The 144,179-nt window shown below is 29.9% G+C and overlaps 13 protein-coding genes, 4 long non-coding RNA genes and 1 pseudogene across 28 annotated transcripts; 4 read left to right on the plus strand and 14 right to left on the minus strand.

Annotated features, from left to right (window-relative positions):
- Window positions 1-573: 573 nt before the first annotated feature.
- LOC127239905 (uncharacterized) lies at window positions 574-1,420 on the minus strand. The gene has a single exon (XM_051258278.1). The coding sequence runs from the start codon at window positions 1,091-1,093 to the stop codon at window positions 653-655; it is 441 nt and encodes a 146-aa protein (XP_051114235.1). The 5' UTR covers window positions 1,094-1,420; the 3' UTR covers window positions 574-652.
- A 10,663-nt stretch (window positions 1,421-12,083) lies between these two features.
- LOC127239981 (ABC transporter G family member 22-like) lies at window positions 12,084-21,797 on the plus strand. Its single transcript, XM_051258387.1, has 11 exons — window positions 12,084-12,217; window positions 12,333-12,735; window positions 15,659-15,735; window positions 16,606-16,841; window positions 16,935-17,090; window positions 18,173-18,356; window positions 19,193-19,501; window positions 19,613-19,894; window positions 20,665-20,949; window positions 21,027-21,134; window positions 21,305-21,797. Exons 2-11 carry the CDS (start codon window positions 12,360-12,362, stop codon window positions 21,524-21,526), a joined length of 2,235 nt encoding a protein of 744 aa, XP_051114344.1. The 5' UTR covers window positions 12,084-12,217; window positions 12,333-12,359; the 3' UTR covers window positions 21,527-21,797.
- Window positions 21,798-22,187: 390 nt separating this feature from the next.
- Window positions 22,188-25,898, minus strand: LOC127239877 (myosin-binding protein 7-like). The gene is made up of 4 exons (XM_051258232.1): window positions 25,682-25,898; window positions 23,866-25,540; window positions 23,577-23,623; window positions 22,188-22,739 (listed from the first exon to the last, which is right to left on the minus strand). Exons 2-4 carry the CDS (start codon window positions 25,234-25,236, stop codon window positions 22,631-22,633), a joined length of 1,527 nt encoding a protein of 508 aa, XP_051114189.1. The 5' UTR covers window positions 25,237-25,540; window positions 25,682-25,898; the 3' UTR covers window positions 22,188-22,630.
- A 3,024-nt stretch (window positions 25,899-28,922) lies between these two features.
- On the plus strand, window positions 28,923-31,653 carry LOC127239912 (putative UDP-glucuronate:xylan alpha-glucuronosyltransferase 5). The gene is made up of 2 exons (XM_051258291.1): window positions 28,923-29,624; window positions 30,612-31,653. Exons 1-2 carry the CDS (start codon window positions 29,144-29,146, stop codon window positions 31,523-31,525), a joined length of 1,395 nt encoding a protein of 464 aa, XP_051114248.1. The 5' UTR covers window positions 28,923-29,143; the 3' UTR covers window positions 31,526-31,653.
- A 2,587-nt stretch (window positions 31,654-34,240) lies between these two features.
- Window positions 34,241-39,107, minus strand: LOC127239861 (cytokinin riboside 5'-monophosphate phosphoribohydrolase LOG7-like). 2 transcript variants are annotated; one of them, XM_051258207.1, is made up of 7 exons: window positions 38,719-39,107; window positions 37,731-37,828; window positions 36,582-36,612; window positions 36,150-36,249; window positions 35,950-36,020; window positions 34,820-34,963; window positions 34,241-34,741 (listed from the first exon to the last, which is right to left on the minus strand). In XM_051258207.1, exons 1-7 carry the CDS (start codon window positions 38,830-38,832, stop codon window positions 34,640-34,642), a joined length of 660 nt encoding a protein of 219 aa, XP_051114164.1. In that variant the 5' UTR covers window positions 38,833-39,107; the 3' UTR covers window positions 34,241-34,639. The 2 variants fall into 2 exon arrangements, with proteins under 2 accessions (XP_051114164.1, XP_051114165.1); XM_051258208.1 differs by lacking the exon at window positions 38,719-39,107 and adding an exon at window positions 37,911-38,060.
- A 4,171-nt stretch (window positions 39,108-43,278) lies between these two features.
- On the plus strand, window positions 43,279-43,890 carry LOC127239583 (uncharacterized). The gene is made up of 2 exons (XM_051257795.1): window positions 43,279-43,338; window positions 43,381-43,890. Exons 1-2 carry the CDS (start codon window positions 43,279-43,281, stop codon window positions 43,888-43,890), a joined length of 570 nt encoding a protein of 189 aa, XP_051113752.1.
- Window positions 43,891-45,110: 1,220 nt separating this feature from the next.
- On the minus strand, window positions 45,111-45,866 carry LOC127239584 (NDR1/HIN1-like protein 2). The gene has a single exon (XM_051257796.1). It carries the CDS (start codon window positions 45,825-45,827, stop codon window positions 45,111-45,113), a length of 717 nt encoding a protein of 238 aa, XP_051113753.1. The 5' UTR covers window positions 45,828-45,866.
- Window positions 45,867-47,967: 2,101 nt separating this feature from the next.
- On the minus strand, window positions 47,968-48,929 carry LOC127239915 (NDR1/HIN1-like protein 1). The gene has a single exon (XM_051258297.1). The coding sequence runs from the start codon at window positions 48,663-48,665 to the stop codon at window positions 48,039-48,041; it is 627 nt and encodes a 208-aa protein (XP_051114254.1). The 5' UTR covers window positions 48,666-48,929; the 3' UTR covers window positions 47,968-48,038.
- A 2,273-nt stretch (window positions 48,930-51,202) lies between these two features.
- Window positions 51,203-56,934, minus strand: LOC127239535 (exocyst complex component EXO70A1-like). Its single transcript, XM_051257733.1, has 11 exons — window positions 56,549-56,934; window positions 56,261-56,356; window positions 55,173-55,381; window positions 54,622-54,858; window positions 54,115-54,253; window positions 53,812-54,024; window positions 53,403-53,608; window positions 53,036-53,233; window positions 52,851-52,950; window positions 51,773-51,999; window positions 51,203-51,495 (listed from the first exon to the last, which is right to left on the minus strand). The coding sequence occupies exons 1-11, from the start codon at window positions 56,711-56,713 to the stop codon at window positions 51,378-51,380; spliced, it is 1,908 nt and encodes a 635-aa protein (XP_051113690.1). The 5' UTR covers window positions 56,714-56,934; the 3' UTR covers window positions 51,203-51,377.
- Window positions 56,935-59,787: 2,853 nt separating this feature from the next.
- On the minus strand, window positions 59,788-64,423 carry LOC127239606 (nuclear transcription factor Y subunit A-2-like). 4 transcript variants are annotated; one of them, XM_051257841.1, is made up of 6 exons: window positions 64,273-64,423; window positions 63,591-63,783; window positions 61,421-61,542; window positions 61,290-61,349; window positions 61,066-61,206; window positions 59,788-60,495 (listed from the first exon to the last, which is right to left on the minus strand). In XM_051257841.1, exons 2-6 carry the CDS (start codon window positions 63,763-63,765, stop codon window positions 60,157-60,159), a joined length of 837 nt encoding a protein of 278 aa, XP_051113798.1. In that variant the 5' UTR covers window positions 63,766-63,783; window positions 64,273-64,423; the 3' UTR covers window positions 59,788-60,156. The 4 variants fall into 4 exon arrangements, with proteins under 4 accessions (XP_051113798.1, XP_051113795.1, XP_051113797.1 ...); XM_051257838.1 differs by having other exon boundaries at window positions 61,421-61,554; XM_051257840.1 differs by lacking the exon at window positions 64,273-64,423 and adding an exon at window positions 63,985-64,126 and having other exon boundaries at window positions 61,421-61,554.
- A 12,523-nt stretch (window positions 64,424-76,946) lies between these two features.
- On the plus strand, window positions 76,947-78,478 carry LOC127239676 (uncharacterized). The gene is made up of 3 exons (XM_051257938.1): window positions 76,947-77,257; window positions 77,321-77,591; window positions 78,321-78,478. Exons 1-2 carry the CDS (start codon window positions 76,985-76,987, stop codon window positions 77,381-77,383), a joined length of 336 nt encoding a protein of 111 aa, XP_051113895.1. The 5' UTR covers window positions 76,947-76,984; the 3' UTR covers window positions 77,384-77,591; window positions 78,321-78,478.
- Window positions 78,479-81,893: 3,415 nt separating this feature from the next.
- Window positions 81,894-85,441, minus strand: LOC127239679 (uncharacterized). 3 transcript variants are annotated; one of them, XR_007836199.1, is made up of 4 exons: window positions 85,269-85,342; window positions 84,430-84,714; window positions 82,436-82,498; window positions 81,894-82,088 (listed from the first exon to the last, which is right to left on the minus strand). It is a non-coding gene; the product is annotated as an uncharacterized LOC127239679 (long non-coding RNA). The 3 variants fall into 3 exon arrangements; XR_007836201.1 differs by lacking the exon at window positions 84,430-84,714 and having other exon boundaries at window positions 85,332-85,441; XR_007836200.1 differs by lacking the exons at window positions 81,894-82,088; window positions 82,436-82,498 and adding an exon at window positions 83,082-83,170.
- A 9,974-nt stretch (window positions 85,442-95,415) lies between these two features.
- On the minus strand, window positions 95,416-95,811 carry LOC127239713 (ubiquitin-like). The gene has a single exon (XM_051257992.1). The coding sequence runs from the start codon at window positions 95,674-95,676 to the stop codon at window positions 95,416-95,418; it is 261 nt and encodes an 86-aa protein (XP_051113949.1). The 5' UTR covers window positions 95,677-95,811.
- Window positions 95,812-109,000: 13,189 nt separating this feature from the next.
- LOC127239678 (uncharacterized) lies at window positions 109,001-111,744 on the minus strand. The gene is made up of 3 exons (XR_007836197.1): window positions 111,641-111,744; window positions 109,711-109,922; window positions 109,001-109,283 (listed from the first exon to the last, which is right to left on the minus strand). It is a non-coding gene; the product is annotated as an uncharacterized LOC127239678 (long non-coding RNA).
- A 4,572-nt stretch (window positions 111,745-116,316) lies between these two features.
- LOC127239677 (ubiquitin-like) lies at window positions 116,317-116,595 on the minus strand. Its single transcript, XM_051257940.1, has one exon. The coding sequence runs from the start codon at window positions 116,578-116,580 to the stop codon at window positions 116,317-116,319; it is 264 nt and encodes an 87-aa protein (XP_051113897.1). The 5' UTR covers window positions 116,581-116,595.
- Window positions 116,596-129,950: 13,355 nt separating this feature from the next.
- Window positions 129,951-134,158, minus strand: LOC127239680 (uncharacterized). 6 transcript variants are annotated; one of them, XR_007836208.1, is made up of 3 exons: window positions 134,076-134,158; window positions 132,282-132,344; window positions 129,951-130,129 (listed from the first exon to the last, which is right to left on the minus strand). It is a non-coding gene; the product is annotated as an uncharacterized LOC127239680 (long non-coding RNA). The 6 variants fall into 6 exon arrangements; XR_007836206.1 differs by lacking the exon at window positions 132,282-132,344 and adding an exon at window positions 133,317-133,379; XR_007836204.1 differs by lacking the exon at window positions 134,076-134,158 and adding an exon at window positions 133,728-133,837.
- Window positions 130,381-131,887, minus strand: LOC127239681 (uncharacterized). The gene is made up of 3 exons (XR_007836209.1): window positions 131,791-131,887; window positions 131,380-131,442; window positions 130,381-130,477 (listed from the first exon to the last, which is right to left on the minus strand). It is a non-coding gene; the product is annotated as an uncharacterized LOC127239681 (long non-coding RNA).
- A 7,666-nt stretch (window positions 134,159-141,824) lies between the features above and the next one.
- Window positions 141,825-142,180, minus strand: LOC127239714 (ubiquitin-like; annotated as a pseudogene).
- Window positions 142,181-144,179: the final 1,999 nt, after the last annotated feature.

A 144,179-nucleotide genomic window follows, 5' to 3' on the forward strand; every position in this document is an offset into this window, starting at 1 on the left:
GTTTCAAATGACATCCAAACAAACATTGCACTATCAATATGATTTTATTTTATTTATGAAAATATTATTTGAAAAGTGAATAAGTTGGTCAATTGTGAAGAGTGAATTGATTGTAGGAATTGGAATGGGACCATCGTCTTGTTGCTCCCGCTGCTTCTGAAACCACCTGAATCTGCCCTTCTAACAATGACCCCTCATTCTCCAGTACACCACTTTGCCCCCTTTTTTATTATTTTATTATTTTTTTTATTTTTATTTCTAATAATATCCACCACCAGTAATTGAGTTAAAAAGAAAAAAATAAAATAAAATGTACATATATATATAGGTTCTATTCAAACAGCATTTTTAAATAATTTGATTTTTTATATGTAGTATAAGAAATTATGTCAAGATATAATAATTTTATTATTAGGGATGCATTTTAATTTTTAAATTTTTAAATTTTAAATTATAATTAATTGAATAATAATTTATCTATTATCTTTTAATGAATCTCATTGTAACAAAGAGTAAAAATGTTATGGGACAGAGATACTGAGAAAGATAATTGAAAAATATGTTTTAAATAATAATAATAATAATAGTAATAACAATTAATTTCCCTGCAGCAAATGACGTGGCAGTAACTTTAACATTAACCGTTGATTTTTTACAGCTCACTTTTCCGGGAAGAGCTCCGCCAGAAACCGCCGCCGGAAAACTTCTCGAACATCTCCCGGTCGAGCTCCACCACCGCCTTATTTTCGTCGTTCACCACTCCGACCGGAGAAATAGCTCCGTTGACGATTCCGATTTCCTTCTCGTCGTAACCGTATTTTCTCGGCAGCAGCCTGCGGCGGCGCTTCCTCCTCAAAGCCTTCCGGAAAATCGCCGCCGGCAGCTTGTACACGGCGAGCACCACGAGATTCAACAGGCTGCAAGGACAGCAACACACCGCCGCGCACTCCGCTGCAGTTCCGCCGGCGACCTCCGCCATCCTCACTTTCCGACCGGTTCTTCCTCGCGAGGAGGAGTAATTCTCGCTCGCCAGCAACGGGAACCGCCGGTCCACTCTCGAAGCCGCCGGATGAAGCACAAATTGCTTCGTCATTCACAAAATCAGACTCCAATTTTCAACGTCGCCGGAAAAATTCCCCCTCGCCTCTGATTAAACTTTTGAAATCGAATCCAAATATCCAATTACTCCGTTAAAACGACGAATAACACAAATTCAAACCTGAATTTAGGAAATTACATCGTCGTGTGGTGGAGCTTCGGCGGCGCTGTCGTCATCGCGGCGGAGGCACGGCGAATGTGCGCCGATCGACGAAATGCGGGAGGATTTAAATGGACGGTCAGATTTAGATCAGCGGTTTGGAGAGAAAGTAGAGAGAAGGATTGAAAACGCGACATAAATAAATAAATAAATAAATATATTATATATATATAATAGCGCTTTCTGTGTAAAACCTTGAATATAAAAACAGCGACATTACTTGCTATTAGTAGTGAGTGAATAATAGTAGTAGGAGAGGCAAAAGCGTGATTTGGTTACGGGAAACACGATTTTAAGCGAAAAAAGGGAAAAGTCGCAATCAGGAGTGATGTGGTGTGGGTTAAAGGACAGTGAGTGGGGTTTGGATTCTCCTGAATACTGTTGGTCTGATTTGACGTCCTAATCGCCTCGTGAGGTTAACTGTAGTCATAAATTTTATTTTTTTTTTATTTTTTACTATAAAATTTATTGTCCACATGTTTTGTATTTTATTTTTAATATTTGTATTAATTTCTTTTTATTTAAATTTTATTTATATAAAAATTTTGAAATTTCTAAACTCCGATTAGATAGAAAAATTGCAAAAAACAAACAAATAAATAAATAATATTTTGTAAAATAAAAATATATTGATTATATATTTTTGAAAATATTAAATTAATGTCACACATGTTTGTTTGTTTTCTGTTTTGATTTAAATTTTTTTATATGTAAAACATAAAAACTATAAAAATAATAAATATGTAATACTTCCCATGTCCCTTTTGAATATTAGTATTATAATGAGTTGTAGTAAAAAAGACGAAAACATTTTTATTAGTATTGTGTAATATAAAAGTAATTACATTTGTGTAATATAGTGTAAGTTGGAAGGGTATTTATTATATTAAGTAGGTAATACAATTACTAAATTATAAAATGATAACCTTATTTTTGGACGGACAAAAATAGAAAATGACAACCTTTCAATGAGACGGAAAGAGTATAATATTTTTTATTTTTTTTAAAAAAGTATATTAGGCATTTTTCCACAAAACAAACAAACTTCTAAAAATGTCTAAACAAGGCTTGTTTTAGATTTTTAAAAAAAATAATAGTATAATGTATGATAAGATAAAATATATTTGAATTAATATATATATATAACAATACTATGATGAATAATATAAATTTTTTTGAAAATATTTATATAAATAAAACCCTAGTATTCAATTTATGAAAAATTCATAATCAATGTATTAATTTCTTAATTTTGTAAATATAATTTTATACAAAAATAAAAATTCTTATTTTTATTTAAAATTATCGGCGTACCCATTTACTTTATTCTTTTTCTTGCCCCACATATAATATTACGATTTTTTATATTATGTATTTTTTTTAAAGAATATGACTACACATTTTAATTATTTTTTAAAATTTTAAATTTTAATGTTAATTTATAATTATTTTTATTATATTGTAAATATTTTTAGTAATATGTTTTTTATTATTTACAAATCACACTCCTATTAAATTTTTGTATCTACAAAAGTCTTGAATTCTGGTATCTACTGACACTATATTTGATATAGAATGAGTATATATATATTTTTTGGCTACATGAAAGATATTAGTTTATCATTTTTTACTATCTAAATATAAGATACTCCCTCCGCCCCTTTTGAAATGAGCTATTTAGGGTTTTGTAGTAGATTAAGAATAATAGTATTTTCTTGGTTATTGAAAATATGTAAGAAATTTTAACATTTTTGTCATTTGACTTTTTATTTAAAGTAATTGCATGTGTAATGGTATGTTTGTAATTTAAGTAAAAATTAATGGTATTTTAATATTAGTTCATGATTACTTTTTCTAAAATTAGAAAATTATACTTTGAAATGAGATAAAAAAAAATATTTTGAATTAAGACGGATGAAGTATATTTGTTCCGTTCAAGTGCAAATTTATTCATTTTGCTATTTTTATCTGTCTAAGTTAAATGTATTTGTTTATTTTTTAGTAAAAATACCCCTCAATTAAATATCAAAAGAACTTTTGCTTTATTGTTCTTATATTTTTAATTCCACTAATGTCAAAATGTCGGGCACGTATATGTCTTCTTTTGAAAAATCTTAGTAAGGACTCCTTTAATTCCTCCTCAACATCGGCAACTTCTTCCTGGATGTAGATATGATGATTTTCACTTTATAATTTTTTATTTTGGGCCGCTTGAGCTTTTTTCACAAGCTGTTCGGCCTTCAAAACTTTAGATGTTAGCCGCCAAAAGTTGTGGTATTTTTTTAGGGCCAATTTCTCACGCAATTAATGTGTAATATTATCTATTTCCATGTTCACTATCTAATTTTCTGGTATGTGAACTTGACATATGCTTTCGAACCTTCTAAAACGCTCTAAGAACTGTTCAATCGATTCCTTACTGTGCTGACGCAAGTTTGTCAGGTCTAATAAGGTCACCTCAGGGACAGTACTGCAGAAACGCTAATGGAAGGTACTTTCCATATCTCCAAGGTGTGGATGAAATTTGAAGACAACAATGTGTACTAAGAAATGGCTGGACCAGTCAGAGATAACGAGAATAGTGGAGCTTCTATCAGTCGTTATTCCCGAATTCTTTTCCACATTGAGTCGTAAATCAACTGACATATTCGATCATGAATTGAGAGTGTTCCCCCAAAAATAGTGAAAATTCAGATATTCGAACGTTGCGCGGTAACAAAGGGTCCAAGGAAATATACCCCAGGAAAGGCTAAAAAAAGAAGCCTGTCCAGCCGATATTATGGATTCTCCGAACTTTTGGACGTTATGGATTCTCCGAACTTCTGGATGTTGAGTGAAGATCCTCCAGACCCAATACCCCTATAAAAAAGGGTGCATGATCGTATTTGAGTTTCTAGAAGGTCGGATCTGCTACAGAGCTGATTGTGAGACCCGCGGTAGGCCAAATCTCCGTTTGGCTAGAGTTGACCATCGGGGCTTTACTCTTTCAGGATGCTGGATGGAAGGCTCATAATCTAATCCGGCCTTCAAGCAGTAGCAAACGCCTTTTCATTTGGAGCGATTTCAGGCGCAGGGCAAGATGACGAATCACCGACTATTTATTTATTTTTGAACATCTTTGAGGTTGTCGGCAGCGGCAATTTTTTTTTCGGAGTTACATGCAAAATCGCGAAATTTTGGAGTCCCACTACGTGTGTCAATTCTGTGTCGTAGAAAAATTACCTCCGACAGCTTAACCGAAAAAGTCTGTTGAAATCGATTTGATCAATAGGATTCTCTGGCCTCTTCAAGAAATGATCCGAGTTATCTCATAATTTTCAAATAAATAAAGTAGCAAGAAGACCGAAATTAATACATGCAATGTTGAAAAAAACTAAAATTAAAATAAAGAAAGACTGAAATTGATATAAAATTTATGATACCCCGGAGTTGGGTCCTTATTTGGCCAAATGGATGAACCGGTATTAGGCCATCTAAAGTTGATTCGAGGTTAAATTGATTGAATAAACTACTCGTGTCAACAAATGTGTACATTCATTCTCGTGAGCCATATTGAAAATTTTTTAGAGTTAAGTATGATTGCTTTACAGTAATTTAAATATGTTGACAAAAATGCATTGAAATGACTCGTATTGACCTGTAAAATCAATTTACAATTTTGACATGCTCAACTTCGCATGGCTTACTGACCGGAGTGTCAGAAAATCCGCAGAATAATACTCCCTCTGTCCCACATAATTTGTTCCTATTTTTTATTTTCGTTTGTCCCACATAACTTGTCCTTTCTATTTTTGAAAATATAATTATGCACTTTAATCGCATTTTAAATTTTAAATTTAATATTTTTTTTATTTTAATTAAACTATTTACTTATTTTAATCTTAATCTATAATTATTTTTACTAAATAATAATTATTTTGTCTAATACACTTTTTAATTACTTACTAATTGTACTTTACCTAAATTCTCGTGTTTACGATAATAGACCCATATTATATGGTACGGAGGGAGGAATGCATTTCCAGAAGAACCTTCCCACTCATTTGCGACCGATCTCCTAGCTGTTACTTGGGCTGGACCGGCAATTGGGCTTTGCTACCTTGATATCCGGATGAACTGGGCCAGCTTTTAGCTCATGTCCACTACCAAATTTGAAGCTATTTATGCTTTAATAGCTTACAACCTACAGGTCTGTATAATTAATTACCAACTTATCCTCAACCCTACTTTTATATACTAAACTGTCGTATACAGAGTATATTATATATTAAATCAAATTCTTTATTTTTTATTTTTTCATTCAAAATTTTATTAATAACTAAAAAAAAAATTCAAACATTCTTTTAACCAAAAAAAAACACACAATCGAACATACTAAAAATCCATGTGTTGATCGACCGTTCAAAACACAAAGGATCTTCCAATCCAATCCAACGGTCCAGATCTACTTAAAAACATTACACACGATTCTCTCTCTCTCTCTCTCTCTCTCTCTCTCCTTATTCTTCTTTGTTCCACTTCTCGCCGGAAAACACCACAGTCAGCGGCTAACGGATTCCTCCACGGCGGCGGCGGTGAAGAAGAAGACTGGCTGCAGGCAGAGGTAGAGGCAGATAAAACAGGCGGCGGAGAGAGACAAAAACAGCAGTCCGTACAGAAATCGGACGCCCATCTTCGTCGGAGATAATTTGCGGCGGCGGCGGCGACAGCTCAGTGTGAAAGGAATCTTTGGAGAGGAGGAATCTGAACATTCCGAATTATAGATGGATATGAATGTGTGTGTGATGAGGGAAATGGAGGATGTATATCGAAATTGGAAGTGGATAAGATATGACTGTGTAATAAAATAATCATATTAATAATACTATTAATTAAAAAATAAATAAATAAATAAATGTGGTTACCAGCTAAGCTATTGCAAGTACGCTATCGTGTCAACTGCACATTCAACGTATGCATGTATAAATTTATTACTATTATATTTTATTTGTTCAGGTAAATAATACTTCGTCCGTTTCAAAACTATAGTCTGAATTGTGTTTGATATAAGATTTAAAAAATATTGATATTATATTAATAACTACGGATAAAAGATTTTTTTGTCCTTGTGAATGTATTAGTGTAAAAAGCAGTAACAATTGTGCAATAATAATGAAAAAGTAAATGGTAGTTTTACAGTGATATGATTATTTATGAAAATGAGACTATTGTTTTGAGACGGACAAAAATGGTAAACAATACTATGTATTGGGATAGTGATAGTATATATTTACTCTGTCATTAAAATTTATATTCACTTTTATTTTTATATTATCGTTAAAAGATATTCTTATTTTTTTTTTAAATAAAAAATTATTAGAATTATGTATTTTTTTAACTATATAAAAAAAATAACTATTATTATTCATTTTTATTAAAATTTGTACTATTCAAATAAACATACATTTGAATGACATAGGGATAGGGAGTACTATATATATACTATGAAGTTAAAAAAGTACTAATACTTTTTTCGTGTAGAGTATATATTTCTTTTTGGAGTTGAATGTATAAAATAATAGTATTTTAATTAAAATAAATAATTAAAATAATGTAAAGATAATTTTATATTTCCTTGTAGATAAAAAAAATAATTATATGATGTAAAATAGATATATTTGTATAAGATAGTGGAATTATAACTACCGAAAAAAAAGAAATGTATACTGAGGCAGATAAAAATATATAAGTCAAAACAGGACTGAGAGATTAATATTTTAATTATAGTGAGTAATTAATATCAATTTTATATTTAAAATGTTATATCAACACATATTTATATCACATCATACAATTATTTCAGTTCAAAATTTTTATTATTCGAATCCTAATTCAAAATAAAAACTCCAAACAAAAACACCCTTTAGAAAACACAGATATTTTGAATTCGGATAAAAAGGTGTGTTTCGTTGAAGGATTCTAAAGGATTTTATTATTTACATAATTTTTTTTTTAAATATTAAATTAAATAATTTTTTTTATTATTTTAAAAATTAATTTTATATTCAAAATATTACATCAATGCTTATTTATATTGCATTATTCAATTATTTAAATTTAAATATTTTTTACTATTTCAATCTCAATATAAAATTGAAAACCTCCAACAAACACGTTATTACACACCCGCAATATTTCTAATATACGAAAGATATGGACAGAATTGCCAAATCCGCGTTTCATTTAGAGATTAGTAATCATTACATAATCGTGACTGATGGGGACACGTGGACGGCGAGAAAGGACGGGTTCATTAATATTCGGTGCCACGTGTATGGACGGCAACTCCGGTGACGATGCCACGAGCTCCGCCTCCGTCCACCGTCACTATCACGTGCCCCAGCCGGTACCGCCTCCTTTCAAATTCCAACACCTCATCGATATTTTTATTTTTATTATTATTCTATTTAAAAAATAAAAAACTGCAGTAACCTCGATTTAACAATTTGTAAATACTTTTGTTTATTATGTACTTATTTATTTAATTATAATTTTAAATTGATTTAAAATAAAATATTATTTTTTTATTAAAAAAAATATAGTATATTGTTAAAATATAGTACTAATATATATATATATATTTAAAATGTGGTTATCTTTTCATGCTCGACATTCGTTATTGCATTCAAATGTCTTATTTTTTTATTACTTTAGTATAAATTTTCTCACATTCTCATTTTTCAACTCCATTACCAAAACTTTTGATGATACATTGAAATCACGACAATAAATCTTGTTCAATGCATCATTGATTGGGCTTGGTCCGGGCCGGGCCGGGCCGGGCCGGGCCATCGCTTCATTGGGATTGAAATATTTGGGCTGCCGCTAATCTAATTCACCATTGATTGGCCCGAATTGGATGCTTGAACTTAATGCTAGTAAAAAAATTGGATTCGACCGAACAGAGTGCTAATCCAATTAAATCAGTATATCATATTGAGATATTTCAAAATTATAGTTTTAATTGGATTGGGTACGAGCTTTAAAAAATACTGATATTATATTGGTAGTTGATAAAAAATATGGATAAATTTTATTTTTTTTGCTCTTGTGAGTGTATTAGTGTAAAAAGTAGTGGCAATTGTGTAATAAAAATGAAAAAGTTGATGTAATTTTATGGTGATATGATTATTTATGAAAATAAGGTTATTCTTTAAGGACGGACAAAAATAATAAATAAGACTATTGTATTGAGACTAAATGAGTATATTTTAATGAATATTTGCAAATAAAACTCTAACTCATTTGATAACAAAAATGAATTTATTTATAAAAAAAAAAAGGAAAATAGTACTCCTTCTGTCCCACATAATTTGTTCATATTTTTTATTTTCGTCTGTCCCACATAACTTGTCATTTCTATTTTTGAAAATATAATTATACACTTTAATTATATTTTAAATTTTATAATTTTTTAATTTTAATTAAACTATTTACTTATATTAATCTTAATTTATAATTATTTTTACTAATATATTTCTTAATTATTTACTAATTATACTTTACCTAAATTTCTGTGTTTACAGTAATACACTCATAGAGTATGGAGTAGGAAGAAACATGTTAAAAAAATAGGTCCAAAAAAGGGTGGTACATATGATGATTAGGATAGATCCAAAACGGTGCCGTATTGTGGAGGTAATAAATGATATAGCAACAACTACTCTTCCCTTGCTTCTCTGCCATAGTTTTCAACTACGCCTTTTTTTTTTTCTTTTTTTTTTTCTATTACAAAAACACCTTATCTATCAACAAATAATTAAATATTTATTTATTAATAAAAAATAAATATCAAAACTAAAAATATATATATCTTTAAACAATAAACGAATTATCTTACAATGAGGAAATAAAGAAAAATTGTTTGAATATTTACGAAAAAATAAAAATTGTATATTAATTAAAAAAAATAATTTAATGGGTATATATGTATATAGGTATATATATTTGGGCTCCAAATAATACGGGCAAGCCAACTCAGTAACAGTTACAAAATAAATTCAAATCAGATAGCAAAATTGACCATACCAGGATAGAGCTGTTAAACGAATCGAGCCGTTCGTGAACTCGGCTCGGTTCGGCTCGGTTAAAGCTCGTTCGCGAACGTTAACGAGTCGCACCAAACAATATAAATAGGCTCGTTTGGTTAACGAACGAGCCCGAACTTTGTTCGCGAACGTTCGTTTAAATAATATATTTATTATAAATATTATATATACATATAAAATTATAATTTATAAATAAATAAAATATTAATTTAAAATGTATAAATAAAATAATTTTAAATTTTCTTTATAATTTATATATAAATTTTAAAAAATAAGACAATCGAGTTCGAACAAACTCGAACGAGCTTAATCGAGCTTAAACGGGCCGAACACGAACACGAGGTCAAACAACAAAAATTCTTAACGAGCCGAGCTCGAACACTACGAATGAGCTCGAAAGCTTAACGAACGAACTCGAGCCTTATTCGTGAACGTTAACGAACACTTAAAATTTGGTTCGGCTCGACTCGGCTCGGATCGTTAACAGCTCTATACCAGGATATCAGGGATCGAAGCAGGAGACGGCAGCCGAAAACCGCTGGACACGGCCGGAAGACGGCGGTCGCCGGAGGGATACAACGTCGATCTGCGTCGGAGGTGTGTGCAGCTGCCATGCGCTGGCGTTGTAGGCAAAAACAATGAGAATTAATTACTATATCTATCCCAAAATAAAAATAGACTTTAATATCATATTTAAATATTTGCGAAAAAGGCCAAATAATGATATGTATAAACAATATACTAGTATAAACAGAAGAAAGAAAGTTTTGGTAGAGAGAGAGGGACAGACAATGTAATAAGTTAGATGAGGGACGATGGGGTTGTGAACTCCTCGTCCGGACACGTGTACGGCTGAGATGTGAGGGCGGAGGACGGTGGTGATTGTCTCGTGGGTGACGTGTCGGGCCTTGGCGAATGACTGACCACTGTGCAATTGCAATTTGATGATGTTCATTTATTACGTATATACACGGACTGACAGCTGACATGTACTAAAACTTCTTATGCATTAAAAATTCCCAATTTTATGGGAGTGTTTATCTAAGATTCTAGGTCGTGTTTGTTTCGGCGTAGTGTTTTGAATAATAATAATAAAAAAGTACTCCGACTATCTTATAAGAAAGATACTATTTTTATTTTTGTTCGTCCCAAAAAAGATATTGTTTTTTAATTTAATAATTGTGTACACCTACTTAACATAATTAAAATGTTTATAGCTTTTAATATATTACACAAACGCCGTTACTTTTTTATTACACAATCTAATAGGGGTAATTTTATCCTTTTCACTATAAACCAATATAATACCCATCTTAAAAAATCAACATGTAAAAATCAAATGTTACTCTTTTTGCGGGACGAATGTAGTAATAAATTTGAATAGTTGTATATTATTGCAATATAAATAAATATTAATGTAATATTTGAAGTTAAAATTAATTTTTAATATAATATATATAAAAAAATATATGAATAATTTAATTTTTTTGGATAAAATCTCCAAATCAAATATATATATATATATATTTATTTTAACGAGGGTATACAATAAAATTATTATCATTATAATAACATAACATAATTAGGAGTTTGTTTAATTTTGGTTTGAAATTAAAATCAATCTTATTTAATTTGTATGATAAATAACTATATTTTTTTCTTTCCTTAAATAGGTATATGCTTTTTTTATTTTTATGGAGATTATGAAATAATTATATTTAAATGATAATTATTAGTACTTTTGTGTGTAAAGATAATTTTGTCCTCAATTTAGCAAAGGGTTACAGAATCAACAATGTGTTTGATTTTTTAAGTCAGCATATGTAACATATACAAATATTGTGTGTAATAAATATATCTATTGTTCGTTCATAATTACAAACGTATATTTTATAAAAGTAACTAATATGCTAAAATTCACTGTTACATATGTTGTGTAAAATTATATTATATATTGTTAGTTTATGTTTTATATTTATATTATATTCCCTCCGTTCCAAAAGAAGTGTCTTATTGAGAGTTGGCACAAAAATTAAAGAATAATAGTATTTAATTGAAAGTGAGTATAGAGTATAATGTAAATGACTGAAATTCCCTTGCTTTTTGAAGGATTTTAAAAAGTATGTTAGAATAATAATTAGGGGTAGTATGTAAAAATATGAATAATTTTGTTATAAAGTGGAGACCACAACTACTAAATAAGGAAACAAGACAATTGTTTTGGAACGGACGAAAATGGAAAAATAAGACAAATCTTTTGGGATGGAGGGAGTAGTAATATAAATGATATGCTGCATATAGTAATTATTTGTTGATTGTTAGCCCATTTGATGCTGTAATGATGCTATTTTTAAATTTAACATTGTAGCAACAACATTTAATTTAATATAGTGATATTAACGTAAATAAATATAAAATTAATATATTTATAATATATGGTATTATTAAATTTCTATAAGAGAAATGTATATACATGGTTATAAAGCAAATATAAATAGCAAAATGTAAATGGGACAAAAAGAAAGTTCATTAAAAGTAAAAATTAATAAAAATATATATTTTAATTAAAAGTTAAATTTAAATTAAAATCAAACTGACTATATAAAAAAGATCCGTTCCAATGAGGTCTTCAAAGCTGACACTTGTTTTTCCAGTTCTTACATAACACAAAGTCCTGGGACTGAAGATCCAGAATGGAATCCACACAGTTCAAACATCCCTCGGGACTAAAGATCCAGGGTTCTCGTATAAAGTAGACGATTTCCGCGGTCTCTATATGGGCATTTACGTAATTTCACTTGCCTCTCTCAGTTCCCCTTTATAAAGGGAAAGTTTCATTTACGGTTGATATCAGTTTTTTGGCAGATTAGCGGTGAGTACAAACTTTTTGTTCCTTTTTCGCTTTTTTGAGTTCTTCGCTATTGCAGATTTTGGTAATATTTTCAATTCTCTGATTTCAATTTGTGTAATGTATGTTTCGGATTCAGATTTTGGTAAGAAAAAAAGTGTAGAGTATGAGTAATTCGACGAGCAGTGGTCTGATTCGGACAAAATCGGAGCAGTTGGTAGAAGCAATGTCAGCGGCGATGAAGTCTCCCACGGAGGCGGCGGCCGCCGGCGTTGAGAGCATCGTCAACTTGTCGAGGAACTCGAGCCGCCGGCTTCTGTCGGCGGCGGCTTCGCCGGGGAGGAGCGGCGCCAGGAGCAATACTCATATTCGGAAATCGAGGAGCGCGCAGATGAAATTCGATCTGGATGACGTAAGCAGCGGCGCGGCTCTGAGCCGAGCCTCCAGCGCCAGCTTAGGCTTCTCGTTCCCCTTCACCGGCTTCACCCTCCCGCCGGACGACGTAGCCGACTCCAAGCCGTTCAGCGACGATGACGACAACAGTAAGTTCTACAAAATTTTGTTTCGATTTTGGTTGTTTAGTAACCTTTTATTTTATTTTATTTTATTTTTATTTTTACTATTACATCGTAGACCTATTTAAAATAGTTTATTTCTATAAATTTTTCTAAAAAATAAATTTATATTAATTATATATATTTTATTTATTTATATTATATAAAATTTTAGAATTTATTTAATTTCGATTTAAAATTGGATTTTTGATTATAATTTTATTTTATATAGTATTTTTATAGTTTCGATTACATTTAAAATACAAACCAAACACGTTTATGTTTTGAAGATTACAAAATGATATTCATATATAAATAATAATATTGATTTTCGTCTATCATCAATTTATCAATTTCCATTGGGTATCATTATTTTTAACAATTAAAATATTTTATATATTCTTTTAAAATTTATATATTTTTTTTAAATATAATAATTAATATTTAAAAATTAACATGTTAAAAATAAATGAATAAATTGACGTAATAAACAAAAAGTCAAAAATATTTTTAGGGTGTGTTTGTTTGAGAGATTTGTTTGAATTTCTACTATTCATCTTATTTTTTTCCTCAAAAATATCAAATCGAACACTTATTTTTTATTTTTTATATTATACTAAAAATCAATTTTACATTCAAAATATCACATCAACACCTATTTATATCACATCATATAACTATTCAAATTCAAAATTTTTATTATTCAAATCCCAACTCAAAATCCAAACCCTCAAACAAACGCACCCAAAGAAGACAATATTTATAGGAGGAAAAAAAAAGCACAATTTTAGATGTTAAAAAAATATATTTTTATTAAAATATAATTTTTAAAATATTTAAATATATATTTTAAAGTATTAATTAAATAGACAATTATTTTTAATCTAATTTCCAAGTTAAAATGCAGCAGGTAACCCATTGTGTGCTTTAAAATTTCCACCAAATTGATGTTCAATTTAAACATAGAATTCTTAGATACATGCACCAATTTATTGCGTTTTAATTATATACATCTTTCTTAATTATGTCTCCCTTTCACTAATTAATTTCTTAATGATGTCTCCATTTCACTAATTAATTATAACTCCAATAAAAATAAATAATCACATATCTCGGTCGTATATAACTTTAGGGAAAAAGTCATTTATAGTCTCAGTATAATTTATCATTTTTTGTCCCAATATAACTAAAATTTATCATTTTTTGTCTCAATATAAATTTTTTATCAATTTTAGTCTCAATATAATCAAAATTATCATTTTTTGTTATAATATAATCAAACCTTATCGTTTTTAGTCCCACTGTCAACAAACCAACGGAAAATGCTAACGTGGACCTGCAAGATTGTGCAATTTTCACATCAGCGTTTTCCGTCGGGACAAAAAATGATGAGTTTTTATTATATTTAGACTAAAATTGATAAAATTTTTATATTGAGACAAAAAAATGATGAGTTTTGGTTATATTAAGACAAAAAATAATGAGTTTTTGTTATATTGAGACCAAAATTGATAAAATTTTTATATTGGAAATAAAAATGATTTTTTCCCATAACTTTATCATTAAATTCATATATATATATATATATATATAAAGTGCAATAATTGGAAATGAAATTGAATTTGTTGGTAACATGCATGAAAAGGCTGCTTTTCGTTTTTTGGGTGTCGTTTTCTGGCAGTTCGTTCATATGTTAAAAGCAGGAGGCAGTTCCTTCCTTCCAGATTATGTCCTAAAAGCTTAAAAATTCCTCACCAACACACATGCATGAATCTCTCTCTATATTATTATTATTATTATTATATGAAAATTCGCAGTCGGTATCATTTGGGTGCGCATGGTAAATTTTTGATCAAACTTAATAGTATGCAAATTAGATCGAATAAGACAAGCCACACTAGGCGAATATGTGTAGCAGACGAAGCCCGGAGACATCAGGGTTTGAATTTATTATTATTAAAATATTATTTATATATAATATGATTGCGGATCCTATGCAAATTCGGTCAAATCAATATGACTGTTGATTTGAATAAGGATGTTAAATTTTTGATGATTAAAATGAATTAATACGCAAAATATGGACTATCAGTATATAAGTTTAATTAGTACTTTTTTGGTTCACTTTTAAGGATTACGGTATTTTTATTTTTGTCTATTCAATTTAATTGTTTTATATATATATATATATATAGTAACTGTGGACATAATATTAATTAATACTTCTTCATCCTAACAAAGTATTCATTTTTTTATCTTAGTCCGTCTCATAACAAAGTATCAATTTCCTTTTTTATTAACTGTACTATCTACTAATATTACAAATACCCTTACAACTTACATTATATTACACAAATGCCATTACCTTTATATCATTTCTACTTTATTCCTAATATATTTCAATATAATACTAATATTTCTAAAACTACGTGCAAAAAATAAATTGATATTTAATTGCGGGACATAAGGAGTAATTTTTTTACAATCATTTACTATCTTACAATCATTTTTATTATATATATATATTTAAAAATAAGGATAATTTGGATATCTATCATTACTATTAAAATTCTAGTATTTTTTAATTGAGTGTAAAGTAAAGAATGAATGTAAATATTATAGTCGAACAAACGGAGTATATCATAAGTTGCAAATGTTATAATATGTTGTTATTTTATATTTTACAGGTGTGTTATATTAACATATAATCTGTATTAAAATCAATAGTATGATATATTACAGACTACTATTATATGATTTCAATCTACATACTATATCATATCATATTAATATATATATATATATTGTCGAATTATACTTTATACATTGTTTATTTTTATTTTATATATTTAGAGTATGATGTTAATTAATTTCAATCAGCACTGTAATGAATGTTTTTGTTACGATACAGACGAAGACCTCGAAGGAGGAGGAGTCAGAGAAAAGAAGAAACTCCAAACAGAACCAACTCTCCCAATCTACCTCAAGGTAAGTTATACGAATACTTTTCGTTCTACGAAATTAATCACATTTTATTTATTTAAGATTTGTTCTTTTATTATTATTTTTTTCGGTTTGATTTTTAATATATATAATATATTATATTTTATTATTTTACAAAATATTAGTATTCAATATAAAATGTTATGTCTTATATTGTTCCACAAAAAATGGTCTGGTGATATAGGGATGCACTCGATAGGTTCAGACTCCGATGCTTTTAGGTCTTGTCACTTAAAGATTAGCAGCTGAATATCCACACATTATTAAAAAGAAAAGAAAAAAAAAAAACCTTATTTATTTTTAGCATGCAAAAGTCACGAACTTTTGTTTAGATATAAATGATGATAATAAGTGTTAAGTGGTTTTGGATTGATTTGAAAATAGAAAAAGAATTAAATAAAAAATATAAATTATTTTATTTTATAACACATCATATTTAAATTATTATTCAAATAAAAAAAAATCAAAACTAAAACTAAATAACATAAATAAAAAAAAATCACTAATTAAATATACAAATATTTATTCGTTGAAACATCTCTTATGTGATTCATCCTCTCATTTTTATAAATCATTTTATCAATATATTTAAATCATCATTTTGTTTTATAAATCATTTTGCAAATATTGTGTTTCTTTTGAATAGCTTAATCTAACACTCATATGCATAATTTCTCTCATTGAACATTTCAACGTAATAATCAATTCTTATTTTCTATTGAATTTTTTATTTTTTTTCTTTACAATTCTATTATTTACTATCATTTATCTACTATCTCATTCTCTGCATCCTTAATCTTTTTTCACATTTTTTCACATTCTAACAGTCTTTAATTACAAAATTTGTTTACCCAGTTCACAGATGTAACATACAAGGTTGTCCTAAAAGGCATGACATCCACCGTCGAAAAAGACATATTAAAGGGCATCTCCGGCTGCGTCGACCCCAGCGAGGTTTTAGCGCTAATGGGGCCATCCGGCAGCGGCAAGACAACTCTCTTAAGCCTACTCGGAGGGCGCGCAAAAGAGCCTCCTCACGGTGGCTCCATAACGTACAACGATCAACGCTATTCCAAGTCGCTAAAATGCCGGTGAGATAGATATATATATATATAACGGTCATCAAAATTACGGTATCATTACAGGGTTCCTTATCGGGACATATATCATCGAATTCATTATAGGATAGGATTCGTGACTCAAGACGATGTTCTCTTCCCTCACCTCACCGTGAGGGAAACGTTGACATACGCCGCTCGATTGCGCCTTCCGAAGACGTTGACCAAAGTCGAGAAGGAACAACGAGCTAAGGACATTATATACGAGCTCGGCCTCGAGAGGTTAGTTTTATTACAAACAACGGTATAGGACTTCGTAAAATCTAAGGGGGCGTTTGGTACAGACAATAAAATTGAGTAAAAAATAGAATTAATTCTCTTGTTTGATAAAATAAAAAATTCAGTTGAGAAATATAAAACAAAAAATGCAGCAATATGAATGAATCAAATAAAAATAAATGATTGATCGAAAAAAAGAAAAAGATTTTTAATGAATGAGAATTCATATAAATATTTTTGGTGACTTTTTTTTAAAAAAAATTATAAATTATATACAATGTTTTTAAGATTGTATTTTAGTACAATTTCTTAAAAAATCGTAAAAATTAAATACTTTAACAATAAATTAAATTTGATTTTTGTAAAATTGAAATAATATAGTTTTAAAAAAATAATAATAATTAAATAGTACAAAAAGATAAACAAAATAAAAAATATACTGCAATATTATTTTTTTCAATTCTACATATGAGAGAGAAATAAAAATGATTTATTTCTCAAATTTTATTTCTCTACTCAAACAAACAAACAAATAAGAGAAATGAGACAATTATTTCTATTTCTGCCTCGTTTCTCTATACTAAACACATCCTAAGGGTTGTGTTTGTTTGTGAGTTTGAATTTTTTAGTTTGGATTTTTGAATAGTAAATAATTGAATTTGAATAGTTGTTTGATGTGATATAAATAGATGTTGATGTGATATTTGAATGTAAAATAAATTTGTAGTATAATATAAAAACAAAAAATAATTGTTTGATTTGATATTTTGAAAAGAAAAAAAAGGAATGTGAATAGCAAACAATTGTGATAAAACATACAAAAGAAAACAATCTAAGTTATATTTCGAAATTTTCTTACATATCATTGTTAGAAATTGAATTTATGTTTGTAAAATTATATATTATCATTCAGATCTATATTCACTCTTCTTTATATCTTATCATAAAAAAAAATATCCTAAGTTTTCTCTTTAGTAAAACATTTACATCAAAATATGTGACCAAAAAGTTTGAGTAGAGATTTAAATGGCAGATGAAGTATATATGTTGTATGTAAATGAACTTTCGTCGTCGTGTATTTTTAGGTGCCAAGACACGATGATCGGTGGATCGTTTGTAAGGGGAGTTTCAGGCGGGGAGAGGAAGCGTGTGTGTATCGGTAACGAGATTATCGTAAATCCTTCCCTATTGTTCCTCGACGAGCCAACTTCCGGCCTCGACTCCACCACGGCCTTAAGGATCGTAGAAACATTGCACAACATAGCCGAGGTACATACATTCGAACTATAATACTTATGTGTCGAAATCAAGTATGAGTTAGAAAGTAAGCATGGAGCTGTTAACGAGTTGAGCCGAACAAAATTTTAAGTGTTAATGTTTGTTTGTTAACGTTCGCGAACAAGACTCATGTTTGTTCGTTAAGCTTTCGAGCTCGTTCGCAGTGCTCGAACTCGGCTTGATAAGAATATTTATAGTTTGAGCTCGTGTTTGGCACGATTAATCTCGTTCGAGCTCGTTTGTATCATTTTTTTTAATTTATATATAAATTAAAAAGAAAATTCTGAATAATATAAATTAAAAAGAAAATATAAAATTATTTTATTTATTTATTTTAAGTTGAAATTTTAACTTATTTATTTATAAAATATAATTTTATATGTATATATAATATTTATAATAAATATATTATTTTAACGAACAATTGCGAACAAAGTTCAGGCTCGTTCGTTAATTAATTGAGCCTGTTTATATTGTACCGCTCCGCTCGTTAACTTTCCTGAACGAACTTTAACCATACCGAATTCATGAACGACTCGGTTCATTTAATAGTTCTAAGCAAACGACATACCACTACAAAAAAAAATAATATATTTGTAACGGAATTCCGTCCCTAAAGTTCACGTAGCTAACGTAATTCCGTTCCTAATTTCGTCTCTAATGTCATTAGTAACGAAAAAGTAGATTTAGAGACAAAAAAAAATTTGTTACAAAAATGATTTTTTCTTGTAGTGTACAATCGGAACATGCACTAAATCGACGCTCTACATGTCGCAAAGATGTGTAATAAAACTGTGTAACGCACACGCATATATGTATATATACAGGCGGGGAAAACGGTGATAACGACGATTCACCAGCCGTCGAGTCGACTATTCCTCAAGTTCAACAAGCTCATTCTTCTCGGAAAAGGGAGTTTGCTTTACTTCGGAAAAGCATCGGAAGCGATGGGTTATTTCTCGTCGATCGGATGCTCGCCGCTCATCGCCATGAACCCTGCGGAATTCATGCTCGACTTAGCAAACGGAAATGTAATCGACATCTCCGTCCCGTCCGAATGGATGGATCGAGTCCAAACCGGGAACCCCGAAGCTCGAACCAAGGATGGAAAACCGGCTCCGGCGGTGGTGCACGAGGTAATTAATTAATTAATCACTCTAAGACGAATCGATTTGATCGATCGTATATTAATGTTATTCGCGATTTTTATCGATCATCGAGAGGTAATTAAATCTTAAATGCCGTAGTATTTGGTCGAGGCATATGAGACGAAGGTCGCCGAGGCGGAGAAGAAGAAATTAATGGCGCCAATCCCCATCGACGACGAGCTTAAAGTGCGTAGCAAGACGAGAGAATGGGGAGCCAGTTGGGGGAACCAATATTCGATACTATTTTGTCGAGGCCTCAAGGAGCGTCGACACGACTATTTTAGTTGGTTGAGGATCACGCAAGTCGTCGCGACCGCGACAGTTTTGGGGATGCTTTGGTGGCAATCCGGTAGCGACGATCCAAGCAAACTTCAAGACCAGGTTGGTTGACTATATAATAATTAATATTCACTCAGTCCGGTTACAGATGATTTTTTTTTAATGTTTGTTTTTTTAGTAGATTTTTTTATTTTAAATATATTTAATAAATATAAATTAATTTAATTAAATTTCTAACTTTGTGCAAATAGGTTTGACTCAAAACTCTATCTTCTTAATAAATAAATATCTTTATCTATATTTAAAACTCTATATTTTTTTTACTTGTGCCATTTAATTTGTTCACTCTTTCTATTTTAATCGGTCTCATATAATTTGTCATTTTTTTTATAGAAATATAATTATACAGTTTAATTGCATTTTAAAATTATAATTTATATTTTTTTTATTTTAATTAAAAAATTTAGTCATCTTAATTTTATTTATAATTATTTTTATTAATATACTTTTTAATTATTTACTAATTACACAATATCTAAAACTTCGTAACTAAGCTTAAATGAGACGAATTAGTTGGGACGAAGAGTATAAAATTAGTTTTAAATTAATTATAAATAAATATATATTTTTTTATTTATTTGTATTATATAAAATTTTATTATCAAGAAATATATTTTATTAGGATATTAACTGTGTCGCTAACTAAACTAGTCATAATCATATACGAGATGAAGAGAGTAATATTTATCTCTTTAAACTTAAACTTTTAGATGAAATGATCATTTAATATTGAAGATGCGTATCAAAACATATGAATCATCGCGCCTGTTTTAACCTAATCTATTGCATAATTAACGTCTCGATTCTTTTAGGCCGGGTTGTTGTTCTTCATATCGGTGTTTTGGGGATTCTTCCCGGTGTTCACGGCGATCTTCACATTTCCTCAAGAGCGTGCGATGCTTAATAAGGAGCGCGCGGCCGATATGTACAGATTAAGTGCTTATTTCATGGCTCGAACGACGAGTGATCTCCCGCTCGACCTCATCTTGCCGGTGATATTTCTTCTCGTCGTCTACTTCATGGCGGGGCTAAGGATGGATACCGCGGCATTTTTCCTTACAATATCGATTGTTTTTCTTTGCATTATTGCTGCTCAGGTAATAATACTACCTCATCTATAGATATACATACATATATATGTATATGTTTATCGATTGCGCGAAAGTGACGGCAGGGATTGGGGCTCGTCATTGGGGCGACGCTCATGGATTTGAAGAAGGCGACGACTCTTGCTTCGGTTACGGTTATGACATTTATGCTCGCCGGCGGATACTTCGTGAAGGTAACTATGCAGGAATTGCTAGAGTTGTTGTTCGAGTCGAGTCTATTATTTCATTTTCTAAGTCGACTAAACGAGGCCATGCGTTCAAACTCAAGCTTTGATCTTTGATTTTTTATTTTAAAATCGAAATTCTATCTATGATTTTAAAATCTAAGTGTATGTGTTTGTAGGATGTGCCGGTGTTCATCTCGTGGCTTCGGTACCTCTCGTACAACTACCACACGTACAAGCTTCTCTTGAAGGTGCAGTACGGGCACTTAAGCCACACGATACACGGTGTGAGGGTCGGGGACGGGTACAAAGAAGCCGGCGTGCTCGGGGCTATGGTTGTCGGGTATAGGCTCGTCGCGTACCTATCGTTGCGCCGGATGAAGTTGCACCCGGGGGCTTAAGGGGGAGCTCCAAAAGCTTAAGGCTATGCCAACAATGGAGTTTGAGACTTATCAAATTTGTTTTGTTTTTGTTTTTGATTTTTTTTTCCCCTCTAAAGTGAGGTTGTTTTAGAGTGTCACATTTTTGCATGATAAATGAAAATCATGTTATCATATATAGGGTAATATTGCATCATATACTTTCGTATTTTATATAAAATATTATGTATTTTATTTATTGCATAATGTACCAATTTTATCGCTGTAAAATATAATTTACCCTTTTATTATAGGTTAGAGGCTTCTGTATAGATGTAAAGTTTTTATTTTATTTGCATTATTCAGAGTGATAAATAGGTAAATTACACAAACAAACTTTACATACAAGGCTATTACACATGAGCTTAAGTGTCATGATTTTTATTTTATGCTACAGGCATGTTTTCAAATTTTACTTTTTTTTTCCCAATTTTATATAGATTTTATTTTATTTTTGTTAAATTTAATTCGTGACTCAATTCGACTCATTAAATATTTTTTATATCTTATTTTATTTATATTTACAATCAATTACACTACACAACTTTAAACGAGCCAAACCAAGTCGAATTCACTACCGTAAGTTTAGAGATGAACAAAAACACATTCATAAATATCAATGGGGGATTTTCTAATATGCAGCTGCACTCAAATCATACATACATCATAGATATATATATATGTATGTATGTATATGCATATTATATCTATAATTTTTCTAAAAATGAATGAGGATCTTCTCATCTCAATAAAATGAAATGAATTTACCAGACCAGACCAAACCAAACCCAATCCAATCCAGCAAATAAACAAAACATTCAAAGAAAATGACAAAACACATTCCAACACATAAAAATACATACATACATACATACATACATACATAAATGCATACATACCTCATGACCCATGTGTAACGGATCGGTTGGTTCCTCCTCGACTCATTTTTCTCGGTCCGGGACACATGGATGGAGGATTCATGGATGCTGCAACCACACTTCACAACAGATTATACGAGATGAGATGATCGATCACAGAGACACACACACACACACACGGAGGCAGCCATTGGGCATCCCGAGTTTTTCACATGTTCAATGCGGATATAGATACCGATCTCCACTGCCCTACTCGGGAGCTTCGGTCTAATAGCAACAGCAGCCCTTCCTTCTCCGGGGACAACCCAAAACTGTGCCTAAAACACATCGTCAATTAGAAAGAAAGCTATAGCTACTACTTTTACCTCGAAAAATGGAAAAGAACATTGTGCAAGGCGACGAGCATTTAGTGAAGAAATGAAGGAAGCTTGACTGGGATAATAGTAGAAATGAGGAGAGTGACAATAAAAAAAATTAAAAAAAATAAAAAATTCTGATTTGAATTTTGCTTTAACTTTGATTATCTATTTATTAAAGTTGTAGCGATCTAATTGTTTTTTTCGGATATAACTATATATTAATTGTTTTGAAGGCCAAATTGCCCATAACACCTCTGTCGTGTCGCTTAGAAATTCAGCGTAAATTCTTCGTATTCTTTAAAAATTGCGTAACGTCCCCTTATATTTTAAAAAACGTTGCATGAAACCCCTTGCCATGCAAAAAATATAAATGAAAAATCATCTCATCACGGCAAAAAATATAAAATGAGATTCCATGCAACGCTTTTTAAAATGTAAGGGGACGCCGTATAATTTTTAAAATACAGGAGGATTTAAGCTAACTTTTGAAACTACAGGGGTTACGGACAATTTTGTTTTATTTTGAATGATAATTATGAGATTAGTTTATAGATTTTTCTGATGCATTTTTATTATAAATGTGTATATCTTATAAATTTATAGTCATTCTTATAGGGATACTTTTAAGTTCTTAAATAGCGATCATCCTGCTATCTGCTATCATTATTTGATATAGCATTTTGAAGGTTGACCGCTGTGTAACATTATCTGAAATTCAAAACTACGGGTTCTTTTCATTGAGAATGTGTCTAATACCATCAAAGTGTGTTGTGTGTGAGGAATGTATATACATACCTGCATCGGCGTGCTCGTCTTCTCCAGAAAATAAATGACATGATCGACTGCAAGAGGAGGAGGAGCCATGTTAATATGAATCAGGATGATCGAGAGGTGGAAAATCACAAGAAGCGAGCGCAATCGAAGAACACATACAAAAGGTCATCATAGGAGCATTACAAGAACTCTAAACCTTGCCGGAGTTCGCTAAATTTAGGTTTGTTCACTTATGTTTTCAACAAAATTCTTCGAAATATCATATTCAACGGCTAATAAGATATTGAGAGCAAAGGCATTTGTTGCAAACCTTGAATGCGGACACGAATGAGAACCTCCTAACGCCCGACTGCTTCTCCACAGGATTGGCCTTCGACGTCGACATTTCTTTGCACAAGTTTTGAGCAATCTCCTTCAACAACACCAACTGTGCTTTATCAGTGCCGACAGAAACAATCGCCTGCCTCATCGATTCTCTATCCGCTTCCAGAGCGCGAAGCCTGGCGTAGAGCTTCTGAATTTCGAGGTCTCTCATGTCCGAATGGATTAGGGATTCTCTCGGAGTAGTCGTATCCATGGCGCCGTGAACAGAAGCTCTTTGATGAATAGAATCTATAGTGTAAACTCTGTCGCACATTTCGTCGCCATATTCAGATGCATTGTCGGCCTTCCTTAAATTCGAGCTCATGTCCATATGAGAGTACACTTTCTTGATGGTGGCACCAAACTTCGGAGACTCTGTCGCATAATCAAAGTCGATTCCTTTGAACGGAGAATACATGCTGTCGGTTGAAACCTTCCTGAGATGCCGAGGACGCCTTGGAGATTGGCCTGCGATTACATTTTCGAACACAATCTTGGCACTGTCAGGTTGAATGGTCCTCGGACTCTGCTCGAGCTGATTGATTCGGAACTCCAAATCCTTCAATTGATCACGAGAATACGGCGTATCCCCAAATGCAGACCTCTCGATTTCGGTGAGATCATCGTCGTCGTGGTAGATGTGGGATTCGTTTATCTTGCACTTGAGCTGTGGATAGAATTCGAAGCTGGGAATTTCGAACTGGCCTTCAAGATTCTCTGCAATGCTGTTGTTCCTGTTCATAAGGCTCTCGCCGTTAGCCGAATTGGCTTCGTCGGCCTCGGCATCTGATAATCCGAAACTCATCAGTCTGTGCTTGTATGCTTGGACCTCACAGTTGAGTGCTTCAATGGCGTGCTCCCTCTTGTACAGAAACTCCTCTAAATCCAACATCTCCTGCTCATCATGTGCCATTTTCTCCTCTGCAAATCGCTGAAACTGCCTCAGCTCCATCTCTATCTCTGCCCTCTCCTTCTGCAGCTTGAGTATCATAGACATGGCCTCGTTTGCAGCTGAGGAAGATGCATTCCTTTCCTGTTCTAAATCAGAGATGAGATCCTGTATCGTCTGCTGCTGTCGGCCAACAGCCTCCCTGAGTGCCTTGCATTCATTTTCGATCTCAACACGGGCGTTTTGAGGAATGGCGGATTGATGCTGCTCCTCTAATTCCACGTGCTTGCGCTTGAAGGATTGAAGATTCGTCCCCGAAAGCGACCTGCTCATCGTCGTTGATGAACAGCTGCAGGCGCAGTCGCAGCATTTGGATTCGGAATTGGAATTGGAATGGCTCTTCAATAGAGGCGATTTGCAGCTCTCCATGGATGTAGATCGTGCGCATCAATCAGATTTCAAATCCAATCATGAAATTGCTCCGCCAACAAGTATGTAAAAATGTTCTTCGATTAGATTCAGAAATCGAAATCCATTTCAAATCCAATCATGAAATTGCTCCTCCAACAAGTACGTAAAATGTTCGATTAGATTCAGAAATCAAAATCCCCAACACCTCCGCCTCTAATGCATTCGTTTTCCTCACTCAATTCCTCAAACTCAACCACAATTTTTGATAAGAAAAACAAATAAAACAACGGTTCAGGTCAAGTTTCTCGTCGCCAGAAATTTCCTACAAAATACACCAATATAAACAAACAACCGCATCCAAATCAAACGAAACTCCTCACAACATCATCGTTCAGGCATCAATTCAAACAATGGATAGATACATACATAGATATACATTTCAAACCGGAATTTAAAAGATTACCTGGTATTAATTCCCATGGGGAATGCCTTCCCCCCTCGTGAATCGAAATCAAAATACTCTCGGAAATTCCAGGCGTCGTCGTCGTCGTAATTCTGCTCCCAACCAGAACCAAAAGTAAAAATGAAAATTGGAAAGTGGAGATTGAGGAGGGGAAAGGAAATGCAGCTGGAAGAGGTGAACGGAGAGGATTTGAAACCCTAATTGCAGTTTGGTGTCGTTTATCTTTGCCTGCAATAATAATAATAATAATAATAATTCATTGGCTTCCTGTGCTGTATATTTCATTGATGGCATGGCAGTTGTTTAGGAGAGAACGGAGAAATGGAAGAAGATGCCCCAGGGTATTTTTGGAATTTCATGTCACCTCTTCCCTTTCCTTACCGTGGGCGCGACTGTAGCAGATCCCGCATCCTCGAGACTCGGAAGTTATTTGGATTTTTTTTTTTTTTTTTTATAATTTTTTAATTTGTGTTCAAACCAATCACATTTGATTTTTTTTATATTAATACTCTATCCATTCATCCATCCACAAACTAATGTACTATTTTTTTTATTTGGGATGTGTAATAACTATTGTCCTATTATTTTTTTAAACACAATTTTTATTTTTTACCTTTCATTTATTTATTACTTTCAATCTCTACCTTATCATAAAAAATAAATTTGCCAATTCATATCAAAAAGATAATTACCTAAAAAATTGTGCAAATAAACTTTAGGACAATTATAAATGGACGGAATATTATTTTTCATCGATTTAATAATAATAATTTATCTTTTTAATAAATTATTATTTAAATTAAAATTCTAATAAAAATTCATTTAAAAATAATTTCGAGTGTGTTCTTTTCAAGGTTTTCAATCAATTTTTACTATTTATAAAAAAAAATTCCAAAAATATTAAATCACACACCTATTTTTATTTTTCATATTATATTAAAAATTAATTTTATATCTCAATTATACAGCTATTTTAACTCAAAATGTTTACTATTCCAATTTCAAATCAAAATTCAAACCTCCAAACAAACACCTCCTTCAAATATCTTCGGATTTATTTAGATCAAGAGTGAAATGTGAAATAACATTTTAGTAAATATAAGTAAATGTGAGGTAAATTGTTAATTGAACTAAGATTAGTAGACAATATATGTAAAATAGCTAATTTAGGTAGGGCAATATAAAATACAGATAATAAAATATTAATATAATACAAATATAACATATAAATACGATAAAATATAAAAATAATTAACATAACACTATTATTGACTTCAACATATGAGATGTACTCATAAAGCATATTTTAAAATATATTGTGTGCTTAAAAACTATGTACAATTACCATATGCTATTTGTTTATTATCATTATTATTATTATTACATGTTATTAATCCTAAACAACATTGTAACTATACCATGATGAAATAAATAAACACTACAAAAAAAATAGTATATTAGTAACGAAATTTCGTTCTTAAAGTGTGTAGTTAACGCAATTCCCTCTCTAATGTCTTTAGTAACGGAAAAAGAGGATTTAGAGACAAAAAAAAAAAAAAAAAACTTTGTTACAAAATTGATATTTTTTTGTAGTGAAATAAATAAGGATATAGTATTTGTTATGAATTGGAACATAGATTATAAATGTTTTTTACCATATAATTCACTTATAAATTTATATATATATATTTATTTTTTCTGATGACGTAGGAACCCGCAGGGCAAGTCACACTAGGCAAATCATACGTGGCAAGTGACCTGAAGCGCCACACCACCAGGCCGTCCCTTACGGGACTATAAATTTATATTTTTATCACTCATAATTGTATAGTTTTGAATTGATGATACTAAAAAATTATTGAGCATTTGATGAAAAAATATATATATAATAAAAAAAACAAAATATTTAATGTAATATTTTATAAAATACTATTAATAATATTAAAATTTTAAAAATTATAAATATGTTTACTCAACAAATTTTTTTAATAAAAATCTTCAATAAAAATTTAATAAAATATAAAATATGTGCACACATCCATTTAATCATAAGCTGCTATCCATTTAATCATAAGTTGCTTTTAGCAAAAAAGCAGGGTAAGCAACAACTATTGACCTTAATTAAGAGATGATCCATATTTAAAAATATTATCTTATTATTATTATTATTATTATTATTATCATTATTATTATTATTATTATTATTAAATTTTAAACTTAAATTATAAATTTTAGTTTAGATTTATTACTTATGAGTTATCCAATTTAATTTTTATATTAAAATTTTAAATTTAAATTTAAATTATAATTATATATTTTTTCTATTTTTTTTTTTTTTTAACCATGTTGCATCTCATTTTCTCAAGTTTAATCGTCGTATAAATCTTTTTCCAGGTCCGTCTTCCATCTTCCTCTCCCGACATTGTCAGACAATTGCCATCAACCTCTTATATAGGCCAAGCCACTAATATTATTTTTAATATACATTTAATTTTGTATTTATAAGGCCTAAAATTACTTTGTGCTCAAGGCCCAAAAAAAATTCGAAACGGCCCACATATAATGTATTATATACATATTCTATTTTATTACAAAAATTAATATTTTAATATAAAATATTATTTTTTTATATTATCGACATAGTTTCTCACCTAAAAAACAACTCAAACTAAAACACTAAAAATAAGTAAACCATATATACTCCCTCCATCCCACATAATTTGTTCCTATTTTCTATTTTCGTCCGTCCCACATAACTTGTCCTTTTTATTTTTGAAAATATAATTATGCACTTTAATCATATTTTACATTTTATAATTTTCTTAATTTTAATTAAACTATTTACTTATTTTAATCTTAATTTATAATTAATTTACTAATACACTTCTTGATTATTTACTAATTATACTTTATCTAAATTCTCGTGTCTACGGTAATACAGGGACGGAGGGAGTATATATTTAAACAAAGCTAAAAGTTTGTTAAGAAGACAATCAACATTAAATATATGCCTTACATGCCACCCTCATTGTGCAAATCCTCACCAAACACACACATATGCATATATATATATATATACATACATACATACAACACGATCACAACGTGCTAACATGTCACATGTCCTAAAATCACAAATATTCCTTTTCCCTTTCCCTCCAAAATTTAAATATTCTATATATATATATATATATACATATAAATTCTTTATCACCTTCACCATATACATCCATGGCTTCCAAATCTTCCTCCAAGCCCAAGCCTTTCACCTTCATCATCTTCTCCGCCGCCCTCGTTTTCTTCACCCTCCGCTATCTCGTCCACCTCCACTGCGAATTTCGAAACAAACCGACTCCCACTCTCACTCCAGCTAAAAAAATCTTACCAGAAAAAAACCCTGAATGGTTCGAGGCTATAGCTCGCAAAATCGGGCATAGGCATATCAACGTAGGATTAGTGAACATGCATGATCAAAACGCCACCAAAACGATATTCCACACAGAGGAAAATATCGTGAACGTGCATTTCACAAGAGTTCAAAACAATATCAAATGGTCGGATATCTACCCTGAGTGGATCGACGAAAACGCCCCTCCGAATTGCCCTTCCCTCCCGATGCCAAGATTCGAGGAGTATCGCGACTTGGATGTCGTCGTGGCCCGAGTCCCCGACGGCGGCGGGGCCCGGGATGTGGGTAGGTTGCAAGTGAACTTAGTTGTGGCTAATTTGTTGGTGAGAAGTGGGAGAAAATTAGGGTTTGGTGTGTTTTTAGGGAAGATTGATGGAGCAATGTGGGAGATTTTTAGATGTGATGATTTGTTTTGGAGTGGTGATGATAATGGTGGGAATGTTTTTGTGTATAAACCTAATTTGGAATTACTTAGAGAGAAGGTTGTTATGCCTGTTGGAAGTTGTCAAGTTGCTCCTCCACTTCCCCAATATGGTAAGTTTATTACATGCTATTATGACCAAGTAATTTTAAAATTTTTGGTACTATTATATCCGACAATTTTTGTCATGTCATTAAATTTATCTTATTATTATATTTGAAAATTTCAAAAAATTTATATTTAATTATTATAATTTATTTAATACTTATTTATCATAAATGTCACTAGCTTTGTTACATTGTTTACCTTTATTTATTTTAATTACTGACTAAATTTTTTAAAATACCTCTAACTACCTCTTTATTTTTTCTATATTTTAATAAATTTATTTTTCTTAATTCTAATTCTAAGGCTCAACTAGACTAAATATGAGGGACGAATAGAATATTTTAAAATTTAATAAATTTATTTTTCTTAATTCTAATTCTAGGGCTCAACTAGACTAAATATGAGGGACGAATAGAATATTTTAAAAATATAAATTAAATGACTGCAGTTAGAATGTGATGAGATCAGATCAGCATTTTGTTGATTTGATCAAATTAATAAATTTATATGAAGCAAATAACAATTTGTCACAAACTAGATTGTGTAACACATTAAGCTAAAATTAATTAGCATTATATTATAAGAAATATAGCATATGTTCGGTCCCTATATATTATATTAAAATATATTATATTTTTTATAGATATTTGCTAATTGAGTCAAATAATAATTATCATTGTATTGAAATCAAAATATATTTTAGTATATATAATTATATAATATATTACTCACTCCATCAACGTGTACTTACTATTTACTTTTTTGGAGATTAGTAAATAATTAAAAATATATTAATAAAAGTAATTGTTGAATATTAAAATAAATTTAGATTAATAATAAAATAATGGATTTTAAAATTAAAAATATTATAAATTTAAAATTTAAAAATAAAATTACAATATACAAAAATATACAAAAATATTGACATACAAATTAAAACAACGTAAGAACGAGTAAGTACGGGCATTAACGTTTAGCATCTGTGGTTCCAGAACGTTCTTCGGCCGGCGATCGGCGGGAGGCGTACGTGTCAGTCCTCCATTCGTCAGAATCATATGTGTGCGGTGCAATAGTCCTGGCGCAGAGCATCATCCAATCAAATTCCACCAAGGACCTAATCCTCCTCGCCGACGACCACATATCGCCGGCGGCCATCGACGGCCTGAAATCGGCGGGATGGAAAGTCCGGCGAATCGAACGGATACAAAGCCCCCACGCCAAACAAGGATCGTACAACGAATGGAACTACAGCAAGCTCCGGATATGGCAGCTCACCGACTACCACAAGCTAATCTTCATCGATTCCGACCTAATCGCCGCCGGAAACCTCGACGGACTCTTCAATTACCCACCGCTCTCCGCCGCCGGCAACGACGGCCACATCTTCAACTCCGGCGTGATGGTGATTTCGCCGTCGGAGTGCGCTTTCGACGCGCTGATGGACCGGCGGTTCGCCGTCGGATCGTACAACGGCGGCGACCAAGGGTTTTTAAACGAGATGTTCACCTGGTGGCACCGCCTGCCGGGGAAAGCGAACCGGCTGAAGTTCTTCGGGTCGACCGGCGGCGGCGGGCGGCGGATCGGGGAGGATGCGGCGGCGATACATTACCTAGGGTTAAAGCCGTGGATGTGTTATAAGGATTATGATTGTAATTGGGATACGGCGTCGTATCGGGTGTTCGCGAGTGACTCGGCGAATGAGAGGTGGTGGCGCGTGTACGAAACGATGGCGGCGGAGCTGCGGCCGTACTGCGGGCTGACGGCGGCGATGGAGGCGAGGATTGGGAAGTATAGGAAGAAGGCGAGGGAGGAGAAGTTTCCCGACGGACATTGGAGGATTAAGGTGAGGGATCCGAGGAGGAGGAGGAGATCAACGGCTGATAATAAATTAGCTTCTGCTTCATGATCCTTAGACGAGGATAATAATAATTTGATTGTAAAAATGTAGCATGTCTGTAAATGGAAAATGTATAATTGTCGGGAGTGATGTTTCGACTGTGAAATCATGGGTTCAAATTCGAATGTCTTTTTATGATCTTGAAATTATGGGTTCAAATTCCAATGTCTCAAGGTTCATTTGTCACACATAGTTTGTCTAGAGTGACTTATTTTGTCGAGCTTAATTTGTAAAATATTAAATTCGGCCAGAGTTTACTCAGAGCGCATTCCTCGAGTAGCAGCTGCGAATTATTACTCCCTCCATCCTACTTTAGATGGTCTTTTGAGGTTTGTAGTATAAGTAAAAAGTTATAATATTATTTTATTGGTTAGTAAAAATACGATAAAAAAAAAATGTAATAATTATTTGTAATTTAGGTAAAAGTTAATGATATTTTGGTATTAGTATATGGTTATTTGTTATGAAAAAAATGGATATTTTGTTGTGATACCCTGAAGTTGGGCCGTTGCTTGGCTAACCCCGTGCGTAAATTAATCGGTATTAGACTATTCGAAATTGATTGAAATTAAATAAATTGAATAGGCTATTTGAGAGTGAGTGACCCCTGGAAGTCTCCCAATGTGCATGTGAGCAGGAACGTAACTACACTCGGGTTTGGGGTCAATTGACCCCAAGCCAATTTTTTTATGATTTTTTTAGTATTAAAAATATTAATTTGTATGTATTTATATACAATTTGTCCCACCATAACTATCTAAATTCATATATAATTCTGTCATTATTATTTATTTAAATTTATTAGCTAAATATTAAATCATATTGCCTCACCAGAATTTAGATGCTAGTTTCATCACTGCATGTGAGTAAAGATAGAAGCACGTCTGATCACTGCATGTGAGTAAAGATAGAAGCACGTTTGAAGCACTCGTATTGACTTGTGGGGCCAATATGCGATTATGACACACTAGATTTTGCGTGGCTTGTGGACCGGGGTTTCACATTTAGAGTGGAAAGACGAATATAGTAAAAATAATACTTTAAGTTTGATCGAAAGAAATATCTTTTCTATAAATTTAAAAATATTCTTTTCATTCCATATAAGGTGAAATATTTTGATTATGTAATGAGAATTTAGACGGATATAATGAAATGAAAATTATATAACGTGGTAGAAAAATATATACTCTCTCCGTCCCATAATAAAGTATCCATTTTTTCATTTTAGCCCGTCCCATAACAAAATCTCATTAGTAGTTGTACTGTCTACCTGACATTAAAAATACCCTTACAACTTATAATATATTACACAAATGTCATTACATTTATATCACACATACTAATAAGATTATTTTAGTCATTTCTACTTAATTTCTAATATATTTCAATATAATACTAATATCAAAAAGCAAATAGATACTTATTTTTGGAACAAAAAATTTTTTTTATTTGAATGATAGTGATGAAATTAAGTGTCTTAATTAAATAATATTTCATAATATTTTAATTAATCCAAATTTATTACTTTTTAATTCTCAAGAAGAGAGTACATTACTCACTCAATTCCATATATAATATTTAAATTTAAAGTCAAATACTCTCTCCACGAGGCCGCATTTTTTTTCCTTTTTGACCAATATAAAAGATGATTTTAATTTTAAATATATTTAATAAATATAATTCAATTGACACTTACCCATTCAAAATTTAATTAAATTTCCAGTCTATTTACACGCATGACTTATTAAAAACTCTTTGTTTCTATCTCTTCTCAATTAACAAATATTTTTATCTTCCTTCAAAACTCTTATATTTTTATAAAACTAATTTATAGTAACAATAAATAAATAAATACATTTGTTAAATATTAAAGTTTTTATTTTTTACAAAATAATAACTATATCGTATATATTTGATTAAAATATAATATTAAAAGTATTTAATATATTAATATATATATATAAAATAATAAAATAATATCATAACATAATAAGTCACACTATCTAATATCGTTACCTTATTAATAACTTAGTAAACTATAATATTTAAAATGTCATCTCCCTAACCAATGGGTCATCCAAGCATGGTGTGTTTGTCTATGGAATTTTTTCAAAAATTACTATTCATCAAATTATTTTTATGTAAAAATATCAAATTAAATATTTATATTTATTTTTTATATTATACTAAAAATTAATTTTATATTCAAAATATCACATCAAATATTTATTTATGTAACTATTTTAATTTAAAATTTTTACTTTTTAATCTCAACTAAATCCAAATCCCCGAACACACCCCAAATAAATATTTTCAAAATATTTAATCTATAAATTTAAATATACGTTTTTTTATTTAACGTAAATGGGGTTCCAGTCAGCCAGAGGCAGCCAACTAGCCAACAGAAATAACGTGCGGGTTCAGAAGACAGAACGATCGATCATAAACGGTCAGGAAACTGCCGCTTTATTTGATCTGCATGTGGCCTACACTACAATTTCTCTCTGCACAACTAGAGCCTATAGGATTAATTAATTAATTAATAATAATAATAATAATAAATAATTATTATTCTGTCATCTTCTCTAATTTTCAGGCACGACCAGAATGGTGGTTAAAATGCCAATTTCCTAAAACACCCCTGCAATTAATGTTTGAATTTCCAAACATACAAAGATAATAATAATATTAGCTTCATCATCATTGATCAAGATCATGAGGGTCATCAGTATTGAGTACAACAGCTATCGTTATAGCATAGCTACTTACCCCTCCCTACCTACCTACCTAGCATCAAATAAACAAAAAGTTCCTGTGCATCATCATTATCATCAATCTCTATTATATATATATATATATATTTGATTTTATATTTGATTTTTCAGTTGTTGGTCGTTGAAATATAATAATAATAATAATAATAATAGATGAAAGGAAGGAGTAAAAGGGGTTTGGTGTATATACTGACCAGAAAGGAAGGAAAGGAAATACGTATATAACTACCAAACCCCCCCAAAAAAACCATTAACACTAGTAGTAAGCACTCAATACTACTACTAAACTTCATCACCTTATATATATATATACTATTATTATTATTATATTTTATTTATTTATTTATTATTATGATGTAGGAACACCTGCAGATTCGGCACCATAATTTATTCTTTCCACCTCTTCCCATATCAATTTCGATGTTATTTCATCGTACTCCGGAACATATTCCTGCATTCATCTTCCTCATTATATATACATACATACATACATACATATATATATAATTGTGAGGGTATTGAGAGGTACCTCGAGCTCTCGGACGAGCTGCTTCGCGGTGGGTGCGGAGATGATGATGCGACGAGCAGTCGGGGAAATGAAGCCTTCATCCACGGCCTTATCGATGAACGATAGCAATGAGTTGTAGAAACCCTCTACATTCAACAGCCCCACCTGCAATTTCATTCACCACCGGAGAAATCAATGTTTAAGAAACTATGCCCAAAAGACCACCCTAAACCGTTTCAATAATCCAAGTTTTCGACAAATGCATGCTAGTGTGAGAACATGTCAATAAGGATGACTTGTAGTATAATTGCAAAGAAAAACTAACATTATGTTTATATAGGCACTATTCATCGATAAATTATATGTATTCTTTCACAAAACACTACATTAAATACTACATTTGTCTGACTCTAAAGATCATATTTATTTTTTAGATGCTAATCTTTCAAAACTTAGTACAAATAAAGAAAAAATGACATTTGTACAAAAAATTATACAAATATAAAAATGTTTTTAGTGTTAAATATTATACGCAAAAGGTAGATGCAACCATTAGAGACCGTAGGAAGAGAGTATTATTTAAATACAAAATCTAAATCAAATATTTCCAATCCACACCTATAAATATTACAAAAATATAATTATATAAGTATAATACACAAAAGTCAACAAAAACACCTAAAAGTATAAACATTAAAGAACCATTCTCATTTTCTCACACAAAATACCATTTCAAATACTTAATTTCTACTATAATAAAAAAATTTCGAAAATTGAAACTCCAAAAACTTGGTCTTAACGGGGCCTTAGTATGGAAGAACAAGCACAAGTTTCACATGGATGGCTTTTTCCAATTTAAATTTTAAATCAAAGCATGCTTCATCAAATTAATTAATAATTGATTTATATGAAGCCTCTCACTAATACTAACGACACATGAAAGGTACAAGTTGACAAATGTATTACCAGTTCAATAAAGTTATTATTACATTCCATTTCAAATGTGGAGTATTTGTCCCAAAGCATGATTTGGTAAAACTACTTTGTCACTTAAAACAGTAGTGTAGACACTTTCTTTTGATTCATACTTAACAAACAAATAGTTGCATTGCACATAGCAAAATTAAACACATTAAAAACCAGCCGTTTACCGGTTTACAGTGGATTCCGAGCTGAGCCCATGTGATAACTTCAAGCAACTCTTCGAGTGTGCCGTAACCACCTGAGAGATCAATAAGATAATCGGGACCATACAATTAATCTTGCAAATGGTTAATGCTTTTTTTTTTTTTTTTTTTTTTTTTTAACGATATATGATAAATGTGAAAGCGTATGTATATAGTGACTATACCCGGAAGTGCAATGAATGCATCAGCCTGTCTAGCCATTTCAGCCTTCCTTTGGTGCATATCCGACACAGGGCGCACTTCTCCGATAGTTTGGCCTGTAATCTGTAGCGACAATTTTACGATCTCAAAACACAAATTAAAAGACAATGTGTATTGATGGAAATATCCATAAGCCAAAAAAGACAAGACATGTATAAACTGAATTCGAGAAAACGTGGAAGACTTATTATTTTATGTCGAATACAGTATCCATGACAAAAGGGACAGCAACACTATCATGACATTATTTGAAATTGTATAAATGAGAAATATTCAAAGCAACCAAACGGACGATTAAGACATCTAATGTCATCATTAATTAACCCGGCTTTCTTCGCTGTCCAAATTCCAAACTAATGAAAGGGAATTAAGAATAATTGAGCTTCTTTTCATACCTCTCGAGGCATAAGAGTTCTTGGAATAACCCTGTAAGAACATATAAAAGTTTTAGAAGCTAATTTAAGAGTTATTATTCAACTTTAAATGAAAAATAAACATAATTATTATGTAGAAGATGAAAAAATGTACATTTTCAAGGTTATTTAGAACAATGTGAAACAAAAAAAAGCACTCATCATATTGCTAAAACTGATCAAGAAATTTTAATTTTTTTTTTGGTTGCCTTATCCACCTTTTTCAATTTAAAGATCCAAAATGTTCCACTGCACTTTACACTCAGCTCTTATCCAGATAGTTGATCAGAAACTTTCCATATGAATGTAAGAATCAAAAATACAAGAAGTACATTCTCTTCTTTTTCTGTGTGCAGTGGTAACTTTACTGCTGTCGTTAAAAAGCAATAAAAAAAAAGGTAGGGAAAAAAAATGATGTTGAACCCAAAAAAAAGACAACATATGATCCCCACCTTGCCCGGTAAATCTGAAACCCAATTTCAAAAATCACAACAGATTGGAAGTAGAATTGTTAAACAAGCATTATGTTGTTCGTTCGAGCTCGTTAACGAACATAAATTGTAGCTAGTATATTTAGCTGGTTATACTAGCTAACAATGTATGTATATATAATAAACATACGTTTATAGATATTATACTTAATTCTAATTTTTATTATATATAAATTTATTATAAATATATTACTTCCTGTCATTCAAATTTGTTTTCACTTTTTTTTATCAAAATTTATTTTCTATTTCATTTTTTTAAGTAAAAAAATACGAATTTTTGTTCTTAACAAAGCCAAAAACAAACAAATATTCTTAACAAAGCCAAAAACAAACAAAGAAACTGCTTAAAAAGCTGAGTTCAAGCAAAAATATTAGTTCGAAAATCTCAAGGGACAAACAAAAACTGAGATCAAACATGGGAAAGCTCGACAAGAGAATTATGAAAGAGGAGGAATTCATTAATGATGAATGTCTTTTCATATTTTCCTTATTAATCATTTTCACAAACACTTGGTGTGCAACCGCACAGAGACACATGCATGGTCTTGTGAAGCGTCTGTGTGTGCGTGTGAGATGTGGAGAGAGAGAGAATGTTAGAGAGAGAGAGAGAGAGAGAGAGAGAGAGAGAGAGAGAGAGTACCCTAGAACATGGCGCCCGCCATCATGAACTGCCTGAGAAACAAGACCCATTAGACCCACGCTTCCACCTCCATAGACCAAATCAATCCCTCTCTCCACCTTCACACATCAAACAAATACGTAACCCAAAAATTATTATAAGCATCGATAACACAAACAAATTCCACACAATTTATAATACCACTACTCGAGATTCACATAATCCATGCTTCGATTCGTTCAAAAACCTCAAAAAATCTGCTCGATACAGTGATAATTTTGAATCCGCCAATACATATATATACACATATATACATATATTAATAAAATGATGAAGGTGTGGGCGGTTATTTGGTTATGGAGGAATTAAGGAGTGTACAGCGGAACACGCTCGAGAAGAGTCATGATACCGCAAGGGCACGTTTGGTTCCCCATTTGAAGGCAGGGAATTTTTTAATCGAACCGTCAAAATAAATAAAAAAATAAATAAATAAACTAAACTAAAAAGGATCGATCATGCAGGAAGGCTGCTCTCAACTGACACCATGGTTACAGCTAGCAATTGATTTTGGAATTCTCTCTCTTTCACTCACGCCAAACAGAACTTAAACCCTAAACCTTCCAACTACAATCGATCCACCGTTCGCTCTGCAATCCTTTCGAAAAAAAAATGAAAACCGCAATGAAATCGATAATGAATGAGAATCACCACAGACGAAAAACATAGAAAAATCGTCGATCGTTTGATGTTGTTCTACGTATGCGTGCGTATGAACATGTACGCATCATGTGGAGCAATTCCCGAGACGACGACAACAACAACAAACAAAGAAACAAAACTTAAAAAATAACCTCGATCCGAAGCAATTAGAAACAACCGATCTTCATCCTATCAATGCATACACGATGAACATTTTTGTGTTTCTTCAAAAACCACATCTCTCCGCATGACGATGAACACGGAAACAAAAATAAATAAATAAATAAATAAAAACGTAGAAATCGATTACCAGTTCTCTGCCGAGTTCAACCGCGGCCTCCTGATAGCTAGGCTTCTTCCCTGAACTACTACCACAGAAAACGCAAATCCTTTTGAACCTCGAAATCCTGCCTTCCTCCTCCATTAGCCGCCGATCTCTTTACCTCTCCTTCCTCTTCCGCCGCCGGTGTGCGAATGTGCTGCGTTATGAATAATCAATAATATCCTTCCTCAACCATGGAATTGAAAGATGATGATGAGTGAGAAGCACGTCAGTGGTGGTTCAGAGGTTGCTATGCATACAGACACAGATAAATAGAGAGGGTATAGATAGAGAGAGATGTGTATATATAGGGATTGATAGGTGCAGACGCCATAGCCATAGGCATAGACATAGCCATAGGAGGAGAGAAAAGGAGGCTTTTAATTCTCCTGGCCGCATGCCCTAATTTAGTCTTAACTCACTCCCATCACTATCCTTATTTTCTCCTCCTTTTTTTTTTTATTTTTATTTCATAATTAATTAGAATGTGTATTTTATTTCAAAATTATCAAATTTTTATTATTTTATATCTGTGTTTTTTAAAAAATATATATATTTTTTCTTACATACATCTATCATATACTTCCTCCATCCAGATACCAGGTTCACGTTGTCGTCTCTATCCGTCCCACGTGCCATGTCATTTTCTTTTTTAAAAAATTAATTACATACTTTTTTCATTTTAAATTTTTAAATTTTATTTTTTTAATTTTAATTAAACTAAATAGTTATCTTAATTTTAATTTATAATTATTTATATTATATGATAATTATTTTCACTAATATATTCTTAATTATCTACTGATGACACATTATATGGAACGGAGATAATATTATTTTAATATTAAATTTAAATAAATTTATTTTCCAAACTAGCAGATAGAGACACGGACTAATGTCTCTAATTATGACCCAAAGTTTTTTTGATTTTTTATTTCTTTTTCAGTGTATTTTGTTTTGATTTCACATCGAATAAAAGTCTTTGTTTTTTCAACTAATTTTTTTTTATACTCCTCACTTTCATATAATTTGTTTTCGTTCCTTCGTATAACTTAGATTTTTCTATTTTTAAAAATATAATAATATACTTTAATTATATTTTAAATTTTATAATTTTTAAAATTTTAATTAAATTATTTATTTATTTTAATCTTAATATATATTTATTTTTATTAATAAATTTTTTAATTATATATTTATTATACTTTATCTAAATTTTTCGTATATACAGTAATAAGTCCAAAATATCTGAGATGGAGGGACTATAATTTGGCTTCGGTCCAATTATTTTGTATTTCATATATATGGTATATTTTTCATGTTATTTAAATTTATATTTTTCTTTAAAAAAAATATTTTCACGACTATGATATGACATTATTATTTTTATATTTTAATATACGAATAAATTTGTATATTTTAAAAATAAACAAAGAGTGTGCTACTTTTTTTATTTTTATTTATTAATAAAAAATTTCAATGATATATATAGTATATAGATATTATGTATGTTAATAATAGTGTAAATTGAGAGTATTTTGTTTTATTTTTACTTATATAATAAGTTTTACTTTGTAAGATGAAATTATAATATTATTCCATAAAAAGAGTATTGTGAGAGTATTGTGATTTTTTTTTTTACGTTTATATTTGAATATTAATTATTATAATAAAACATAGTACATATTAAAATATATATATATGTATATATTAAATTCTTATAATATAAATAAAATGACAATGGTAGAGTAAAATATTCAAAATAAAGATATTTTTAATAGTAACCATAATAATGCAAAATACAAACGGTACCCTTCTTATGGAACAAACGTAGCACATGTATTATTTTAATAAATTATATAATCATATGATAAAATAATTTAATATTTACTATAATGAATTGTTGTATAAAATTATTGATTTTTTTTAACATACTCTTAATTAAATTATAAAATTAATAGTAAGTTGGTATTAACTATACATAAAATAGCATTTTTATAATTATACCTTAGTGTTATTTAATATCATCTACTATAGAACTTTATTCACGGGTTATAATAATGCATGATAAATATATAATTAGGTTGAATAAAATAATATTACGTCCGTTCCAGCTAAATTGACTCATTTAGCTTAGGCATAAAGTTTTAAATATTGTGTAATTAGTAAGTGATTAAGAAATATATTAATAAAATAATAATAATTTAATAAAAATAATTATATATTGAGATTAAATTGACTAAATAGTTTGATTGAAATTAAAAAGTTATAAATTATAAATTTAAAAATATAATTAGTCTATAATTATATTTCTAAAAAAAATAACAAATTATATGAGACAGATAAAAATAAAAATAATTAACAAATTAAATTGTCAAAAAGAATATTATTCACTCTAATTATGCAAAATAAACACACACTTAGGGTGTGTTTGTTTGGAGGTTTGGATTTTGAGTTGGGATTTGAATAGTAAAAATTTTGAATTTGAATAGTTGTATGATGTGATATAAATAGGGTTTGATGTGATATTTTGAATGTAAAATTGATTTTTAGTATAATATAAAAAATAAAAAATAGGTGTTTGATTTGATGTTTTTGGGGGGAAAAATTGGATTAATAGTGAAAATCCACCAAAATCCTTCAAACAAACACACCCTTAATATATTATTGATTCCGCGCTTTAAATGTATACATTTACTTTATATTTATTATTTGTAGATTCATGTGTAAATATGTAAAGATATTTTGTACTAATTTATCTTTTACAATCATATAAATTATTTGTTGATAATAAATTTGTAATTAATGTAAATATTAAAAGTATTTAAAGATATGATTAGAATGTTGAATGATATTTGTTTCTTTGTCAAACTTACACTACTTTTGTAAATTACGAAATAAATAAATAGATAAATGTGACTAAATTTGTTGGACGAGGAGAATGTAATTTAAGGGTGTGTTTGTTGGCGTTATGAATTTTGAGTTGGGATTTGAATAGTAAAAATTTTGAATTTGAATAGTTGAATTTTGAATGTAAAATTGATTTTTAGTATAATATAAAAAATAAAAAATAGGTGTTTGATTTGATGTTTTTAGGGGAAAAAAATGGAATGAATAGTGTATATTAAATCCAATCCCCCCAATAAACACACCCTTATAATTTACAATTACACAAATATCATTAATTTTATATTATATAATCTTAATAAAGTTAGTTTAATTTTTATACTTTTATTTCTCTTACATTTTAATATAATACTAATATTTATAAAACTTCATGTAAAAAATAAACGGATACATAGACAAAGGCCGAAGAGAGTATAAATTAGTCACTTTATTACTCCCTCCGTCCTACATAATTTGTCCCTATTTTTTATTTTCGTCCGTCCCATATAACTTGTCCTTTTTATTTTTGGAAATATAATTATGCATTTTAATCACATTTTAAATTTTATAATTTTTTAAATTTTAATTAAATTATTTATTTATTTTAATATTAATTTATAATTATTTTTACTAATACACTTCTTAATTACTTACTAATTATACTTTACCTAAATTCTCGTGTCTATAATTATACACTCATATTACATGGGACGGAGGGAGTATAAAATTATAATGGATCAAAATAATAAAACTTTCTAAATTATATGATACTAAAAAAATATCTATACTCTTCCCGAGCCATTAAAATATTAGCATTTTAAATTTCCGTTCATCTTAAAACAAAGTTATCATATTTTAATTTAGTAATTGTATTACATATTTACTATTCCCTCAGTCTAGCTACAAAATATACATATTTCTATTTTGGGACGTCCAATTACAAAGTAACCATTTCATTAAATACTCTCATTTTTTACACAAATATCATTACTTTATATAAAAAAAGTAAGAACAAAAATGTCATTACATTACTTTTACCTACCCATTATAATTAAAATAATATTATTTTTTAAACTCCACACCAAATATAAATATATATTTATTGCTTGGACCGAGAGAGTATAATAAATAACTTTTAAATTACAATATATTATACAAATATAATTACTTTTATATTATACTCTTTCAGTCCTACCTATTTTTTTTCGTTTAACTTAAAATCGAGTTTTAGATATGGTATAATTAATAAATAATTAAAAATATAATATTAAATTAATAAAATTAATAATATGTGTAGATATAAATGTCAATCAGTCAAACAGCATAAATCAAGCAAAAAGTGCAATCATTATTATGTCAGTGTAACTTATTTCACGTTTTCCAACCTCTTCCCTTTCCGGACAACATCCAGGGGTCCCACTCCCTTCCCGGTCTTCTGGTCCCGGGACCTCCCAGTAACTATTGGGCCGAATGGGCCTCGTCTCATCCCAAATTAAACTAACGGCCCATACCTCAAATTAAAAAAACTGTACACGTCAATATACCACGTCATCCATCCACGTCAGCATCAAAATACACACATATATATATATAATATTGGTTTAGTCATACCTCCGTCGTGATCTTAGTTTCATGTCTGCAGTAGTAAAACACACGGCGAGGATGACCGGCGGCGACGGCGGTGGCGGTGGCGGTGGAATAAGCAGGCTGGCGGTTGCGCTGGTAATCATTTCTGTGATTTCGGTAATTATACTTGTTGTTCAGCTCTTTTATGTATTGTGGCGCCGCCGTGTATTCCGCCGGAGAACTGATCCTGCCGGCGACGTCGGCGGTGGAGATGCTGTTTCTCAATATTCTTCATCGGAGTCGAATTCATCCGCCGCAGCATACTCGAAGGAGCTCCTCTATTTCTTCTCCTTTATCATCGGAAACTCCAATTCTAGCGTTGATCTGAATTCCGATCGGCGATCGGACATCGAGGCCGCCGATGTCGACCTGTTGAAGATCCACGGAGTATTTGGAGCTCCGAAATTTCTCTTCACCGTTACAGAAAACGATAGAGAAGTTGAAGTGGAGGAGAAGATAGAACCTGTAGACGAGAACGGAGACTGCACGCCGTCGGAGGACTTAGCGCCGGCGACGGAGACTGAAAATTACGGTCGTAGTTTAGATGAAACGACGCCGTTTTCGACGCCTTGCGGTTCGCCTCTGTACTTCACCCCCACGGCTTCACCGGTTCACGATGAAATAAACCGCCGGTCTAGTTCAGTGTAAGTCCATTTCGCGCCAATTTTATTTTTTTTATAAGAAAAAATTACATGTATATCTATTAAAGGTATAACTTTAATTTTATTTTAAATTTGTTATGTTTGTATTGTATTTGGTCAAGTCTTTTTAAATTATATATATATATTATATCTAAACTGAGCCAAGCTATTACGTTGCATCTTACAAGTTGGAATAAATGATAAATTGACCATTAAGAGATTCCTAACGGATCATGTTTATATGATCATATAATATACTTAGCTACTCCTTATCACTAATACTATATTTTATATAATACTTAAAATTAAATTAAAAAATTTAAAATAAAATTCAAATGTTTAATCAAAAAATAAAAGTGATATAAGATGTGGGACGGACAAAAAACGGCCTACCATGAGAGTAATTAATATTCAAAAAAATAAGTATCACTATATAACTACCCTTACCCTTTAGTTATTACACAATTGGTTCTACCTTTAATACACTCGCAATGGCAAAAATGTCTTTTACTTGTACTTTTTACCAACACAACCAAGACTATAAGAGGGAGTACAAGAAAAGAAGTTCTTCTGTATATATTTGAATTTTTATTTAAACAATATTATCTTAAATAATAAACAATTTTAAAATATCAAATGATTTGATTTGAGAAGGTAAAATGCATACAAGCCTTGTGTGTTTTTTTTAACACACACAAAAACAAGAATAGCCAGTATAATTTTTTAAAAATATTAATATATCATATACAATTGTTTTTTTTTATAATGTATTTCTTCATACCTTACTATCATTTTTATTTTTTATTTTTCCAAATCAAAACATAAAACAAAAATACATTAGTTTTATGAAACATTTATATTAAAAATAATATTCAATAATATTTTTGTTTTTTAAAAAATTTGCATTATCCAACAAATATTTGAAAATATATTTAAATTATATATATCTTTTTTAAATAATAAAAAAAAAAAAAAAGAAAGCACAAGCATAACAATCACATTGGAAGGTAGAATGCATGGAGATGAACGCTGAGAAAATGCAAAGGATAACGAGAAACAACAACAGCAATTCACAAGGAAATTCTGAGATCACAAATTCAATGGAAGCATGAAATTATGGCGCATATCAGAATTGATGATAATATGAAATATATATATATATAAAAACAAACTTGCCCCAATCGATATATATATACTTCAATCCTAATAACCATTCGAAGAAATTCATCAATGGAGATCAATATTGCGCCAATCGAAAGTGCAATCCGTACCTTGGTACGATTTCCCGCTCGAATTCAGAGGAACGTTTAGGTCGCAATCGAAGGAAGGCTTGAGCGAGAACGGCGACGTCAACAACCACACCTTCAATTTGATCTTCAATTGAACCTTGACGTCGATCGGGAACTCGCCAGAACTTTTCTCTTCCTCGTAATTCGCACGCGCTTCGTCGCCGAGGCTCACGTCTTTCTGTCCTTCAAACTCCGCCGTGATCGTGCGCGTGGTCTCCTTCTCCTGCGAAAACGCCGGCAATCTATCGCTGGCGAATTCCTGGCCGTGGTAATACCCTACCGCCTCGATATCCTCGTAGATAATCTCGAGGCGAGAGTTCGGATTCCTCGCCGACACATTGAGAGCCAAATTGTACCTCACCGTGTTACCGGCGAGGCTGAACTCCGTCAGAGAAGCTTCTCCGGCGCGGAATTCGAGATTGCTCGGCCGGAAAAGGAGCCAGACGATGAGCATCGCGATGGCGGCGATGACGAGGACGGCGCAGATGATTTGGCAGACGAGGTTGCACAGGCAGCCGAGGCCGCACCGGAAGATTCTCCAGCAGCAACCGAAGCAGCATCGGAATATTCCGCAGGAGCAGAGGCGGTCCCCGCCTTTATTGCGGTGCTTGGATGGCGGCGCGGCGAAGTCTCCGGCGAATTGGTAGGCCGCCATGGGCGGTTTGAGGAGGGAAAAGCGGTTAGGGATTTGAAAGGTTTGGGGGCGAGTTTTTGGGCGGTGGAAGAAAACGCATGCACCATTTGGGGTTTTATTTTTAATTTTTTAATTATTATTGTTTTTTGGGAATTGGCGGTTTCGCCCGACGAAAACGGGTTCACGATCGTTTTATATATATATATATATATAATTGAATAAAAATATTTTTTTAAAAAATATTTAATTTGTATTTGTTCAAATATTAATTGTAAATTATTACATAATGATCAAAATTACACAAAACTCCCTGTAAAGGTAGTTCAAAATTTCTCTAACTACAAAATGATCAGTGGGCCTAAATTGGTCTGGCCCAAACAGGCTCAAATTATTCTAACCCAAACCCACTAGTCAATTTTATACGTTGGAACATTACAACATTTTATTAAAATATTAAATCAAATTTTATACTTTCCCCTAACAAATTATCAATATATATATATATATTTTATTTGGTCTGTTTCGTAATAAAATATTTATTTTAGTTTTTTAGTAACTGTATTATCTACCTAATTACAAATATCCTTACAATTTTTTAATATATTACACAAATGTTATTATATTTATATCACACAGTTATTTTAGTCATTTTTACTTTATTTTTACTGCATATCAATATAATATTAATATACATTAAATTTTTGTATAAAAAGCAAATTGATATACACTCTCTCTAAAATTAATGTATTTGTTTCCCAAATTAATAAATGTACCTTCATATATTTCAATTAAAATTACAATTATCATACATAAAATATTAATATTATATAGCATTAAATAATAAATACTCTCTCATTCACAAACAAGTTGCATCTTTGTTTGTACCAAATTCACTACAATATTTTCAAATTTAGAAATAATTAATTATATTATATATATATATAAATATACAATTCCTTTATCACAACACATCATTTAAATAATAATATATATATTTTTCTCTCTCCAATCACATCACCTAGATTTCAAATTATTCTATTTAATACTATTCACCTAAATTCCGTGCCGAATTCATATGTTGCACGATGTTTGAAACAGAAGGAATAATAAATAAAACATGTCTGCATAAGTGACCTAGTTGTATAGAGTGAACTCGCAATTGTAAAGTCATGAGTTCAAATTTTCAATATGTCACATATAAGTCATCTAGTGTGATTTGAAAAAAAAAAAAACCTTTGTTCGTCCAAAATCAATATCTTTGACGCAATTTTTTTATACTATAAGTAAAAAATTGGGTCTTGCTTATTATATGATTCGTCTAATATTAAATCAGGTCTTGTTTGTCACATAATTTGCCTAGAATCTAATTTATATAAGGTAAATTGTTTTTTTAGTCCTGTAACTGGACCCCCTTATTATTTTAGTCCCGTAAGTGGAGCCTATCGCAAACTAGTCCCATAAGTGAAAAATTTTCGCTGTTTTAGTCCTCCGACGCCCGAGACGCCCGGATGGCTTGCCGGAGGTGACGTATCCGCCAGGTCAGCGACAGACACGTGGATTATTTATTTATTTATTTTTTTAATTTTTTTTTAAATTTTTTTTTAATTTATTTTTAATTTGATTTAATTTAAAAAAAATTGAAAAAAAAATAAATCCAAGCGTCCGCCGGGTGTCGCTGACCTGGCGGACATGTTATCTTCGGCGAGCCGCGCGGGCGTCTCCGGCGCCCGGAGGACTAAAACAGCGAAAATTTTTCACTTATGGGACTAGTTTGCTATAGGCTCCACTTACGGAACTAAAATGATAAAGGTCCAGTTACGGAACTAAACAAAACAGTTTACCCATTTATATATTATTAAATTTAATGGAGAATTTATCTTATGTGCATTCTAAGAGCGTCGATTCCCGCGTTATAATTTTTTGGTTTTTTTTCGTATAAACAAATAAAATGGAAAGAGTGTGTTTGATTTCTGGTTCGTTTAATTTTTTTTTTAATTTAAATAATAGTTTATAGATAATGTTTTATAAAAAACTAAGTATATTTTTATAAAAATTATAAATTTATTATATATACATAAACCTTCAAAGGCAACAAAGCAAAACAATATATAAATTTATCGAGATGAAATTAGAATATACATAATTCCTGTAATGTAATTCTTTCAATAAAAATCCGTGTAACTAATTATAAATTTATTTATTTTTAATTATGTATATATATATATTTTCTCATTAGACGCTAACACTACATCTCTGCGAGAGCTGATACTTAACTGCAACTCCGGCGGCGGCGATTCCGCCGGAATAATCCACCGGAATATTCGCCGGACAGCTGACGTGGAGGTGGTACCGTCCGGAGATGAACGCGCCGACTCTCCACTTAACGTGGCCGTTAATTTTGACCACCAACGGAATCGCGCCGGCCGACCGGTCGCGCGCGAGGCCGCCGCCGGTGTACGGCGCCACCGGAACGTCGTCGCCATAGACGAACGGCGACCAGACGGTGAAGTCCTTGCGGCTTTGGTAGACCGGCTGGATGGCGGCGGCATAGGTGATCTGCTGGTCGCGGTAGGCGGCGTAGGCGGTGAGGCCGTCGTAGTATATTCCGATCCTCGAATTAGGGTTCCGGCAGCCGACGGTGACCTGGACGGTGGCGGAGATGAGGTTTCCGGCGGGGACGGCGAGGACGAATACGGTGGCGTCGTGGAGAGTGAATTGGGGCTTTTTGGGGCGGAGAATGGCCCAAATTAGGAGGACGGAGAGGAGGAGGAGGGAGACGGCGGCGGCGGAGGCGGCGGCGGCCCACCGGAGGGTTCGCCGGCGGGAGGATTCGTGGTGGTTGCAGAGCTTTTCCGGCATGGCGGATTAGGGTTGAAGGAAGATTGGGATTTTTTTGGAGATATAATAGACATTGGACATGGGGAATGGGTTTGTATTGGATGGTCCAGGGAGTTGAGATCCTGAATTGATCGAGACTGTTGGTTTAGCGGGAGTGTGAGATTGAAGGTGAGGATATGTGTTTCGGATTTAGGTCCTGGGAGTTTCTGAGATTTGGCTTCGGCATTAACTCATGATCCAACGTTCAAGAAAGCCAAAAAGTGTGTATTGTATCAATATTTGCAAAATTTCAACAATTATAATGCCAAATAGATATACTCAACCATCTAACATTATATTGAATCTTAAACTTTTTAAGGTGTGTTTAATTTTGGTTTAATAATATTTTTAATATGATATTTTATAAAAAATATATATATAAAATATCATAAAAAAAAAAATATTTTTTTTGTTCAACTAATATTTTTATGGACACAGTTCTCTAATATAATAAGTACCCCAGTCTCATAAAAAGAGTATTATGTATACCATGAATTTTTTTCTTGTAGATATTTGAATATTAACTATTATATCAAATATCAATATGTATAGAACAAAAAAAAATGACAAAAAGTTTCTTATAATACAAATATAATATCATTTGTGGAGTAAATTATACAAATATAAGCATTTTTAACGTTAAGTACAATAATGTAAAAGACAAATAGTGTCCTTCTTATAGACGAGGTAGTATATATATATATATTATATTAGTTTACAAAAAAAATCAATATAATAGTACCTCCGTTCCGTCCGGCTCTAAGAGTTTTTCATTTACTTTTTGCGTGTTGATATTTGAATATAAATTATTATATCGAAACATAGTACAAATTAAGAAAAAATCGCAAAAATACTTTCGTTAGTGTCTTGTAATACTAATACAAGAATATTTGTACAAAAAATTATACAAATATAAGTATATTTTTAATATTAAGTACAATGACGTAAAAGGTAAATGTGACCTTATAGGCGGACGAAGAGAGTATAAAATATTTTTTTATATTACCGAAGCAAAATTTTCATATCTTATAGTAAAAAAACAAAAAATAAACACACCTACAATTCTTATAGTATGGACAATAGTTAGTTTAATTTGAAATTATAACCAAACACCCTTTAATTTGGAGATGTTGATTCTACCTACATGCTAACTACTACTCTTGTGGAATTTTATTGCTTTCAAGAATTATATATTAATAAAAGGTAAAATTGTCCATAACTCTCTCGTGGTTTCGAAACTCTGCGTAAATTCTCTACTTTAAAAATTGCGTGACGTCCCCTTATACTTTAAAAAGTGTTGCATGAAAGGTTTCGAAACTCAGCATAAATCCCCATTTTACTTTAAAAAATTGCATGACGCTCACTTATACTTTAAAAAATATTGCATAAAACCCCAATGCCATGCAAAACATATATATAGGAAATCATCTTCTTATCACACGAGGAAAGTTTCATGGTGATGGGGTTTCATGCAACGTTTTTTAAAGTATAAAGGGGTACCATGCAATTTTTAAAGTACATGGAGATTTTACGCTGAATTTTGAAATCACTGGGGAATTATAAGCAATTTTACCTTAATAAAATATACTTATTTTGTATATATATATATATTATAAGCAATTTTACCTTAATAAAATATACTTATTTTGTATATATATATAACTATATTACACAAATAAATATATAAAAATCAAATTTATAAAATAATATTGATGATAATAATTTAGAAATGATAAAAGAGTTTTTCGATTAAATAGTGTTAAAATTTTTGAGAGAGCAACCAAACAAGGCCTAACTAAATAATTAATTAGTATAGCACGTGGCTTTGCTAATTGCTATGCATATGCATAATTACCAATGTCATTAAATTTATGTGTTGTATTTAAATACTACTTTCTTTTATCTCATATATTATGTCACAATTTCATCAGATTTCATATCTTATATTATTTTTTATTTTTGAAAAAATAAGTATCTTATAATTTTTATTTATTTTAATTAGACTAGTTTTATTTCCCTTATAATTTATAAATAGTTACGTTATAATCTAATTAATTATACTAATATAAATTTTTGTATGGTACATTATATCCAAAAAGAAGGTAGTAATTGACTAATATTTTTTTGGAAAATAATTATTATATTTTTATTAAAAATAAGGAGGAAGTAATTTGATTAATACTTTTTTTAAAAAATAATTATTTTATTTTTATTAAAAATAGTAAAAAAAGTACACTAAAAGTACCACCAATCTATCCATTTGCATTTGACGTCATTATTTTCAAACATTAAAAATCCTTATATTTATATAATTTTTTGTACAAATTTTATTTCATTAGTATTATAAAACACCAATAAAAATATTTTTGTAGTTTTTCCTTATTTCATTAATGGGTAGGTCCCTTTTCATATTTTCTACCATTTATTTACAAAATATCACATTAAATTATTATGTAAATAAAAACCAAATTTAAAATTCAAACCCAAGCCTTAAAAGAACATTCTGTAATTTTTCTCCCTCAAAAATTTATACAAAAATATTAGATGGGAATCAAGAAATTAAATAATATGAAAACAACAAGACAATCAAATATTATATTTATATATATATATATGAAAAGAGGGTGGCTAAAAAAAACTACAAAGATTGAATTAAAAATCAAATAAAGATTTAAAAAATAAAAAATAAAAAAATTACCTCCTTGGTTCATTCCAAGTCTTGCCTTCAAAAAATTCTGCCAGCATTCTTTCAAGATCTTCCGGCGTATACCTTATGTACTTCTGTGGATTCTTCCCCCCCTCAATCATAGGCCTGTGTATATATATATATATATATATATAAAAAAGTATTTTGATATTTAATTGAAAGCTACATTTTAAAAAATTAAAAAATAAAAAATTTAGTGGATGGAGAGAGTATAATATATGCTGCATATCTTTATTATATATGCTTAGTAAAGGATCAGCCTCCATGAATTATATAATAATATATATATTTTTTTAACTTATAACATATATTTATATTTATATTTCTATTAAGTTAACATAGAGGTGTCATAGAAGCAAGGGATCAATGGCGTAAACATTACCCGAAGCGTCGAATGAAAGACCGGTAGGCGGGGAGTAGAACCTCGGCGACGGCCAGCCTGAGAGACTCACGCAGTTCGGTGTCGGGGACAGTCCACTGCGACTGCCGTTGATGGATCTCCTCGAACAGCAGGTTGAAGTTTTTGAACCGGTCTTTCACCGTTGTCCGGGAGACCCCGGCGGTGCTCGTGGCATCTCCAACGCCCTGAATTGTAAGGGTCTGCAAAATCTGCACAGCAACAAAATAACCATGCAAATAAATTCTGGTTGATCAAACTTATCAATGGTGAAAATCTCACAATCAATAATATATGTATGTATATATATATATGACGGCAGTTACAGTTACGATGATGATTATGATTAGTCAACACACAAAATATAAACTGACAGTACATAAAGTATAAATCGACAACACGTATATATGATTATGTGTTAATACTCTTTTTATCATTCAAATATATGCTAATTTTTCCTCATCTAGCAGACGGAAGAAGTACCAATTATTACTCACTCTGTCAAAATTCGTGTCCAAATATTTGAATATATATTTCCATAATAGAGCCGAACGAGTATATAACAAATAAAATACATAACTGACAAAAAATGACAATAGTTCACACATGTTACAGTTGATCTCAACACAAGATATCTTCACACACCATATATGTAAAATAAATCAGCAAGTAACAACACATGGTAACAGTGTAATTAATATAATATAAGTCCAAAATATAGATTCACGGATAACAACAATCTATATATTACATATTACAATTGATCTCAACACACAAGATATATTAATACGATACACATATAAAATAAAACAAAGCGCACAAGGTAACAATCTACATAATGCTGTATTAATTCAAGCCATGTATTGACACAGTATATTTCATATGCTACTATATATATATATATAGCTACAATCACCAAATAACATCAATAGAAACTTGTAAGACCTTTTAAATCTAAAAAAGAAACAACATATCTCATATATAAATTCAACACAATTAACCGAAGAAAACATGACGTGAAAAATCAACACGGTGCAAATAAATAACGTATCAACAAGAGTACCTTGGACCAAGCAACCCTCTTGTACTGACTAGCGTGCTGCTGGACAACTCTTCGATGTATTTGGACCCAGTCGTCCCCCAATAGATCCTTCGCCTCCGACCTATGCAATAAATTTCGAAACATATTGTTATCCAAAGTGTCTGTAGGGGCGGATCATATGTCCAGCTGTAATAAGCGCGGCCTACCTGCGCACAGATCTTACAATGTAGTGCATATTGTTCATCATAAATAGCTGCGTTAAAGCAGGATCTTTATACTGCTTCGATTTAGCATCAAGGTTACTCTGAAGAGCCTGCATTATCCTCGTCGTGATGGATTTTAGTTGCTCCTCGCCATTGGCAGTAGAGAATTCTTTGAAAAGCTGCAGAAGTGTTGCGTGATAGCTGAAAGTTCGGACACCAAAACAATGATGAACAACTTAAGCTCGTAAAGACCAATTCAGCAATTCAGTTAGTATACATACATATATATATATGTGTTTTAAGGATCAAACTAAGATGAAATAATGTGTAGAAGGAGGTAAGAGATCGAATCTCATAAACGCCAACTTACTCAAACAGAAACTTCACGTAGTTGATCACATAGCTGGTTAAAGGATGGACTGTTCCATCAAGAACAGCAGTCTTTGTGGCGTCTTTTTCAACTGCTTCTTCGAAGTCTCCAAAGATTTCCTGAACAGTCTGCGCTAATCGTTTTGTGAGTGAAGAAGAAGCTTCCCGCATTTCAGTACATAATTTATTTCCGAATATGGTATCCACCTGTGAAATCAATCATAAGTGTAATGAATAATCTTTCTACGGATTAAAGATAAGAATAAACTACCGAACTTTTTTTGTTAACATCAAAGCAAATTAATCAGAATGAAGCTATAGAAAATCCAGAGCTACATACATAAACTAAAAAATAAAAAGTTCAAAAAAATCAAAAGATGCTTTTTGTAAGCAGCCAAATTTCATAATACCTCAGGCTGAAGTTCCCGCATTATCTCATACATGTCGAGGAGGACAAAAAGCTTTTCGGGTGATCGTTTGCTCCTCGCAATAGCTTCTCCGAAACTAAGCAGCACAGCTACACTGTTGGCTGTAACTTCCGCAAAACATTGTTCCTTAAGACTATCATTGCCCTCAAAAACCTCATCGCAGAATTTCTTTTCACTGGCAAACAAAAGTTTGATCTGTTCAATAAACAGCATGGCATTGATTAAAGAAGAAACGGAAAAGGGCCGTGAAAATCGAAGTTTTAGGCTGTTTAAATTCTTACTTACAGCAATTCGCATATGGTGTATCCAGCTTCCTATCTTTGCCTCTAGAACTTCCCACTGCATCTTTTGTACATCCTCTTTACTAAGCTTTTCGACACCTAATTTTCTGAGAGTTTGATCGAGTGCTGCGGATCGTGCTTCCCTAAGTAACCATAGAGACAACAAGAACATCATGATAAATCCAAGAATCCAAAGACATAAGAAAAATCATTACATCCTTCAAAATTGTTCCTTTGTATAAATAGTTCTAATTACTAATATAAAATTTGTCGATATGCCATGTGAAGTACCTAATTATTAACAACAAACTGGCAAATATGGCAAATTCAAACAAGTGATAACACCTTTTTAAAAAAATAAAATAAAATTCACCTCATTGTATGGCTACTTGCAAAGTCATCATATTGCCACTATTCGTATTTCTTAAATTTTATCTACTATCAAAGTCATGGTGTGATGAAATAATCCTGTAATAACACCGACAAATCAAATGAAGCTCTTTACGATTACCTGAAAATAACAAAGACCTGGTTTTGATTACCACCATGAATCATTTGTACAGCTATCTCGCGTAGCAAAGGTATAACTTTAGGTGGGAGTAAAGTCGGAAGTTTATATACAGCAGTTTCTGAACTTTTCTGCTCAGCTATTTTCTTTCCACCTGATTCTCCATCACGTGGTGATCCAGCTGATGGCTTCACAGAGTTCGGCAGGCAGTCAAAAAGACGATCAGGTTCGACAGGCTTGCTGAAAATAAGTAGAAAAACACCTTAAACAAATTTTAATTCCACAGCTATGTAAACATTGCTATTGACCACCATTTGTAACACTAAAGTCACTAACACAACCTGTTTTGATATGATATCCCGAAAGGCAACTTTCAGCCTTCAACCAATTAAACTTATAATTAATGTAGAATCGGACATTGAACATGCTATATAAACGAAAGATGGGAGACAAATAAGCACATTCAAAAGCTAGAAAAAAAACATGGAAGATTTTCATAATATATAACAGAATCAATTCAAGAAAATTCGAAGTCTTGCTCTGGATAGGCAAACCTGTACGAGCTGAGAAGCTGTCGAAATTCTTCTTCAAGTTTTCCAGTAGCCTTTGCAAGTAAGTTATTTGCTTGGTTGACCACCGAAATACCACTCATAAATCCTTTGTCTCCAGCAGTGAAAAACTTGACAATGCTCCTCAGTTGATCCACTGCTTCAAGGTAACTTTCCAAGAACTCATGGGGACCTCTCAGTATTTTAGCCTCGGCCTGAAAGTTTAGGTTGCAATTACAAAGGAAGTAAACTCGGCGTAACTCATATGCAGTGATGCTTGAAGATCGATGTTTTGTAGTCAGAGATTTCTTGGTTTTACTTTCTTTTGCTGTAATCCAAAGTTTATTGGTAATCTATTGAGTTTGTTTCGACTTCTATCATTTGTCGACTATTGCAATTCCTTTTGCAATAGAATTAGAATTATACTTAGAATATGATCTACCGTTTTTTGGGTGGAGATTAATGAATAAGTATTCCATTTTCCATTTCTAGTGTTCCTCGTATCATTATATTTGTGTGGTCGATAATCGATATTGTGATTACACCTGCCTTCATATATGTCTATCTATAATTCTTTTGTTAGTTACTTTGATGGAATTGTAATCATCTGTCGATTGTTCAAATGATTTTTTCAGAGATTAATGAATAAGTTGAGTATTCCATTCATTGTTTCTGGTATTCCTCGGATATTGTTTATATACATTTTTAAAACTTTTAATCAACAATAACTTTTTCGGAAAAAAAAAAAACCACACCCAAATACATTTTTCCAATTACAAAACATCAAATCAAATACCAGTATCAAACTTTTTACCATTTTTGAAATTTTCCAAAACTTCTATTCAAATGAAGCTAATCGATAATCAGTATTGTGATTACACCCATCTTCATATATGTCTACATATAATTCTTTTGTTAGTTACTTTGTTGGAATTGCTATAGTTCAAATGTTCTTATTTTATTAGCTAACCATACCGTAAAGATTCACTATTCAAATTTTCCTAACTGAATTCACAAATATCAATACTGAATAATCTACAGAGCATTAAAAAACACAGAAAACATAACAATTTAAAAAAAAATGAAGACGATACCTGGCGTGCGAGATCATATTGAGCAAGAACCGACTCGGCATTTTTGAGCGTCTTGTCGATGTTCTCGTGCGCCCTTCTTATCGAATGCGTTTTCAGCTGAACCAAAATCCAACACCAAAAATCAAACACAATTGAAACCACAAAATCAATCGAATTCACCAGACCTACATAATTCCACGCATCGATTAATCCAACTAATTTAAAACACGATTGAAAAAAATAAAATAAAAAAACAGAAATTAATTAATTAATTAATTAAGTTAAGAGAGAAGGAGCATGGGGGATTGCCTGCGTGGGGCGCATGGCGGTCTCCAGGGCAGAGAGGCGGTGGTCGAAGGAACCTAAAATCACCACCATATTTTCCGTTATGGACTGCGCTTTGGCCAGCGAACCCCTCATCAACGCCGCGCGGTCGTTCAGGATTTCGATTGCCCCCGCCGCGTACGCCCCCATTTTTGCCGCCACTGGCTGCTATTTCCTGATCCTCTCTAGCTCGTCTTCCAATCTACAGCGTTTCGCACATCGTATTTGCGTTAGGGTTTTCCTCTGTCTGCAGGAGCTTTTCTGCAACGATGGCGATTGTAGCTCTCTATGGGAATTCCGATCTTGATTGGTGTGGTGTTGTGTGTGTTTCGTGTATATCGTAATCGATCTTCTTTGTGGAACGTTGGGGATGTGTTGTCACGTGCTCCGTGCGTGCGTGACCCGTTGCAAAATTATTTATTTATTTTTGGTAAGAATTACGGATAATCGTATCGCTTAAAAAGTGTTAAGATGAGCAAGATTTTTGAAATTTTAAAATTTTAATAATAATACTCTCTTAAAATAATTTTATTATTTTACCTAACATAATTAATACTCTTGTAATATCATACAATGTAATATGGATATTTTTGTCTTTTTCACTCTAAATCAATATAATATTAATATTAATATTAAAAAATTTACGTGTAAAAAACAAATATTACTCTTTTTACAGGACCTTTTATAAAATTATTACTCTTATTTGACGGCAATAAATTTAGTATAAGAAAAAATTGTACTATGTCCAGGAATGGAGAGTCTGGTGATTACGATGGATTCGTGAAATTTTAAAATCCAATTGTATAGGTCTAATATCATTGAATAAAGATGGTCGAGAGATTAAACGTAGAATTTATGAAATCACAAAAGAGTTTGACGCAATTTCGTGAAATTACATGTAAGTTTTTTTACAATTTTATTATTTTATTTTTGTAAAAATACTTTGTATTTTTGTATTAAATGATTATGCAAATGAAAAAATATATATAATTAAATAGTAAATTATTTGATTTTGAATAATAAAATTTTGAATTGAAATAGTTGTTTGAAGTGATATAATATGTATTTATGTTATATTTTGAATGTAAAATTAAATTTTAATTTAATAAAATGAATAAATGAGTGTTTAATTTGATATTTTTGAAGATAAAATAAAATAGAAATGATAAAATCAATATAAAATCCCACAATTAAACAGAGCCATAAATTTTTGAAAATTTGATATATAAAAATAATAATATTGTATAAAAAAAATTAGTAGTTGATATAATATTATTTTTAAAATGGTATTAAAATTTCAAAAATATCACTCAATTTGTCTCACCTATCCATATTATTTTTTTATGACCGTCATACATTTCATGTCATTTTTCAAAAGATTACGCTATTTTAATTTTATTTTAAATTTTAATTAAACTAAGGGCAAACTATTTTTTAGACCCGTAATTGGACCCCTTATCATTTTAGTCCCGTAAGTGGAGCCTGCCGCAAACTAGTCTCATAAGTGAAAAATTTTCGCTGTTTTAGTTCTCCGGCGCCGGAGACGCGCATGGCTCGCCGGAGGTGACGTGACACCTGGCGGACACGTGGATTTATTTATTTTTTTTCATTTTTTTTTTATTTTTTTAAATTAAATCAAATTAAAAAATTTAAAATATATAAATAAAATTAAAAATTAATTAAAAATAAGTTTTAAAAAAAATTTAAAAAATAAAAAAATAATAAAAAAATCCACGTGTCCGCCAGGTCAGGGCAAGGTGTCGCTGACCTGGCGGACACATCACCTCCGGCGAGCCACGCGGGCGTCTCCGGCGCCGGAGGACTAAAACAGCGAAAATTTTTCACTTATGAGACTAGTTTGCGACAGGCTCCACTTACATGACTAAAATGATAAGAGGTCCAGTTACGGGACTAAAAAACAGTTTATCCCTAAACTAATTAGTTATTTTAATTTTAATTTATAATTATTTATATTATAGAATAATTATTTTCACTAATATATTTTTAGTTAATTAATAATTATATTTTATCATAAATTCGTGTATCTATGATAATTAAGTGGAACGAAAGAAGTAATATACTCCATCCGTCCCAATACAATAGTCTTGTTTACTATTTTTGTCCGTACAAAACATTAGTCTTATTTTCATAAATAATCATATCACCATAAAACTAATCTTACTTTTTCATTTTTATTACACAATTGCCACTACTTTTTACACTAATACACTCACAAGGGTAAAAAAGTCTTTTATCTATATTTTTTACCAACTACCAATTCCGTGTCCAACTCAATTAAAACTATAATTTTGGAATAGATGGAGTATTAGATAAAATAAATATTTATCTAATTAATTGATTAATTACAATATATTTTGATTATGGATTGCGTAAATTGTAACACAAGTTTGAATCTAACCTTTTGGTACCTAAAATTTTGATTAGTAACAACGCCAAGCAAAGAGGCAGTTACAGTGCTCATCATTGTGACAGTTGGGTTTCCCGCCAAAAGAGAACCCGCGGTAATGATGCAGCTGAACTAAAATTAAATAAATTATTACTCCCCCGTCCCACATAATTTGTCCATATTTTTTATTTTCGTCCGTCCCATATAATTTTTTCATTCCTTTTTTGGAAATATAATTATACACTTTAATCTCATTTTAAATTTTAAATTTTATAATTTTTTTAATCTTAATTAAACTATTTATCTTAATCTTAATCCACAATTATTTTTATTATACGATAATTATTTTTACTAATACATTTCTTAGTTACTTACTAATCACACTTTACCTAAATTTTTGTATATACAGTAATAAACCCATAATACAGAGACGGAGGGAGTAATAAATAATGAATCTTTTAAATCAAAACAATCAAACAAACAAATGATACGGGCTTCACTTTAAAAAAAATATTATATTGAATATTTATTTTCTCTACAAAATATCGAATTAGATATTTATATTTTTACTATTGATTTTTCTTTTTAATTTAAACAGAGCTATAATTAATCAATGGAAATTATTTGTACTTTATATGGTGAATAGAATTATTTAACAATATATTAAACATAAATTAATAAGTAAATTTTAAATTAATATAATAAAAATATAACACACAAAATTTATATTAATACAATATATTCAATATGTATATTTGCTATTCCTTTTTATGTTTATCGAGACAAATCAACATCTCATTTATTCCAATCAGCAGCGAAACCAGTCTTTAATTAACTAAATAATACACAAACAAGTCATCACATATCAAAGACAAGTAGTATTATTTATTACATCCAAAACAGATAAAAACACAACAATATCTCCATAGAGGAAATGAGACCATCAGATGAGATCAAATGATGGATATGATACATTGCAATAAAAACACATTCTCCACTTTGGTCTTATTTTTAAAACACACAAACCATGCAAGTAAAAAAAGGTACACAAACTCACACACAAAGCATGTGTACCTATACACATACATATCTGTGTGCATATATATATATATTGTTTTCATCTCTGTCGTCGTCGACAAGTCGAGACGACGGAGATGATTAGCCAAGAATGAGTTGCCCATTGCCCTCAAACTTTGAGGTAATTGCCACCAGTGGCCATGGCAATGGCGAGCCCGGTATTTCCCATATCGGGAAATGGGCCGTAGCTGTGGAGACGACTCACTGGGTGAAAAGTGTGGTTACCGGAGAATATTGAGTTCGATACCTCAGAGCTGATGTTGTATTGTAGTGCTTGAGATATCTGTGACTCTGTGAGGTGAGGACGATGTTTTCCTCCATCATCGGTTTTTGTTAAGGTGGAAAAATTTTCGTTGTTAAATTTTGGGCCCTTTGTGTTGAGGAAGCGGCCACCGCTGCCTCTTGGGCGCCGCATTGCATGGAGATGCCGGGACAAGTGCATATACGGCTGACGATCATGTAAAGAAAAACAAAGTTTATAAATGTAACACGATTGTGGTGTATAATGAGTGTATTTATATCCATACATATAATGTTTGTATGTATAAGCATACGGGATGAGATCTCTAGCATCCATCCGATGTTTCCAATCCTATCACACATTGTGTGTACATACACACGTGTGTGTGTATATATATGTATACGCACAATATGTGACGGGGCTCGAGCATCATGATGCTGAAGATTCCATGCCATAAACATATATTTGGAGTTGTGGGACTGGGACAATGTGGAACCTTGTATTCATAATGTATATATGTTTAGTTACCTAACCCCGATGAATTGTATTTTTCATGTACCGATCAATTACTTCTCTATGTGTATTTAAACATTTTATTTTATTAATTTTTGTTTTAAGAATGCATTTGACGGAAAGTAATTGATCAGTACATGAGAGACACAATTCATTGAGGTAGAGTAGCTGAACTTGGCATACCGTTGAGCTCCCCACATTCATGACTGTATGTATACTTATACATACAAGTACATAATGTATTCGAGTAATGAATATAGTTACCTTGCGGGATTTGGCCATTTTATTCTTCATCTCAGCTTTGGCGCGCGACTTTCTGCGTCTCATTATCCCGTTGTATTGCTTGGCATTCACGAATATTGGCCCTCCATCACTAGCCAAGCTCGATGGTAGCACCACGCGGCCCTGAGACAAGCATTAGCTTCAGAGGGTAACATAAATGTCATGTTTTAATCTACTAACAATCGATTAATGCAAAAAGAACTAACCAAGATTTCAGATCCATAATTCGCGTAAACTCCTCCGCCACACTGCTCTGCATAAGGAATCTGCGTTGTCGCGGGAAACGGGTTATCCGTGGATGAAAAGATCATATTAAAGAATTGCGCGTTCACTTTACCGGTGGTTTGCCAAATCCAAGGCTGAAATGCCCTTGATAGTCCATTGTAGCAGCTGCTTGGACTACCAAGGAGACCCTTTTTGGATTGGTCTTTGCCCCGTTCTCAGCGGTCCTGAGATCACCTAAATCAGATTCTGTTTAATAATGAAGTTAACATTTTATCGTTGCTATAAACTCATTTCCAAGTGCATAGCATGTTTGTTATAGTGACAGTTACTGTACTGAATTTTATAATTTAATACCGCACTGATAGTAAACAATATTGACATACATTACATAATTTATGTTAATATAAAAAAATATGTATATTATCATTTATTTGAGTACATGAAATATGTTCATATAACATATCCTATAAATATAAATTGTCGACCGCACATGTTATGTTAATTGAAACTATGTCATCAGTTATAAAACTTAAAAATACTAATATGGTATAGTTACTGAGTATAGAGTATGTAGAGACAAGTTTCTTCAGCTTATTCATATTTATACATCGATTTATGGAGCCATACAGATTTCTATCCTATATTATAATAAGGCTGTGTATGATAAAGAAAATAAAATTGCAAAGAAATGATAAGCAGCAATGTAATGCAGACAAAAAGAATTAGTCTATAAAAAAAATAGGGTAAAATGTTTTTTTTAGTATCATAATTGGACCTCTTATCATTTTAGTTCCGTAAGTGGAGTATGTCGCAAACTAGTCCCATAAGTAGAAAATTTTTGTTGTTTTAGTCCTCCGACGCCGAAGACGCCCGCGTGGCTCGCCGGAAGTCACGTGTCCACCAGGTGTCCTGCCAAGTCAGCGACACTTGGCAGACATTTTATTAATTTTTTTTTTCATTTTTTAAATTTTTTTTTAATTGGGCCAAATAAATTTTTAAAAAAAAAAAGCAAATAAAATTTAAAAAAAATTTAAAAAATTAAAAAATACAAAATACAAAATAAAATCCATGTGTCCTAACCTGGCGGACACGTGGCCTCCAACAAGCCACGCGGGCGTCTCCGGCGCCGGAGGACTAAAACAACGAAAATATTTTATATATAGGACTCGTTTGCAACATGTTCCACTTACGGGACTAAAACGATAAAGGGGTCCAGTTACGGGATTAAAAAAACAGTTTACCATATTTGAAGTTTTTTTTTTTTTTTAAATTTGGTAGAATAGATAATTCAAATAACAGTAAATTCATTTTCACTATTTAAACAAATATATATAGATTAATAATTTAAAATGATTAGATATGTTAGTTTTTAATTTCAAACACAAATTAATATTACTCAACATGTAATTTTTTTTTTATATAAAAATAAAGTATCATTTTTTTTCATAAAATATTATATCAAAATATTATTTAAATAAAAATTCAATTTTATCACACCCAAACAAACTACAATGATCAATAAAAAATAAAAAAATAAATCTTTGGGTAAAACTCTACCATCAATTTGCAAAATTCTCTAACCTAATGACAATAGAGGATAGAATTTGTGAGAAAAAATAAATACAATTTGAAAATTTCAGCCTAAACAAACAAGAAAACAAAATGTTTATTTCCATTTCTTAAATAGTTATTTGGGATTATTTGAGGCAAGATGCAGCAAAGGACAAAGTTAATTCAAGGAGCTTCATAATGGAATAAATGATAACTAGAAATTAAGGTGTGTTTACACAACACACTTAAATTTATTTGACACTGTTTATTTTTCAAAAAAATATCACATCAAATACATTTTTTCTATCACAAATCAACAAATCAAATATTAACTTTTTTATTTATTTTCAAACTTCCAAATTTCCAAAATCCCTTTCTAACCAACTTCAAACAACATACAAGTGCATATATATGAACGACCTCAAATGAATAAGAACTAAGAAGAAGACTGGCTTGACTGTGTATCTTAGATTTAGTTAATCGATTTCCTTCTGATGTGAAAAACTGAAAAGTTTTGCAGAATATTATTTCTTAGGTCTGCAAATCAAAGATCAGAATAAAGAAAGAAATTCAAATCATCATGTGTACAGAGCCAAACTCTGTAACGATAAATGCATACCAAATTGATATATTATACCAAATTATTCCTAATTACATACACACAAAGTCACAAATATGTGTGTATATATATATATATAAAGAAATTTTGGGCTTCTGAAAGTGTTAATTACCAGAGAACAGAGTGAATTGAGTGTTGTTTTCCTTTTCCAGACGAGGCTGATGTTCAGATTCCTTAGCCACATTAATCGATCGACTACCGCCAGCAGAAAGCTCCAAGGAATTATGAGTAACCGCCATAGCAACCGATTCGTGATTTTCTTTGAAGAAAACAGTGTGCATCGTCATTTTACCTCTAATTCAAACCTGCAAGGTACACAGTTCATGAATTTAGTACAATATTTTTGGTGCAACTTATGCATCGAAGGAATATCTCTACTGAAATTTCCAGATTCAAGTCCGATAGAAGTTACAGCTATACAAGGATTTCTTCAAAGCAAAGCAGATCAAAGAGATGCACTCTACGCAGTGATTCAAAAAATTGAAAGGTAAAAAAGACATACTAACATCCGCATAAAAGCAAGCTCGATCAAACCTCCATATCTGCAGCAAAATAAAGCTGGAATTTCTCCCCAACCACAAGACACAAACACACACACACACACACACAAAAGCAGAAGAAATCAACACGAAGCTATGCGGATATCAGATTATCAGATCAACGCCACAAAAAATACCAAAACTGAAAAAAATTAACTAAACAAAATCACAATCATAATCATAATCGAACATCTCACTTTCAACGCGAATTACATGAAAACGAAATCAACCAATTACAGAGCAACAGCAAATTACCTGTAGTGATGAGCAATTTGGAATCGAGAGACAGAGCAAAGCAGTAGTCCTAACCACCGAAACTGTCTGCACAATATCGAACTCGAACTTGAGCAGCATCCGCGGAGAGAGATCGAGATAGTCGACTAAGAAAGGGCTATGGCTATGTATAGACGACGGGAACCTCACAACAGTTACCGCCACTGTTTCTTATTGTAAATTTTCAGGCTTACTTTTTTTAAAAAATAAAATAAAATAAAAAAATTCGAGGGAATATTTAGGTAAAAGATTTTGAACATTCGATAGTAAAATATATGGTATTTTTTGCTTGAACAAATTTTTAAAAGATAATTTTTTCTATTATCATCACCTATTGTACTCCCCCTTTAGTCGTGACGAAAATATTCATTTGAATTTTTTTTTAATTTAACTTTTTTTTAATAAATTTTAAAAAAGGAAAAAAATTATTTTTGGTCTCAATATAACCAAAATATATCAATTTTGATCTCAATATAAAAATCTTATCAATTTTGGTCTCAATATAACCAAAACTCATCATTTTTGTCCCAATATAACCAAAGCTCATCATTTTTTGTCCAAATATAAAATTTTTATCAATTTTAGTCTCAATATAACCAAACCTCGTCATTTTTTGTCCCAATATAATCAAACCTTTTTTTTTTTTTTTTCCCACAATCAACAAACCGACGGAAAATATTAACGTGAAAAGAAACCAAATCTTATATTTATATTTGAAGAAATTGCACAATCTTGCAAGTCCACGTCAGCATTTTTTCGTAGGTTTGTTAACGGTGGAACAAAAAAAATAAGATTTAATTATATTTGACTAAAAATGATGAGTTTTGGTTATATTGGGACTAAAATTAATAAAAAATTTATATTGAGACAAAAAATGATGAGTTTTGGTTATATTTGGACCAAAATTGATAAGATGTTTATATTATGACCAAAATTGATGAATTTTTGTTATATTGGGACCAAAAATTATTTTTTTCTTTACTTCCTCCTTCCGTCCTTGTCATATTTATTTTTTACATTTGGATATGATCTATAAATATTAATTATTATATCAAAGTGTAATACAAATTAAAAAAAAAACAAAAATTATTTATATTAGTGTGTTATTATACTAATATAATAATATTTGTATAAAAAATTACACAAATATAAAAATATATTTAATATTAAATCTAATACTTACAAAAAGTAAATATAATACTTAAAGCGTAAAAGAGAGAATAATATTTTATTAACAGTAATTTTAAATTTATGAAAAAATTAAAGATAAAAAAAAAATCAATACTCCAAATTCCAAAAAGAAAAAATAAAAATCAAATTTCAATCTCAATCCATTAATAAATTTTAGTTTCAAATGTTTTTATGTGATGCATAAAATATATATATATATATATATATAAAGTAATATATATTATATATATTAAAAATTGTGTGAAGAAAATAATTTGGTTGAATGAATAAATTTATAACAGTTTTTTAATAAAAGTAAAAGTATTTTTTATACAACAAAAAAAATTGTGCATGCTACAATATAATATATATATATTATATACACATAAATCAATTTTTTTTTAAAAAAAATAATATTTTTGTTATATTATCATTTCGCATACTTAATATAAAAAATACTTTAAATTTTTATATTTATTTAAAAAAGTAGTATATGATTAATAATATAAATTTTTAAATTAAATAGATTGTTGATAAAATATATATATATATATAAACAAATTAAAATAGCAGAACAAACAACATTAAACAAAGTTCCCACATTAATAAATAAATAAATAAGCATCAATTTTAATTCTTTTCTTTTATTTAATTTATTTTTTTAATATAATATCCAATATTATATCACTAAAATATTCATTTTATTCTTTTTATCTTACATTATTTAAAGAAAATAGTATTGTTTTTATAATTTTAAAAATAATAATAATTAATTTACCTAAATAAAATTAAAAATATTAATAACTGACATAAAATCTACAACAAATAGTAAATACTACACACATATTCATTTTATTTAATTAATATTCTAATATAATATTTTTATAAAAAAATCTTACAAGATAAATAATATTTAATTTCAACTTGAAATTACAACCAATTTAACTTATAAAAAATATTAAACAAACACGCTTATTGTATAATTTCGTAATGATTTTTTTTTTAATTTGATTTTTCAAATAACAGATAAATATAATATTTTATAATAATAAATTTTATTATTTTTTATAATGGATAATAAAATTACATAGTAAATAAATTAAAATTTAACTCTTAAAAAAATAAAAATAGCACTATAATGCTTTCTCACTCATGATCAATTAGTGGCATAATAATTTCATTTATAAAAATTAAAGTAAAACGATAAATAAGAAGTAACGAAGAAAAGGACAAAATAGCATGCAAGTGGACACTCATAATTAATTAATTAAAATTAATACGATGATAATGACATTAACGGCAAATGAAAAATAAAATTTATTCAAATTATTAATTACATTATGAACTAAGTATTTGATAAAAATATCTTAAACACATAATTAATATAACGTCATATCAACATTTGGGTTTGCTTCTTTTTTTTTTTTTTTTTTTTAAATTAAACTTTTGTTTCGGTTGAATATTATTTCACATTGCAAAATACATGGGAACTTCCTCAATATACAAATTGGTTTTAAGTTAGATGTCCGGATCCCTTCTTAACATGGTATCAAAGCTACGGTGTCTGTATTGGATTTGGATATGGGAACTCCCTTAATATATAAGGGTGAATGACCACTCCACCTATCACCAATTAATTTTAGGTACCCAGATTTTTTCCTAATAATTTCATTAAAATTTTTTGAATATAATATTTTGTTTTTTGGATTCACTAAAAGTTTTTTTTTTTTTTTTTGTATTTTCCAAAAGAAATGAAAATTATTGTACGTATATATTTTATTTTTAACTTGGGGAAGTATAAAATAAAATAATAATCCCTCCGTTTCAATTATGGGGTATTTTTTGTTATATAGTAGATTAAAAAATAATAATATTTTATTAATTAGTAAAAGTATTTAAGAATTTTTAATATTTTTGTCATTAGCTTTATGTATAAAGTAATTATATGATAATGATATATTTATAATTTAAGTAAAAGTTATGAGTATTTTGATATTAATATATGATTACTTTTTTTTAAAATAAAAAATAAATACTTTTAATTGAGACATACAAAAATGATAAAAAAATATTTTGAATTGTGACCGAGATAATATTAATTATGTCCACCCATAAGAAATACTACATCCGTCAACATCTAAGGATTACATTTATATTTTGCGTTATTATACTTAACATTAAAAATATCATTATATTTGTATAATTTTTGTATAAATATAATTATATTAGTATTATAAGATACTAATAGACGTATTTTTTCATTTTTTTCTTAATATTTACTACGTTTTGATATAATAATTAATATTCAAATATCAACATGCAAAAAATAACTATAATACTTAGAGTCGGACATAAATAGTATTATATATTAAATAGTAGTCCGTTAATATATTGTGGAAAGATTTTTGTGCTAATATAATGATATTGATGTATATAATAAAAAAAAATTAAATATAATTGTAATATATAGTGAATTTATATATATTCAAATAAAATGTATATATATTTTTTTCAATATTATTTTTCAATTGCGATTTTTTAAAAATAATAATAAATAATATAAGATACTTTATATAAAAACTTCAAAAAGTGAAAAAAAATAAAAAATTTAAATACTCATTAAAAAAAATCAAAACCAAATATTCAATTTAAATAATTTGTTTTATATTTTCATACTTACATATAAGAAATCAATTTATCTCAGTGAACGAATCCGGACATGAATGAATATTAAAAAATGATAAAATGTGTATCTTTTATGTAAACAAATATAACAAAATCTTATATGACATTGTAATAATTGTATAATAATTTTTATTTATTTTTATAAAAGACATAATATATATATATATATATATATAATCATTTCAAAATTAAAGAAATGGATGTGTGTTATCTCATGTAATGTTATATAAAATCTATGTATTAAATATATTTTTAAGAAAATATATAGATGTTATATATATATATATATATATATAATAAACATTAAATGTGATTATTTAAAAGAAAATTACTTAATAGAAAAGGTGAAAATAAATCATTTAATGTTATGAGTGTGTTATTTTTTTTAATAATTATTTTAAAATTTTGTACTCCCTCTGTCCCACAAACCACATTCCGTTGTCGTTTTTGTCCGTCCCACATTCCATGTCACTTTCCTTTTTTGGAAAATGATTACACACTTTAATCTCATTTTAATTTATTTTTTTTAAATTTTAATTAAACTAATTAGTTATCTTAATCTTAATTTATAATTATTTATATTATAAGATAATTATTTTCACTAATATATTCTTAATTATCTACTAATTACACTCCTCCTAAAATATCGTATCTACGGTGTAGCAAACACGGTATATGAGACGGAGGGAGTACTATTTTTTTATAAAAAATTCACAAAACATTATTCAGACTATTGTTGATATCAAAAACTAAAATTAGAATAAAAAAAATTACCAATCACATACACACAAAACAAATTAAGTATTTTTAATAATAATAATTTTAACAGTGTGAATACGACTAATTAACATAAATATAATCTACAATTTAAAAAAATATAAAAATTGGACGATAAAACTAATTGGTGTGTTTCTTGGGATCTCAGATCACAACATACTGACATACACATTTAATTTAATCAGATTGGAATAGTCATCATAATTATTTTAAATATTAAAATTCACAATTTTACAACTTATTAAAGTGATTAATTCCTAATTTTACATTATATCTTAAAATGCTTAAATATAATAATTCATAATATATTCCCCATAATCATAATAAATAAATGTATACTTTTAGATCGATTTTGTATGATAAAATTATAATTCATAATATTATTTCAATATATTATATAATTATTATCTTTATATGAAAAAAAAAAAATTATTTGCACGAATAAAAAAATATTTTCTTCGTCTCAAATGAAAGAGGCCCAATAATGTTTTGTAATAAATTTTAAAAATATTTTATTAATTAGTGAAAGTGTGTAAGAGTTTTTGATATTTTTATTAATTGTATGTTGTAATTTTATTTTTGTAATTTAAGTAAAAATTTAAGAATATTTTAGTATTAGTGTACAATTATTTTTTCTAAAATAAAAAATAAGTACTTTAAAATGGACAGACAAAATAACAAAAAATATATTTTGAATTGAAACATAATAAATATTGAATTAGAAAGATAAAAGTTACAAGTTTTCATCATATATATATATATGATAAAAATTACAGTACTGACATGTAAACACATAAAAAATAAATAAATATATCAAAATTTAAATTAATATAATATAAATATAACATATAAACCGATAATAAATAAATATATCAAAATTTAAATTAATATAATATAAATATAACATATAAACCGATAATAACGACAATAGTTAGTATAATATATATTTCCATTTATTCACCACAAAAGAATTGTCTATAAATACATTTGCAAAATAATAATCAATACATAATACCAATTTATATAACATATATTATATTAATTAAAGGCATATGTCGACAATATACGAAAGATGAGTCATTTTGTTAGAGACACGGTATTTTAGGTATTGTAGATTATTAAATTATTAATAATAAGTTATGATAATACTTTATTATTTTTTATATGTGTAGTGTTATTGGTATTTTAAATCATTTTAGAATTATATCTTAATAGAATATATGCCATATGGATATCATTTTGGAGACGATAAAATTTTATATAATACAAATGAATAAAAAAATATATTTATTTATTTATCATTACCATAAATTAGTTTTATAAAAAAATAAGGAATTTTAAAGGTAGATAAAAATATTTTTTAATTGGCGAGAGAGATAGAAATAAAGGAGTTTTAAGTGGGCCTACGTGTAAGATGTTAGAAGTTTAATTAAATTGATTTATATTTATTAAATATGTTTAAGATTGATAAACTTGCCAAAAATGAAAATAGATCATCATTTGTGGGACGTACCAAAAAGAAAATGGGATCATCTGTGCCGGGAACGAGGGAGTATATTTTATGGAGTATATTAATAATATTAACACCTTATAATTTTATCACAAGACAAATAATACATGTTGTATTATTATATAGAGTATTATATTAATATTTGCTACTTTTTATAGATATTTTCTGATGGTGTCAAATTACTATTTTAATAAAATCAAATTATATTTTACTATATATAATTATTTAATCTGTTATTAAAATATATACTATATATTATATTAATATATATTACTTTTTTTAAATATATATATATATGTAAAGATACATTTAACAAAAAAAATTTATTTTCTTATTACAATAAATGTTAAATTCCAGTCTAGACATAAAAATAATAATTTATTACATAAATGGGATGATAGAATTCATACTTTTTTATCATTCTTTAAGGGTGTATTTGTTTTGGGGTTTTGGATTTTGAGTTGGGATATGAGTAGTAAAAATTTTGAATTTAAATAGTTGTATGATGTGATATAAATAGGTATTGATGTGATGTTTTGAATGTAAAATTGATTTTTAGTATAATATAAAAAAATAAAAAACAGATGTTTGATCTGATGTTTTTTGAGAGAAAAAATGAGATGAATAGTGTATTTAAAATCCAATCCCCAAACAAACACACCCTTAAGTGTTATTATGTTTATAATTTGTTTGTGCACAACTTTTAAATGTTGCTTTCATCTTTATTACAACTTGCTTGTCATTTTTTGTTTATATATTTTAAGATGGATCACTTTTATTAAAAGGAATAACATTTTGTTTAAGATATAAAAATTAATTCATATCAATATAGTATTTATTATTGAATCTAATAGTACACGCAAAAAAATAAAAAATAAAAAATAAAATAAAATTGTACACGAAATGCAAATAATTTCAAATCAATTTTTTTTTCTTTTTATCAATATAAAGTGTAAAATAATTTTATAATTATATTAAGAAAGTAATTACAATATTTATTTGGCCATCGCACATTAAATATTATATAAGTTTTATTGCTCTGCTTATGTAAATATATTTTAAAATTTTGATAGTATTGACCAAGTAATTTTGTTTATATAAAATATAGCATAAAACATAAATTAAATAATACATAGTGACTGACTAGTTATATCACTTTTTTACTTATTTTAAAAAGTAAAAGTGTTTATTAGCTCGGAAGTGTCATTAAACATGTTAATAATAATAATAATAATAATAATATGATGCTTTTGTTAGCAGTTGGCATTAGTTGCAAAGGAAATTAACCACTAATTAAGTTAATGGGAGGGGACACGTGTCGAACGCTCATTTGAAAATTATAAAAAAAAATTATAAGTGAATGAAACCGAATATGAATGAATATTAAAAACTGATAAAATGTAGTATATCTTTTATGTAGACAAATAGTATAACAAAATTTTATATGAGCAGGAGTTTGTACCAGTGATCGGTTTTCATCCCGGGTTTCTGGTGATCGGAAATTTGATAAAGAGTCGAGTTTGGGTCCGCTAACTGTTGGATCTCCGATTCTTTAACCTTCTACAAGCCATGAGCCAGCCATTTCCGCCCGATTTGAAACTCCCCTTCGATCCATGACTAGGGTTTTTGTTCGGCGAAGATCTTGACTTTGTCCCGCAATTTATGTACGGCTTGAACGCCGCCGCCGTCATTCTCTCTCGGGCGCCTTCTGATACACAATCCGAGAAATCGAACGCCGTGAGGGTCATTCGACGCCAAAACATCGTTTCGATCACCCTCGTCGACATCCAAATCGAGAGAGTTCTTCAAGAAATTTGTTATGTCGGATTTGAAATCAACCGCTACTTCCTTCGAACCCGTCATGGCGAAGAAAAACTCGTCCATGAATCGACAACTATGGACTCTCGTGCTCGGGATTTTCTCGCGATCGCTCCCATTTATCTGCCTTCAAAAAACGCCGCGCAGCTTCGACTGCGATGCGTTCTCGCACGGCGCGCATATCGTATACCGCATCGATGATAATCGATACACCTCCCGATCGAAATATATGTTCATGAGTATCGGCGAGAGCGTCCCTTCTTGCGGAAGTCCGCATCCTTTCGCGAACGAACGGAACTCGACGTTCAAAACTCCGGGGTCGAACATCTTCCAAATCATCCCAAATAAATTTACGTCGTGGACCTTTTCCTCCATCAACGATTCAACAAAATTGACATAATTAGGTCATACTCTCTCATTATTTGTGCATTTAGACTAACGTATTTAGACTAACGTTTTTTAAAAATAGTAAAACTTATTTAATGTTCAATTTGCCTGCATAATTTTGAAAGTTTTAATGCTGTTATTTATCAATAATATATATTTTTTTATTTCATAAAATGTTGATTGGCTATTTTAAATACAAACCAGACAAGCCCTGATTTTTCAACAAAAGCAATAATTTCATTGATTTGTAGTTCAAATTAATACTTTTATTATTTAGTCGACGTGATTTTTACCAAAAAAAAAATAAAAAAATATATATATATTACTCCATCCGTTCCAGAACTATAGTCTGGATTGTGTTTGGCACAGGATTTAAGAATATTGATATTATATTGGTAGTGGGTAAATAATACGGGTAAAAGATTTTTTTGTCTTTGTGAGTGTATTAGTGTAAAAAGTAGTGGCAATTGTGTAATAATAATTAAAAAAGTAATGGTAGTTTTATAGTGATACGATTATTTAAGGAAATGAGACTATTGTTTTAGAATGGACAAAAATGATAAACAAGACTATTGTATTAGGACGGAGAGATTATTTTCTTTTACAAAATATAATATACATTAAAATATTAGTTAAATTAAAAAAATTCAAATTCAGACATTTCTTTAGACGAATGAAACACTTTCTTATGATATATTGAGTTTATTATTATATAATAATATAATATAAATACGACAAATATATTGATAGTACGTTACAACAATCTACAAATAATCCCAACATACAATATTCACGTAAAAAAATGCAGACAACACATGTTAAGAATATTTACATCACATATAGTGTATGTTATATTTCATATGTTGATTATCTTCGATAAACAACCTAATCATTTTCGTATAAATTACTTATAAAACAAAATATTTAAAAAAATCAAACGAACATACCTTACATTATTTTTGAAATTTTGAATTGTTCCACACACGTGTATAGCATTTCTTAAAATATATTTAAATTACATTTTTTTTTAATATAGAAATTAAATTATTATTTTTTTTATGAATTAATTAAAATTTGGATACGCTCTGTGAACGTATATTAACTAATAAATAAATTAAGATAAAAAAATCAAATAATTAATTTCCTATTAAATAATAATTAAATTATTTGATATTTGGATCATTTTCATCCCAAATAAAAAATAATAGTCAATGTTCTAAATTAGAATACTATTGTAATATTTTGATCCTGCTTTGGTTTTTTTAAAAAAATGTTAATCTCAAATTTTTAGGGATATTTTAATATAATTATTTTTATTATAATTATAAATTAATTACTTTTTAATAAACAAATAAAAATTAATAAAATATACATTAAGTTTGAATGAAAAGAATATTTTGTTAAAATTAATATTTTCCCCGTCTGAATTAAATTGTCTCGTTTTGTTTATGCACGGAGTTTTATAAGTACGACGCTTTAGATATTGTGTAATTAGTATGTAATTAAGAATTGTATTAGTAAGAATAATTATAAATTAATATTAAAATAATTAAATAGTTTAATTAAAATAAAAAAAATTATGAATTAGAAATTTTAAAATGTGATAAATGTGTATAATTATATTTCCAAAAATAAAATAACAAATCATATTTTAATTATTTTTAAACTATTTAATCATATTTTAAATTTTATTTTTTTTTAAAAAAATTTAATTAAACTGATTAGTTATTCTAGTTTTAATAACTAGTATTAAATTATACTATTGTAATTAATTTTAATAATATATTCTTAATTATTTATTAATTGTACTATTTTAAATTTTTATATCTACGCTAATTGTCTTATATTTTGGATGAATAGAGTAGTATTTTTTACATCAAATTAAAATATTATTTAAATAAAACTATATCACACAAATCCTGTGTATATACATTTATGTAATGTGTGTGTGTGTGTTTTTTTATATATACAAATAAGCAAGTGGATATTCAATAGAATTCTTGATTTTTTTCAGTGGATAATGTTTTTTTATAATATTATGAGAAAAATATTATTACATTTGTCCTATTTAACTTGTCTATTTTTTTTTTCATATTCGTCCATCTCACGTAAATTATTTTTTTAAAATATAATTATACACTTTAATTATATTTTAAAATTTTAAATTTATAATTTTTTTATATTAATTAAACTATTTAAGTATATTAATTTTAATTTATAATTATTTTTATTGGATCATAATTATTTTTATTCATATATTTTTTAATTATTTATTAATTATATAATATATAAACTCCGTGCCCAAAGGAACAAATCAGCTGAAACAAAGACAATAATTAATTAACAATAGAGAGTGCATTACATGTATGGTGAACTTAAATAAAATTAACAAGAGATTTAGGAAAGCACAAAAAAATATTATTAATATATTCATTTAATTTATGTAGAGTTAAATACAGAACCATTCACTTTAGATGAAAGTTTATAAATTTTAAAAAAAATTCAGAATAATAAAACAAAAAAGAATATTTAATGCAATATTTTATAAAATAAAAAAATTTGTAATATACTATATTTAAAAAATTATAATTTTATTAATAGTATGAATTTTTTTTTTTTTTAAAAAACTAATTTTTAAAAAAATGTCATCTTGCACAAAAGTGAAAAAGATTCTAATAAGAAACAGTCCAAACTCCAATAGCCGTCGTAAAAAATACTCCTAACTAATTGTTTGCAGGGTACTAACTACTAAGTGCGGCCAGGAGTTTACCAGATATCCACTTTCGGGTAATGGTTGCCGATTTTTACGTCATAGAAAAAAATATTAACTAATTAGTAAATACGTAGAATTAAGTGTACCAAAAAAAAAGAACATTCTTAGTGTTTTTTTTAAAAAAATTATTTTTATTAGTATATTACAAATGTATGTGTTGTCGGCTGCTTGTACCGATGGATTTATTTAGACATATATTAAAAAATATATTTATGAAGTTTTAAATATTTTAAAATAATTAAAAAATTCAAATATTTGAGGTAAAATTTATGATAAAAAATAAATTAATATGTGATATAAAAAATCAAAATAAAATTTCAAGTAAATACCGTCTTTTATGTTTTGGATATAAAATTTTTTGAATTTTGGTACAAATGTTTTTTGTAAAATAAATATAAAATATAATAAAATATTTTTATTGGTTGTCAATAACATGAACATTAAAGGGGTGTATTCAATTAGAATTTTAATGGATTTGTTTGGATTTTGAAAAGTTAGTGAATTTATAAATTCTATAGAATCTATGTAGAGTTTAATTGATTTTGTCTATTGATTTATATGAATTTTGATAGATTTGATTGGATTATTTATTTATTTATCTAGACTTGATTAGAGTTTATAAATTGTGGATTAAATATTTTTTTTAGTGATTTACATAATTTCAAATATACACAGTACACTTGTATGTATATAAAAAAAAATTCAAATATTTAACAAAAATATTAAAAGTACATTAGTTCTAAAAAAATATATTTATTATTATTCTCATTTTTATTTTATTTTAATAATAATAATAATATTTTAAATTTATATTTTTTGTTATAGTATTATTTAATCGGATTTATTATATTATATATATTCAGCGTAATTAATTTTTATTTTGTGTGACAATTTATTTAATTGTTATTTATATTATTTATATGAATTTTTATCCAAAAAATATATTCATAAATAAAATAACATTAAAATTATATTTTTTATTAATTAAAAATAAAAATAAAATAATTAAAAAGGAATAAACATAAAATAACATTGTCAAATATAATATGTGGCTTTTGAACCGACAGAACTGAAATCAAAATAAGAAAATATAAATTAAAATTATAGAAAATTTCATTTTGATTTGACATTTTCAAACATTAAAACTGATAATTTTAATTCAAACTATTTGAACAAGTTTATTTGTTATTTTTTTTATATATATAATTTTTAATATTCTTTCAAATATATAAAAATTAAAAATATTTGTAATTTTTATATATTTAAAGGTGTGTTTGTTTGGGGAATTGGATTTAATTTTTACTATTTATTTAATTTTTTCCCAAAAAATATCAAATCAAACATCTATTTTTTTATTTTTTATATTATACTAAAAATCAATATTTACATTTAAAACATCACATCAATATCTAAATTATATCACATCATACAACTATTAAAAATTTAAAATTTTAACTATTCAAATCCCAATTCAAAATTAAACCCAAACAAACACACCCATGGTTACTCTGGCAGAACCACAAACAACACTACCAATCACTTTTCCACACTTCCGATTTGCGACTTTAACAGAAATGGCGACAAAATCGCTATTGTTCCAAACCACGATTTCAGATCTGAAGCATCTCCAATGGCGTAGCAATGCCAATGCGCTCTGCCGCCTGACATTCGCGCGACCTCCTCTTCTTCCTCATCATACTTCTCTTCTTCCTCGTTCTCCTCCTCCGCTGTACCGTCGTCTTCATCTTCCTCATTCTCCTCCTCCTCTGCTCCGACACCGTCTACGCACTCTATTCTCTACTATGTCCTCGATGAACTCGCCGCAGGAGGAGGCCTCTGTCAAAACAGTAAGCGATTTCTCAATTTCATTAATAGATTTCTGTTTCGTTCTAATTTGGTGTTTGAATCAGGTGAGAATGGTGATAAGGGGGAGAGTGCAAGGTGCGTCGGATCTATCGGAATTGGACGATTGATAATGCGAAGGAGTTAGGGTTGAAAGGTTGGGTTCGGAACCGCCGGGATGGATCTGTGGAGGCGTTGTTTTCGGGAGATGGAGCAGCGGTGTAGGAGAGGTCTTCCTGATGCTATGGTGACTGGAATTCAGGCATTTCATTTCCGAGCACGGATGATCCTGGGAATGAATTCGACTGTGTGAATGAATGAATCAGCGATTCTGATCAGGTATGAATTCGAAGCTCTCCTTGTTCCAGTTAATAATACAACTTTATGCTGATCATCTTGTGAGTATGGTAGCATTTTGGGCGTAGATGCTTTGATTATCTTCCTCCATGATTCAGTCGGTTGATTTTGGTTTATTTGCCTGGTTGAAGTTTGACTGGCTTAATTTTTGTTTTGCTCTGCTCCTTAACTCTGTTCAAATTAGGTTTTAGCTCCGAATATTCACTTTATCTATAAATTTGGGTAACACGATTTGAAGTTGGTAGATTAATTCTTTCTTATTGATTAAATTGCATCCATTGAATGAATTCTGCTAAGTTGTTGTTCTTAGCTCTAACCATAGTTGGTTGCAGAGCCTGTAGGTTATCTAAATGAATCATAATATTGCCTTAGAAGGTGCAAATTCTTACAGCGGTTGTTTATTTAGTGTTAGCATTTAGCACAGTCAGATTTTGGATATGTTTAAGAAATTGTTAGTGTTCTTATCTTGTCGAATGGTTTAAGCTTCCAAACTAGGTTTGGGATGAGATATGCAGTACATTTGAAAGTATATGAAGTTTTCATTTGATTCGATTCTTGTAAATTTGGTTTTAAGTTTTCACTTCAATGGGGATTTGAAAGTATCAGAAATCATTGCCAAGGAACTCATCTTGTGTGTGTTTAAATGAAATCAGAAATCATCTTGTGCCTAATGTTAGTATTATTTATTGACACTAACTACCACAAGTAAAGGAACCCAACTCCCAAAAGTAGCTGTCGGCGCAGGAAGGATGTTGCCAAGGCCTGCAGTGCCAGCCTTCGAAGACTTCTCTAACGAATTCTTCTACTTCAGGCAGAGGGCAATCCAGTAGCGTTGTTCAGGGTTTAGGGAAACCAACAGGATTACGAATGGCTTCTCCCAAAATCGGGTTCTTTGATGGGGTTAGTAATGCATATAAAAGTCCCATTGCAAGTGAGCTTAATTACATTTACTGAATTTCGGATATCATACTCTCTGAGCTGTATTACTAAAGTATTCTCTCTTTTTTTTTTTGTCAGGTGAAATCATCCCCTCGCACTCCCAACCCACAAGCTTACTCAACCTGGTTTGCGCACTGTGTCACCCAAAAATGGAGCTGCTGCCCGCAGCAGTCCAGGTCGAATCTCTAACAATCCAAGTCTACCTTTCCTTCGTTCTTTTTTCTTCTTGCCCAATCAAAGTATGTTGGTGATTAGCAATTAAGGAAACCATTAGTCATAAGATCTTTTAAAATCTTATTATTATGACCGTTATGGTCTCTATTTATTTTTACAAGTAATATTTTTTTTTAAAAAAATCTTTATAATTAAAAAATATTCATATTATATATATATTACTATAATACTAATGAAATCATTACGATAAAAAAACTTTTAAAATATGACCGTTTTGTTTCTATTTATTTTTAGAAATGATTTTTTAAAATTTTTAAAATTTAAAAATATTAATATTTTTATATTTATAATACTAATGAAATCACAAGTGATCGGACGTACCTCTCGAGCATGTAAAATCCTGCAAAATTTAATATTATTTTTTTATTATTGTTACACAAATGCTACTACTTTTTATACTTATATTTTTTACAATTATCAATATAATATTAATATTCTTTAAATTTTGTGCGCAACCCAAATATGACCATAGTTTTTTAGTAGAGGAGGTTAGTATTTATTATATATTGTTTTTAATGTGAAATATTTTGATTTATTTTTATTTTTATTTTTATTTTTTATAGCTTCATTTTTTTTTCTCTTTTATAATTAAAAAACAATTATAAAACTATTGCAAATAAAAAGTAAAGAGAGGAGGACTATAAATTTTTTTTTATCTAAATTATATTATTTGAATGCAATATTTATCTTCTCAATTTATAAATTTTAGTTCCTCTTACAAATAAAACTATTGCAAATAAACCCAGGGGTATTGCAGGTATGCGCAGTCGAATGTGTGTTTGAAGTATTGCAACGTGTTATTTAAATGGTTGTGTACTTTTTGTTACCTTCTGAGTTTTATAATAAAAAATGTACAAAAAGAGTAATATGGTTTCTAGTATTCGTGTCTATGTATGAACATTAATTTTTTGTCCACTAATTGCTGAACATATTTCCATAAGGCAAATGGGTCAAATTTTATTAAAATGTTTAAAATAGTTGTCATGTTGTGTTTAATAATTTTCTCACGGGCATTTTTTTTCTTCCCCTGAGTTATGTTGGCACATTAAAGATGGTATGGACAAATTGTTTGCGAGCTGATACTAAGTAGTCTTAGTTTAGAGAATTGGTAAACTGTATTTCGTAATAATAATGCTTTGGACAATTTCATAATAATAGATATTTGAAAAACCAGTGTAGGCATGATTTGTGTTTTTTTTTTTTCCTTAATTTCTTACTTTCAAGAGGTATATGTAAAAGCATTGGAAAATGACTTCTCTGGTGCACCATTGCAGTTCGATACAAAGGTATTGCTGGAATAAGCTTCAGCATATCGGCGGATTTAAAGAAAAAAGCTTTCAGCATATCGGTGGATTCATATTTCAAGGTATCTTGCTTTTATTATTTGAGAAAGTTGATATCATATTTGAAAAAAAAAAAATGTGGCAATTTAAAGCTGGTATTACTCCCCCCACCACGCAAAAAATTAGTGCATTTTTTGCGAGGGAGGGAGTAATATTTTTTGGGCTGGCTCGGGCTGTTTTAAAATTCAAGCCCGATAGGTTCGGCCTGATTTTGCATTGGGCTTGAAAACCCAAACCAAGGCATGGCCCGGTTTCAAATTATACCGGGCCAAGCCAGCCCAACGCAGATTTTTAATATTAGATTTTAAAAATAATATATCATTTTTTATTAAATAATAAATTATATTAATCTAAATTGATATAATTAGGACAGTAGTTTATTGATAATTAAGAATTTAAACATTAATTAATTATTAATTTTATTATATAGTTAATATTATATTAAAAAATATTTTTTCTTAGAATATTTTAATCAACTAGACCCTGCTAGGCACGTCATAATTTGCATAGGCCTCAAACCAGTTTGGTTATTCAACCATACCGGGTTGGCCTGACCTAAAAATAGCTTGGAACTATTTTTTAGACCCAAATCTTTATTTGTTCGTGTCGAATATGGATTTGATAGTAGTAGACTCCACATAAACTTTACCTACAAACTAAATACACTTTAAAACAAATAAGGATAAAATTTAGAAACAAAATTAATACATCCAAGCCCTGGGAGCTAAACATAATTCTATTATTATATGTAAGATGCTAATGTAAATGCAATGCGGAAATATAAAAGAAAAACGACTAACTACTCCGTAAAATATTTTCGGTCATCCGATCATCTGGCCGCTCCCTCTCCTATGCATCTAGAAAGATTTAAAATAGATATCAGTATATATATATATATATATATAGGAAACAACAAAATAATAATAAAACCACTTACCTTGGGTTTGAAATCGGTGTTGAAGGATCTTTGCGGATCCTATCGTCTCCCTTAAGCTTTACCTACAAAGTAAAAACACTAAAAAAGAAGTTAGTATAAAATTTAGAAAGAAAATGAATGCATGTAAGTCCCGGGACGTAAAAATAATTCTATTTCTATATGCAGGATGCTAAAATAAATGCAATGCATAAATGTAAAAGAAAAAAGATGATATACTCCCTACTATGTTTTCGGTCGTTTGATCATCCTGCCGCTCCATCTCATATGCATCTAAAATAATTTAAAATATATATTAGTATATATGCATAGGAAATAACAAAATAATATTAAAACAACTTACATTGGATTTGAAATCGGTGTTGAAGGATCTTTGTGGATCCTCTCATCTCTCACAAGCTTTACCTACAAAGTGAAAACACTAAAAAGGAAGTTAGTATAAAATTTAGAAACAAAATGAATGCATGCAAGTCCCGGGACGTAAAAATAATTCTATTTCTATATACAAGATGCTAGAATAAATGCAATGCATAAATGTAAAAGAAAAAAAACGATATACTCCCTATGATGTATTCGGTCGTCCGATCATCCGGCCGCTCCCTCTCGTATGCATATAAAAAGATTTAAAATAGATATTAGTATATATGAATAGGAAACAAAAAAATAATATTAAAATCACTTACCTTGGATTTGAAATCGAGATCGAAGGATCTTTGCCGATCCCCTCGTCTCCACATAAGCTTTACCTACAAATTAAAAACACTTGAAATAAGTTAGTATAAAATATTGAAACAAAATGAATGAATGCATGCATGTCCCGGGACCGACGTAAAAATAAATCTATTTCTATATGCATAATGCTAAATTAAATTAAACGCATAAATGTAAAAGGAAAGGGACGGATTACTCCCTCTGATGTATTCGGTCGTCCGATCATCCGGCCGCTCCCTCTCGTATGCATCTAAAAAGATTTAAAATAGATATTAGTATATGTATAGGAAACAAAAAAATAATATTAAAATCACTTACCTTGGATTTGAAATCGAGATCGAATGATCTTTGCGGATCCCCTCGTCTCCACATAAGTTTTACCTACAAATTAAAAACACTTGAAAATAAGTTAGTATAAAATATTGAAACAAAATGAATGAATGCATGCATGTCCCGGGACCGACGTAAAAATAAATCTATTTCTATATGCATAATGCTAAATTAAATTAAATGCATAAATGTAAAAGGAAAGGGACGGATTACTCCCTATGATGTATTCGGTTGTCCGATCATCCGGCCGCTCCCTCTCGTATGCATCTAAAAACATTTAAAATAGATATTAGTATATGTATAGGAAACAAAAAAATAATATTTAAATCACTTACTTTGGATTTGAAATCGAGATCGAAGGATCTTTGCGGATCCCCTCGTCTCCACATAAGCTTTACCTACAAATTAAAAACACTTGAAAATAAGTTAGTATAAAATATAGAAACAAAAAAATTAATGCATGCATGTCCCGGGACCGACATAAAAATAAATCTATTTCTATATGCATAATGCTAAATTAAATTAAATGCATAAATGTAAAAGGAAAGGGACGGATTACTCCCTATGATGTATTCGGTCGTCCGATCATCCGGTCGCTCCCTCTCGTATGCATCTAAAAAGATTTAAAATATATATTAGTATATATGTATAGGAAACAAAAAAATAATATTAAAATCACTTACCATGAATTTGAAATCGAGATCGAAGGATCTTTGCGGATCCCCTCGTCTCCACATAAGCTTTACCTACAAATTAAAAACACTTGAAAATAAGTTAGTATAAAATATAGAAACAAAAAAATGAATGCATGCATGTCCCGGGACCGACGTAATAATAAATCTATTTCTATATGCATAATGCTAAATTAAATTAAATGCATAAATGTAAAGGGACGGATTACTCCATATGATGTATCCGGCCGCTCCCTCTTGTATGCATCTAAAAAGATTTAAAATAGATATTAGTATATGTATAGGAAACAAAAAAATAATATTAAAATCACTTACCTTGGATTTGAAATCGAGATCGAAGGATCTTTGCGGATCCCCTCGTCTCCACATAAGCTTTACCTACAAATTAAAAACACTTGAAAATAAGTTAGTATAAAATATAGAAATAAAAAAATTAATGCATGCATGTCCCGGGACCGACGTAAAAATAAATCTATTTCTATATGCATAATGCTAAATTAAATAAAATGCATAAATGTAAAAGGAAAGGGATGGATTACTCCCTATGATGTATTCGGTCGTCCGATCATCCGGCCACTCCCTCTCGTATGCATCTAAAAAGATTTAAAATAGATATTAGTATACATGTATATGAAACAAAAAAATAATATTAAAATCAGTTACCTTGGATTTGAAATCGAGATCGAAAGATCTTTGCGGATCCCCTCATCTCCACATATGCTTTACCTACAAATTAAAAACACTTGAAAATAAGTTAGTATAAAATATAGAAACAAAAAAATTAATGCATGCATGTCCCGGGACCGACGTAAAAATAAATCTATTTCTATATGCATAATGCTAAATTAAATTAAATGCATAAATGTAAAAGGAAAGGGACGAATTACTCCCTACGGTCGTCCGATCATCCGGCCACTCCCTCGTCTCCACATAAGCTTTACCTACAAATTAAAAACACTTGAAAATAAGTTAGTATAAAATATAGAAACAAAAAAATTAGTGCATGCATGTCCCGGGACCGACGTAAAAATAAATCTATTTCTATATGCATAATGCTAAATTGAATAAAATGCATAAATGTAAAAGGAAAGGGACGGATTACTCCCTATGATGTATTCGGTCGTCCGATCATCCGGCCACTCTCTCTCGTATGCATCTAAAAAGATTTAAAATAGATATTAGTATATATGTATAGGAAACAAAAAAATAATATTAAAATCACTTACCTTGGATTTGAAATCAAGGTCGAAGGATCTTTGCGGATCCCCTCGTCTCCACATAAGCTTTACCTACAAATTAAAAACACTTGAAAATAAGTTAGTATAAAATATAGAAACAAAAAAATTAATGCATGCATGTCCCGGGACCGACGTAAAAATAAATCTATTTCTATATGCATAATCCTAAATTAAATAAAATGCATAAATGTAAAAGGAAAGGGACGGATTACTCCCTATGATGTATTCGGTCGTCCGATCATCCGGCCACTCCCTCTCGTATGTATCTAAAAAGATTTAAAATAGATATTAGTATATATGTATAGGAAACAAAAAAATAGTATTAAAATCACTTACCTTGGATTTGAAATCGAGATCGAAAGATCTTTGCGGATCCCCTCGTCTCCACATATGCTTTACCTACAAATTAAAAACACTTGAAAATAAGTTAGTATAAAATATAGAAACAAAAAAATTAATGCATGCATGTCCCGGGACCGACGTAAAAATAAATCTATTTCTATATGCATAATGCTAAATTAAATAAAATGCATAAATGTAAAAGGAAAGGGATGGATTACTCCCTATGATGTATTCGGTCGTCCGATCATCCGGTCGCTCCCTCTCGTATGCATCTAAAAAGATTTAAAATAGATATTAGTATACATGTATATGAAACAAAAAAATAATATTAAAATCACTTACCTTGGATTTGAAATCGAGATCGAAGGATCTTTGCGGATCCCCTCATCTCCACATATGCTTTACCTACAAATTAAAAACACTTGAAAATAAGTTAGTATAAAATATAGAAACAAAAAAATTAATGCATGCATGTCCCGGGACCGACGTAAAAATAAATCTATTTCTACATGCATAATGCTAAATTAAATTAAATGCATAAATGTAAAAGGAAAGGGACGAATTACTCCCTACGGTCGTCCGATCATCCGGCCACTCCCTCGTCTCCACATAAGCTTTACCTACAAATTAAAAACACTTGAAAATAAGTTAGTATAAAATATAGAAACAAAAAAATTAGTGCATGCATGTCCCGGGACCGACGTAAAAATAAATCTATTTCTATATGCATAATGCTAAATTAAATTAAATGCATAAATGTAAAAGGAAAGGGACGAATTACTCCCTACGGTCGTCCGATCATCCGACCACCCCCTCTCGTATGCATCTAAAAAGATTTAAAATAGATATTAGTATATATGTATAGGAAACAAAAAAATAGTATAAAAATCACTTACCTTGGATTTGAAATCGAGATCGAAGGATCTTTGCGGATCCCCTCGTCTCCACATATGCTTTACCTACAAATTAAAAACACTTGAAAATAAGTTAGTATAAAATATAGAAACAAAAAAATTAATGCATGCATGTCCCGGGACCGACGTAAAAATAAATCTATTTCTATATGCATAATGCTAAATTGAATAAAATGCATAAATGTAAAAGGAAAGGGACGGATTACTCCCTATGATGTATTCGGTCGTCCGATCATCCGGCCACTCCCTCTCGTATGCATCTAAAAAGATTTAAAATAGATATTAGTATATATGTATAGGAAACAAAAAAATAATATTAAAATCACTTACCTTGGATTTGAAATCAAGGTCGAAGGATCTTTGCGGATCCCCTCGTCTCCACATAAGCTTTACCTACAAATTAAAAACACTTGAAAATAAGTTAGTATAAAATATAGAAACAAAAAAATTAATGCATGCATGTCCCGGGACCGACGTAAAAATAAATCTATTTCTATATGCATAATGCTAAATTAAATAAAATGCATAAATGTAAAAGGAAAGGGATGGATTACTCCCTATGATGTATTCGGTCGTCCGATCATCCGGTCGCTCCCTCTCGTATGCATCTAAAAAGATTTAAAATAGATATTAGTATACATGTATATGAAACAAACAAATAATATTAAAATCACTTACCTTGGATTTGAAATCGAGATCGAAGGATCTTTGCGGATCCCCTCATCTCCACATATGCTTTACCTACAAATTAAAAACACTTGAAAATAAGTTAGTATAAAATATAGAAACAAAAAAATTAATGCATGCATGTCCCGGGACCGACGTAAAAATAAATCTATTTCTATATGCATAATGCTAAATTAAATTAAATGCATAAATGCAAAAGGAAAGGGACGAATTACTCCCTACGGTCGTCCGATCATCCGGCCACTCCCTCGTCTCCACATAAGCTTTACCTACAAATTAAAAACACTTGAAAATAAGTTAGTATAAAATATAGAAACAAAAAAATTAGTGCATGCATGTCCCGGGACCGACGTAAAAATAAATCTATTTCTATATGCATAATGCTAAATTAAATTAAATGCATAAATGTAAAAGGAAAGGGACGAATTACTCCCTACGGTCGTCCGATCATCCGACCACTCCCTCTCGTATGCATCTAAAAAGATTTAAAATAGATATTAGTATATATGTATAGGAAACAAAAAAATAGTATAAAAATCACTTACCTTGGATTTGAAATCGAGATCGAAGGATCTTTGCGGATCCCCTCGTCTCCACATAAGCTTTACCTACAAATTAAAAACACTTGAAAACAAGTTAGTATAAAATATAGAAACAAAAAAATTAATGCATGCATGTCCCGGGACCGACGTAAAAATAAATCTATTTCTATATGCATAATGCTAAATTAAATAAAATGCATAAATGTAAAAGGAAAGGGACGTATTACTCCCTATGATGTATTCGGTCGTCCGATCATCCGGCCACTCCCTCTCGTATGCATCTAAAAAGATTTAAAATAGATATTAGTATATATGTATAGGAAACAAAAAAATAGTATTAAAATCACTTACCTTGGATTTGAAATCGAGATCGAAGGATTTTTGCGGATCCCCTCGTCTCCACATAAGCTTTACCTACAAATTAAAAACACTTGAAAACAAGTTAGTATAAAATATAGAAACAAAAAAATTAATGCATGCATGTCCCGGGACCGACGTAAAAATAAATCTATTTCTATATGCATAATGCTAAATTAAATAAAATGCATAAATGTAAAAGGAAAGGGATGGATTACTCCCTATGATGTATTCGGTCGTCCGATCATCCGGCCACTCCCTCTCGTATGCATCTAAAAAGATTTAAAATAGATATTAGTATACATGTATATGAAACAAAAAAATAATATTAAAATCACTTACCTTGGATTTGAAATCGAGATCGAAGGATCTTTGCGGATCCCCTCATCTCCACATATGCTTTACCTACAAATTAAAAACACTTGAAAATAAGTTAGTATAAAATATAGAAACAAAAAAATTAATGCATGCATGTCCCGGGACCGACGTAAAAATAAATCTATTTCTATATGCATAATGCTAAATTAAATTAAATGCATAAATGTAAAAGGAAAGGGACGAATTACTCCCTACGGTCGTCCGATCATCCGGCCACTCCCTCGTCTCCACATAAGCTTTACCTACAAATTAAAAACACTTGAAAATAAGTTAGTATAAAATATAGAAACAAAAAAATTAATGCATGCATGTCCCGGGACCGACGTAAAAATAAATCTATTTCTATATGCATAATGCTAAATTGAATAAAATGCATAAATGTAAAAGGAAAGGGACGGATTACTCCCTATGATGTATTCGGTCGTCCGATCATCCGGCCACTCCCTCTCGTATGCATCTAAAAAGATTTAAAATAGATATTAGTATATATGTATAGGAAACAAAAAAATAATATTAAAATCACTTACCTTGGATTTGAAATCAAGGTCGAAGGATCTTTGCGGATCCCCTCGTCTCCACATAAGCTTTACCTACAAATTAAAAACACTTGAAAATAAGTTAGTATAAAATATAGAAACAAAAAAATTAATGCATGCATGTCCCGGGACCGACGTAAAAATAAATCTATTTCTATATGCATAATCCTAAATTAAATAAAATGCATAAATGTAAAAGGAAAGGGACGGATTACTCCCTATGATGTATTCGGTCGTCCGATCATCCGGCCACTCCCTCTCGTATGTATCTAAAAAGATTTAAAATAGATATTAGTATATATGTATAGGAAACAAAAAAATAGTATTAAAATCACTTACCTTGGATTTGAAATCGAGATCGAAGGATCTTTGCGGATCCCCTCGTCTCCACATAAGCTTTACCTACAAATTAAAAACACTTGAAAATAAGTTAGTATAAAATATAGAAACAAAAAAATTAATGCATGCATGTCCCGGGACCGACGTAAAAATAAATCTATTTCTATATGCATAATGCTAAATTAAATAAAATGCATAAATGTAAAAGGAAAGGGACGGATTACTCCCTATGATGTATTCGGTCGTCCGATCATCCGGCCACTCCCTCTCGTATGCATCTAAAAAGATTTAAAATAGATATTAGTATATATGTATAGGAAAGAAAAAAATAGTATTAAAATCACTTACCTTGGATTTGAAATCGAGATCGAAGGATCTTTGCGGATCCCCTCGTCTCCACATAAGCTTTACCTACAAATTAAAAACACTTGAAAATAAGTTAGTATAAAATATAGAAACAAAAAAATTAATGCATGCATGTCCCGGGACCGACGTAAAAATAAATCTATTTCTATATGCATAATGCTAAATTAAATTAAATGCATAAATGTAAAAGGAGAGGGACGAATTACTCCCTACGGTCGTCCGATCATCCGGCCACTCCCTCGTCTCCACATAAGCTTTACCTACAAATTAAAAACACTTGAAAATAAGTTAGTATAAAATATAGAAACAAAAAAATTAGTGCATGCATGTCCCGGGACCGACGTAAAAATAAATCTATTTCTATATGCATAATGCTAAATTAAATTAAATGCATAAATGTAAAAGGAAAGGGACGAATTACTCCCTACGGTCGTCCGATCATCCGACCACTCCCTCTCGTATGCATCTAAAAAGATTTAAAATAGATATTAGTATATATGTATAGGAAACAAAAAAATAGTATAAAAATCACTTACCTTGGATTTGAAATCGAGATCGAAGGATCTTTGCGGATCCCCTCGTCTCCACATAAGCTTTACCTACAAATTAAAAACACTTGAAAACAAGTTAGTATAAAATATAGAAACAAAAAAATTAATGCATGCATGTCCCGGGACCGACGTAAAAATAAATCTATTTCTATATGCATAATGCTAAATTAAATAAAATGCATAAATGTAAAAGGAAAGGGACGTATTACTCCCTATGATGTATTCGGTCGTCCGATCATCCGGCCACTCCCTCTCGTATGCATCTAAAAAGATTTAAAATAGATATTAGTATATATGTATAGGAAACAAAAAAATAGTATTAAAATCACTTACCTTGGATTTGAAATCGAGATCGAAGGATTTTTGCGGATCCCCTCGTCTCCACATAAGCTTTACCTACAAATTAAAAACACTTGAAAACAAGTTAGTATAAAATATAGAAACAAAAAAATTAATGCATGCATGTCCCGGGACCGACGTAAAAATAAATCTATTTCTATATGCATAATGCTAAATTAAATAAAATGCATAAATGTAAAAGGAAAGGGATGGATTACTCCCTATGATGTATTCGGTCGTCCGATCATCCGGCCACTCCCTCTCGTATGCATCTAAAAAGATTTAAAATAGATATTAGTATACATGTATATGAAACAAAAAAATAATATTAAAATCACTTACCTTGGATTTGAAATCGAGATCGAAGGATCTTTGCGGATCCCCTCATCTCCACATATGCTTTACCTACAAATTAAAAACACTTGAAAATAAGTTAGTATAAAATATAGAAACAAAAAAATTAATGCATGCATGTCCCGGGACCGACGTAAAAATAAATCTATTTCTATATGCATAATGCTAAATTAAATTAAATGCATAAATGTAAAAGGAAAGGGACGAATTACTCCCTACGGTCGTCCGATCATCCGGCCACTCCCTCGTCTCCACATAAGCTTTACCTACAAATTAAAAACACTTGAAAATAAGTTAGTATAAAATATAGAAACAAAAAAATTAATGCATGCATGTCCCGGGACCGACGTAAAAATAAATCTATTTCTATATGCATAATGCTAAATTGAATAAAATGCATAAATGTAAAAGGAAAGGGACGGATTACTCCCTATGATGTATTCGGTCGTCCGATCATCCGGCCACTCCCTCTCGTATGCATCTAAAAAGATTTAAAATAGATATTAGTATATATGTATAGGAAACAAAAAAATAATATTAAAATCACTTACCTTGGATTTGAAATCAAGGTCGAAGGATCTTTGCGGATCCCCTCGTCTCCACATAAGCTTTACCTACAAATTAAAAACACTTGAAAATAAGTTAGTATAAAATATAGAAACAAAAAAATTAATGCATGCATGTCCCGGGACCGACGTAAAAATAAATCTATTTCTATATGCATAATCCTAAATTAAATAAAATGCATAAATGTAAAAGGAAAGGGACGGATTACTCCCTATGATGTATTCGGTCGTCCGATCATCCGGCCACTCCCTCTCGTATGTATCTAAAAAGATTTAAAATAGATATTAGTATATATGTATAGGAAACAAAAAAATAGTATTAAAATCACTTACCTTGGATTTGAAATCGAGATCGAAGGATCTTTGCGGATCCCCTCGTCTCCACATAAGCTTTACCTACAAATTAAAAACACTTGAAAATAAGTTAGTATAAAATATAGAAACAAAAAAATTAATGCATGCATGTCCCGGGACCGACGTAAAAATAAATCTATTTCTATATGCATAATGCTAAATTAAATAAAATGCATAAATGTAAAAGGAAAGGGACGGATTACTCCCTATGATGTATTCGGTCGTCCGATCATCCGGCCACTCCCTCTCGTATGCATCTAAAAAGATTTAAAATAGATATTAGTATATATGTATAGGAAAGAAAAAAATAGTATTAAAATCACTTACCTTGGATTTGAAATCGAGATCGAAGGATCTTTGCGGATCCCCTCGTCTCCACATAAGCTTTACCTACAAATTAAAAACACTTGAAAATAAGTTAGTATAAAATATAGAAACAAAAAAATTAATGCATGCATGTCCCGGGACCGACGTAAAAATAAATCTATTTCTATATGCATAATGCTAAATTAAATTAAATGCATAAATGTAAAAGGAGAGGGACGAATTACTCCCTACGGTCGTCCGATCATCCGGCCACTCCCTCGTCTCCACATAAGCTTTACCTACAAATTAAAAACACTTGAAAATAAGTTAGTATAAAATATAGAAACAAAAAAATTAGTGCATGCATGTCCCGGGACCGACGTAAAAATAAATCTATTTCTATATGCATAATGCTAAATTAAATTAAATGCATAAACGTAAAAGGAAAGGGACGAATTACTCCCTACGGTCGTTCGATCATCCGGCCACTCCCTCGTCTCCCCATAAGCTTTACCTACAAATTAAAAACACTTAAAAAATAAGTTAGTGTAAAATATAGAAACAAAATTAATGCATGCATGTCCCGGGACGGACGTAAAAATAAATCTATTTCTATATGCAAAATGCTAAATTAAATTAAATGCATAAATATAAAAGGAAATGGACGAATTACTCCCTACGGTCGTCCGATCATCCGGCCACTCCCTCGTCTCCTACAAAATAAGCACACAACATCATCGATCCAGAATAACTAACAAATCACATGCTTAAGTGAAGAGTCAAATCCAAAAGCATTCATTATTAGGTATATCATAACCAAGAAAAGTTCAAAGATTGGATTCTAAAATTTTTCATGAAAAGTGCCAAAGTTCCAAGATTGGATTCTAAAATTTTCCAAGAAAAGTGCCAAAGTTCCAAGATTGGATTCTAAAATTTTCCAAGAAAAGTGTCAAAGTTCCAAGATTGGATTCTAAAATTTTCCAAGAAATGTGCCAAAGTTCCAAGATTGGATTCTAAAATTTTCCAAGAAAAGTGTCATACTATAATTTCTTGAATGATTAACACAAGACAAAAAGAAACATATAGAAATAACCATGCCATCCCTTCTTGCCACTAATCCCTCCCCGGACAGCATAAGCCTCTTCGAAACCATTTTTCACCAAAATTACATTACCACTAGAGCAGTACTTACTTGTCGACAAGTGTCAGCTGGATCCCCGAAATTCTCCAGAACCCTCTTCACAAAACCTTCGGAATTCCACCTGCCCCTGCCCTTGCTTTGCTGCTATTGCATCGATCGATCGAAATCGAAGCGCTGCACTTGACCTCTCCCTTAAATGGATCGCCCTCCTAAGCACTGCACTTGACCTCTTCCTTAAATGGATCGCCCTCCCTCATGTAAGCACACCTCTTCGTAATTCCTAATGAAACCCCCCCTGCCCCTGCCCCTGCTCGTACCCCCCACCCCCTTCATTTGCATTTGCATTGCTTATAATAATGTATACAATATCAAAATCAAGAGTATTTATAATATGTGTTTTAACGGCTACTTTCCTAATATAAAACACTTACCATATATAATTTTATATTTTAATATTATGTGTATGTTAAAATTAAAATCAAATTCAAATTCAAAATCATTATATCTAACGGCTACTTTCCTAATATAAAGCACTTACCATATATAATTTTATATTTTAATATTATGTGTATGTTAAAATTAAAATCAAATTCAAATTCAAAATCATTATATCTAACGGCTACTTTCCTAATATAAAAAGTTACCATATATAATTTCACATTTTAATATTATGTGTATATTAAAATTAAAATCAAATTCAAATTCAAAATTATTATACTTACTTAACGGCTACTTACCTAATATAAAACACTTACCATATATAATTTCACATTTTAATATTATGTGTATATTAAAATTAAAATCAAATTCAAAATCAAAATTATTATTATTAACGGCTACTTACCTAATTTAAAAACTTACCATATATAATACCCTCCTCCTATCTAATCTAATAAAAATTAAAATAATTTTTTTAATATTATATGTATATATATATTTTTATATTTAAATTATATTTTATTGCTTTTATAAAAATATAATATTTTATTTGAATATAATGCCACAATTACATATATTTATTTATAATCATTAATTTTATTATATTACTAATGATATTTTAAATAGATTAATAATTTAAAATTTATTTTACTAGTGTATTAACTTTGTATTTTTAGTTTAAAGTAGTGTAAAAAAAATATTACCCAACTAATTTGTCAATTTTAGTTGGGACACGAAGTTTTAGTTATGATGTAATTAGTAAGTAATTAAGAAATATATTAGTAAAATAATTATGGTATAATAAAAATAATTATAGATTAAAATAACTGAATAGTTAATTAATTTTTTTTTTTTATAAATTATGAATTTTAAAATATGATTAAAGTGTATAATTATATTTTCAAAACAGAAAAGAGATAATTTATATGGGACGGACAGATATAGAAAAAGTGGACAAATTAAGTGGGATGGAGGAAGTAATATTTTATGTTAAACTATTATCTTTTTTAGTGTATAAATTATATATTATATATTTTGTACAAAACTATATATATTATATTTTTTTAATATAAATCGAAAACCATATTAAAAATTAAGTGCCGATATCGACCTGGGTCACCCCGCTGTCGCTCACCCCGTACATCGACGCGCCGTCGAGCTCGTTTTCGCTCGAAACCATGTCCGAATAAAGATCCTCGAGCTCGATCTCGTCCGTCGACGACAACGGGATCCTGCTCAGCTCCTTGTCGAACTTCTTGGCGATCTCCGTTTCGTGGATTCGGTACTTCGACGCCAACGTTCGTATGCATGACATCCGCACCTGGGTCGATATTGCCCGCTTCACTTCGGCGAAATTGTCGCAGTCGAAGAACCACCTCACCCACCGCCGCACGATCCCGACGAACCAGTCGACGATTTGATCGTCGTCGAGTAGGATTAGTATGTAGCACGTTCGCGCATAACCTTCCGCGTTCGTTAATCCGTATCGGTGGAGACGCTTCGATATGTTGTTCACGGGCGCGAGAATTTCCGTGACGTAACCACGATCGGGGCTTTTGTCGGGTAGAAGAGTGAGCATCGATACAGTCTCCGACGCGACATACTCGTCGACCCGTTTTTCGAATTCACGATACGAATCGGTGAGCTCGTCGGGAAGCACTGGTTCGACGATTTTCTTCGCTAGAACGAATCAATTTTTTTTTTTTTATCAATATATAGTGTAAAATAATTTTATAATTATATTAAGAAAGTAATTATAATATTTATTTGGCTATCGCACATTAATTATTATATAAGTTTTATTGCTCTGTTTATGTAAATATATTTTAAAATTTTGATAGTATTGACCAAGTAATTTTGTTTATATAAAATATAGCATAAAACATAAATTAAATAATACATAGTGACTGACTAGTTATATCACTTTTTTACTTATTTTAAAAAGTAAAAGTGTTTACAAAATGATGCTTTTGTTAGCAGTTGGCGTTAGTTGCAAAGGAAACTAACCACTAATTAAGTTAATGGGAGGGGACACGTGTCGAACGCCTACAAGTAGCTCTATGCTCCTCTCCTCTCCTTGGAGATTTACCAACAAAATTATCTTACGATTTGAAGATATTAAATTCAATATTTTTAATAATTTTTAAAATTACATAGTCCATTTGAATTCGATACAATTTTTATTTTTTTTAAAAAAAGTTACTTAATATATTTTATTGAAAAATTATAAAAAGAAAAAAATAATTAGAAATATTTTTGAAAATTTAATTGGTAATTAACCATGGTAAAAATATAATGTAATTAAGTTTAGCAAATAAGTGTTAAATTTTTTATTTTATCAAAATTAACTATAAACTAAAAAGAAAAATTTGTCTTATTCAAATTTATTATTATTTAAATCTCATGTTTATCTTTTCTTTTCATACAAAGTATTAGTACCAATAAACAAAATGCGAATGTGTGTTTGCTTATTATATTTGTGATATTTTGAATGTAAAATAAATTTTTAGTATAATATAAAAAATAAAAATAAGTATTTGATTTGATATTTTTGAAAAAAAAAATTGTATAAATAGTGTAAAATTGTCAAAATCATTTAAACAAACACAAATATATATATATATATATCACACTCACAATAAATAATGTCAAATGCAGAGTTAAAAATGTCATATAAATGAAAATATGAAAGCCACAGTCATTCTGTTTTCTCCTAAACCCAAAAAGGAAAAAGAATAAAAAAAATCATAGCAATTGCATGGCCATGCATTATTAAATCTAACTACTAGAAAACCATTGATCTAAACCTATATATATATATATATATATATGCATGCATATGGCAATGTAATGCAATGCCTAAAAACAGAGGAAATCAATGGAACCTGGCGGTGGTGGTGGTGGTGGCGGCGCCGCGGAGCCAGAGGACGAGGTGGAGGGTGGATTCCTTCTGGATATTATAATCGGAGAGCATCCAGTCGTCGTCGAGCTGCTTCGCGGCGAATATCAGCCTCTGTTGGTCCGGCGAGATGCCTTCCTTGTCCTGAATATTCGCCTTCACATTCTCGATCGTGTCGGAGCTCTCGACTTCCAGCGTGATCGTCTTCCCCGTCACCGTTTTCACGAAGATCTGCATCTGAAATCCATGGAGTTGTAGAGAAGGTGTAAGCAATATGATTTAGAAGAATGTTTCTCAACATCTCCAAATTATTCACTGCTTTCAAATTTTTAATTCTAAACACGAAAAAGACCTTCAAGATGGGGAAATTTAAAGAGGATTTGGAATTATTCAACAACATACTTCACATGAACATCTGAAAATAACTCAAAATTGAATTTAAACAAATTTAAGAGAGCAATGGCAAATCGCACAGAAGTTTCGTACGTAACAATTCGAATGGATTAACTTAACAATTATTAGGTTAAGTAAACTTCATCATACATCAATCAAACAGATTGTAATTCAATCAGATGAATCCTCGACTGTCATCGAGGATAAACTTCCCCTTTCTAGCGTAATTAACCTCATTCAACTAATTTTTCTTAAGAAAACTCTAATTAACACACATACGAACCAAGATCAGAGACGCAACTGCACCAAAAATCAAATTCCAACTAAATATCACATCGATACGAACTAGAATTCCACCAAAACAAAAATAACACCACTCATCGCATACATCACAAACAAAAAACCACATATATATCAAAATAAACATAACAGAAAACGCCATAATTAACATCGAACAAAATTCAAATAAGAGAAAGAAACCATACCTTTGAATCAAGTATCAGTTTGTAGCAGCAGAGAAACAAGTATAGAAAAATCTTCGAGAACAGAATTGTTAGAAATTTTGGAGGAAAATAATGAGATTGTCTTATTGATCATCAAAATAAGGAGCCTATATATATGCAATATAAAACAGACCCGATAGACTCAAATCTAAGTAATCTAATCTATGAATAAGATCAAATCTAGATATAAATTTACTAAATCTAAAACTGAATATCTAAAATATCTCAACAAGAATTAAAGTACAGCGGCAAAAGCAAAGAGCAAACCCTTTAGATAATGGTTCGGAACGTATTTTCATTCCGATATATCAACCGTTGATTTTGTAGATGTACTTCTAACCGTCCGTATATATTTTTCAAATTTTTTCTTTTCCTAAACTATATGTCGAATCTTTTAAATTTTTTTCTTTTTCTAAACTATATGTCAAAAGGAAATCCATAATTTATCTATTAGTAAAAGTTACCTAAATTTTTGTTTGTTTGGGAGTTTGGATTTGAATAGTAAAAATTTTGAATTTGAATAGTTGTATGATGTGATATAAATAGATGTTAATGAGATATTTTGAATGTAAAATTGATTTTTAATATAATATAAAAAATTGAATAATAGGTGTTTGATTTGATATTTTTTGGAACAAACACATCCTAAAAGAATTTTAGAGTCCAATAATAAGATATTCTGTTACCATTAATAATTTTATTTACTTTTAATTTTTAAAGTTTTGGCTCAGTTTTTTCTTCATAAAAATTTGGAAGTTTTCAAATTCTTAAAATTGTAGTAAAAAGTTAAGTTTTTTTTTTTTATATATATATACATTTTCTGAGAAAAATATATATTTTTAGGGTTTTTTAAAAAAATAAAAAATAAAAAAATCTTGTCGATAAATATAAATAGTGCATAAAATCAAAAGAAAAAAAATATCTCTTATTATATATTTTTATTAATTAAAATATTCATTGAATATATATTCAAAATATTATTTATTTTAACGAGATAACACACTAGGGTTTGGCCCAAACCCAATTTTCAGTCCATTGTTATATATGTTTTGCATGTATTTCTATTTCTATTTCTATTTTCATTATTTAAAAAATAATTATTATAATAATAAAATTATTACTTCTTGAACTTATTTAGGCTATTATTACTTCCGTCATTTAATTGTTTTTCCTTTTCCTTTATAAATTTGCAAGATATTAGTAATATATTTGTTTAATATTGATCGTTTTAAGTGTTTTTGTTATGAAATACTGCCTCCGTCCAAACAATAAATATATATTTACTTTTGGCATGAAATTTAAGAAATAATAGTATTTTAATTATAGTGGGTAGGTAAAAGTAGTATAATGACATTTTAACCCTTATATTTGGTATACAAGTAATGATGTGATGTAAAGTAAGGGTATTTATGAAAAAAAATAAATAAAGTATTTAATGAAATGATTACTTTGTAATTGAACGTCCCAAAATAAAAATATGTATACTTCGTAGCTGGACAGGGAGTATTAAAAATTGTAAAAATATTATGGAATTAAAATAATGTATTGTACTCGTCCGATAAAGCAAATGATCTGAGACGTCGGGGTTTAAATTTATGTCCTCACGGTCACAAATCCAACCCTACACCACCAGGTTATCCCTTACGGAACCCTCGCCCCTTCTTTTGAACAACAAGAGTGTTTCGATTTAGTATAGTAATACTTAGTAAATCTCTCTTTGTTCGATTTTATTGACAAGCTTTTCCTTATAAAATCTGAGAAATAATTATTTTAAGAGAGAAAAATGACGTAGCCTAGTGGAAAAACAGTCATTTAAGGGTTCAGTAAAGTAAATGATGACATTAATATTATGTGAGATAAGCATACGCCCATTAATCAATGAAATCACCTTCCATTATTAAAACAATATTAATTATATATACAAAATTAATTTATTAGTATATTGTTAGGATGAAAATTTTAAATTCACTCACATCAAAATCTCGTTTAAATTCTCTATCATAGCAACTAGTCGCATCAAATTTTATTTTAATTCACTTCTTTATTATTTTCAAAATTCAAAATCAAATCCAAAATTTCAAGAATAATAATAATTTTATTATTTTTTTAGTCATTAAATTTCAAATTTTTTACTATTTGAATTATGTAATTTTCGAAAAAAATATTTTATTATATATTATTTTAATACTAAATCCAAACCAACAATATTATTTTTTTAGTAGTGTTAAGTCATAAAAAAAAGTCATATACATTATATGTCACTTTTGTCCTTGTCATTTCCTAATCATATGTGCATAGGATGTTTGTAAGAAGTGACTTAAGTATTAACAAAACATTACTTGAAACACCATAAAAGTGCACATTTAAAATCCCAAGTTACATAAATATATTTTTATATATATATATATATTTATTTTAACAAATTAAAACAATAATATTAAACGACTTGGATTCAATTCATTAGGGTCAACTATAGTAAGGTCTTCTTGAATTAATTTGTGACACGGGAAGGTGATTAATCACGGGGTGAGGACAGAAGTAATGGAGAAGATGGTGGGAGCGGCGAAGGAATTCTTTGACTTGCCGGAGGATGAGAAGATGAAACTATACTCGAATGATCCGGCGAAGGCGACGAGGTTGAGCACGAGCTCGAATCTGGCCAAGGAGGAAATTCACAATTGGAGGGATTACTTGAGGCTCCATTGCTACCCTTTGGAAGACTATGTTCATCAATGGCCTCTTAATCCTCCATCTTTCAAGTAAGAATGAATATATATATATATATATACACACACAAAATCCAATCTTTATTATTCTTTAATTTAATTTAATTTAATTAAAGTTTGATTGTAGATGTACGATAGATGATAGTATGACATAAAATATTTGAAATTAGACATGAGGGCCTAAGACGAATTGCTTTGAAATGTATTGCGTTACCATAATGGAGTTTGAAAATAAATAAATAAATAAAAAGCTTAAGTGTAATTATGCTTAGTTAGAAATTTATTTGAGAATTATGGAAGGAAACCATTGACAATACATATAAATATATATATATATATTCTAAATCATAAAATTATTAAAATAATACAAGCACACTATCTAAATTAAATAAAAAAATTAATGTATCAAAAGTTTGAACATAAAACCGAATTCACCGTAAAGTCTTCCTTAGAGAAGAATTTTAATTTGTTTTATATGAGATGTGTTTACTTGAATTTTATATTAATATTTACTTATTTATGGAACATCATTTTTTATATATAGCAAATATTACATAAAATTTAGAAAAATAAAAACACCCATACATATACAAAAAATAATACTTACTTTTTTATTTGTCTGTATCACATCTTATTATGCTATTTTTTATTTTTGGAAAATTAGATATGCATTAATTATACTAATGAGTTTATCTTAATTGTAATATATAACTATTGCATTATATTATAATTAATTTGACTAATACATTATTACAAAAATTACTAATCCTAATACATTTTATAGAAAACATACATATTACAACTTTTTACAAAATAATTTAATTTTAATTTAACATACATTTTATTGTTCCAAACAATTAAATAAAAGAGACTCGACCATGTTTTGTGCAATTCCTTTAACCCTTTTTATAATTATTCATGTGTATTATTTTAGTATATTGGATATTTTAATTTAATATTTTATATCAAAAGTATGTATATTTTATGGAGAACAACAAAATTATATAGTAAAGAAACATTTTGCTAGCAAATTATTGGGATTCAGATCGTTAATTTAATTTTCTACGTTACAATAAAACATGGTGACCTAATTTGTTTTTTTTTTTTTAAATAAAACATGGTGACCTAATTAAATCCCCAACAAACAAAAGATTCTTGGTTATATTGATGAACGCATAACCATCATATTTAATTAAAATAATGTTTCCAACTTAGTAGTCTGCAAACTAAAAGCTGATAAAACAAATCACATTAGACAACCTCCGATCGGAATCAATACTGTGCAAACTAATCATCCCTTACGAGATTATATTGTGTTATAGTTTTATTCACCTAAAAATTATTCAATAAACAACCCAAATAATTATAAAATAATACTCTATTCGTCCCACATACGGTGTCTGCTAGACACAGTATTTTAGGATGGGTGTAATTAGTAGATAATTAAGAATGTATTAGTAAAAATAATTATCCTATAATATAAATAATTATAAATTAAAATTAAGATAATTAATTAGTTTAATTAAAATTAAAAAAATTTAAAATGAGATTAAAGTGTAAAATCATTTTGCAAAAAAAGAAAGTGACATGAAATGTGGGACAAACAGTAACGGCAACATAGACATAGTATGTGCAGGGCCGTCTCAAACTTTTTTGGGGTCCTGAGCAAAAAATTAATTATAAGCCCCTATAAATACATGATTAAAATGTATTTTCAAAATAATATCACTGATTGGTTTCGATTGGACAAAATGTTGAATTCGACGGTCTGGGTAGTATTTGAGAGAGAAAAAAAATGAAAGACGGACTATCCGAATGTTCGAAAAGCAAAGATTGAGTGAGGGTGAAAGAGAGAGAGGAAAGAAGGTGGGGCAGGTTGGGTTTGAGTGGGTTGACGCAGTGCGGCAGGGTGTGAGGTAGAGAAACGTAGACGATTTAAATTTGTAAAGATGAGGTAAGATATAGCTAGGCAGAAGAGATAGAAAAGTACATATTATTAGAGTTTAAAATTTAATTATAAAATTAAATTAAATAATTATAAAAAAAATATATAAACTAAAATTTAAAATATAGTTCTAAAATTTAAAATTTAAAATTTAATAATAATAATAATAGATAATACAATTTTAAAATATGAATCATCGATTAATTAGGGCCCTGAACAGTTGCCCGCTCTGCTCCTGCTCAGAGCCGCCCCTGGTATGTGGAACGGAGAGAGTACTTTTTTTATAATGGATAATAAAATTACGTAGTAAATAAATTAAAATTTAACTCTTAAAAAAATAAAAATAGCACTATAAACTCATGATCAATTAGTGGCATAATAATTTTATTTATAAAAATTAAAGTAAAACTAATTAATTAATTAATTAATTAAAATTAATACGATGATAATGACATTAACGACAAATGGAAAATAAAATTTATTCAAATTATTAATTACATTATGAATCTAAGTATTTGATAAAAATATCTTAAAAGCATAATTAATATCACGTCATATCAATATTTGGGTTTGCTTTTTTAATTTTTTTTTTTTTTAAATTAAACTTTTGTTTCATTAAAATTTTGAATATAATATTTTGTTTTTTGGGTTCACTAAGGGCTGTTTGGTTAATGAACTTTTTTTTTGTGGGATTAGGATTTCACAGTAGGATTTATATGTGATGAAATTTATTATATTTAGGATTTGGAATCTTATCATATGTTTGGTTGGTAAAATTATGTGGGATTTATATTTCTCACGTCTTGTTTGTAATATTTTATAAAATAAAAATTTTTTTAATATACTATATTTTAAAAATTATAATTTTATTAGTAATATCAAATTTTTTTAAAAAAATTAATATTTACAAAAATGTCATCTTGCAAAAAAAGTGAAAAAGATTCTAACATGAAACAGTCCAAACTCCAATAGCCGTCATAAAAAATACTCCTAACTAATTATTTGCAGGGTACTAACTACTAAGTGCGGCTAAGAGTTTACCAGATGTCCACTTTCGGATAATGGTTGCGGATTTTTACGTCATAGAAAAAAAATATTAACTAACTAGTAAATAAGTAGAATTAAGTGTACAAAAAAAAAAAAGAAGAACATTCTTAGTTTTTTTTCTAAAAAAATTATTTTTATTAATTTATTACAAATGTATGTGTTGTCGGCTGCTTGTACCAAGAGATTTATTTAGACATATATTAAAAAATATATTTATGAAGTTTTAAATATTTTAAAATAATTACAAAATTCAAATATTTGAGGTAAAATTTATGATAAAAAATAAATTAATATGTGATATAAAAAAATTAAAATAAAAGTTCAAGTAAATACTGTCTTTTATCTTTTGGATAAAAACTTTTTGAATTTTGGTACAAATATTTTTTGTAAAATAAATATAAAATATAATAAAATATTTTTATTGGTTGTCAATAACATGAACATTAAAGGGGTGTATTCAATTAGAATTTTAATGGATTTGTTTGGATTTTAAAAAGTTTGTAAACTTGAGTGAATTTATAAATTCTGTAGAATCTATGTAGAGTTTAATTGATTTTATGTATTGATTTAAATGAATTTTGATAGATTTGATTGGATTATTTATTTATTTCTGTAAACTTGATTAGAGTTTATAAATGGTGGATTAAATAATTTTTTTTAGTGATTTATATAATTTAAAATATATACAGTACACTTGTATTTATATATAAAAATTCAAATATTTAACAAAAATATTAAAAGTACATTAGTTCTAAAAAAATATATTTATTATTATTCTCATTTTTATTTTAGTTTAATAATAATAATAATATTTTAAATTTATATTTTTTGTTATAGTATTATTTAATCGGATTTATTATATTATATATATTCAGCGCAATTAATTTTTATTTTGTAACAATTTATTTAATTGTTATTATTATTATTTATATGAATTTTTATACAAAAAATATATTTATAAATAAAATAACATTAAAATTATATTTTTTATTAATTAAAATTAAAAATAAAATAATTAAAAAGGAATAAACATAAACTAACATTGTCAAATATAATCGGTGGTTTTTGAACCGACAGAATTGAAATCGAAATAAGAAATATAAATTAAAATTATAGAAAATTTCATTTTGATTTGACATTTTCAAACATTAAAACTGATAATTTTAATTCAAACTATTTGAACAAGTTTATTTGTATTTTTTATATATATAATTTTTAATATTATTTCAAATATATAAAAATTTAAAACATTTCTAATTTTTATTATCTTATTGATATTATTATAATAAAATAATAAATACATATAAAATAATAAAGTTATTAATGCCATAAATAAAATAATATGTACATTGTTACTAATTTTGGGATTCCATTGAAATCTCACTTTATAACAAGATTTGTTAACAATTTTATTAAAGAATCCAACAAAATCCATGGATTTTTAAAGTTAATGGATTCTTGAATACATTAAAATTTTAAAAAACTTTTTAAAATCTGAATTGAATACATTCAAATTTTAAAAGTTTTTTTAAAATATGAATTGAATACACCAAAATTTTAAGACTCCAATAAAATTCAAAAAAATCTCTATTGAATACACCCCATAAATGTGCAATTACGTTGTAATTTTATTATATATTAAAAAATATTTAAACAATTTTTTTTTTAAAAAAAATTGAACTAGGCACAGTTCGATTTGCATAAAAAAAAATTGCACTAGGCACGGTTCGATTTGCATAGACCCGGCTCGGCCAAAATCTTTTGAGCTTAAGTTTTATATTCAAATTTTGATTTTTCGTAAATTTTCTGATTTTTGAATAAAAAAAATATCATAATGTTTATCTAATATTTTTTAATAGAATAAATTTTCATAAATATTATTAAATAAAAGTAACAATATTTTATTAGATATTTTATTGGGCTGGAGTTACTGGACTGACAAAGATATAGGGTGCTTAGCTTGGAGGTTTGGATTTTGAGTTAAGATTTGAATACTAGAAATTTTAAATTTGAATAGTTGTATGATGCGATATAAATAGGTGTTGATTTGATGTTTTGAATGTAAAATTAATTTCTAATATAATATAAAAAATAAAAAATAGGTATTTAATTTGATATTTTTGAAAAAAATAAAAATAGGATGAACAGTAAATTTAAAATCCATTACCCCAAACAAACACATAATTACTATGCCAGAACCCATTTTTAGTTTAGGCCCATACAATAAACAACTCATTTAAAGTCCTTATTATGGGTGTGTTTGTTTGGGAAATTGGATTTAACTATTCATCCAATTTTTTTTTCAAAAAACATCAAATCAAACATTTATTTTTTTATTTTTTATATTATACTAAAAATCAATTTTATATTTAAAACATTACATCAATATCTATTTATATCACATTATACAACTATTTAAATTCAAAATTTTAACTATTCAAATCCCAATTCAAAATTCAACCCCAAACAAACACACCCATAGTTACTCTGGCAGAACCACAAACAACACTACCAATCACTTTTCCACACTTCCGATTTGCGACTTTAACAGAAATGGCGACAAAATCGCTATTGTTCCAAACCACGATTTCAGATCTGAAGCATCTCCAATGGCGTAGCAATGCCAATGCGCTCTGCCGCCTGACATTCGCGCGACCTCCTCTTCTTCCTCATCATACTTCTCTTCTTCCTCGTTCTCCTCCTCCGCTGTACCGTCGTCTTCATCTTCCTCATTCTCCTCCTCCTCTGCTCCGACACCGTCTACGCACTCTATTCTCTACTATGTCCTCGATGAACTCGCCGCAGGAGGAGGCCTCTGTCAAAACAGTAAGCGATTTCTCAATTTCATTAATAGATTTCTGTTTCGTTCTAATTTGGTGTTTGAATCAGGTGAGAATGGTGATAAGGGGGAGAGTGCAAGGTGCGTCGGATCTATCGGAATTGGACGATTGATAATGCGAAGGAGTTAGGGTTGAAAGGTTGGGTTCGGAACCGCCGGGATGGATCTGTGGAGGCGTTGTTTTCGGGAGATGGAGCAGCGGTGTAGGAGAGGTCTTCCTGATGCTATGGTGACTGGAATTCAGGCATTTCATTTCCGAGCACTGATGATCCTGGGAATGAATTCGACTGTGTGAATGAACGAATCAGCGATTCTGATCAGGTATGAATTCGAAGCTCTCCTTGTTCCAGTTAATAATACAACTTTATGCTGATCATCTTGTGAGTATGGTAGCATTTTGGGCGTAGATGCTTTGATTATCTTCCTCCATGATTCAGTCGGTTGATTTTGGTTTATTTGCCTGGTTGAAATTTGACTGGCTTAATTTTTGTTTTGCTCTGCTCCTTAACTCTGTCCAAATTAGGTTTTAGCTCCGAATATTCACTTTATCTATAAATTTGGGTAACACGATTTGAAGTTGGTAGATTAATTCTTTCTTATTGATTAAATTGCATCCATTGAATGAATTCTGCTAAGTTGTTGTTCTTAGCTCTAACCATAGTTGGTTGCAGAGCCTGTAGGTTATTGCCTTAGAAGGTGCAAATTCTTACAGCTGTTGTTTATTTAGTGTTCTTATCTTTTCGAATGGTTTAAGCTTCCAAACTAGGTTTGGGATGAGATATGCAGTACATTTTCAAGTATATGAAGTTTTCATTTGATTCGATTCTTGTAAATTTGGTTTTAAGTTTTCACTTCAACGGGGATTTGAAAGTATCAGAAATCATTGCCAAGGAACTCATCTTGTGTGTGTTTAAATGAAATCAGAAATCATCTTGTGCCTAATGTTAGTATTATTTATTGACACTAACTACTACAAGTAAAGGAACACAACTCCCAAAAGTAGCTGTCGGCGCAGGAAGGATGTTGCCAAGGCCTGCAGTGCCAGCCATCGAAGACTTCTCTAACGAATTCTTCTACTTCACCAGTAGTGTTGTTCAGGGTTTAGGGAAACCAACAGGATTACGAATGCCTTCTCCCAAAATCGGGTTCTTTGATGGGGTTAGTAATGCATATAAGAGTCCCATTGCAAGTGATCTCAATTACATTTACTGAATTTCGGATATCATACTCTCTGAGTTGTATTACTGAAGTATTCTCTCTTTTTTTTTTTGTCAGGTGAAATTATCCCCTCGCACTCCCAATGGTTTGCGCACTGTGTCACCCAAAAATGGAGCTGCTGCAAGCAGCAGTCCAGGTCGAATCTCTAACCATCCAAGTCTACCTTTCCTTCGTTCTTTTTTCTTCTTGCCCAATCCAAGTCTGTTGGTGATTAGCAATTAAGGAAACCATTAGTCATAAGATCTTTTAAAATCTTATTATTATGACCGTTATGGTCTCTATTTATTTTTACTAGTAATTTTTTTTAAAAAAAATCTCTATAATTAAAAAATATTTATATTATATATATATTACTATAATACTAATGAAATCATTACGATAAAAAAAACTTCTAAAATATGACCGTTTTGTTTCTATTTATTTTTAGAAATGATTTTTTAAAATTTTTAAAATTTAAAAATATTAATATTTTTATATTTATAATACTAATGAAATCACAAGTGATCGGACGTACCTCTCGAGCATGTAAAATCCTGCAAAATTTAATATTATTTTTCTATTATTGTTACACAAATGCTACTACTTTTTATACTTATATTTTTTACCAACTATCAATATAATATTAATATTCTTTAAATTTTGTGCGCAACCCAAATATGACCATAGTTTTTTAGTAGAGGAGGTTAGTATTTATTATATATTGTTTTTAATGTGAAATATTCTGATTTTTTTTATTTTTTTTTATTTTTTATAGCTTCTTTTTTTTTTTTTCTCTTTTATAATTAAAAAACAATTATAAAACTATTGCAAATAAAAGTAAAGAGAGGAGGACTATAAATTTTCTTTTATCTAAATTATATAATTTGAATGCAATATTTATCTTCTCAATTAATAAATTTTATTTCCTCTTATAAATAAAACTATTGCAAATAAACCCAGGGGTATTGCAGGTATGCGTAGTCGAATGTGTGTTTGAAGTATTGCAACGTGTTATTTAAATGGTTGTGTACTTTTTGTTACCTTTTGAGTTTTATAATAAAAAATGTACAAAAAGAGTAATATGGTTTCTAGTATTCGTGTCTATGTATGAACATTAATTTTTTGTCCACTAATTGCTGAACATATTTTCATAAGGCAAATGGGTCAAATTTTATTAAAATGTTTAAAATAGTTGTCATGTTGTGCTTAATAATTTTCTCACGGGCATTTTTTTTTCTTCCCTTGAGTTATGTTGGCACGTTAAAGATGGTATGGACAATTTGTTTGCGAGCTGATACTAAGTAGTCTTAATTTAGAGAATTGGTAAACTGTATTTCGTAATAATAATGCTTTGAACAATTTCATAATAATAGATATTTGAAAAACCAGTGTAGGCATGATTTGTCTTTTTTTTTTTTTTTTTTTTTACTTAATTTCTTACTTTCAAGAGGTATATGTAAAAACATTGGAAAATGACTTCTCTGGTGCACCATTGCAGTTCGATAAAAAGGTATTGCTGGAATAAGCTTCAGCATATCGGCGGATTTAAAGAAAAAAGCTTTCAGCATATCGGTGGATTCATATTTCAAGGTATCTTGCTTTTATTATTTGAGAAAGTTGATATCATATTTGAAAAAAAAAAAGTGGCAATTTAAAGTTGGTATTACTCCCCCCATCACGCAAAAAATACACTTATTTTTTGCGAGGGAGGGAGTAATATTTTTTGGGCTGGCTTGGGCTGTTTTAAAATTCAAGCCCGATAGGTTCGGCCTGATTTTGCATTGGGCTTGAAAACCCAAACGAAGGCATGGCCCGGTTTCAAATTATACCGGGCCAGCTTAGCCCAACCCAGATTTTTAATATTAGATTTTAAAAATAATATATCATTTTTTATTAAATAATAAATTATATTAATCTAAATTGATATAATTAGGACAAAGTATTTTATTGATAATTAAGAATTTAAACATTAATTAATTATTAATTTTATTATATAGATAATTTATATTAAAAATTATTTTTTCTTAAAATATTTTAATCAACTAGACACTGCTAGGCACGTCATAATTTGCATAGGCCTCAAACCAAGTTTGGTTATTCAACCATACTGGGTTGGCCTGACCTAAAAATAGTTTGGAACTAATTTTTAGACCCAAATCTTTATTTGTTCGTGTCGAATATGGATTTGATAGTAGTAGACTCCACATAAACTTTACTTACAAACTAAATAAACTTTAAAACAAATAAGGATAAAATTTAGAAACAAAATTAATACATCCAAGTCCCGGGACCTAAACATAATTCTATTATTATATGTAAGATGCTAATGTAAATGCAATGCGAAAATATAAAAGAAAAACGACTAACTACTCTATATTTTCGGTCATCCGATCATCCGGCCACTCCCTCTCGTATGCATCTAAAAAGATTTAAAATAGACATTAGTATATATGTATAGGAAACAAAAAAATAATATTAAAATCACTTACCTTGGATTTGAAATTGAGATCAAAGGATCTTTGCGGATCCCCTCGTCTCCACATAAGCTTTACCTACAAATTAAAAACACTTGAAAATAAGTTAGTATAAAATATAGAAACAAAAAAATTAATGCATGCATGTCCCGGGACCGACGTAAAAATAAATCTATTTCTATATACATAATGCTAAATTAAATAAAATGCATAAATGTAAAAGGAAAGGGACGAATTACTCCCTACGGTCGTCCGATCATCCGGCCACTCCCTCGTCTCCACATAAGCTTTACCTACAAATTAAAAACACTTGAAAATAAGTTAGTATAAAATATAGAAACAAAAAAATTAGTGCATGCATGTCCCGGGACCGACGTAAAAATAAATCTATTTCTATATGCAAAATGCTAAATTAAATTAAATGCATAAATGTAAAAGGAAAGGGACGAATTACTCCCTACGGTCGTCCGATCATCCGGCCACTCCCTCGTCTCCCCATAAGCTTTACCTACAAATTAAAAACACTTAAAAATAAGTTAGTATAAAATATAGAAACAAAATTAATGCATGCATGTCCCGGGACGGACATAAAAATAAATTTATTTCTATATGCAAAATGCTAAATTAAGTTAAATGCATAAATGTAAAAGGAAAGGGACGAATTACTCCCTACGGTCGTCCGATCATCCGGCCACTCCCTCGTCTCCACATAAGCTTTACCTACAAATTAAAAACACTTGAAAATAAGTTAGTATAAAATATAGAAACAAAAAAATTAGTGCATGCATGTCCCGGGACGGACGTAAAAATAAATCTATTTCTATATGCAAAATGCTAAATTAAATTAAATGCATAAATGTAAAAGGAAAGGGACGAATTACTCCCTACGGTCGTCCGATCATCCGGCCACTCCCTCGTCTCCCCATAAGCTTTACCTACAAATTAAAAACACTTAAAAATAAGTTAGTATAAAATATAGAAACAAAATTAATGCATGCATGTCCCGGGACGGACGTAAAAATAAATCTATTTCTATATGCAAAATGCTAAATTAAATTACATGCATAAATGTAAAAGGAAAGGGACGAATTACTCCCTACGGTCGTCCGATCATCCGGCCACTCCCTCGTCTCCCCATAAGCTTTACCTACAAATTAAAAACACTTAAAAATAAGTTAGTATAAAATATAGAAACAAAATTAATGCATGCATGTCCCGGGACGGACGTAAAAATAAATCTATTTCTATATGCAAAATGCCTAATTAAATTAAATGCATAAATGTAAAAGGAAAGGGACGAATTACTCCCTACGGTCGTCCGATCATCCGGCCACTCCCTCGTCTCCACATAAGCTTTACCTACAAATTAAAAACACTTGAAAATAAGTTAGTATAAAATATAGAAACAAAAAAATTAGTGCATGCATGTCCCGGGATCGACGTAAAAATAAATCTATTTCTAAATGCATAATGCTAAATTAAATTAAATGCATAAATGTAAAAGGAAAGGGACGAATTACTCCCTACGGTCGTCCGATCATCCGGCCACTCCCTCGTCTCCACATAAGCTTTACCTACAAATTAAAAACACTTGAAAATAAGTTAGTATAAAATATAGAAACAAAAAAATTAGTGCATGCATGTCCCGGGACCGACGTAAAAATAAATCTATTTCTATATGCATAATGCTAAATTAAATTAAATGCATAAATGTAAAAGGAAAGGGACGAATTACTCCCTACGGTCGTCCGATCATCCGGCCACTCCCTCGTCTCCACATAAGCTTTACCTACAAATTAAAAACACTTGAAAATAAGTTAGTATAAAATATAAAAACAAAAAAAAATTAGTGCATGCATGTCCCGGGACCGACGTAAAAATAAATCTATTTCTATATGCAAAATGCTAAATTAAATTAAATGCATAAATGTAAAAGGAAAGGTACGAATTACTCCCTACGGTCGTCCGATCATCCGGCCACTCCCTCGTCTCCACATAAGCTTTACCTACAAATTAAAAACACTTGAAAATAAGTTAGTATAAAATATAGAAACAAAAAAATTAGTGCATGCATGTCCCGGGACCGACGTAAAAATAAATTTATTTCTATATGCATAATGCTAAATTAAATTAAATGCATAAATGTAAAAGGAAAGGGACGAATTACTCCCTACGGTCGTCCGATCATCCGGCCACTCCCTCGTCTCCACATAAGCTTTACCTACAAATTAAAAACACTTGAAAATAAGTTAGTATAAAATATAGAAACAAAAAAATTAGTGCATGCATGTCCCGGGACCGACGTAAAAATAAATCTATTTCTATATGCATAATGCTGAATTAAATTAAATGCATAAATGTAAAAGGAAAGGGACGAATTACTCCCTACGGTCGTCCGATCATCCGGCCACTCCCTCGTCTCCACATAAGCTTTACCTACAAATTAAAAACACTTGAAAATAAGTTAGTATAAAATATAAAAACAAAAAAATTAGTGCATGCATGTCCCGGGACCGACGTAAAAATAAATCTATTTCTATATGCAAAATGCTAAATTAAATTAAATGCATAAATGTAAAAGGAAAGGGACGAATTACTCCCTACGGTCGTCCGATCATCCGGCCACTCCCTCGTCTCCACATAAGCTTTACCTACAAATTAAAAACACTTCAAAATAAGTTAGTATAAAATATAGAAACAAAAAAATTAGTGCATGCATGTCCCGGGACGGACGTAAAAATAAATCTATTTCTATATGCAAAATGCTAAATTAAATTAAATGCATAAATGTAAAAGGAAAGGGACGAATTACTCCCTCGGTCGTCCGATCATCCGGCCACTCCCTCGTCTCCCCATAAGCTTTACCTACAAATTAAAAACACTTAAAAATAAGTTAGGATAAAATATAGAAACAAAATTAATGCATGCATGTCCCGGGACGGACGTAAAAATAAATCTAATGCTATATGCAAAATGCTAAATTAAATTAAATGCATAAATGTAAAAGGAAAGGGACGAATTACTCCCTACGGTCGTCCGATCATCCGGCCACTCCCTCGTCTCCCCATAAGCTTTACCTACAAATTAAAAACACTTGAAAATAAGTTAGTATAAAATATAGAAACAAAAAAATTAGTGCATGCATGTCCCGGGACCGACGTAAAAATAAATCTATTTCTATATGCAAAATGCTAAATTAAATTAAATGCATAAATGTAAAAGGAAAGGGACGAATTACTCCCTACGGTCGTCCGATCATCCGGCCACTCCCTCGTCTCCACATAAGCTTTACCTACAAATTAAAAACACTTGAAAATAAGTTAGTATAAAATATAGAAACAAAAAAATTAGTGCATGCATGTCCCGGGACCGACGTAAAAATAAATCTATTTCTATATGCATAATGCTAAATTAAATTAAATGCATAAATGTAAAAGGAAAGGGACGAATTACTCCCTACGGTCGTCCGATCATCCGGCCACTCCCTCGTCTCCACATAAGCTTTACCTACAAATTAAAAACACTTGAAAATAAGTTAGTATAAAATATAAAAACAAAAAAATTAGTGCATGCATGTCCCGGGACGGACGTAAAAATAAATCTATTTCTATATGCAAAATGCTAAATTAAATTAAATGCATAAATGTAAAAGGAAAGGGACGAATTACTCCCTACGGTCGTCCGATCATCCGGCCACTCCCTCGTCTCCACATAAGCTTTACCTACAAATTAAAAACACTTGAAAATAAGTTAGTATAAAATATAGAAACAAAAAAATTAGTGCATGCATGTCCCGGGACCGACGTAAAAATAAATCTATTTCTATATGCATAATGCTAAATTGAATTGAATGCATAAATGTAAAAGGAAAGGGACGAATTACTCCCTACGGTCGTCCGATCATCCGGCCACTCCCTCGTCTCCACATAAGCTTTACCTACAAATTAAAAACACTTGAAAATAAGTTAGTATAAAATATAAAAACAAAAAAATTAGTGCATGCATGTCCCGGGACTGACGTAAAAATAAATCTATTTCTATATGCAAAATGCTAAATTAAATTAAATGCATAAATGTAAAAGGAAAGGGACGAATTACTCCCTACGGTCGTCCGATCATCCGGCCACTCCCTCGTCTCCCTATAAGCTTTACCTACAAATTAAAAACACTTAAAAATAAGTTAGGATAAAATATAGAAACAAAATTAATGCATGCATGTCCCGGGACGGACGTAAAAATAAATCTATTTCTATATGCAAAATGCTAAATTAAATTAAATGCATAAATGTAAAAGGAAAGGGACGAATTACTCCCTACGGTCGTCCGATCATCCGGCCACTCCCTCGTCTCCCCATAAGCTTTACCTACAAATTAAAAACACTTAAAAATAAGTTAGTATAAAATATAGAAACAAAATTAATGCATGCATGTCCCGGGACGGACGTAAAAATAATTCTATTTCTATATGCAAAATGCTAAATTAAATTAAATGCATAAATGTAAAAGGAAATGGACGAATTACTCCCTACGGTCGTCCGATCATCCGGCCACTCCCTCGTCTCCTACAAAATAAGCACACAACATCATCGATCCAGAATAACTAACAAATCACATGTTTAAGTGAAGAGTCAAATCCAAAAGCATTCATTATTAGGTATATCATAACCAAGAAAAGTTCAAAGATTGGATTCTAAAATTTTCCAAGAAAAGTGCCAAAGTTCCAAGATTGGATTCTAAAATTTTCCAAGAATAGTTCCAAAGTTCCAAGATTGGATTCTAAAATTTTCCAAGAAAAGTGCCAAAGTTCCAAGATTGGATTCTAAAATTTTCCAAGAAAAGTGCCAAAGTTCCAAGATTGGATTCTAAAATTTTCCAAGAAAAGTGCCAAAGTTCCAAGATTGGATTCTAAAATTTTCCAAGAAAAGTGCCAAAGTTCCAAGATTGGATTCTAAAATTTTCCAAGAAAAGTGCCATACTATAATTTCTTGAATGATTAACACAAGACAAAAAGAAACATATAGAAATAACCATGCCATCCCTTCTTGCCACTGATCCCTCCCCGGACAGCATAAGCCTCTTCGAAACCATTTTTCACCAAAATTACATTACCACTAGAGCAGTACTTACTTGTCGAAAAGTGTCAGCTGGATCCCCGAAATTCTCCAGAACCTTCTTCACAAAACCTTCGGAATTCCACCTGCCCCTGCCCTTGCTTTGCTGCTATTGCATCGATCGATCGAAATCGAAGCGCTGCACTTGACCTCTCCCTTAAATGGATCGCCCTCCTAAGCACTGCACTTGACCTCTTCCTTAAATGGATCGCCCTCCCTCATGTAAGCACACCTCTTCGTAATTCCTAATGAAACCCCCCCCTGCCCCTGCCCCTGCTCGTACCCCCCACCCCCTTCATTTGCATTTGCATTGCTTATAATAATGTATACAATATCAAAATCAAGAGTATTTATAATATATGTTTTAACGGCTACTTTCCTAATATAAAACACTTACCATATATAATTTTATATTTTAATATTATGTTTATATTAAAATTAAAATCAAATTCAAATTCAAATTCAAAATCATTATATCTAACGGCTACTTTCCTAATATAAAAAGTTACCATATATAATTTCACATTTTAATATTATGTGTATATTAAAATTAAAATCAAATTCAAATTCAAAATCATTATACTTAACGGCTACTTACCTAATATAAAACACTTACCATATATAATTTCACATTTTAATATTATGTGTATATTAAAATTAAAATCAAATTCAAAATCAAAATTATTATACTTAACGGCTACTTACCTAATATAAAACACTTACCATATATAATTTCACATTTTAATATTATGTGTATATTAAAATTAAAATCAAATTCAAAATCAAAATTATTATACTTAACGGCTACTTACCTAATTTAAAAACTTACCATATATAATACCCTCCTCCTATCTAATCTAATAAAAATTAAAATATTTTTTTAATATTATATGTATATATATTTTTATATTTAAATTATATTTTATTGCTTCTATAAAAATATAATATTTTATTTGAATATAATGCTACAATTACATATATTTATTTATAATCATTAATTTTATTATATTACTAATGATATTTTAAATAGATTAATAATTTAAAATTTATTTTACTGGTGTATTAATTTTGTATTTTTAGTTTAAAGTAGTGTAAAAAGAAATATTACCCAACTAATTTGTCAATTTTAGTTGGGGCACGAAGTTTTAGTTACGATGTAATTAGTAAGTAATTAAGAAATATATTAGTAAAATAATTATGGTATAATAAAAATAATTATAGATTAAAATAACTGAATAGTTAATTAAATTTTTTTTTCATAAGTTATGAATTTTAAAATATGATTAAAGTGTATAATTATATTTCCAAAACAGAAAAGAGATAATTTATATGGGACGGACAGATATAGAAAAAGTGGACAAATTAAGTGGGATGGAGGAAGTAATATTTTATGTTAAACTATTATATTTTTTAGTGTATAAATTATATATTATATATTTTGTACAAAACTATATATATTATATTTTTTTAATATAAATCGAAAACCATATTGAAAATTAAGTGCCGATATCAACCTGGGTCACCCCGCTGTCGCTCACCCCGTACATCGACGCGCCGTCGAGCTCGTTTTTCGCTCGAAACCATGTCCAAATAAACATCCTCGAGCTCGATCTCGATCTCGTCCGTTGACGACAACGGGATCCTGCTCAGCTCCTCGGCGAACTTCTTGGCGATCTCCGTTTCGTGGATTCGGTACTTCGACGCCAACGTTCGTATGCACAACATCCGCACCTGGGTTGATATTGCCCGCTTCACTTCGGCGAAATTGTCGCAGTCGAAGAACCACCTCACCCACCGCCGCACGATCCCGACAAACCAGTCGACGATTTGATCGTCGTCGAGTAGGATTAGTATGTAGTACGTTCGCGCGTAACCTTCCGCGTTCATTAATCCGTATCGGTGGAGACGCTTCGATATGTTGTTCACGGGCGCAAGAATTTCCGTGACGTAACCACGATCGGGGCTTTTGTCGGGTAGAAGAGCGAGCATCGATACAGTCTCCGACGCGACATACTCGTCGATCCGTTTTTCGAATTCACGATACGAATCGGTGAGCTCGTCGGGAAGCGCCGGTTCGACGATTTTCTTCGCTAGAACGAAACTCTTCGCTGAGGCTCGTTTCGGGTTGATTAGAAAGTATTTATAATATGAAGTAATTTAAAACAAATCATTTAAAAAAAAATTGTCTTTTGAGAAAAATATATGAAATAAAAGATAATTCTATTGGCAAATCAATTTTTTTTTTTTTAAGATGCGGGAGTATATATTTTTATGTTATATGTTTTTTATTACTAATTTAAGAAAATTGTGTAGTGAAAAATATTATTTTTTGTATAAAAGATGAGTCAATTATATAAATATATATATATATCACCCTCACAATAAATAATGCCAAATGCAGAGTTAAAAATATGATATAGATGAAAATATAAAAGCCACAATCACCATTCTGATTTTCCCAAGAAATAAAATAAAAATAAAAATAAAAAATAAAAAACCCAAAATTCATAGCCATGCCTTAGTGAATCTAACTACTAGAAAACCATTTATCTAAACCTCTATATATACATATATATGCATGCATATGGCAATGGCAGATAAGAGAGCAAGCAATGCAACGCAATGCTTAAAAACAGAGGGAATCAATGGAACCTGGTGGTGGTGGTGGTGGCGGCGGCGGCGCCGCGGAGTCGGAGGACGAGGTGGAGGGTGGATTCCTTCTGGATATTATAATCGGAGAGCGTCCAGTCGTTGTCGAGCTGCTTCGCGGCGAATATCAGCCTCTGTTGGTCCGGCGAGATGCCTTCCTTGTCCTGAATATTTGCCTTCACGTTCTCGATCGTGTCGGAGCTCTCGACTTCCAGCGTGATCGTCTTCCCCGTCACCATTTTCACGAAGATCTGCATCTGAAATCCATGGAGTTGTAGAGAAGGTGTAAGCAATATGATTTAGAAGAATGTTTCTCAACATCTCCAGATTAATCACTGCTTTCAAATTTTTAATTCTAAACACGAAGAAAACCTTCAAGATGGGGAAATTTAAAAAGGATTTGGAATTATTCAACAACATACTTCACATGAACATCTGAAAATAACTCAAAATTGAATTTAAACAAATTTAAGCGAGCAATGGCAAATCGCACAGAAGTTTAGTACGTAACAATTCGAATGGATTAACTTAACAGTTATTAGGTTAAGTAAACTTCATCATACATCAATCAAACAGATTGTAATTCAATCAGATGAATCCTCGACTGTCATCGAGGATAAACTTCCCCTTTCTAGCGCACGTAATTAACCTCATTCAACTAATTTTTCTTAAGAAAACTCTAATGAACACACATACGAACCAAGATCAGCGACGCAACCGCACCAAAAATCAAATTCCAACTAAATATCACATCGATACGAACTAGAATTCCTCCAAAACAAAAATAACACCACTCATCGCGTACATCACAAACAAAAAACCACATATATATCAAAATAAACATAACAGAAAGCGCCATAATTAACATCGAACAGAATTCAAATAAGAGAAAGAAACCATACCTTTGAATCAAGTATCAGTTTGTAGCAGCAGAGAAAGAAGTAGAGAAAAATCTTCGAGAACAGAATTGTTAGAAATTTTGGGGGAAAATAATGAGATTGTCTTATTGATCATCAAAATAAGGAGCCTATATATAGGCAATACAAAACAGACTCGATAGACTCAAATCTAAGTAATCTAATCTATGAATAAGATCCAATCTAGATATAAATTTACTAAATCTAAAACTAAATATTTAAAATATCTCAACAAGAATTAAAGTACAGCGGCAAAAGCAGAGAGCGAACCTTTTATATAATGGTTCGGACGTATTTTCATTCCGATATATCAGCCGTTGATTTTGTAGATGTAATCCTAACCGTCCGTATATATTTTTAAATTTTTTTTTCTAAACTATATGTCGAATCTTTTGAACTTTTTTCTTTTTCTAAACTATATGTCAAAAGGAAATCCATAATTTATTTATTACTAAAAGTTATCTAAATCTTTGTTTGTTTGGGAGTTTGGATTTTAAGTTGCGATTTAAATAGTAAAAATTTTGAATTTAAATAGTTGTATGATGTAATATAAATAGACATTAATAAGATATTTTGAATGTAAAATTAATTTTTAATATAATATAAAAAAAATTGAATAATAGGTGTTTGATTTGATATTTTTGGAACAAACACATCCCAAAAGAATTTTAGATCCCAATAATAATAGATTCTGGCTCAGTTTTTCTTCATAAAAATTTTAAAATTGTAGTAAAAAGTTAAGTTTTTTTTATACATCTTCTGAGAAAAATATATATCTTTAGGGTTTTTTTTTTTAAAAAAAATCTTGTCGATAAATATAAATAGTGCATAAAATCAAAAGAAAAAATATTTCATATTATATATTTTTATTAATTAAATATTGAATACTACTATATACTATTTGTTGAATATATATTCAAAATATTACTACCTCCGTCCCACATACCGTGTATGTTACCTGTAGACACGGTATTTTAGGAGGAATATAATTAGTAGATAATTAAGAATGTATTAGTGAAAATAATTATACGATAATATAAATAATTATAAATTAAGATTAAGATAACTAATTAGTTTAATTAAAATTTTTAAAAAAATTAAAAAGTTTAAAATGAGATTAAAGTGTGTAATCATTTTTCAAAAAAGGAAAGTGACATGGTATGTAGGACGGACAGAAACGGCAACGTGGACATAATATGTGGGACGAAGGGAGTATTTATTTTGATGAGCTTACACAATAGAGTTTGGCCCAAACCCAATTTTGAGTCCATTGTTATATATGTTTGCATGTATTTCTATTTTTATTTCTATTTTCATTATTTAAAAAATAATTATTATAATAATAAAATTATTACTTCTTGAACTTATTTAGGCTATTATTACTTCCGCCATTTAATTGTATTTCCTTTTCCTTTATAAATTTGCAAGATATTAGTAATATATTTGTTTAATATTGATAATTTTAAGTGTTTTTGTTATGAAATACTTCATCCGTCCAAACAATAAGTATATATTTATTTTTGGTACAGAATTTAAGAAAGTATTTTAATTATAGTGAATAAGTAAAAATAGTATAATGACATTTTTACAATTGTATTTGGTATAAAAGTAATGATGTAATGTAAAGTAATGGTATTTATGAAAAAATAAATAAAGTATTTAATGAAATAATTGGTTTGTAATTGGACGTCCCAAATAAAAATATGTGCTGGACTGAGGGAGTACTAAAATTTGTAAAAATATTATGGAATTAAAATAATGTATTGTACTCGTCCGTATCAATTAAAGTATTCTTTTTACTATTTTCATTTATCTCATTTAAAAATATACATTTTCTATTTTAGTAAAAATAATCATACACGCTAATACTAAAATATCATTATACATACAATTACTTATAAATATCAAAACGTATTACGTACTTTCACTTATTAATAAAATACTTACTATTATTTCTTAATTTACTATAAAATTCCAAAAAAATAGTATTTTGGAATGGAATGGAGAGAGTACATTTTTATTGACTTTTATGTATTTTTTACTTTTTTTTTACTTTTTTTTTTACTTTTATTGTTATACATATATTATTGTTCTATTTTTAAGAAATCATATAAAAATAAAACACTACCTTTTTCTTTTTCTTGTGTGTATTTTAAAAGAGTTTTAGGGGCGGTTTGGTACAGAGAATGAAATTGCAGATAAATGAGAGTAGATAATAGAATTGGAGAAAAAAAGGAATTGAGGAGAAACTGAGAATTAATTCTCTTGTTTGGTACAATAGAGAATTCAGTTGAGAAATATAAAAAAAAAATGAATTGATCGGACAAGAATAAATGATTAATCTAACAAAAGAGAATTTTAGCAAGTAAGAATCATGAAAAAATATTTATGGTGACTTTTTTTAAAACAAAAAATTATAAATTATATACGAAGTTTTGTAAGATCATATTTTAGTATAAATTTTTGTAAAAAATTAAATACTTGAATGATAAATTAAAAATAATTTTTGTAAAACTGAAAAATAATATAATATAAATAATTATAAAAATTAAATATTACAAAAAAAGAATAAAAAAATAAAAATATATATACTAGAACGTCATTTCTCTGAATATATGAGAGAAATGAAAATAGAGAAATAGAAATGATTTATTTCTCAACTTCTATTTCTCTGACTCAAACAAACAGTCTTGTACCAAACACACCCTTACTATTAACTTAATTTCTTCAAAATTTTCAAACTTTTCATTTAAACAAGCATTAATGATTTTCCAAAATGAAACGCTACATTTAAATATATATATATATATATATATATATTGGGGAGTATTGGAAATGTGAACCGTTTTTTAAAAAAATAGTAAAAAATTGTATTGATATTTTATATTCTTTATTTCATCTTAATTTACTTTTACTTATTTGCTCTGGATAAATCTCATATCGAACTTAATAGTCTGTAAAATAAATCTGATAAAACAAATCACATTAGACAACCTCCGATCGGAATTAATATTGTGCAAACTAATCATCCCTTACGAGACTATATTGTGTTATAGTTTTAATCACCTAAAAATTATTCAATAAACAATCCAAATAATTATAAAATAATATTTCATCCGTCCCACATACCGTGTCTGCTACACCGTAGACACGGTATTTTATTTTATGAGGGGTGTAATTAGTAGATAATTAAGAATGTATTAGTAAAAATAATTATCCTATAATATAAATAATTATAAATTAAAATTAAGATAATTAATTAGTTTAATTAAAATTAAAAAATTTAAAATGAGATTAAAGTGTGGAATCATTTTGAAAAAAAAGAAAGTGACATGAAATGTGGGACAGACAGAAACGGAAACATAGACATAGTATGTGCAGGGCCGTCTCGAACTTTTTTTGGGGTCCTGAGCGAAAAATTAATTATAAGCCCCTATAAACACATGATTAAAGTGTATTTTCAAAATAATATCACTGATTGGTGTCGATTGGATAAGACGTTGAATTTGACGGTCTGGGTAGTATTTGAGGAAAAAGAAAGACGGACTATCCGAATGTTCGAAAAGCAAAGACGGTCTGGGTAGTATTTGATTAAAATTAAATTGAATAATTATAAAAGAAAAAAAATATAAACTAAAATTTAAAATTTAATTCTCAAATTTAAAATGTAAAATTTAATAATAATAATAGATAATACAATTTTAAAATATGAATCAGCTATTAATTAGGGCCTTGAACATTTACCCACTCTGCTCCTGCTCAGAGCAGCCCCTGGTACGTGGAACGGAGAGAGTATTTTTTTTATAATGGATAATAAAATTACTTAGTAAATAAATTAAAATTTAACTCTTAAAAAAATAAAAATAGCACTATAAACTCATGATCAGTTAGTGGCATAATAATTTCATTTATAAAAATTAAAGTAAAACGATAAATAAGAAGTAACGAAGAAAAGGACAAAATAGCATGCAAGTGGACACTCATAATTAATTAATTAATTAAAATTAATACGATGATAATGACATTAACGGCAAATGGAAAATAAAATTTATTCAAATTATTAATTACATTATGAACTAATATTTGATAAAAATATCTTAAAAGCATAATTAATATCACGTCATATCAACATTTGGGTTTGCTATTTTTTTTTTTAAATTAAACTTATGTTTCATTAAAATTTTGAATATAATATTTTAAAGTTTTTTTCATTTTATAAAAGAAATGAAAAATATTATACGTATATATTTTATTTTTAATCCTGGGGAAGCATAAAATAAAATAATAATCCCTCCGGCTCAATTCAGTACTTTTGAGTTATACAGTAGATTGAAATACCTTTTCAACTTACAGTATATTGTCATTACTTTTATATTACACCATACTAACAGGGTTTTTTTTTTTATCTTTTTTACTGCAATCCAATATAATACTAATATTCAAAAATCCACAAAAAGCAAACGTCGCTCTTATTGCGGGACAGAGGGAATATATTTTTTAGAAAAAAAAGCAATTAAATCTAAAGAACGAATTTGCTTATTTAATGTTTTCATTTGAAGTATTTTTTTAATATGACACATATGAAAATATTATTTATTGAATATTTAATTTTTTGTAAAAAAAATATATTATATATATTTAAAATCGTGTTAAAAAAAATAATAAATAAAATTACGACAAACAACCCCAACATAACCAGCCGGTATGTTTAGTTTGAATTTGCATTTAAATTTTATGTTTAATATAGTATATTTTTTCTAAGAATTGTATAGTAGTAAACAAATATATACATATTAGACAAATCGAGAAAATTAATATATATATATATACGGTATATTACTTAAAATTTCATATTTCAAATATTTTATATTTAAAATATACAAAACTTATTTTTTAATACAAAATAATATTCAAAATTCATGATATTCAAATCTGGACATGGCCCAAGTTAGCCTGACAGACTTGAAGTATCTTTACTATCCTAAAAGTTTAATTTAAAATTGGATACTATATATATATATATATTAAAATTTATATATTTTATTAAAATTATTATAATAAAATAATAATTCAATCAATCAATTCAAAAATTATAGTATAATTATATTATTACAAATTATTATTTCATACATATAATTACTATATTTGAATAATTAGATCCAATTTTAAATAAATGATCAAATTCGGGTCGGATTTTAGAGCTCTATGAACTCATTGTCATCACTAATAAAAATATATACTCTCTCTATTACGAGTCAAATAACTCGTTTGGTTAAGGATAGAGTATTTTAAGCAGGATAGATCAGTAAGTTATTAATAATAAATTATTATATTATTTTTATATAAATAGTGTTGTTAGTATTTTAAATATTTTTAGTATTATATTTCAATTTAATATATATAATACAAATATTATTTTATAGTTAATAAAATTTTATATAATAGAAATAAATATAAAAATATAGATAAATAATTATATTTATTTATAATTAACTTAAAATTGATTTTTTAAAAAATGAGAAATTTTAAATATAGATAAAAAAAAAAAAAAAAGTATTTGTTTGTTGAGAAGACATAGAATTAAAATGGTTTTAAATGAGTCACATGTGTAATATATTAGAAATTTAATTAAATTAGTTTATATTTATTAGATAGTTTTGAAATGAATAAATTTACAGGAAAAAAAAATCTCAATTACTATAATCTAAATAAAAAATAAAAATATATTGTTTTCGTTTTAATTCAAAGAAATTTTTTAGAAATAATAATATTTATCGATTAATAAAAATAAATAAGATAATTTTAATAATTTTGAACGAAATAAAAAAAAAATAAAAAAATATTAATCTGAAAAGGAGAAAATATCTATTTTTTTTTTTAATAAAACATCTTTAATTTAAATAAAAAATCATTTAAGGATAATTTAATAGCGACAGATATCGTATATAGTAACAATGGCAGATAGTACGTAATAATCGATTTCATTATACTAACTTACAATAATTAGAGGTAATAAATTTAGAATTAAAATAAATAAATAAAAAGCAGAATAAAAAAAATGAATTGGATATATAAATATAATAAAAGGTGGAATGCAACCGACAGTGGCATGACCAGACACATGCACCCATTTAATAACTACCTGTCACCCTCCACCCATTTATATAATGTAAATTTTATTAAACTAATAAAAATTAATAACTACCTGTCACCCTCCACCCATTTATATAATGTAAATTTTATTAAAATAATAAAAAAAAAATTTATCTTATTGATATTATTATAATAAAATACTCTTTTCGTCCGGTTAGAAAGTATACATATTTATATTTTGAGACGTCCAATTACAAAATAACTATTTTATTAAATATCCTATTTTTTCTATAAATACCCCTACTTTACATCACATTATTACTTTTATACCAAAAAAATAAAGGCAAAAATGTCATTTTACTACTTTTACCTACATACTATAATTAAAATACTATTATTCCTTAATCTTCGCGCCAAAAGTAAATGTATACTTTTAGCTTGAACTGAGGGAGTAATAAATACATATAAAATAATAAATAGTTATTAATGCTATAAATAAAATAATATATATTGTTACTAATTTTAAGAATCCATTGAAATCTCACCTTATAACAAGAGATTTGTAATTTGTCAAAGAATCCAACAAAATCCATGGATTTTTAAAGTTAATGAATTCTTGAATATTTTAATAGACTTTTTAAAATCTGAATTGAATACATTCAAATTTTAAAAGTCTTTTTAAAATCCGGATTGAATACACCAAAATTTTAAGACTCCAATAAAATCCAATAAAATCTCTATTGAATACACCCCATAAATGTGCAATTACGTTGTAATTTTATTATATATTAAAAAATATTTAAACAATTTTTTTTAAAAAAAAATTGCACTAGGCACGGTTCGATTTCCATAGACCCGGCTCGGCCAAAATCTTTTGAGCTTAAGTTTTAGATTCAAATTTTGATTTTTCGTAAATTTTCTGATTTTTGAATAAAAAAAATATCACAAAGTTTATCTAATATTTTTTAATGGAATAAATTTTCATAAATATTATTAAATAAAAGTAACAATATTTTATTAGATATTTTATTGGGCTGGAGTTACTGGACTGACAAAGATATAGGGTGCCTTAGCTTGGAGGTTTGGATTTTGAGTTGAGATTTGAATACTAAAAATTTTAAATTTGAATAATGATATGATGCGATATAAATAGGTGTTGATTTAATGTTTTGGATGTAAAATTAATTTTTAGTATAATATAAAAAATAAAAAATATGTATTTAATTTGATATTTTTGAAAAAATAAATAAATAGGATGAACAGTGAATTTAAAATCCATTACCCCAAACAAACACATAATTACTATGCCAGAACCCATTTTTAGTTTAGGCCCATACAATAAACAACTCATTTATGGGTGTGTTTGTTTGGGAAATAAGATTTAACTATTCATCCAATTTTTTTTCCAAAAAACATCAAATCAAACATTTATTTTTTTATTTTTTATATTATACTAAAAATCAATTTTATATTTAAAACATTACATCAATATCTATTTATATCACATTATACAACTATTTAAATTCAAAATTTTAACTATTCAAATCCCAATTCAAAATTCAACCCCAAACAAACACACCCATAGTTACTCTGGCAGAACCACAAACAACACTACCAATCACTTTTCCACACTTCCGATTTGCGACTTTAACAGAAATGGCGACAAAATCGCTATTGTTCCAAACCACGATTTCAGATCTGAAGCATCTCCAATGGCGTAGCAATGCCAATGCGCTCTGCCGCCTGACATTCGCGCGACCTCCTCTTCTTCCTCATCATACTTCTCTTCTTCCTCGTTCTCCTCCTCCGCTGTACCGTCGTCTTCATCTTCCTCATTCTCCTCCTCCTCTGCTCCGACACCGTCTACGCACTCTATTCTCTACTATGTCCTCGATGAACTCGCCGCAGGAGGAGGCCTCTGTCAAAACAGTAAGCGATTTCTCAATTTCATTAATAGATTTCTGTTTCGTTCTAATTTGGTGTTTGAATCAGGTGAGAATGGTGATAAGGGGGAGAGTGCAAGGTGCGTCGGATCTATCGGAATTGGACGATTGATAATGCGAAGGAGTTAGGGTTGAAAGGTTGGGTTCGGAACCGCCGGGATGGATCTGTGGAGGCGTTGTTTTCGGGAGATGGAGCAGCGGTGTAGGAGAGGTCTTCCTGATGCTATGGTGACTGGAATTCAGGCATTTCATTTCCGAGCACGGATGATCCTGGGAATGAATTCGACTGTGTGAATGAATGAATCAGCGATTCTGATCAGGTATGAATTCGAAGCTCTCCTTGTTCCAGTTAATAATACAACTTTATGCTGATCATCTTGTGAGTATGGTAGCATTTTGGGCGTAGATGCTTTGATTATCTTCCTCCATGATTCAGTCGGTTGATTTTGGTTTATTTGCCTGGTTGAAATTTGACTGGCTTAATTTTTGTTTTGCTCTGCTCCTTAACTCTGTTCAAATTAGGTTTAAGCTCCGAATATTCGCTTTATCTATAAATTTGGGTAACACGATTTGAAGTTGGTAGATTAATTCTTTCTTATTGATTAAATTGCATCCATTGAATGAATTCTGCTAAGTTGTTGTTCTTAGCTCTAACCATAGTTGGTTGCAGAGCCTGTAGGTTATCTAAATGAATCATAATATTGCCTTAGAAGGTGCAAATTCTTACAGCGGTTGTTTATTTAGTGTTAGCATTTAGCACAGTCAGATTTTGGATATGTTTAAGAAATTGTTAGTGTTCTTATCTTTTCGAATGGTTTAAGCTTCCAAACTAGGTTTGGGATGAGATATGCAGTACATTTTCAAGTATATGAAGTATTCATTTGATTCGATTCTTGTAAATTTGGTTTTAAGTTTTCACTTCAACGGGGATTTGAAAGTATCAGAAATCATTGCCAAGGAACTCATCTTGTGTGTGTTTGTGTGTTTAAATGAAATCAGAAATCATCTTGTGCCTAATGTTAGTATTATTTATTGACACTAACTACTACAAGTAAAGGAACCCAACTCCCAAAAGTAGCTGTCGGCGCAGGAAGGATGTTGCCAAGGCCTGCAGTGCCAGCCATCGAAGACTTCTCTAACGAATTCTTCTACTTCAGGCAGAGGGCAATCCAGTAGCGTTGTTCAGGGTTTAGGGAAACCAACAGGATTACGAATGCCTTCTCCCAAAATCGGGTTCTTTGATGGGGTTAGTAATGCATATAAGAGTCCCATTGCAAGTGATCTCAATTACATTTACTGAATTTCGGATATCATACTCTCTGAGTTGTATTACTGAAGTATTCTCTCTTTTTTTTTTGTCAGGTGAAATCATCCCCTCGCACTCCCAATGGTTTGCGCACTGTGTCACCCAAAAATGGAGCTGCTGCAAGCAGCAGTCCAGGTCGAATCTCTAACCATCCAAGTCTACCTTTCCTTCGTTCTTTTTTCTTCTTGCCCAATCCAAGTCTGTTGGTGATTAGCAATTAAGGAAACCATTAGTCATAGGATCTTTTAAAATCTTATTATTATGACCGTTATGGTCTCTATTTATTTTTACAAGTAATTTTTTTTTAAAAAAATCTCTATAATTAAAAAATATTTATATTATATATATATATTACTATAATACTAATGAAATCATTACGATAAAAAAAACTTTTAAAATATGACCGTTTTGTTTCTATTTATTTTTAGAAATGATTTTTTAAAATTTTTAAAATTTAAAAATATTAATATTTTTATATTTATAATACTAATGAAATCACAAGTGATCGGACGTACCTCTCGAGCATGTAAAATCCTGCAAAATTTAATATTATTTTTTTATTATTGTTACACAAATGCTACTACTTTTTATACTTATATTTTTTACCAACTATCAATATAATATTAATATTCTTTAAATTTTGTGCGCAACCCAAATATGGCCATAGTTTTTTAGTAGAGGAGGTTAGTATTTATTATATATTGTTTTTAATGTGAAATATTCTGATTTTTTTTATTTTTTTTTATTTTTTATAGCTTCTTTTTTTTTCTCTTTTATAATTAAAAAACAATTATAAAACTATTGCAAATAAAAAGTAAAGAGAGGAGGACTATAAATTTTCTTTTATCTAAATTATATAATTTGAATGCAATATTTATCTTCTCAATTAATAAATTTTATTTCCTCTTATAAATAAAACTATTGCAAATAAACCCAGGGGTATTGCAGGTATGCGTAGTCGAATGTGTATTTGAAGTATTGTAACGTGTTATTTAAATGGTTGTGTACTTTTTGTTACCTTTTGAGTTTTATAATAAAAAATGTACAAAAAGAGTAATATGGTTTCTAGTATTCGCGTCTATGTATGAACATTAATTTTTTGTCCACTAATTGCTGAACATATTTTCATAAGGCAAATGGGTCAAATTTTATTAAAATGTTTAAAATAGTTGTCATGTTGTGCTTAATAATTTTCTCACGAGCATTTTTTTTCTTCCCCTGAGTTATGTTGGCACGTTAAAGATGGTATGGACAAATTGTTTGCGAGCTGATACTAAGTAGTCTTAGTTTAGAGATTGGTAAACTGTATTTCGTAATAATAATGCTTTGGACAATTTCATAATAATAGATATTTGAAAAACCAGTGTAGGCATGATTTGTCTTTTTTTTTTTTTTTTTTTTTTTTTTACTTAATTTCTTACTTTCAAGAGGTATATGTAAAAACATTGGAAAATGACTTCTCTGGTGCACCATTGCAGTTCGATAAAAAGGTATTGCTGGAATAAGCTTCAGCATATCGGCGGATTTAAAGAAAAAAGCTTTCAGCATATCGGTGGATTCATATTTCAAGGTATCTTGCTTTTATTATTTGAGAAAGTTGATATCATATTTGAAAAAAAAAAATGTGGCAATTTAAAGCTGGTATTACTCCCCCATCACGCAAAAGATTAGTGCATTTTTTGCGAGGGAGGGAGTAATATTTTTTGGGCTGGCTTGGGCTGTTTTAAAATTCAAGCCCGATAGGTTCGGCCTGATTTTGCATTGGGCTTGAAAACCCAAACCAAGGCATGGCCCGGTTTCAAATTATACCGGGCCAGCTTAGCCCAACCCAGATTTTTAATATTAGATTTTAAAAATAATATATCATTTTTTATTAAATAATAAATTATATTAATCTAAATTGATATAATTAGGACAAAGTATTTTATTGATAATTAAGAATTTAAACATTAAGTATTTTATTGATAATTAAGAATTTAAACATTAATTAATTATTAATTTTATTATATAGATAATTTATATTAAAAATTATTTTTTCTTAAAATATTTTAATCAACTAGACACTGCTAGGCACGTCATAATTTGCATAGGCCTCAAACCAAGTTTGGTTATTCAACCATACTGGGTTGGCCTGACCTAAAAATAGTTTGGAACTAATTTTTAGACCCAAATCTTTATTTGTTCGTGTCGAATATGGATTTGATAGTAGTAGACTCCACATAAACTTTACTTACAAACTAAATAAACTTTAAAACAAATAAGGATAAAATTTAGAAACAAAATTAATACATCCAAGTCCCGGGACCTAAACATAATTCTATTATTATATGTAAGATGCTAATGTAAATGCAATGCGAAAATATAAAAGAAAAACGACTAACTACTCTATATTTTCGGTCATCCGATCATCCGGCCACTCCCTCTCGTATGCATCTAAAAAGATTTAAAATAGACATTAGTATATATGTATAGGAAACAAAAAAATAATATTAAAATCACTTACCTTGGATTTGAAATCGAGATCAAAGGATCTTTGCGGATCCCCTCGTCTCCACATAAGCTTTACCTACAAATTAAAAACACTTGAAAATAAGTTAGTATAAAATATAGAAACAAAAAAATTAATGCATGCATGTCCCGGGACCGACGTAAAAATAAATCTATTTCTATATACATAATGCTAAATTAAATAAAATGCATAAATGTAAAAGGAAAGGGACGTATTACTCCCTATGATGTATTCGGTCGTCCGATCATCCGGCCACTCCCTCTCGTATGCATCTAAAAAGATTTAAAATAGATATTAGTATATATGTATAGGAAACAAAAAAATAGTATTAAAATCACTTACCTTGGATTTGAAATCGAGATCGAAGGATCTGTGCGGATCCCCTCGTCTCCACATAAGCTTTACCTACAAATTAAAAACACTTGAAAATAAGTTAGTATAAAATATAGAAACAAAAAAATTAATGCATGCATGTCCCGGGACCGACGTAAAAATAAATCTATTTCTATATGCATAATGCTAAATTAAATAAAATGCATAAATGTAAAAGGAAAGGGACGGATTACTCCCTATGATGTATTCGGTCGTCCAATCATCCGGCCACTCCCTCTCCTATGCATCTAAAAAGATTTAAAATAGATATTAGTATATATGTATAGGAAACAAAAAAATAGTATTAAAATCACTTACCTTGGATTTGAAATCGAGATCGAAGGATCTTTGCGGATCCCCTCGTCTCCACATAAGCTTTACCTACAAATTAAAAACACTTGAAAATAAGTTAGTATAAAATATAGAAACAAAAAAATTAATGCATGCATGTCCCGGGACCGACGTAAAAATAAATCTATTTCTATATGCATAATGCTAAATTAAATAAAATGCATAAATGTAAAAGGAAAGGGACGGATTACTCCCTATGATGTATTCGGTCGTCCGATCATCCGGCCACTCCCTCTCGTATGCATCTAAAAAGATTTAAAATTGATATTAGTATATATGTATAGGAAACAAAAAAATAATATTAAAATCACTTACCTTGGTTTTGAAATCAAGGTCGAAGGATCTTTCCGGATCCCCTCGTCTCCACATAAGCTTTACCTACAAATTAAAAACACTTGAAAATAAGTTAGTATAAAATATAGAAACAAAAAAATTAATGCATGCATGTCCCGGGACCGACGTAAAAATAAATCTATTTCTATATGCATAATGCTAAATTAAATAAAATGCATAAATGTAAAAGGAAAGGGACGGATTACTCCCTATGATGTATTCGGTCGTCCGATCATCCGGCCACTCCCTCTCGTATGTATCTAAAAAGATTTAAAATAGATATTAGTATATATGTATAGGAAACAAAAAAATAGTATTAAAATCACTTACCTTGGTTTTGAAATCGAGATCGAAGGATCTTTGCGGATCCCCTCGTCTCCACATATGCTTTACCTACAAATTAAAAACACTTGAAAATAAGTTAGTATAAAATATAGAAACAAAAAAATTAATGCATGCATGTCCCGGGACCGACGTAAAAATAAATCTATTTCTATATGCATAATGCTAAATTAAATAAAATGCATAAATGTAAAAGGAAAGCGATGGATTACTCCCTATGATGTATTCGGTCGTCCGATCATCCGGCCACTCCCTCTCGTATGCATCTAAAAAGATTTAAAATAGATATTAGTATACATGTATATGAAACAAAAAAATAATATTAAAATCACTTACCTTGGATTTGAAATCGAGATCGAAGGATCTTTGCGGATCCCCTCATCTCCACATATGCTTTACCTACAAATTAAAAACACTTGAAAATAAGTTAGTATAAAATATAGAAACAAAAAAATTAATGCATGCATGTCCCGGGACCGACGTAAAAATAAATCTATTTCTACATGCATAATGCTAAATTAAATTAAATGCATAAATGTAAAAGGAAAGGGACGAATTACTCCCTACGGTCGTCCGATCATCCGGCCACTCCCTCGTCTCCACATAAGCTTTACCTACAAATTAAAAACACTTGAAAATAAGTTAGTATAAAATATAGAAACAAAAAAATTAGTGCATGCATGTCCCGGGACCGACGTAAAAATAAATCTATTTCTATATGCATAATGCTAAATTAAATTAAATGCATAAATGTAAAAGGAAAGGGACGAATTACTCCCTACGGTCGTCCGATCATCCAGCCACTCCCTCTCGTATGCATCTAAAAAGATTTAAAATAGATATTAGTATATATGTATAGGAAACAAAAAAATAGTATTACAATCACTTACCTTGGATTTGAAATCGAGATCGAAGGATCTTTGCGGATCCCCTCGTCTCCACATAAGCTTTACCTACAAATTAAAAACATTTGAAAACAAGTTAGTATAAAATATAGAAACAAAAAAATTAATGCATGCATGTCCCGGGACCGACGTAAAAATAAATCTATTTCTATATGCATAATGCTAAATTAAATAAAATGCATAAATGTAAAAGGAAAGCGATGGATTACTCCCTATGATGTATTCGGTCGTCCGATCATCCGGCCACTCCCTCTCGTATGCATCTAAAAAGATTTAAAATAGATATTAGTATACATGTATATGAAACAAAAAAATAATATTAAAATCACTTACCTTGGATTTGAAATCGAGATCGAAGGATCTTTGCGGATCCCCTCATCTCCACATATGCTTTACCTACAAATTAAAAACACTTGAAAATAAGTTAGTATAAAATATAGAAACAAAAAAATTAATGCATGCATGTCCCGGGACCGACGTAAAAATAAATCTATTTCTACATGCATAATGCTAAATTAAATTAAATGCATAAATGTAAAAGGAAAGGGACGAATTACTCCCTACGGTCGTCCGATCATCCGGCCACTCCCTCGTCTCCACATAAGCTTTACCTACAAATTAAAAACACTTGAAAATAAGTTAGTATAAAATATAGAAACAAAAAAATTAGTGCATGCATGTCCCGGGACCGACGTAAAAATAAATCTATTTCTATATGCATAATGCTAAATTAAATTAAATGCATAAATGTAAAAGGAAAGGGACGAATTACTCCCTACGGTCGTCCGATCATCCAGCCACTCCCTCTCGTATGCATCTAAAAAGATTTAAAATAGATATTAGTATATATGTATAGGAAACAAAAAAATAGTATTACAATCACTTACCTTGGATTTGAAATCGAGATCGAAGGATCTTTGCGGATCCCCTCGTCTCCACATAAGCTTTACCTACAAATTAAAAACACTTGAAAACAAGTTAGTATAAAATATAGAAACAAAAAAATTAATACATGCATGTCCCGGGACCGACGTAAAAATAAATCTATTTCTATATGCATAATGCTAAATTAAATAAAATGCATAAATGTAAAAGGAAAGGGACGTATTACTCCCTATGATGTATTCGGTCGTCCGATCATCCGGCCACTCCCTCTCGTATGCATCTAAAAAGATTTAAAATAGATATTAGTATATATGTATAGAAAACAAAAAAATAGTATTAAAATCACTTACCTTGGATTTGAAATCGAGATCGAAGGATCTTTGCGGATCCCCTCGTCTCCACATATGCTTTACCTACAAATTAAAAACACTTGAAAATAAGTTAGTATAAAATATAGAAACAAAAAAATTAATGCATGCATGTCCCGGGACCGACGTAAAAATAAATCTATTTCTATATGCATAATGCTAAATTAAATAAAATGCATAAATGTAAAAGGAAAGCGATGGATTACTCCCTATGATGTATTCGGTCGTCCGATCATCCGGCCACTCCCTCTCGTATGCATCTAAAAAGATTTAAAATAGATATTAGTATACATGTATATGAAACAAAAAAATAATATTAAAATCACTTACCTTGGATTTGAAATCGAGATCGAAGGATCTTTGCGGATCCCCTCATCTCCACATATGCTTTACCTACAAATTAAAAACACTTGAAAATAAGTTAGTATAAAATATAGAAACAAAAAAATTAATGCATGCATGTCCCGGGACCGACGTAAAAATAAATCTATTTCTACATGCATAATGCTAAATTAAATTAAATGCATAAATGTAAAAGGAAAGGGACGAATTACTCCCTACGGTCGTCCGATCATCCAGCCACTCCCTCTCGTATGCATCTAAAAAGATTTAAAATAGATATTAGTATATATGTATAGGAAACAAAAAAATAGTATTACAATCACTTACCTTGGATTTGAAATCGAGATCGAAGGATCTTTGCGGATCCCCTCGTCTCCACATAAGCTTTACCTACAAATTAAAAACACTTGAAAACAAGTTAGTATAAAATATAGAAACAAAAAAATTAATACATGCATGTCCCGGGACCGACGTAAAAATAAATCTATTTCTATATGCATAATGCTAAATTAAATAAAATGCATAAATGTAAAAGGAAAGGGACGTATTACTCCCTATGATGTATTCGGTCGTCCGATCATCCGGCCACTCCCTCTCGTATGCATCTAAAAAGATTTAAAATAGATATTAGTATATATGTATAGAAAACAAAAAAATAGTATTAAAATCACTTACCTTGGATTTGAAATCGAGATCGAAGGATCTTTGCGGATCCCCTCGTCTCCACATATGCTTTACCTACAAATTAAAAACACTTGAAAATAAGTTAGTATAAAATATAGAAACAAAAAAATTAATGCATGCATGTCCCGGGACCGACGTAAAAATAAATCTATTTCTATATGCATAATGCTAAATTAAATAAAATGCATAAATGTAAAAGGAAAGCGATGGATTACTCCCTATGATGTATTCGGTCGTCCGATCATCCGGCCACTCCCTCTCGTATGCATCTAAAAAGATTTAAAATAGATATTAGTATACATGTATATGAAACAAAAAAATAATATTAAAATCACTTACCTTGGATTTGAAATCGAGATCGAAGGATCTTTGCGGATCCCCTCATCTCCACATATGCTTTACCTACAAATTAAAAACACTTGAAAATAAGTTAGTATAAAATATAGAAACAAAAAAATTAATGCATGCATGTCCCGGGACCGACGTAAAAATAAATCTATTTCTACATGCATAATGCTAAATTAAATTAAATGCATAAATGTAAAAGGAAAGGGACGAATTACTCCCTACGGTCGTCCGATCATCCGGCCACTCCCTCGTCTCCACATAAGCTTTACCTACAAATTAAAAACACTTGAAAATAAGTTAGTATAAAATATAGAAACAAAAAAATTAGTGCATGCATGTCCCGGGACCGACGTAAAAATAAATCTATTTCTATATGCATAATGCTAAATTAAATTAAATGCATAAATGTAAAAGGAAAGGGACGAATTACTCCCTACGGTCGTCCGATCATCCAGCCACTCCCTCTCGTATGCATCTAAAAAGATTTAAAATAGATATTAGTATATATGTATAGGAAACAAAAAAATAGTATTACAATCACTTACCTTGGATTTGAAATCGAGATCGAAGGATCTTTGCGGATCCCCTCGTCTCCACATAAGCTTTACCTACAAATTAAAAACACTTGAAAATAAGTTAGTATAAAATATAGAAACAAAAAAATTAATGCATGCATGTCCCGGGACCGACGTAAAAATAAATCTATTTCTATATGCATAATGCTAAATTAAATAAAATGCATAAATGTAAAAGGAAAGGGATGGATTACTCCCTATGATGTATTCGGTCGTCCGATCATCCGGCCACTCCCTCTCGTATGCATCTAAAAAGATTTAAAATAGATATTAGTATACATGTATATGAAACAAAAAAATAATATTAAAATCACTTACCTTGGATTTGAAATCGAGATCGAAGGATCTTTGCGGATCCCCTCATCTCCACATATGCTTTACCTACAAATTAAAAACACTTCAAAATAAGTTAGTATAAAATATAGAAACAAAAAAATTAATGCATGCATGTCCCGGGACCGACGTAAAAATAAATCTATTTCTATATGCATAATGCTAAATTAAATTAAATGCATAAATGTAAAAGGAAAGGGACGAATTACTCCCTACGGTCGTCCGGTCATCCGGCCACTCCCTCGTCTCCACATAAGCTTTACCTACAAATTAAAAACACTTGAAAATAAGTTAGTATAAAATATAGAAACAAAAAAATTAGTGCATGCATGTCCCGGGACCGACGTAAAAATAAATCTATTTCTATATGCATAATGCTAAATTAAATTAAATGCATAAATGTAAAAGGAAAGGGACGAATTACTCCCTACGGTCGTCCGATCATCCAGCCACTCCCTCTCGTATGCATCTAAAAAGATTTAAAATAGATATTAGTATATATGTATAGGAAACAAAAAAATAGTATTACAATCACTTACCTTGGATTTGAAATCGAGATCGAAGGATCTTTGCGGATCCCCTCGTCTCCACATAAGCTTTACCTACAAATTAAAAACACTTGAAAACAAGTTAGTATAAAATATAGAAACAAAAAAATTAATACATGCATGTCCCTGGACCGACGTAAAAATAAATCTATTTCTATATGCATAATGCTAAATTAAATAAAATGCATAAATGTAAAAGGAAAGGGACGTATTACTCCCTATGATGTATTCGGTCGTCCGATCATCCGGCCACTCCCTCTCGTATGCATCTAAAAAGATTTAAAATAGATATTAGTATATATGTATAGAAAACAAAAAAATAGTATTAAAATCACTTACCTTGGATTTGAAATCGAGATCGAAGGATCTTTGCGGATCCCCTCGTCTCCACATATGCTTTACCTACAAATTAAAAACACTTGAAAATAAGTTAGTATAAAATATAGAAACAAAAAAATTAATGCATGCATGTCCCGGGACCGACGTAAAAATAAATCTATTTCTATATGCATAATGCTAAATTAAATAAAATGCATAAATGTAAAAGGAAAGGGATGGATTACTCCCAATGATGTATTCGGTCGTCCGATCATCCGGCCACTCCCTCTCGTATGCATCTAAAAAGATTTAAAATAGATATTAGTATACATGTATATGAAACAAAAAAATAATATTAAAATCACTTACCTTGGATTTGAAATCGAGATCGAAGGATCTTTGCGGATCCCCTCATCTCCACATATGCTTTACCTACAAATTAAAAACACTTGAAAATAAGTTAGTATAAAATATAGAAACAAAAAAATTAATGCATGCATGTCCCGGGACCGACGTAAAAATAAATCTATTTCTATATGCATAATGCTAAATTAAATTAAATGCATAAATGTAAAAGGAAAGGGACGAATTACTCCCTACGGTCGTCCGATCATCCGGCCACTCCCTCGTCTCCACATAAGCTTTACCTACAAATTAAAAACACTTGAAAATAAGTTAGTATAAAATATAGAAACAAAAAAATTAGTGCATGCATGTCCCGGGACCGACGTAAAAATAAATCTATTTCTATATGCATAATGCTAAATTAAATAAAATGCATAAATGTAAAAGGAAAGGGACGTATTACTCCCTATGATGTATTCGGTCGTCCGATCATCCGGCCACTCCCTCTCGTATGTATCTAAAAAGATTTAAAATAGATATTAGTATATATGTATAGGAAACAAAAAAATAGTATTAAAATCACTTACCTTGGATTTGAAATCGAGATCGAAGGATCTTTGCGGATCCCCTCGTCTCCACATAAGCTTTACCTACAAATTAAAAACACTTGAAAACAAGTTAGTATAAAATATAGAAACAAAAAAATTAATGCATGCATGTCCCGGGACCGACGTAAAAATAAATCTATTTCTATATGCATAATGCTAAATTAAATAAAATGCATAAATGTAAAAGGAAAGGGACGGATTACTCCCTATGATGTATTCGGTCGTCCGATCATCCGGCCACTCCCTCTCGTATGCATCTAAAAAGATTTAAAATAGATATTAGTATATATGTATAGGAAAGAAAAAAATAGTATTAAAATCACTTACCTTGGATTTGAAATCGAGATCGAAGGATCTTTGCGGATCCCCTCGTCTCCACATAAGCTTTACCTACAAATTAAAAACACTTGAAAACAAGTTAGTATAAAATATAGAAACAAAAAAATTAATGCATGCATGTCCCGGGACCGACGTAAAAATAAATCTATTTCTATATGCATAATGCTAAATTAAATAAAATGCATAAATGTAAAAGGAAAGGGACGGATTACTCCCTATGATGTATTCGGTCGTCCGATCATCCGGCCACTCCCTCTCGTATGCATCTAAAAAGATTTAAAATAGATATTAGTATATATGTATAGGAAAGAAAAAAATAGTATTAAAATCACTTACCTTGGATTTGAAATCGAGATCGAAGGATCTTTGCGGATCCCCTCGTCTCCACATAAGCTTTACCTACAAATTAAAAACACTTGAAAATAAGTTAGTATAAAATATAGAAACAAAAAAATTAATGCATGCATGTCCCGGGACCGACGTAAAAATAAATCTATTTCTATATGCATAATGCTAAATTAAATAAAATGCATAAATGTAAAAGGAAAGGGATGGATTACTCCCTATGATGTATTCGGTCGTCCGATCATCCGGCCACTCCCTCTCGTATGCATCTAAAAAGATTTAAAATAGATATTAGTATACATGTATATGAAACAAAAAAATAATATTAAAATCACTTACCTTGGATTTGAAATCGAGATCGAAGGATCTTTGCGGATCCCCTCATCTCCACATATGCTTTACCTACAAATTAAAAACACTTCAAAATAAGTTAGTATAAAATATAGAAACAAAAAAATTAATGCATGCATGTCCCGGGACCGACGTAAAAATAAATCTATTTCTATATGCATAATGCTAAATTAAATTAAATGCATAAATGTAAAAGGAAAGGGACGAATTACTCCCTACGGTCGTCCGATCATCCGGCCACTCCCTCGTCTCCACATAAGCTTTACCTACAAATTAAAAACACTTGAAAATAAGTTAGTATAAAATATAGAAACAAAAAAATTAGTGCATGCATGTCCCGGGACCGACGTAAAAATAAATCTATTTCTATATGCATAATGCTAAATTAAATTAAATGCATAAACGTAAAAGGAAATGGACGAATTACTCCCTACGGTCGTTCGATCATCCGGCCACTCCCTCGTCTCCCCATAAGCTTTACCTACAAATTAAAAACACTTAAAAATAAGTTAGTATAAAATATAGAAACAAAATTAATGCATGCATGTCCCGGGACGGACGTAAAAATAAATCTATTTCTATATGCAAAATGCTAAATTAAATTAAATGCATAAATGTAAAAGGAAAGGGACGAATTACTCCCTACGGTCGTCCGATCATCCGGCCACTCCCTCGTCTCCCCATAAGCTTTACCTACAAATTAAAAACACTTAAAAATAAGTTAGTATAAAATATAGAAACAAAATTAATGCATGCATGTCCCGGGACGGACGTAAAAATAAATCTATTTCTATATGCAAAATGCTAAATTAAATTAAATGCATAAATGTAAAAGGAAAGGGACGAATTACTCCCTACTGTCGTCCGATCTTCCGGCCACTCCCTCGTCTCCCCATAAGCTTTACCTACAAATTAAAAACACTTAAAAAATAAGTTAGTATAAAATATAGAAACAAAATTAATGCATGCATGTCCCGGGACGGACGTAAAAATAAATCTATTGCTATATGCAAAATGTTAAATTAAATTAAATGCATAAATGTAAAAGGAAAGGGACGAATTACTCCCTACGGTCGTCCGATCATCCGGCCACTCCCTCGTCTCCTACAAAATAAGCACACAACATCATCGATCCAGAATAACTAACAAATCACATGCTTAAGTGAAGAGTCAAATCCAAAAGCATTCATTATTAGGTATATCATAACCAAGAAAAGTTCAAAGATTGGATTCTAAAATTTTCCATGAAAAGTGCCAAAGTTCCAAGATTGGATTTTAAAATTTTCCAAGAAAAGTGCCAAAGTTCCAAGATTGGATTTTAAAATTTTCCAAGAAAAGTGCCAAAGTTCCAAGATTGGATTCTAAAATTTTCCAAGAAAAGTGCCAAAGTTCCAAGATTGGATTCTAAAATTTTCCAAGAAAAGTGTCAAAGTTCCAAGATTGGATTCTAAAATTTTCCAAGAAATGTGCCAAAGTTCCAAGATTGGATTCTAAAATTTTCCAAGAAAAGTGTCATACTATAATTTCTTGAATGATTAACACAAGACAAAAAGAAACATATAGAAATAACCATGCCATCCCTTCTTGCCACTAATCCCTCCCCGGACAGCATAAGCCTCTTCGAAACCATTTTTCACCAAAATTACATTACCACTAGAGCAGTACTTACTTGTCGAAAAGTGTCAGCTGGATCCCCGAAATTCTCCAGAACCCTCTTCACAAAACCTTCGGAATTCCACCTGCCCCTGCCCTTGCTTTGCTGCTATTGCATCGATCGATCGATCGAGATCGAAGCACTGCACTTGACCTCTCCCTTAAATGGATCGCCCTCCTAAGCACTGCACTTGACCTCTTCCTTAAATGGATCGCCCTCCCTCATGTAAGCACACCTCTTCGTAATTCCTAATGAAACCCCCCCTGCCCCTGCCCCTGCTCGTACCCCCCACCCCCTTCATTTGCATTTGCATTGCTTATAATAATGTATACAATATCAAAATCAAGAGTATTTATAATATATGTTTTAACGGCTACTTTCCTAATATAAAACACTTACCATATATAATTTTATATTTTAATATTATGTGTATGTTAAAATTAAAATCAAATTCAAATTCAAAATCATTATATCTAACGGCTACTTTCCTAATATAAAAAGTTACCATATATAATTTCACATTTTAATATTATGTGTATATTAAAATTAAAATCAAATTTAAATTCAAAATTATTATACTTAACGGCTACTTACCTAATATAAAACTATTACCATATATAATTTCACATTTTAATATTATGTGTATATTAAAATTAAAATCAAATTCAAATTCAAAATCATTATACTTAACGGCTACTTACCTAATATAAAACACTTGCTATATATAATTTCACATTTTAATATTATGTGTATATTAAAATTAAAATCAAATTCAAAATCAAAATTATTATACTTAACGGCTACTTACCTAATTTAAAAACTTACCATATATAATACCCTCCTCCTATCTAATCTAATAAAAATTAAAATAATTTTTTTAATATTATATGTATATATATTTTTATATTTAAATTATATTTTATTGCTTCTATAAAAATATAATATTTTATTTGAATATAATGCTACAATTACATATATTTATTTATAATCATTAATTTTATTATATTACTAATGATATTTTAAATAGATTAATAATTTAAAATTTATTTTACTGGTGTATTAGTTTTGTATTTTTAGTTTAAAGTAGTGTAAAAAAAATATTACCCAACTAATTTGTCAATTTTAGTTGGGGCACGAAGTTTTAGTTACGATGTAATTAGTAAGTAATTAAGAAATATATTAGTAAAATAATTATGGTATAATAAAAATAATTATAGATTAAAATAACTGAATAGTTAATTAAAATTTTTTTTATAAATTATGAATTTTAAAATATGATTAAAGTGTATAATTATATTTCCAAAACAGAAAAGAGATAATTTATATGGGACGGACAGATATCAACCTGGGTCACCCCGCTGTCGCTCACCCCGTACATCGACGCGCCGTCGAGCTCGTTTTTCGCTCGAAACCATGTCCGAATAAACATCCTCGAGCTCGATCTCGTCCGTCGACGACAACGGGATCCTGCTCAGCTCCTCGGCGAACTTCTTGGCGATCTCCGTTTCGTGGATTCGGAACTTCGACGCCAACGTTCGTATGCACAACATCCGCACCTGGGTCGATATTGCCCGCTTCACTTCGGCGAAATTGTCACAGTCGAAGAACCACCTCACCCACCGCCGCACGATCCCGACAAACCAGTCGACGATTTGATCGTCGTCGAGTAGGATTAGTATGTAGCACGTTCGCGCGTAACCTTCCGCGTTCATTAATCCGTATCGGTGGAGACGCTTCGATATGTTGTTCACGGGCGCAAGAATTTCCGTGACGTAACCACGATCGGGGCTTTTGTTGGGTAGAAGAGCGAGCATCGATACAGTCTCCGACGCGACATACTCGTCGACCCGTTTTTCGAATTCACGATACGAATCGGTGAGCTCGTCGGGAAGCGCCGGTTCGACGATTTTCTTCGCTAGAACAAACTCTTCGCTGAGGCTCGTTTCGGGTTGATTAGAAAGTATTTATAATATGAAGTAATTCAAAACAAATCATTAAAAAAAAAAAATTGTCTTATGAGAAAAATATATGAAATAAAAGATAATTCTATTGGCAAATCAATCTTTTTTTTTAAGATGCGGGAGTATATATTTTTATGTTATATGTTTTTTATTACTAATTTAAGAAAATTGTGTAGTGAAAAATATTATTTTTTGTATAAAAGATGAGTCAATTATATAAATATATATATATATATCACCCTCACAATAATTAATGCCAAATGCAGAGTTAAAAATATGATATAGATGAAAATATAAAAGCCACAATCACCATTCTGATTTTCCCAAGAAATAAAATAAGAATAAAAATAAAAAATAAAAAACCCAAAATTCATAGCAATTGCACGGCCATGCCTTAGTGAATCTAACTACTAGAAAACCATTTATCTAAACCTCTATATATACATATATATGCATGCATATGGCAATGGCAGATAAGAGAGCAAGCAATGCAACGGAATGCTTAAAAACAGAGGGAATCAATGGAACCTGGTGGTGGCGGCGGCGGCGGCGGCGGCGCTGCGGAGTCGGAGGACGAGGTGGAGGGTGGATTCCTTCTGGATATTATAATCGGAGAGCGTCCAGTCGTCGTCGAGCTGCTTCGCGGCGAATATCAGCCTCTGTTGGTCCGGCGAGATGCCTTCCTTGTCCTGAATATTCGCCTTCACGTTCTCGATCGTGTCGGAGCTCTCGACTTCCAGCGTGATTGTCTTCCCCGTCACCGTTTTCACGAAGATCTGCATCTGAAATCCATGGAGTTGTAGAGAAGGTGTAAGCAATATGATTTAGAAGAATGTTTCTCAACATCTCCAGATTAATCACTGCTTTAAAATTTTTAATTCTAAACACGAAAAAAACCTTCAAGATGGGGAAATTTAAAGAGGATTTGGAATTATTCAACAACATACTTCACATGAACATCTGAAAATAACTCAAAATTGAATTTAAACAAATTTAAGAGAGCAATGGCAAATCGCACAGAAGTTTAGTACGTAACAATTCGAATGGATTAACTTAACAGTTATTAGGTTAAGTAAACTTCATCATACATCAATCAAACAGATTGTAATTCAATCAGATGAATCCTCGACTGTCATCGAGGATAAACTTCCCCTTTCTAGCGCACGTAATTAACCTCATTCAACTAATTTTTCTTAAGAAAACTCTAATGAACACACATACGAACCAAGATCAGCGACGCAACCGCACCAAAAATCAAATTCCAACTAAATATCACATCGATACGAACTAGAATTCCTCCAAAACAAAAATAACACCACTCATCGCATACATCACAAACAAAAAACCACATATATATCAAAATAAACATAACAGAAAACGCCATAATTAACATCGAACAAAATTCAAATAAGAGAAAGAAACCATACCTTTGAATCAAGTATCAGTTTGTAGCAGCAGAGAAACAAGTAGAGAAAAATCTTCGAGAACAGAATTGTTAGAAATTTTGGGGGAAAATAATGAGATCAAAATAAGGAGCCTATATATAGGCAATACAAAACAGACTCGATAGACTCAAATCTAAGTAATCAAAACTATGAATAAGATCCAATCTAGATATAAATTTACTAAATCTTGAATATCTAAAAACCCTTTATATAATGGTTCGGAACGTATTTTCATTCCAATATATCAGCCGTTGATTTTGTAGATGTAATCCCCTATAAATACATGATTAAAATGTATTTTCAAAATAATATCACTGATTGGTTTCGATTGGACAAAATGTTGAATTCGACGGTCTGGGTAGTATTTGAGAAAAAAAAAATGAAAGACGGACTATCCGAATGTTCGAAAAGCAAAGATTGAGTGAGGGTGAAAGAGAGAGAGGAGAGAAGGTGGGGCAGGTTGGGTTTGAGTGGGTGAACGCAGTGCGACAGGGTGTGAGGTAGAGAAACGTAGATGATGATTAAATTTGTAAAGATGGGGTACGATATAGCTAGGCAGAAGAGATAGGAAAATACATATTATTAGAGTTTAAAATTTAATTATAAAATTAAATTAAATAATTATAAAAAAAATATATAAACTAAAATTTAAAATATAGTTCTAAAATTTAAAATTTAAAATTTAATAATAATAATAGATAATACAATTTTAAAATATGAATCATCGATTAATTAGGGCCCTAAACAGTTGCCCGCTCTGCTCCTGCTCAGAGCCGCCACTGATATGTGGAACGGAGAGAGTATTTTTTTATAATGGATAATAAAATTACGTAGTAAATAAATTAAAATTTAACTCTTAAAAAAATAAAAATAGCACTATAAACTCATGATCAATTAGTGGCATAATAATTTTATTTATAAAAATTAAAGTAAAACTAATTAATTAATTAATTAAAATTAATACGATGATAATGACATTAACGGCAAATGGAAAATAAAATTTATTCAAATTATTAATTACATTATGAATCTAAGTATTTGATAAAAATATCTTAAAAGCATAATTAATATCACGTCATATCAACATTTGGGTTTATTTTTTTTTTTTAATTAAACTTTTGTTTCATTAAAATTTTGAATATAATATTTTGTTTTTTGGGTTTATTTTTTTTTTTTAATTAAACTTTTGTTTCATTAAAATTTTGAATATAATATTTTGTTTTTTGGGTTCACTAAGGGCTTTTTGGTTAATGAACTTTTTTTTGTGGGATTAGGATTTCACAGTAGGATTTATATGTGATGAGATTTATTATATCTAGGATTTGGAATCCTATCA

This window comes from Andrographis paniculata, unplaced genomic scaffold, assembly GCF_009805555.1.
Source record: "Andrographis paniculata isolate CXL003 unplaced genomic scaffold, ASM980555v1 Contig78END, whole genome shotgun sequence".
Taxonomy (NCBI): Eukaryota; Viridiplantae; Streptophyta; class Magnoliopsida; order Lamiales; family Acanthaceae; genus Andrographis; species Andrographis paniculata.

Bases quoted from the DNA above. Each gene is read 5' to 3' on its own strand.
- LOC127239861 (XM_051258207.1), bottom strand. From the start codon at position 38,832: ATGGAGGAGGAAGGCAGGATTTCGAGGTTCAAAAGGATTTGCGTTTTC. The intron at 37,829-38,718 runs GTAATCGATTTC...TGATGTGTGAAG, and splicing joins TTGAACTCGGCAGAGAACTG to GTGGAGAGAGGGATTGATTT. The intron at 36,613-37,730 runs GTACTCTCTCTC...ATGTTCTTACAG, and splicing joins GGCGGGCGCCATGTTCTAGG to GGTTATTCCAAGAACTCTTA.
- LOC127239713 (XM_051257992.1), bottom strand. From the start codon at position 95,676: ATGCAGATCTTCGTGAAAACGGTGACGGGGAAGACGATCACGCTGGAA.
- LOC127239915 (XM_051258297.1), bottom strand. From the start codon at position 48,665: ATGCCGGAAAAGCTCTGCAACCACCACGAATCCTCCCGCCGGCGAACC.
- LOC127239912 (XM_051258291.1), top strand. From the start codon at position 29,144: ATGCATGATCAAAACGCCACCAAAACGATATTCCACACAGAGGAAAAT. The intron at 29,625-30,611 runs GTAAGTTTATTA...CTGTGGTTCCAG, and splicing joins TCCTCCACTTCCCCAATATG to AACGTTCTTCGGCCGGCGAT.
- LOC127239905 (XM_051258278.1), bottom strand. From the start codon at position 1,093: ATGACGAAGCAATTTGTGCTTCATCCGGCGGCTTCGAGAGTGGACCGG.
- LOC127239676 (XM_051257938.1), top strand. From the start codon at position 76,985: ATGGCGACAAAATCGCTATTGTTCCAAACCACGATTTCAGATCTGAAG. The intron at 77,258-77,320 runs GTAAGCGATTTC...TGTTTGAATCAG, and splicing joins AGGAGGCCTCTGTCAAAACA to GTGAGAATGGTGATAAGGGG.
- LOC127239584 (XM_051257796.1), bottom strand. From the start codon at position 45,827: ATGGCGGCCTACCAATTCGCCGGAGACTTCGCCGCGCCGCCATCCAAG.
- LOC127239981 (XM_051258387.1), top strand. From the start codon at position 12,360: ATGAGTAATTCGACGAGCAGTGGTCTGATTCGGACAAAATCGGAGCAG. The intron at 17,091-18,172 runs GTTAGTTTTATT...GTGTATTTTTAG, and splicing joins TACGAGCTCGGCCTCGAGAG to GTGCCAAGACACGATGATCG. The intron at 18,357-19,192 runs GTACATACATTC...GTATATATACAG, and splicing joins CATTGCACAACATAGCCGAG to GCGGGGAAAACGGTGATAAC.
- LOC127239877 (XM_051258232.1), bottom strand. From the start codon at position 25,236: ATGGAGAGCTGCAAATCGCCTCTATTGAAGAGCCATTCCAATTCCAAT. The intron at 23,624-23,865 runs GTTTGCAACAAA...CTCCTCTTGCAG, and splicing joins CATTCGTGTCCGCATTCAAG to TCGATCATGTCATTTATTTT. The intron at 22,740-23,576 runs GTATGTATATAC...GATGTGTTTTAG, and splicing joins AGACGAGCACGCCGATGCAG to GCACAGTTTTGGGTTGTCCC.
- LOC127239583 (XM_051257795.1), top strand. From the start codon at position 43,279: ATGACCGGCGGCGACGGCGGTGGCGGTGGCGGTGGAATAAGCAGGCTG. The intron at 43,339-43,380 runs GTAATCATTTCT...CTTGTTGTTCAG, and splicing joins GCAGGCTGGCGGTTGCGCTG to CTCTTTTATGTATTGTGGCG.
- LOC127239606 (XM_051257838.1), bottom strand. From the start codon at position 63,765: ATGACGATGCACACTGTTTTCTTCAAAGAAAATCACGAATCGGTTGCT. The intron at 61,555-63,590 runs GTAATTAACACT...ATTATTAAACAG, and splicing joins TCAATTCACTCTGTTCTCTG to AATCTGATTTAGGTGATCTC. The intron at 61,207-61,289 runs GTTAGTTCTTTT...TGCTTGTCTCAG, and splicing joins ATTATGGATCTGAAATCTTG to GGCCGCGTGGTGCTACCATC.
- LOC127239535 (XM_051257733.1), bottom strand. From the start codon at position 56,713: ATGGGGGCGTACGCGGCGGGGGCAATCGAAATCCTGAACGACCGCGCG. The intron at 54,025-54,114 runs GTAAGTAAGAAT...TTTATTGAACAG, and splicing joins TACACCATATGCGAATTGCT to ATCAAACTTTTGTTTGCCAG. The intron at 52,951-53,035 runs GTAGGCCGCGCT...TTTATTGCATAG, and splicing joins ATTGTAAGATCTGTGCGCAG to GTCGGAGGCGAAGGATCTAT.
- LOC127239677 (XM_051257940.1), bottom strand. From the start codon at position 116,580: ATGCAGATCTTCGTGAAAATGGTGACGGGGAAGACGATCACGCTGGAA.